The sequence below is a fragment of the Miniopterus natalensis genome, chromosome 9 (assembly GCF_054644295.1).
Source record: "Miniopterus natalensis isolate mMinNat1 chromosome 9, mMinNat1.hap1, whole genome shotgun sequence".
Taxonomy (NCBI): domain Eukaryota; kingdom Metazoa; phylum Chordata; class Mammalia; order Chiroptera; family Miniopteridae; genus Miniopterus; species Miniopterus natalensis.
In genome coordinates, this window is record NC_142089.1 from 19912265 (window position 1) to 20034160 (window position 121896).

The following is a 121896-nucleotide window of genomic DNA, read 5'->3' on the forward strand; positions in this document are numbered from 1 at the left end:
AAATGTTGGGATCTCTCAGGGCCCTCTTCAAGACTTCAAGTACCAGGTAAATGTTAATAATCTTCAAATTTATATTTCCATCATAGGGTAGATCTCTCCTTTGAGTTCCCAACTCATATATCCAACTACTCACTAGACATCTCCACTTGGAGTTTTAGCTGGCATGTCAATTTAATATGTCCAAACTGGAACTCTCCATTGTTTCAACCTAATCTGTTTCTTCCCTTAATTTTCCCCAATGTAGTAAATAACATCATTTCATTGTTAAAACAACATGGATTCATCCTCTTCATAAAACCCGAAATTCAGTTCTACCTCTGAAGTATATCTTGAATCCATTTACTTTTTTCCATCTCTGTCACTGCAATCCAATCTTTTTCACCTCCATTTCTCACCTAAATTACTGCGACCACTATTTAGTCTTCCTTGTTCTCTTTCTGGGTCCTCTCTAATCCATTTTTCATATGGCAGCTAGAGTGATCTTTAAAAAAAAAATTAATTCAGCCCAGCCCAGCCAGCATGGCTCAGCAATTGAGCATCGATCTGTGATCCAGATCTCAGTTTGATTCCTGGTCAGGGCACATGTCCAGGTTGGGGGCCCGATCCCCAGTGGGGGGCGTGCAGGAGGCAGCCAATCAATGGATCTCTCATCATTGATGTTTCTATCTCTCTCACCCTTCCTCTCTCTGAAATCAATAAAGATATACTTAAAATAATAATAAACATAATAATAATTCAGCCCAGCTGGTGTGGCTCAGTGGTTGAGCATCAACCCATGATCCAGGAGATCGAGGTTTGATTCCTGGTCAGGACACATTCCCAGGTTTTGGGCTATATCCCCAGATGACTCTCTCTAATCATGGACGTTTCTCTCTCTCTCTCCCTCTCCCTTCCTCTTGATGAAATCAATAAAAACATTTTAAAATAATAATTCAGGTGTCATTTTCCTTCTGTATTTAAAGTGGCTTTCATTTATCTTACAATAAAATCCAAACACCTTAGCAAGATCTACTTGCTAAGATGACTTGACTCAATCTGACCTCTGTCTTCTTCGGCCTCTTTTCTCTCATGTTCCCTAATCCTATCCACAGGAAGCCCCTATCTGTTTTCTGGATTTATCAAGTTACTTTGTATGCTTTTTTCCTCAGTGTATTTGGACTTGCTGCTTACTTGCTCTTCCCCCACCTTTCTGCAGTTATGGCTTCTTTATTCTTCTGTTTCATCTGAAGTGTCACATCAAAATGCCTTCCCTGCCAATTAGCACATCTGAAGTAAGCCCCCCTCTCTGTTACACAATCCTGTACATGATGTAAGTATATGATAGCTCTCTTTGCAATGTGTATTCATCTTGTTTATATATTCACAGGTTTATCATCTGTCTCCTCTGTTAGACTGGGATTCTCTGAGCTCTTTAAGGTGGTACCACTGGTACCTAACACAGACACTAGCCAGAGGTGCTTAATAAATATGTGTTGAATGAATAAATTAATGAATGAAAGCATAACAATGAAGAACAGCCTTTAGTTCCATCTCCAGGGCCTTGTTCCAAAGTCCTTCAAATTTCTGACACACTACCTAAGGGGTACACACTCCTTAGGGAAGTAATGATGTGTGAAGTGTTTAGTACTAAGTGCTCAGTAAATACTAGTTATTGTGAAAAAAATCAGAGACCTCTAACACTTGAGTGTTAGAGCCTAGAAGACAAATGGAATTGAGTAATAAAAACTTAGTTAGTGTATTCTTGAAGAGGCAAGGAAGTTTATGATGCATTTTAGAAGACAGTCTATCCTTGCCCTGGCCAAGTAGCTCAGTTGGTTAGAGCGACATCCCAACACTCCAAGTTTGCAGGTTTCATCCTTGGTCAAGGCACATACAAGAATCAATCAACCAATAAATCCATAAATAAGTGGAACAATGAATCAATGTTTCTCTCTCTCTCCCCTCCTCTCTCTCTCAAATCACTAAATTAAAAAAATTTTAAAAAGAAGTCTATCCTCAAATTTAACAGCAGATTAAAAGAATGATCTACCACAACTAAGTAGGGTTTTCTTAGGAATACTGGGATGTCTATAACATAGGAAAGTTGTTATGATATTAGAAGAACAGTATCAAGCTAATACATCCCATCAATAAATCAAATAAGGAAAAGCATGTGGAAGCTCAAAAGGCATTTGATAAAATTTGCCACTCATTGAGTTTTAAATTTTTTAAAAGTTTGGATAACTCCTCTAAAAAAAAACCTTATAAAAAAAAGATTTTAAAGTTGATTTTTAGAGAGAGAGAGAGAGGAAGAGGGAAGGAGAGAGAGAAACATCTATCGGCTGCCTCCTGCATGCCCCCCACCGAGAATCAAGCCCACAACCCTGGCATGCACCCTGACTGGGAATTGAATGGGCAACCTTTCGGTGCATGGACAACCAACTGAGCCACACTGGCCAGGGCTAAAAAAATCTTTATTATTTTGTTGGGTGAAAAAAATGTTTCTATTATACCAACCACATCTGGAAATGGAAAATTGCTAATTTCCTCCATTCTACATAATGGGAATAGGTGCCCCTTAGTGACCATTTAGTACTTTGTACCAGACACTCCACAACCTCAATTAATTTTCTCAACAATTCTAGGAAACAGATACCATGATTATTCCCATTTTACAAATGTGGAAACCAGCTTATGGAAGCTAATTAACTTTTCTAGTGTTACACAGTTAATGAATGATAAAGCTGGGATTTGAATCCAGATCTCTCTGACTCTAAATTTCAAGCTCTTAACCATCTGCTATATTTTCTCTTTTTTCATTCTAGATGTTGATACTTAGGCTCAGTTATAGGCTTAGTTATTAATTTTTAAAAATTACATGAGTAGTACACTACGTACATGTTAACTGTAAAAGATTCAAGTAATGAATACTTTGTAGAGTTAAATCCAACCCTCTTTCATTCACTCCCATCCTATTGTTAAAAGTTTGATATGTGGAAAAAAATAAAATAAAGAAAAAAATAGTGTGATATGTGGCCTTAGCCAGGTAGCTCAGTTGGTGAGAGCATCATCCCAATACACCAAGGTTGTGGGTTCGATCCCCAGTCAGGGCACATACAAGAATCAACCAGTGAACCCATAAATAAGTGAAACAGCAAATCGATGGTTCTCTCTCTCTCTTTCTCCCTTCCTCTCTCTCTAAAATAAATCAATCAATAAAAAAATTATAAGTTTGATATGTGTACCAAAAGGAAGATCCTTTACTATAATAAGTAATAGCTGCCTCCAATACTAACCAATATCATAACAACAGTCAAAGTTAATTGATCACTTACTATATGCTAGACACTGTAGTAAGTGCTTAATATTGAATTCTCATTACAACTCTGAGGTTGATAGTATTGTTTTTTCTCCATTTTACAGATTAAGAAACTACCACCACTGTAATCCAACCTAACAAAACAACACGATTTCTCACTTAAACCTTTGCAAAAGCTTCCCAAATGGTGTCACAATTGCCTTCCTACTTTCTATTTTCCAGGCAGCAACCAAAATTATCTTTTTAAAAAGAATCTGATGCCTCTTAATCTCTTCTTTAAAGTCCCTTATTGTCTTCACATTGCCCTTAGGAGAAAAATACAAAGATTGCCCTCCATTCCCCAGCCATCATTTTCCTCTCCAGTCATCTCCCTCTCTTACATTTTTTGCTGCAATCACACTGACTGCCTTCTAGTTCTTTTAACTAATTTTACTCTCATCTGAAATCATCTCTTTCTGGCCACCCTCTTTCCAGTTTTTGGTTGCTCCTACCCATCTTTCAGGACTTGACCATTCTCTGAAGGCCTTCTGTGGCCCCAAAGATCAAGTTGCTTCATTTCACTGACACCCTGTACTTTCCCTCTCCTAATACTCACCCCACTTTATTGTAGAGACTTTCTAAGCTGTACCATCTAGGCTGGAAGATTATGAGGGCAATGACTGAGATTCTCTTTTAACCATCAAACCCCAGAGCCTAGTGCTGGGATACTCAATATATATTTGAATGAATGAATAAATGAGTGAATAAAAGACTCCATCATCTGTCATTTTCTGAACCACTGAAGAATGTCCCTAGTCATAAATGACTAACTTCAAATATTAACTCCATAATTCAAATGTGTGGTAAATTATGTTGGATGGTATGCAGGACAATCTTTACCTTGAAGACTCTGAATGTGGATGAACTTATGATTCAAAACTGTAATTACAATAATAAAAAGTGTAATTATCCTCTGGTTTGACTTTTTGTAAGGCCTAGAAGGGGAAAGGATGGAGATAATATGCTTGATAAAACACGTTGCTACTCCTCAATGAATATTAATTGAATTGACTAAATTTATATTTTCAACTGTATCCCAGGACCTGAGAAACCATGCTGGTTCATTTAACTTGTGTTAATTTAGCTTCATCGTTCCAACTCTGCAGAGGCCATTCAGTTTCCAGGTCTATAGCTTCATACACCCAGTAGAGACCTCAAGGTATTTAGTTTGAAGGCAGAAAACGGAGCAGAAAGGACGGTACCCAAGCTCCCAAAATGCACACTCCCCTGTAATAAGTGGTTCCTAGACCCACCCAACTGGCAAACTCTAATGGTGCAGTAAAGATCCGCACCACTAGGTGTCTCAATGGCCATGCCACTTCCTCCATCTCCTTGGAAAACAGCTAGCTGCACATACTCCATTACTCCATTGTTATTGAGCCTCCAAACAAATAACCTTTCCGAAGGGTTGATTTCAAATTTTCCAGCAGATCTAATGGGTGTCTGGATCGTCTCTCTCATTAACAGAAACATTAGATTGACCATAGCGTCTCATTCTGTTATTGCTTTCCTTTGTTTAGAGATAACATGCTGTGTTTATAGTACATTTATTTAATCATTTATCTATCTATCTATCTATTTATTTATGGGGGAGGGGAGGAGTTTTAGCCTGAAGTGAAGTGGTTATGATGTTCTACCTGATCTTGACCACCTCTCACCCCCCAGTGAACTAAATATCCTTCCAAGTTTTCTCTCCACAGGTACTACAGTCTTAAAAGCATTTATAACTCTTTGCAGCTAAATTAACCACTTGGGATGCTTTTAAAGGTCAAAAAGAGTTAGAACTTAAAGAACCACCAAATGGAGAAAGATAGCACAGAGACAGATTCCACATATATGCATTTATACCATAAGGGGACATCAGAAATAGATGAGATAGAAAAGAGTCAACAAATGGTAGTAGAATAACTAGTTTACAAAAAAAAAAAAAAAAAAAAAAAATCTGTCAAAGTATTCCAGAAGGATTAAAAAGATATATATATATAAATTTATCTTTATTATTGAAAGTATTACACATGTCTCCCTTTTTCCCCATTGACCCCCTCCACCCTACACTTGCCCCCCAGAAAAGATAAATATATTTTAAAATCAGATCCTGAAAGAATGAGAAAAAAATAGAAGTGAATATCAGATCTTTGTCAAAAAGAGAAATTTCTAAGATTTAATATGCTGATAAATTACAAAATATCAATAAATTTCCCTGCCTGAAGATTAGAAATCACTACATGAAAAAACAAGACAATAACAAAAATTAAAAGTGAAACTGAAAAAATAATTACAAAGAAAAATTTTAAGTGGTTAATACCTTTACTATATAAAGAACTTATACAATTTTATACGACAAATCACTAAGATCCCAATAAACAGCCAAAATAAATGGACATATGGAAAATATTTATTTTCACTGATAATATGAGAAATGCAAAGTAAAATGGGATAACCATTTTTCATCTAAGTTAACACAAATTGAAACAACCACTACTGATATAACCCTTTTGGAAAATAATTTAGTAAACCCTTTAACAAATGCATTCCCCTCCCTTCCCTCCTCCCTTCAGCTCCCTCCCCCCCTCTTTCATTCATTCATTTTTATTCAACAAATACCCTCTGTGTGCCTGCTAGGTGCTGGAATCTAGCCTAAATGCTAAATACAGAAAAAAAACACACAACTTTATCCCAATTTGTTCATCTCAAAATGATGAATAATGGCCCCAAATTGAAAGCCTCCTACACTGTCATCCATAGACAACATGACCAAATGCCCTAGTTTGCTCAAGACAATGTTGGTTTATGCCTGATGTCCTACTGTAATTATTAAATGGTACTAAGACAACTTTCTGGCTGATGGCAGTCAAGTGTCTTGAGGAAGGGCCAGCTATTCTAGTTTGTACAAAAGCACCATTGGGATTAGCCACTGCCCATAGAGTTACTGAGGTTGGGTGATTTCTGGTTTTGCCTCTATTTTTTTGTAATTTCCAGATTTTCTAAAATGGACTTTATATGCATATGGGCTTTACATGGATTAACTCATTTCAGTATCATAACCCTGTAAGTATTTCTTTTTTTCTTATTTCACTGTTTTTTAAAGATAAGGACACTGAAGTACTGAGAGATTAAGTTACTTACCTTGAGTCACACAGTTATTAAGTGGTGGAACCAAGATTTAAACCCAGGCAGTCTATCTCCAGACCTTTAAACACTAAGGTAGCCTGCCCATAGGGACAATTATATCCAATCGGGTTTGTTATTTATTTATGGGGAATAAAGATTACCTATGCTCATAAATGTTATTTGAAAAGTGGTTATAAATTATAGCTCAAAAAGATCTCTTTATTTCTTATAAATAAAATCTTTTAAGTCCACTAATTAGAAACACATTAACAATATAAATAGTTGATTTTTAAAAAACATAAGTTGCAAAAATTTATAAACAAATAAGTAAACTGTAAGAATCCTAAACATCAAGTTATAAATGTCTCTTTTTAAAATTATTATTATTATTGATTGATTGATTGGCTTTAGAGAGAGAGGAAGGAGGGGAAAGAGAGAAACATTGATTTGTTGTCCAGCTAATTTATGCATCATTGGTTGATTCCTGTGTATGCTCTGACTGCGGATCGAACCCACAACCTTGGCATACCAGGATGATGCTCTAAGCAACTGGCCTACCCAGCCAGGTCTTACATGATTGATTTAAAGTAAATGAACCAATATGCATTACTATTTGAATGAAGAAATGGAGAAAATTATACATACTTTATGAGTGTTATTAAAGATTTATAGAAACAAGTATATAATGGTACCTTTAATTATGTTAATCTAAAATAAATTAACTTAAAATCACTTTTTTATCATATACTACAGAAGGACAAATTTAAATTATCTCCTTAAATGGGATCCTGGTATATTCAAGTATCATCTCATCAGTCTGAATTATACTATGCTGGTACCAATCAATTAAATTCTCTTTAATGGACTTGAGTGCTCCCAAGTCTCCTGGGCTATAGATTCACAGATCACGTTGAAGTTTGGATATAGATTCTCATCCATTATGTGTTCACATTTCCTAATTTCATTCTCAGACACTGGAAGCAGCTTAGGTGGGCTATGAAAAGAAACAGATTCATGTTCCCATCCCAGCTCCATCTCAGGTCACTTGTCCCTGAGCAAGTTTCTGAACCTCCGTGAGCCTCATGCTCCTCATTTGTAAAATAATAAAATAATAACACCTCTTAGTGCTGACTTGAGGATTAAGTGAAATGGATCACACTGAACATCTAACATAGTCTGGCTTCTTGTAAATTTTCAATTAAAGTTAGTTATTATTATCACTGTGACAGCCAATTTTTTCGAACCCAACTGGAGCTTTTCTGTGGTGACTCCAGTTAGATGGGGTTAGGCTTGAAAATAACCTTATAGCCTGAGCAAGGAAGAACACAAGGGAAGCACAACTTGAGTGACACTTCTGGAGAGGACATGGGAACGATCTGGACAAGCAGGGCAAAGCAGGCAGGATCATCAAGGCTAGTTGGTTTTTGGCAGGCATGTTAGGTCCTGCAGGGGGTATCTGGGGCAAGCTCGATTGAATTTTAACATCCTTCACACCACAAAGGGGATAGGCTCCCTGTACTCAGAGCACTGCAGGGAAAGGCTGGGCGCTGGTCTGCCCCTCCTAATAATCACTGGGACTACAGCAAGAGCAGCAAAAGGGCCTTTGTCTCATCTGCCTCACTCCCACAGATCCAGAATGGGGCCTACACTCCAAGTTAAGCACCTCTGTTCAAACCTCTCAGTATTGCATCACACGCCTAGAGGCTCCACGAACATACTAGTACCACAGAAACAGGGGCACAACGTGGGAGGCAGTATACCTTGAAATCCCTTTGCCATCTTTCAAAGTTAAACTCCAGATCAAGGTTGTAAGGATTAAATCAAATAATAAATATTTAGGACTTTGCCCGCCACGAAATATTAGCTGTTATTGCTCGGTACCTCCATGCTTCACGTGACCCAGAATGCAGTCAGCATTGGTTGATTAAAGGTGGCCTTCCCTGGGCTTCCTTAGGCAGGGCCTGTCCTTGCTCCTTTGGGATCGTAATTCCCTGTTCTTGGTCTGCCATTGTACTTATCACAATACATTACATTTCTACTGTCTGCTGACTTGAGGGTTTCCTCCACAAGGCTGTGAATTCTCCGAAGAACAAAGATCACCTCCTTTGTCTGCAAAGTCAAATCTTTGGTGCTTAATGAATGTTTCATGACTGTTAAAGCAAAGTACATTGAAAAAAGCATGCATTTTGGAATCTCTATAGACCTGAATGTGAATGCCAACCTCAGCACTGAAACTGTGTCCCTAGGAAGTTACTTCACTGAAAACAAAGATGATAACGCCCTCCTAACATTTGTGAGGATTAAAAAGGATAGTGCAGGAGAAAGAAGGTAGTCCCTGGGCTTGGCCAATTTGGTGCTCAGTAAATGAGTTCCCTTCACCCTCAAGAAATTTATACCAATAATACAAGTCTCTTGGACTCTGGATTCTCTTCATTTGTAAAATTCTGGTGAAGCAGGAGATAAATGTAAAGCACTATGATGTCTTTGGCGAAGCAATGGCTGTGTTAGCGGAAGGAAAAGTCTAATGTGTTATTAGTGAACTTTATTAAGTCTTCGTTGATATTGTACCCTACGGGAAGAAAATGCATTCTCCTTGGGCTTGATTCAAGGAACACTACTCACAGGAGGGCAAGTCTGGGGCAGGAGTCGCCGGGGAGACCCGGCTCCACGCCCCCACCCCAGGCAGCAGCGCGTCTTCCCAGCCCCCTTCCCAGGCACGAGCAGATCCAGCTAAGTGCGACCTCCCCTCCTCCCCGGGGGCTTCTTTGTGAATCACCCCAACCAGACGAAGGCTAGAAACCGGACCCAGGATCCGCCAGGCCCGGCGGATGGCTGACAGCAGGAACTGAGTCTGACAGAGGGGATTGGATTTGAAAGAAACACAAATCCGATTGGACGGAGGGTAAAAAAATATGAGGAGAACGGGAGGAAAACCGAAGGGGTAAATGGAGAGATTTTCCTGCCAACGCCCACATAAACCAGATTCCAAGGGGGCGGCGGTAGCTCCTCCCCCAAGTCCTGCACCCACCCCCACCCCCACCCCTCACCCCCCACCCCCACCCCTCACCCCCCACCCCCACCCCCACCCCCCACCCCCGCTGCCTCCTCGCCGCTGAATTTAGACCGCGAACCACGTGCCCGCTGCCTGTGCAGAGCCCTCCTGGGAAGGAGAAGCCGGCGCTTCGGAGGCAGCGGGGGACCACCGCCCCGAGCCCCGCGGCCCGCTGCCGCTGCGGCCCGCCGTTGACCCCAATTACATGGCAGGAAGAGCTGCCATCATACAAGAGAGGCCTCTAGGGGTCAATGGTCTCAAATTCTGAACGAACCCGGATTCACTCCCCCGCCCCCCCAGCGCCTGGGAGTGACCTCGGCGCCCACCCGCCCTGCCCGCTGCCTCCCTCCCTTCCCGGGGCCTCCGGGCTGCGGCCCACGCAGCGCAGAGGGGCCTCGTCTGCCCCCACTGTCTTCCCTGAGCTAGAAACAATTCTCCCCCAGAAGGTTACCCCAACCTCAGAAGGCTGAAACCATGATTTTGAAAAAGCCCCAAACCCCTTAATTCTAACACATGAGCGCCTCCAACTGCTTTTCTTGGGCTGTTTTAGCCAACTTCCTGCGAAAATTGCCCTATGCTGTGTCTCTCATCCTCTCAAAATTCTCAAGGAATTACCTAATCAACCCCTCGATGTCTTAAATCAGTTTCTCTTTTATATATAAAAGAAAAGAAGCAGCATCAAAACCAAAAATGTTGCCAGAAATAGAGACAAGCTTGCTCCTGAGAGGCGGTAAATAAAGCTTTTAGGAAGGGCATAGACTCTAGAGCTGGAATGTCTGGATTTGAACCCTGGCTCTGCCCCTTACTAGGTACATGGCTTTGTCCAAGTCCCTTATTCTCTCTGCACCTTGAGAGAGGTTTCTTCATGTGTAATATGGGATGGTAATAACAGTACTTACTTTTAGCCTTAGGAGGATTGAAAGAGTATTTAAAGCACATAGAACAGCACCTAGCACATGGTACGTGCTATAAAACATGCTATTATTTTACTAGAATGTAGATTTGAACTCCATTATATAGATTGCAACTGGAACTTATATTCTAGTGCTATTGTCATAATTAGTTAATTAATATTAATAATAGAAAGAGAGCAAAGGGGATGCCAGACATTATAAGCATGGTCTTCTGGGCAGCTTCACCAACCCCCAGTGAGTGGGGATGACTTAAGGAAGGTGCTTGCCTGTCGGTCTAGCTTGAGAAAAAAGACCATTGGCTAGAAGGGTGGACTTCAATGCAAGCCCTCGAAATCTTGGAAGGTTAGGATCCCCAGACAAAGAGTTCTCCCTCTCTCTCTCTCTCCTTGCTTGCTCCCTTCAGCTCTTTTGCTCTGTGACCCACACCCACTCATGTACCTCTGTAGCCATGTGGCTGTAAGTAGCTGCATGGCCCATGGCTATGCAGACCCCACACACAATGGGCTGCAGCTGGGAACACAAGCTAAGCTCAATGCTGGACTGGACTGTGCTTTAATGTGGAGTGGAGGGTCTGGGCAATGGCCTTAATTTTAGCCCTGCTGAAGACAAGATTGGACTTTTTCCATGGTGGGATGGAGGCCAATGGGACATTGGAAACCCAGGAGTTTCATTCCACGAAAGTAAAGATCACTCATCCTCCCATGCAAGTTTCAGGAAATTCCTTTCCTTGTGACATCGCAAGAACTCCACCTCCCCTGGAAACAGATAGGGACACAGATGGCACACCACTCCTAATATGAGGTCTTTAATAGTTCAGCCACCCTGGTACATTCTGACAAGCTACCATGCCAGGTCCATTCAAACCACATTCCAACCTTATACCTTTCTCCCACTTGGCGATTTGAACACCTGTCCTTACAGGAATAAAGTAAATTTCATCCTCGAAAAAAGAGAAATGAACCCATCTAGTGAGAAAGCCTGCTTTGGTGAAATGGTAGTGGATCATTATCTAGGTTTGAAGAGATTTCAACTCATGGAAATGAGCTTGTTTGCAGAGTTAAATGGAGGCAGAGAAGCCCTTAAAAAGAACATCTAGGACTGATCTGTGAGTTAGAAGGGTCAGTGGAATCCATAATCATGGACAACAAAAGACGAGTTTCAATGCCTTGAAATTTAGCTTCTGTCACAACCATGCAACTACAGTTCTACTTTGAAAAGTCACTGATGACCCCTTTGAGCCAGTCCAGGCCTTTCTTCAGCCTTCAACCCTCTTGAAACTTTGTAATTTCTCTTTGGCTCTGCACCAAAGTCTTCAAGGTCCAAAAAGGAATGTTCAGGGGACAGTGGCAAGGATACAGTCAAAAGGTTACAAGGAGCCTCCACTAAAAAATAGGACAGTGGAAAGAATACATAGGCTGGAAAAGATAGAAAACGGATGCAGCTGTACCGAGAGCTGCTGGAACAGATTTATTAGCGTCTTTCCTTTTTTTCTTTTCTATTTGCTCTCCTAATGCTAAGTATAAACTACACAATGAGGAGAGGCCTTTCTTGGGAGGTGGTAATAGATTATAGCTACATGAAAAGTTAATGTTTTGGTTTTTCATGGCACTTACCTAATTTATTATTTTATTAATTGGTGTCTTGGTTTTTGTCTGTTTCCCCACTACATTGTAAGCTCCAGGAGGGCAAGGAACAAGCCCTTGGTCTTGCTTATCCTTGTATCCCCAGCAGCCAACACAATGCCTAGCGTATTTTTACAGATTTTGAGATAGACAGCAAGCTATAAAAATACTAGAAGGAGCCTAGTCTGTATGGCTCAGCAGTTGAGTATCGGCCTAGGATCCAGGAGATCAAGGTTCTATTCTCAGTCTGGGCACATGCCCGGGTTGCGGGCTCCGTCCCCAGCAGGGGGCGTGCAGGAGGCAGCTGATCAATGACTCTCATCATTGATGTTTCTATCTCTCTCTCCCTCTCTCTTTGGAATCTTTCTGAAATCAATAAAGATATATTTTTTAAAAATACTAGAAGGAGATACTGGAAACATAATTTTTATATTCTTGGGGTCCATAAAACCTTTCTGAACAGGAGAGAAGATCAAGAAGTCATGAAGGAAAAAAATTGATCTGACTATATAAAAAATAAAACTTTCTGCCTGAGGAATAATAATAACCAGCAATTATTTCTCATTTTATATATGCCAGTTTCTGTTCTAAGCATTTTACATGTCTTAACTCCAGTCAAGCATCCTAATAATCATTATGATACAGGAACTGTTATTATCATTTCCCTTTTACAGATAAGGAAACTGAGGCACAAAAAAATTAAATACTTTGCTCAAGGTCAAACAGCTAGCCCTGACTAGGCAGCTCAGTTGGTTAGAGCATCATCCTGTACCCCAAGGTTGTGAGTTCGATCCCTGGTCAGGGGCACATAGGAGAATCAACCAAGAAATTCATAAATAATTGGAACAAATCAATGTTTTTTTCTCTCTCTCTTCCTTCCTCTCTCTCTCTCTCAAATCAATAAATTTAAAGAAATTGAAAAGCTTAATAATAAATGTTAAGTAAAATAATCCAGACAGAAAATTGTATACCCAGTATGGTAGTTTTTATTAAACACACACACATACACACAGGCAGATATAGCAAAGGGCTGAATTATGGCATTTGTGGTGATTTTCCACCCAGTTTTAATTTATATCCTTAATGTTCTGAAATTAGGCATTATTCTTTATTACTTTTTCAATAAACTTTTTATTTTAGAGTAGATTTAGTTACAAAAAGTTGTAAACATAAAAACAGAGTGTTCTCTTATACCCCATTATTAACTTCTTTTGTCACAATTAATGAACTAATATAGTTCTCTTATACCCCTCACTCAGTTTTCTTTATTATTAATGTCTTTTGTCACAATTAATGGACCAATATTAATATATCATTATGAATGGAAATCCGTACTTTATTCAGTTTTCCTCAGTTTTTGCCTAATGTCTTTTTTCTGTCCCAGGATCCCATCCAGGATGCCACATACATTTAATCATTATGGCTCCTTAGGCTCCTCTTGGTTGTGAGGGTTTCTCAGAGTTCCTTGTTTTTGATAGCCTTGATAGTTTTGGGGAGCGCTGGTCAGGTATTTTGTAGGATGCTCCTCAACTGAGATTTGTCTCATATTTTTCTCACAAGTGGATGGGAGTTACAGATTTTTGAGAGAAAGACCACAGAAGTAAAGTACCCTTCTCATCACATCATATCAAGGTACTTATCTCACTTGTTGGTATGTTACTTATTTATTTATTTTTAAAATCCTTACCCAAGGATATTTTTTCCACTGCTTTTCAGAGAGGGTGGAAGAGAGAGAGAGAGAGAGAGAGGAACATTGATGTGAGAGAGACACATTGATTGGTTGCCTCCCCCACACACCCGATCGGGGTGGGGATTGAGCCTGCAACTGAGACAGGAATCTCTGCCAAAGCTGGAATGTAAGCATCCTAAGAGTGAAAGACGCATGTGGAAAATCCAGGGGAGGGGCACAGGAGAGAAAAAAAAAAAGGAAATCTAACTTTGTGGCTATTAATCATCACCTTCGTTACATTACCACCAAAACTTTCAGTGTGAACACCAGACTTTTTTGTTTTCTTCTTCTGATGTCATTTGGCTACCTCACTGCTATGGAGTTTACTCCAACCACTTTCCCTCCACGTAACCCCCAACCTCATGCCATTTCCTTCTTTCTCCATCCCACCCCATGCTTCCTTCCTTTCCTGGCCCTCTCAGGAGCAACACCAAACTCCTCAATTCACTTAAAGTGGTTTATCAAGCCACAGTCATGCCCCTAGGGTTTTACCTTCTACTTCAAGAGGATTATCAAGATATTCTCTCAAAGAGAGACCTTCCTTTAGAAAAACTTAAAATTTCAGTACCTTTTACACTGAGAACAGCTTTCCCACCAATAGAGGAGGTAAAATTTTTCTGTGTCCAGTACTCCCCGAACATCTCCTCACGTGGCAACTAGGAGGACAAGCTGAAAGCAACTGTTTACATCAGGCTCTCTGGGCCCATGTTAAGACGATCACATTGGAAAAGGTTGTTCTCAGGTGCCTCTGGTTTTGCCCTACACGCTCCCCCTCTCCCTCAGCCTTTTCTCTCCTTTTCCCTTCATGGCGCTCCCAGCCACCCTCCTGCCTTTGTTTTCCCTAAACAATTCATGAACCACATTTGACTAGCAGGGGTGGGGAACTTTTTTTCTGCCAAGGGCCGTTTGGGTATTTATAACATCATTTGCGGGCCATACAAAATTATCAACTTAAAAATTAGCCTGTTACATTTGGTCAAATATTTCATTAAGTCACCCCTAATGTGATGGCTGGAGCTGCTTCTCTTTGGTGAGGCCTGGGCAGGGCCAGACCAGATGATACATGGCCCTCGGGTGGGGCGTTTCCCACCCTGGACTAAGGCAGAAATAACAGTGGGCATCTAGTGACTCCATTATATTTTACCAGGGACTAAATGGGAAAATTCCAAGTATCTCATCCTTCTCAGGGGAAACTCTTCATCTTCCATGCCCTGCATACAACTCTTTCATGTAAGTCAGTGTATATAATCCTCACATTAATTATGGGTGGCACTATAGTCCCTATTTTATGGGTAAATTGAGGCTCAGAGAGATGTAATCATTTGAATCCAGATCTGCTTGATTTTCCAAGTCTTCACTGTTTCCACAATAGCAGCTGTGAATACTTTTTCCCCAAAGAAAACAAATTTAAAGATTGCCTCAACCTCAAGGGGCCACATCTTCTCTGGAACCACCCCCAGACAGATATTGGTTATGAGAATTAGCAACATAAGGAGTAGTTGCAAGAGATGGGTAAATTCTACACCCAGCCAGACCCAGTCTCTTTCATGGTGTTTCTCAAGAAGTGGCCTTCCTCAGAATCACTAGGGGCCTTAATCAAAATGTGGCTTCCTGAGTCCTTCCCAAACTACTGATGGCAACTTCTAGGGACACAGCCCTGGAACCTGTATTTTATTACTTTAAATATGTTTTTATTGATTTCAGAGAGAGGAAGGAAGAAGGAGAGACAGAAACATCGGTGATGAGAGAGAATCATCATCAGTCAGCTGCCTCCTGCGCGCCCCTTACTGGGGATTGAGCCCACAACCAGTCATGTGCCCTGACTGGAGACTCCAACAGGAATCGAACTGTGACCTCCTGGTTCATGATTGACACTCAAGCACTGAGCCACACCAAAAGAGTGTATTTTTGTAATTTTATAGCTTGTTAGCACTTTTGTCAGAGGCTGGGAACCAGAAAGGGTAGGATTCCTTCTTCTAAACTATTTATTTAGTAATTATTTATTGCATGCTTTCAAATGTGCCAGGCATAAGAAAGCAAACACATTGCTTTTGAAATGTATTAGAAAGACCCTGGCCAATATGGCTCAGTTGGTTGGGCATGGTCCATGCTCTGAAGGGTTGCCCATTAGATTCCCAGTCAGGGCACATGTCCGGGTTTCTGGTTGCAGGTTGCAGGCTCAACCCCGGGTAGGAGGTGTGCAGAAGGCAGCCAATTGATGTTTCAATCTCACATTGATATTGCTCTCTCTTTCCTTCTTCCTTCCTCTCTCTTTCTAAAAGTTAATAAAAAATCTTTTTTTTTAATTAAAAGAAATGTATTAGAAGGGAGAGGAAAAAGCTGGGGGTAGGGAGATTTGAAAGCAACAGTCAAGAAGAAATTGAGAAAGTATTTGAATGGTTGATCACTCTCACATGGCCGCTCAGTGTCTCCAGAGAAGTAGCTGCAGTAATCTGGGTCTGCACAGGAATTGCTAGTTACTTGTGTGCTCTCATGTTATAGGACTGGAGCATGCCTGTGCAAATATGCTGGTCAAAGATGGAGAGCCCAGCCGGGCATGGCTCAGCGGTTGAGCATCGACCTAGGATACAGGAGATCGGGGTTCGATTCTTGGTTAGGGCACATGCCCGGGTTGTGGGCCGCAGCCGATCACTGATTCTCTCATCATTGATGTTTCTATCTCTCTCTCTCTCCCTCTCCCTTCCTCTCTCTGAAATCAATAAAGATATATTAAAAAAAAAAAAAAAAAAAAAAGATGGAGAAGTGTAAGAACCGTTTCCCCTGTGCTTCCAGCGGAGAAGCCAGATCACTAGCTTTTATCTTGCTATGAGCACGATATGTCTATATGCTCAGCAAATCCAGATTTTGTAGGACCTGAGCTTTCACAATTCTAGAGGTCCTCTCCAAGAAAAAGAATATAGAATTATGAGTACAGTATTAAGTATGAACGTGGATATTTGTTTAGGATGAGAAACGAAATCAGGACAAATTATTGAAGGCTCAGAGATTCAGATCTCTCTTTTCTGAGATCTTAAGGAAGTTCTCCAGAAATGCTTACACAAAAATGCTTCTTGATCGAAAACTGCTTCGTCTCCTCAACTCCCAGACTACAGCTCCCAGCAGCTCCCACCCCTCACCAGGGCCCCAGCGAGTGAGGGGCCTTGAAACATGAGCTTCATTAACTTCACAACAAATCCTCTCTCCTTCCTTCTTTCCTCATAGGGCAAAGTACCAATCTTTGCTCCAGTAGCCTTTGCTGTAACCTAGCTCCAGTAAATACGCACAAGGTCAGTTGGTAAACTGATTTAACAGGAGAACAACACTGACAGAATAAACTCCTGATAATGGCGGTGTATAGAGAGAAAATGGATTTTGGGGCCTGAGAGAGTTACCCCACCCCACTTACCCTGGGGAATCTGGAAACAGCAGGGGGCCTGGGAGTATTTCAACATAGTTCTGTATTTGCTTCAGGCTGGCAGTGCAAGCTGGAAAATAAAATTCTTTTGGCTTGAATTTATTCATTCACTTATCTTATCAAAGGTATTTCTCCCCTCCTATTCAGAAATTCTCACTGACTGTCACCTTGTATAAGTAATACACATCAGGAAAGACAATAAATAATTTCTTAGTAAATGCGATTTGTTTATTAGATAAAAACCGGTATCCAAGGGAGGAGCCTTAGTAGTAAAACTGTTAAGAAGTACTGTTCTGGTCCAAAGCTCCTTAATTTACAGATGCTAAAACTGAGGCCAGAAAAAGAGATATTTTCAAAACCACATAGACAGGCAGTAGCAGAACCAAAAATAGAACTTTTGGTTCAGGCTTCTCTTTGATCAAACAACCTTCCCAGCTCAAAATGTTGGTTTGTAATAGATGGCAGAGCAATGGCACAGGAGGCAAACAACAATAACCTCCTGCTAAATTGGATTTGGAGCTGCTGGCAACCTGGTGGGGTGGTGATGGGCCAGGCTAGTTCTCTGCTGAGAAGAGTGAAAATCAGCCTAGTACTGCTGGAGATTTATTTGGCAGCCTGTATCAAAAGCCTTGAATATATATACATACTTCTGACCTTGAAATTCCACTTTTTGGAATTTATTGCAAGGGCATACTCAGAAGTAAGTGCAAAGGTATACACATAGATGTATAGATATGTCTCCTTACAAACACACAAATATATTTATTGCAGAATCATTAACATAACATATTTATACATACAAGTAATTAAAATATCAGTATGGCAGGCTTATCATGGAACTTAGTGACCCTTTTCCTACCAGTCCCCACCCACCAGTTCCGCTACCCAGACTACTACGTTACCTGTATTTTTTTTAATATCTGCAAGCACACCTTATTTTATTGTGCTTTGCTTTATTGTAGTTCACAGATGTTGCATTTTTTCCAAATCGAAGGCAAGACCCTCCACCAGCAAAAAGATTACGATTCATTCTATTGTGCTACTTGCTTTATTGTGGTGGTCTGGAACTGAAGCCACCACATCTCTGAGGTATGCCTGTCCTTTCATATCCTTAACCATATCCTCATACTGCCATTTCTTGATTTTTTTAAGTTCAGACATTATTCATTGATTTCTTATTATGGTAAGTGAGGATTTAGCTCCTTACACTCACCACTCCCACTTCCTCTCTTCTTCCTCCCAGTATCACAATTGTTTGTTCAATCAGTAATCAGTATTTGCATTATTATGATATCATAAGCATTATTCACCTGTTATGTGGAACATGGAATATACTATGATTGCACTTTAGCTTTTACCCTTTTGTTGTTGTCTTTTCTACAGTTATTGCTTCACTTTTACATTTACTTAGTTTTCAATACTCATAAAATTAACTTCCTTTATGTGTTCCATGAGACCTACTATGTATCATTCTTTTTTTTTTCTTTTCTTTTTAAATATATCTTTATTGATTTCAGAGAGAGGAAGGGAGGGGGAGAGAGAGAGTTGAAACATCAGTGATGAGAGTCGTTGATCGCTGCCTCCTGCGGGTCCCTGAATGCTGATCGAACCCACAACTTGGGCATGTGCCCTGACCAGGAATCGAACCGCGATCTCCTGGATCCTAGGTCGATGCTCAGCCCCTGAGCCACGCCTGGCTGGGCCCTACTATATATCTTTCAAATATTATTTTTCAACTGGTCAAATATATCAGATATTTAATCAATTTCATTTTTCCCCCTGGACATCTCTGTTCCGGAGCCTTCTGTTGCTCTGCTCTGGAGTAAGGGCTGGATTTCTAGATCTGCCACAAGCTATCACCTTAGGACTTCTTTTCACCATTTTCCTGTGCCGTGTCTTCTGTTTCCTCCATCATATTTCATTCTCTTTGTAGCTTTATTCCCTCATTTTACTGGAGCACAGCATCCAATAGTTTCTCTGCTAAGGAGATATGTAAGGTAAATCTGTGGAATCTTTCTAGGTTGGAAATATCGTAATTCTATTCTGACAGTTAATAGTATGGCTAGGTGAGGAAAACTAGGTTGATAACCCAATTTTCCCCTCAGAATTTGGAAAGGCTCCACTGTCTTCTAGTTTCCAGTGTTACATTCCAATTTCAAGATGTCATCTGTTTTTCCCCTCTCTGGAAACTTCCAGGAATTTCTTTTTATAGTTCGTAGCTTGAAATTTTAAGATAATGTGCCTTTAGGTGAGCCTCTTTTCATTCACTGTGCTGGGCAATTTAGTAGGCTTTTCCAATTCGTAGACAATTTTTCTTAACATAAAAGTATATAAAATACCAATTGTACTAATAATATGGTTTGATTCTCTTAAAGCTTTCTTTATTAAATTATAAAACTTCCCAGAGTTACAAGATGCAGACTAGGAAGAGAAATATTTGCTGAGGTTATGAATGACTACAGAATATTGAAACTTATTTAAAATTACATAAATGACTCATCAACTTCAAGTAGATTATAACACAGCTCAAGTTAAATATACACATTTCCTAATTGTTCCTTCCTTCTTCTCACATTCTACTCATGTTAATTAATTAATAGAATTTTGCATTTCTTGGTTCTTGAGATACATCTATGCCATTTCTTTCTTTTTTTTAATTTATTTTTTTAAATCCTTACCCAAGGACATGCTTAGAAAGAGAGGAATGGAGAGATAGAGGGCCAGGTGTAGGGGGAGGTGGAGAGAAACATCGCTGTGAGACAGAAACATGGATCAGTTGCCTTCCACCGGGGACTGAAGCTGCACCTACCCTGATTGGGAATCCAACCATCAACCTTTTGGTGTACAGGATGACACTCAACCAACTGAGCCACTCCGGCCAGATTGCATTTGATAGGATCCTAGAATATGTTAATGTTTCCATTTAAAATTTTGAGTTTTAAAGACTTTGGAACTTGAAGGAATCTTAGAATCTTGCATTCTTACATATCCCTAGAGTGGGGCAATTAATTCTTTTGAGCATTTTAAATGATATCTCATTTAATTTTGAATATCTCATGGATTTTGTCTGATTTGCAGCTATAGTCTAAAAAAAAAAATCATCCTACCAACTTTTGAGTGCCCAGGGTTCTCTGGGAAAGCCTAAAAAGATTCTTGAACCCAAACCTGCATGAGGAAAGTCAGAGCACCATGGAAGAAGACAAGATTCTTTTGAAACAAAGGATTTGCTCTAGGTATTTTAACAACTGTTAGGACTTCATAATCCTAGTGTTATTTGTTAACATTACCAAGATCACAAATGTTTCTCTAAATTCCTTTGTTGTGAATTTTACAATACTTCTCTATTCAAATCTGTTGATTCATCTGCTAATTCAATATCCACTAAGGGAAGAAGGGGTCTTCCCATTTATCAAGGGCCTACAGTGTGCCTGGCACTAGGCTAGCCATCCACAGACACGACCTTATTGAATCTTCCCAGGAACTTGCAAGATGGGTGTCATTATTCCTGTTTTACAGAAATGGAAACTGAAATTAGGAGGATGGCCAACTTGCCCAGAGTCACCTAAGAAGGCCCTGTGCTAAACTAAGTATGCTGTGAGGGAAACAGGTTCTTATTTTGGAAGGTTTACAATCTAATGGCAAGAAAGACACACAAACGACCATGATATAAACCAAAGGAAATAAATGGGAAAGTAAAGGTGCAAGAGTGGATGCAGAAGATATGATTGTGAGAGGTGGTTGGTGGAGGGGGGGGTGCAAGGAAGTTATTTTTTTGTTGGCCATTTTCACCAATTTTTCCATCTTTAAGGGCTTCATGGTTATCTTACACTTAAACTGTACTTAAAAATAAATTTTAAACATTGAAAAACACTTCTAGAGCTATTATGAACAGTACGGCTATACACATGTATGTACAAATATCTGCTTTCACTTCCTTTGGGTATATATCCAGAAGTAGACATGTTCATTCATAAAGTAATTGTTTAACTTTTTGAAGAATTGCCATGCCCTTTTCCATAGTGAGTGAACCATTTCCATTCCCACCAGCAATACACATGGGCTCCAATTTCTCTACACTCTCACAAACACTTGTCATTTTCAGTTTTGTTTTGTTTTACAATAGCCATTCTAATGTGTGTGAAGTGGTATCTTATCTTGGCTTGGATTTGCATTTTCCTAATGACTAGTGATGTTGAACATCTTTCCTTATGCTCACTGGCCATTTGTATGTTTTCACTGGAGAAATCTCTATGCAGATACTTAGCTCATTTTTCAATTGGTTGTTTTAGTTGTTGAGTTGTACAAGTTTCTTATATACTGTGGATATCAATCCCTTATCAGGCACATAATTTGAAGATATTTTATCTCTTTCTGTACATTGTCTTTTCACTCTGTGATATTACCCTTTGATGCACAAAAATTTCTAATTTTAATGAAGTCCAACTTTGTTTTTTCTTTTGTTGTCTATGCTTTTGATGTCATATGCAAGACATGGTTGTCATCCAATGTCATGAAGCTTTCCCTTTTGTTTTAATCTAAGAGTTTTATAGTTTTAGCTTTTATGTTTAGGTCTTTGAACCATTTTGAGGTAATTTTTGCATGTGGTATAAAGCCCAACTTCATTCTTTTGCGTATGGATATCAGTTTTTCCAACACCATTTGTTGAAAAGATTATCTTTTTCCACCTTGGCACAGTCTTGTCAAAATCATTTAACCATATATGCAAGGTGTTTTTCTGTGCGCTCTGTTCTGTTCCATTGGTCTATATATTTGTCTTTATGCTAGTACCACACTGTTTTGATTACTCTAGCTTTGTAATAAGTCTTATAACCAGGAAGTGTGAATTCTTCAGCTTTGCTCTTCTTTTGCAGGAGTTTTGGCTATTCAGGATTCCTTGAGATTCTATAGGAATTTTAGGATTGGTTATTCTAGTTTTGCAAAAAACCTCATTGGGATTTTGATATCGTTCATAGTGTGTAGAAATGTAACTGATTTCTGATTTTTGTGTGTTGACACTGTATCCTGTTACTTTGCTGAATTCATTTATTTGTTCTAACAGTTTTAGGATTTTCTACAAATAAAATCATATCATCTGTAAGCAGAGAAATTTTTACTACTTCCTTTCTAATTTAAATGTCTTTTCTTTTTCTTGCCTAGATGTTCTGTCTAGAATGCCCATCACTTCATTGTGGATAAGCAGTAAAAGTGGGCATCCTTGCCTTGATTCTGATCTTAAAGGAAGATTTCAACTTTACTATTGAGTGTGATGTTTGCTGTGGATTTTTTTTTATATGTGGCCTTTATTATGTTGAGGTAGTGTCCTTCTGTTACTAGCTTGTTGATTGTTTTCATTATGAAAAGGCATTATATTTTTCAAAAAAATTTTTCTGCATTGAGATGATGTGTTGTTGTTTTTTAAATTCTGTTAATATGATGTATTACTTTGATTGATTTTTATATGTTGAATCTTCCTTGCATCGTAGGAATAAATCCCACTTGAATCAATCTCTTTACTAGTTAGGTTTCTTCAGATTTTCTTTTCCCTCATTATTCAGTGTTGGTAGGTTATGTGTTTTTAGGAATTTGTCCATTTCATCTAGGTTATTCAATTTGTTGGCATATAATTATTGACAGTAATCTCTTATGACCCTTTTTATTTTTGTAGAATTGGTAGTAATGGCCCCATTTTTATTTCTGATTTTACTTATTTGCGTCTTCTCTCTTTTTTCTTATTCAATCTAGCTAAAGTTTTGTCAATTTTGTTGATCTTTTCAAAGAACCAACTCTTGGTTCTGTTGATTTTTCTCACACTGGGTTTTTGAGGGTTAAATAACATTTAACATTCCTAAAGAAGAAATGCAAATGGTCAAAGTCATATTTTAAAGAGTTCAGCCTCCTTAAATAATTAAAAGAAATTAAGTTGACAGTAAGATACCATTATTTTATCAAATTGGCATTCCTATAAACAGAACCTATCTGGAACTCATCCTTTTGTGTGTGGATTTAGTTACTAGAAAGAGATATTTAGGGGAGCTTAGGGAAATTGGTAATATTTTATTTATTGATCTGGAAGCTGGTTTTGTGTTTTAAAAAATTCATCAAATAATGGAGAGTTATTGTTTACTTGGTACAGACTTACAGTTTTGCATGATGAAAAGAATTCCTGAATTGGATGCTGATGATAGTTGTAGAACAATGTGAATGTATTTAATGCTAATGAATTGTGCACTTAAAAATGGTAAAATAGTAAATTTTATATTATATGTATTTCACAAAAATTTTAAAAGATATATACTTATAATTTGTACACTTTTCTGTATGTAAGTTATATTTTAATTATTAAAAAAAATGTAGTACCTAGTTAGGAAGCTTGTAGAAAGCTGACACTGCTGGTGCAAGTGTAACTGATACCTTTCTGGAAGGCAATCTGACAGCATGTATCAAAAGCCATAACCTTTGACTCAGCAACTCTACATTTAGGAATTTATCCTAAGGAAATATTTTAGATGTTTGCAAAGCTATGTGTAAAAGAACATTTACTGTGATGTTGTTTATTATAATGCTGTTAACAGCAAAAAACTGGAAAACACCTAAATGTCCTATAAAAGGGGACCTGGGCTTTTTGGCTTTTGGCTCAGAGGAGGCCTAGGTGCAACTTCCTTCGGTTGTCTTCAGTGGGTTCATCTGGCACCAGCCATATCCACCAGGCCACCAAAGTTTAATCCCAACAAGATCAAAATTGTATACCTAAGCTGCACTGGTAGGGAATTTGGTGCCACATCTGTCCTAGCTTCCAAGATCAGTTGGGTCTGTCTCCAAAAAAAGGTTGGTGATGACATTGCCAAAGCAACCAGTGATTGGAAGGTTCTAAAGATTACAGTGATCCCTGGCCAGGTAGTTCAGTTGGTTAGAGTGTGGTCTGATAGGCCAAGGTTAGGGGTTTGATCCCTGATCAGGGCACATACAAGAATCAACCAATGAATGAATAAATAAGTGGAACAACAAATCAGTGTTTCTCTCTCTCTAAAAATATCAATAAATTAAAAATAAAACAAGATTACAGTGAAACTGACAATTCAGTACAGACAGGCCCAGATTGCGGTAGTAACTTCTGCCTCTGCCCTGATCAGCAAAGCCCTCAAAGAACCGCCAAGAGACAGAAAGAAGAAAACCTTAAGCACAGTGGAAATATAACTTTTTTTTAATTGATTTTTTTTTTTTTTTTTTAGAGAGAGGAAGGGAAAGGGCGAAACATCTTCAGGCATGTTAGATTGAACCTGCAGCCTGGGCATGTGCCCTGACTGGGAATCGAATCGTCAACCTTTCAGTGCATGGGTTGACACTCAACCAACTGAGCCACATTGGCCAGGGCTGGAAATATCACTTTTGATGAGATTGTTAACATTCCCCAACAGATGCAGCACCGATCTTTAGCTAGAGAGCTCTCTGGAACCATTAAAGAGATCCTGGGGACTGCCCAGTCTGTGGGCTGCAATATTGATGGCTGCCACACTCATGACATCATAGATGATATCAACGGTGGTGCAGGGGAATGTCCAGCTAGTTAAGAAGCACAAAGGAAAATATTTCAATTAAAGATCATTTGACAACCAAAAAAAAAGGGGGTGGGGTGAGACCTAGAAAGATATATACTGTAGCTACACAATGAAATACATGAAGCCATAAAAATGTTGTAGGCTAATCTTTATCAGCGTGCTAATATGTTTATGCTACATCAAGTGAAAAAAGTTAGACATAAATATGAAAGATATAAAAGCAACAAAAAAATTGACAATGATCATCTAGAAACAGTCTGATATAGGAGACAGCCTTAGACTGGGGGTCAAGGTGCCTGTTTCAGCCCTGATGTTACTAATCCTTTGGGAGGTCTCAAGCAAGTCACATCTTTCTGGGCCTCCGGGACTCCAACTTTAAAATGAGTTGGATGAAATCTGGCTTTAAACTGTTTTCTGAAAAATGCAACATTTCTCTAATGGCAAGAGGGGGCATGAAAAGAAGAGAGTGAGCAAGGAGGAGGTTTGGTGAGCAGGTTTATGGGTTCCCTATTTCCACTTCAAATTTAGTAACTTCATTTTAAGTCATCAGATTTTATTAGAAGGGAATATTCTACTACTAAAACAGGTGGAAGCTACTAGATCTTTCATGTACCCACATTCCCTGGAACTATCTTTCCTTGGTTTCTCTTTATTTCCTTCTTCTCCTGAACATAGAATGAAAGGTTCTGACAGGTTTGTAAAATTCTGGCTGAAATATACATTTTTTCTTTGGTTCTTCTCTCCTTTTTCCTACCCAGAAGTGAAATTAAAGATGAACAGGCCTCAGCAAGAATCAGCATGGAAATTTTCAGCAATTTCACAGATAGTTTTCAGGAAAATGTGATGGATTAGGAAAGTTCTCAGTTTCAAAATAGCCACCAAGTGACACACAAAAGTCAAAGTGACATACAGAAGTTTGCATTTCATTATCCTGTGATTTTTGGGAGTTGCTTTTGAATTTTTTTTTATGTCATGGGAAATGATCTTCAAAGGCAACTTCTTTGTATTTCTTACAAATGATCCCCCTAAGCTATCATCATGAAAACCATTAGGGCAATTTTCTCCACCTGAAGGTGGGGGACTGGAATGGATAATGAGGAATGAATCAAGCCCCCGTTGTCTCAGGCATCCTCAACTTTGGTTTCAGGGGAAGATAAACCCAAATCTATTTCCCAGTTTTCTGCTTAGAGATTAAGGTGAAATTCTTTAAGTCAAATTCTCAAAGCCGCTACAATGGAGGTGAGGACACAATACCTGCAAATCAGCACACATCTTTGGAGAAAAATTACAATTTTCTTTAAGTATCATGGAACTTTAATCTTCTAGATTACAAATAATTTAGCTCTTGCTTTTAAGACAGCTTGGCGCATTGAAAAGCCTGGATGAATGTGACTGAAATCCTGAGTCACACCAGCCTTGGGACAAACTACTTCCCTTGACCAGGCTTCGATTTTACCATTGGGAGCACAGGAATAGATGGTCCCTAAAATTCTCTTGATTTAGATATTCTAAGGACAAATTATTGAGGAGATTACTTCCAGCTGTCTGTCCAATCTTCAAAATCAGCAAAGGATCTGATTTTGAGGTTAGGCAACCAGAGTTGGCCCTTTGTGTTCTATGCCCTGTGCTCCAGACCAGGCTGTCTAAAGGCAGAGGAGTGGGTCTTCTTGACACGACTGGCTGTTCTCTCATTGGTTGGGATTCTTCACCTTCAGAGGTCCACTGAGAACTTCAGTTCACCACCATTTTCTCTTTGCAATGGTATCTTTGCAGTCAGGTGTAAGATGGTGATATGGACTCCCCCCCCAACCACATTCCACCCAATTCTCCAGATAGTCCTTTCACTCATTTCTTTCATTCCTCCTTCATCACTGTGTCATGGTCCCTTTAAGGCAGCGGCCATAGTTGAGTGGTGGGAGTAGCTGCTGGCAGCAAAGAGACTTGGAGGATTTGGCCTACCCTGGGCTACTCACCGCGCAGGCTCAGGACCGGGGGCTTGGTGGGAAAGGAAGGAGGGGCTTAAGGTGCGCCTGCGCATCAGGGGCGCGCGCAAGAGGCTGGTTTAGTGATCCCTTTAAGAAACCGCAGGCGGAGGAATTTCTCTGAGAGAAAATAATCCTACTCACGGGGCCCCTTGGAGGCCATTAACCCCCCGAGTCCCAGCCCCCACCCCCCTTTCCTGGGCAGGCCCTACCGCCCACGCGCGCACCCGTGGGATCTCAAGATCTCCGACCCAGCGCGCGGCATCCGCCCCCTCCCCACTTTCGGCGGCAGGCCCGGCTGGGTCCCGAGAAGCTGCCGCGAGGCGGCCGTGCCTGCAGTGTGGGCGGGGGCCGGGGGCCCGAGAGGTTCCACCGCCACCGCGCCGGGAGCCGCAGCGGTTCCAACCGGGGCCCAACATGGCGGAGAGAGAGGTGGAGTCCGGCCCCCGAAAGAGGGTAGGTGAGGTGAGGCTGAACTCGGGCGGCGGGGGGCGGGGCGGGAGCTGCGTCCCGGGGCCGGGGCCGGGGCCGGGGCCGGGAATGGACAAGCGCAGGCTTGTAGAGGGGTCGCCGAGTCCCGGTTGGGGGAAGGTTGCGGGCAGGACTGAGGCAACCTTGGGTCTGGAGCGCGCTGGAGAGTGGTCCTTTGGCAGGTGGGACAAAGATTTGCTGCTGGTTGGGAGGGGGAGGGGCGGGGGCTGTTGTTTGCTTTAAAAAATTTTTCCAGCATTGGGGGTCGGTTACTTAGGCCTGGGGAGGGAAGGTGTCAGATTCTTAAGTGCATCTTTAGTAAATCAGAGTCTGGAAGTTTAACTGGGGAGAGGTCCGGTGGGGGTGGTGATGGCGGGAATAAGTCGTGAGGGGGTCTCATGAGGGATAATCAGAGGGTTCTTGAGTAACCCCATCGCGAATTCATTTTCCTGCCTCTTTTACCTCTTCCCCACCTAACCGTTATAGACCAAGGTGGAGGTGGTGCTCTTACCTGTGAACAAGTGGGGTCGTTGGCACGTCCTGATTTAGGAGAAAGATTTTGGCAACTGTAAATGTCATGTTCTAGCCTAGCCTCTATACCAACAATTAAGAACGTGGAGGGAGGAGTATGACAAGTTTTGTCATCACAAGGATGTATCTAACCAACCTGCAGAGGTGAAGCCAGTTCTATAGTTGTTGAGTACCTTTTAGAGTGCCTTTTAAAGTTTGTCTTGAAACTTTTAAAATTAAATTACAAATGATTTTATTCAGATGGAGAACAATACTTGTACTATCGATTGAGCAATATTTTTTAGACTCTCACAGCCCCCCGCCCGCAGCGCGCTAAGCAGTGAGTTGGCTATCTGGAATCTTCCTTTTGGGAATGGTCTCAAACTGATCAAATAGTGTTAAGCCAGCTGCGGAAAAAAATGACTAAATCTTTATTGAGAATATCCTTTTGATTTAGCACAAAATTAGCAATCTCATATATTACAGCTAACATTTTGAGTGAGTGCTTATGTGCCTGGCACTGTGGTTTCTAGGAAGAATTTAACTTCACATTAACTCGATGTAAAACCCATTTTGCAGATGATGAGAAATGTAGGTGTATCGGGGTTGAGTAATTAAGATCAGATAGCTAGTTAAGACATTGAGCTGGGATTGGGATCCAGGTTTGTCTCAACTACAGTGCTTGTATTGGACGCCACATAGGAGTTTTCTTTGTGTTTCTTTAAAAGCATGAATTATAAATAATCAAAGAACTGTCAGGTATTTCCCCCCACAATTTTTTAGGAAAATATTTACAACTATACAGCAAAATTGAGAAGTTTCCAGGGAACATCCATATAACCACAACCTAGATTTACCATTAACATTTTACTATACTTGTTTTATTACAGGTTTATCTATATAATATCCCTTTATGCATTCACCAGTTATTAATGCATTTCATTGTATTTTGAGAAATTAAAATTTAATGTTTATAGTTTTAGGTTTATAAAATTTTAGGTCCTCATGCAATAATTAGTCATAGAGAGCACAGATGAAGCTGTATGATAGTATGTCTAGGTAGTTTATTTAACATAAATAATGGTTGTGGAATGCACAAGTTTTGAAATTTAAAATTTTTCTTCAAGCTTTGAGTTTCAAACTGGATTCTGTCTCATTAGGTTTGACCATATGGCATATGGGCACCAATTAAAATATATAGGGTAAATTACTTTAGATGTGTAATGTTCATTCAAGGAAATCTCTGAATTCATCTACTAATGCTGTTGTTATTCACCTTATAAGATAGAATGTTCTAGAAAACATCTATGCACTTTGGTAACAAATTCAACTAGATTTTAAATATATTCTTTATTTTCTTCTAATACACTTAAAAAGTGTCACATTGGTAGCTATCTAAACTTTTAACAACTTTTTTTAACAACATGTAAAATACACAGCGCTTTTACAGGTTTCCCCATTATTTTACCAGTTTCATTGTAGTGGAAGATTACATTCAGTATCTTTTGGGCTCCCTAATCCATTTTGGTTTTGATATTTGGTTAGAACGTTCGGTAGGGTTGTTCTAAATGGTACATGTGTACATGTATGCGTTTTTCCCTGTGTGCGCGTGTGCACATGTGTGCGCGTGCCCGCGCTCGCTCGCAATGAACTCCATGTGGATTCCATCTCGTGCCTGTGTGCGCAATAAACTCCACCTGGATTCCATAGCGCACGTGCGTGCACAATAAACGTGGATTCCATGGCGTGCATGCGCGATAAATTCCACGTGGATTCCATATGTATGCTCCAAGGAGATTAGCAGGGACTATGTAGTACAGTAGCTTTTAAAATAACTCCACTGTTTGCCTTGAGGTAAGTTAAAGGAAATAGGCCTAGGTAATAACTTTTGGTTATTTAAAGTTGCATTGTATTTATGATGCTTACTGTCTTTGAGTTTTATAATCACAATTCACAAAAAATTGTTGAGCACATATGTTAATTGATGAGCTAGATACTAGGCATTGTGCTATGGTATTTGTGATCATTTAGGGTAATATATTTTGGCTGTCATGCTAAATCGTGAACTCCTTTACGGTAGAGCCCATTTCATTGCTTTTTTGCTTCTAATGCCTGTGACCTTCACTTAATAGGAACTCAAAAGACATTGATTTTTGGTAAGAGAAGTTTACCTGTTATAGTAGAGGCTCTATGGCTTGGGTACCAAGTTATTTGCCTTGTATTTTTGGGAGCTTCTGTAAATCTTTCTTATCCTCTATATCCCAAAGATCTCTCCTGTGGATCCAGATTTAGGGATTTTCTGGTTAGGTGGGAGAGTGTTTTAAGACCTGTGGGTTAACAACCTTAAAGTTCTTTGTAGGCATGCTTGTGGGCCATTAGAATAATAGGTATTAATTAGACAAGATTTTTTTCTTTTTTAAAAAAATATTTTTTTATTGATTTTGTTTTTAGAGAGAGAGCAGCGGCGGGGGTGGGGAGGGAGAGAAACAGAAACATCAGTGTGAGAGAGAAGCATTGATCAGTTGCCTCCCAAACGCACCCAGACCAGGGACTGAACCTGAAACCTGGGCATGTGCCCTTATGGGGAATGTAACTCATGACCTTCTGGTGCACAGGAGGACACTCAACCAACTGAACCACACCAACCAGGGCTAGATTAATATGGTTGTGTTCAGAATGCCGGTCTCTCAATTTGTCAACTTGAGGAAGCAGAGTATGTATATCCATCTATCGTCTCTGCTATAGAAAGAACTAAGATCATGTGAAGGCTAGTATTAAACACCCCCCCGCCCCCGCTCTCTCTTATTTTAAAGTCTGGATGTTTTTGAGGTATGAATTTTTTTAAGATTGTAAAATTTTATTTTCTAAAATAAGTTTTAAAATTTATTAGGTAGGCTTGTTCTAAGTAATGAAATAATTTTATGCTTGGATGTTATAAACTTATAAAGCATGGGATCTAACTAAATCTGGTAGCCATATTTTGTGTGTGAAATCTCTCTGTTTTTTCAGAGTTTACATAGAAAATAACTTTTATAACTGTATGTATTTATCTGGTCTAGTAAGTTGTGTCCATTTTCATATTTGAACTTCTCTGTATATTAAATTGGATTTGGTATGCCTAAAAGAAAGAGAAGGCATACTTATAAGTAGTATACTTCCACTTTTTGTAAAAACAGATTTCTTCCTTTCCCATGTATGTGTCTATACTTGTATGTGTATGAACTTGGAGAAAGTTGTTGAGGATACGTACAAGTCAGGCTATTACTATTGATCACCTTCAGGGAATGAGGATGAAAAAAGACATAGAGAGTAAGGGGGAAAATTTTATAAAATGGAAAAATATTTGTGGTATAATAGTGACATGTAGACTATAAAATGTCTGTATTATTGTGAATGTGTAAATATTGAGCATGCATGTTCATAAGGAATAGAATATAACATGAAAAAATGAAAGCATTGATTTTATTATGTGATGGGATTAATGGAGATGTTTTGATTGCTTTTATTTAATATTTTATAATAAAATAATTGCAAAGGTTGATCCCTTTTAATTCCTTAATGATTTTTTTAATCTTTTGTCTTTTTGCTAAATGTGTTACTTAAAAACATGGTGGTACATATTAAAAATATTTGCGGTCATGTGTACATAGTATAAATCATCTGCTTTAGAGTGCATTGGCTCTTTGTATAGAGACTGTTATAGTATTGACAGTGATCCTGTATTGTTTTCACAGTGTTCATCTGTAACTAGCAGAGGCTTCTGCAAATAATGATAATATTTGGTATTTGTAAACATTTATGTTCCAGTCATTATTCCAAGTATTTTATATGTAATATATCCTTCAATCTTTATTAATTCCATGAATAGTAACCACTATTACTGTCCCATTTTATAAATGAGGAAACTGAGGTACAGAGATTTCCCCCCCCCCAGGGTCATAGTATAATAGGATAAACCAGGATCAAGTACTATTTGAAAAATTTACTGTTTGATAACTAGTATGGGTTGGAATTCCCTATAATATATAATACAATAATTAATATGTAATTAACTAGTTATATATAACAATTGTATACAGTATATTTATATATAATGTATTAATATATAATAATAAAATGTTATATAATTATATATGATATATAAATATACAATAATTACATGTTATATAAATGTATGTAATAATGGTATAGGTCCAGAATCCATTATCTGGAACTTTTGGTTGTTAAAATAAATTGAATTATATTTAAATCAAATAGATGTAAATTACTTCTCAGGAAGCATTGAATTAACTTTTGTCTAAAATAGTCTTTTTTTTTGAGATAATTTTAAAACATATCTTTACAACTCATGTTTATTTTTAAGAAAATATACACTAAATATTTTAAACCTATGATTATTTTTAAAGATAAAGTTTTTGATGCATTTGAAAATGGAATGATTTTCTTTACTAAAGAAAAATAAGTAGGTAAATGTAAAATTGTAATTTTTATGGATATATAGAAGATATATATATATATTTAAAAACTTTAAAGATTTTTTAAATTGATTTTTAGAGACAGGAAGGGAGAGGGGGGAGAGAGAAACATTGATGTGAGTGTGAAAACATCAGTCGGCTGCCTCCTGCATGCACCCCACCAGGAATCAAGCTGATAACCCGGGTTTGTGCTGTAACTGGGAATCGGACCAGCAACCTTTTGGTGCATGGGACAATGCCCAGCCAACTAAGCCACACTGGCCAGTACTAGAAGACATTTTTTAACTTCAAAGTTTCCAAACTCCATATTTTATTGGGTATAAATAATTTTAAATGAATTTACACGACCATGTATATCCAATTCTGTTTGGATGCCTCTGACTTCCACACAGACACTCTGCTAGTTTTCCATAATGCCCCAAGTTTTATTTGTGAGCCATTTGCAGACACTTTACCCATTCTCAGGGAAGCTTGGCAGTGCTGATACCATCTCAAGTGTGTTGGATATCTAATGAGGTAGAAGATATTTTTGAATTCTACATTAGGGAACCAACCACTGTTCAATGAAGACTAACATTTCCTATAAATAGCCTGGTTATTTTACTGTGAGTTAACTATATAATTATTTTAGCAAAGTGAAGAGAAAGGAAGACATTATAGCATAGTATTAGGTTGAACCATACAAAATTGCTAATATTTGATCATTTGAAATGGATTTTCATATGGCTCAATCCCAAAGTTAGGGCCTGGGCTTTTCAAAGTCAGGTTATGGTACATTCTTTGGTATTTAGCAATATTGGGATGGTAACACCCCCATCTACTTTCTTATACTTCGGGAATACTTAATATTTTAATTTCATTCTTACTGTCTTTCTGGCTTCTCAGGAGTTTGAGCCAGCTGTCTTCTTGCCTTTGACCAAAGATAGTACCTGAGAAATTTTTTCTATCCAACATATAGACTACCTGGTAATATAAGCTCTTTGAGGTCAAGGATCATATGTGTTCATCTTTCTTTACATCTCCCATCCTGTTACCTTATGAATTTAAATGTTATATATGTACACTTACATACATACTACACATTTATAAGCAAAAATTTTACAAAACTTATGTTTCATAATTCCATATCAATATAGAATGTAAAATATAGATTGGTACAATAAAACCCCATGATTCTATTACCTAGCTTTGACAACTAAACAGTCAACATTTTGCCATTTTCTTGTTTCATCTAGCTTATTCCTTTTTCCCTTTTTGAAATAATCTCAGGCATCACATTGTTTATAAATATTTTTGTGTGTTTTTCTAACAGGTAAGAATTAAAAAAAATAAAACCACAATACTATTATACCTAACAAAATTAAGAGTTCTTTAATCCAGCCTCTGTTCAGATTTCTCTGATTCTTTAAATGTCTTTTTTTACATTTCGTTTGTTTAAATCACACACCAAATAAGATTTACCATTTCATTTGGTTTATATGTCTTAAGTTTCTCTCAACTTTACCCCCCCATCCTATACCTCCTGCACTTTTCCCCATGCTATTTATTTGTTGAAAAAAACTAGGTGTTTGTCCAGGAGAATTTTCCACATTATAGATTTGGTTGATTGAATCCTTGTGGTGTTTAACATGTTCAATTACCCTTCATATTCCCCAGTAATTAGTAGTTAGATATAGGGCAGCAGTTCTCATCTTTGGCTGAAATTTTAGAATTACCTGGAGAGCTTTTATTTTTTTTATTTTTAAAAATTATCTTTATTATTGAAAATATTACAGATGTCCCTTTTTTTTTCCCTCCCCATTGACTCCCTCCACCACGTGTCTGTCCCACCTCCAGGCCTTCCCCATACTGTTGTCTGTTTCAGTGGGTTATGCATTTATGCGTATAAATTCTTCGATTAATCTCTCCCCACCCACTCCCCCACCCTGGATAGCTTTTTTTTTTTTTTAATCAGTTGACTGCAATGTGAGGGTTTATTTCTTTTCTTTTTTTTAAAATATGTCTTTATTGATTTCAGAGAGAGAAAAGGAGAGGGGGAGAGAGAGGGAAACATCAGTGATGAGAGAGTCATTGATCGGCCGCCTCCAGCACGCCCCAGACTGGGGGTCGAGCTTGCAACCCCAGCATGTTCCCTGACCTGGAACTGAACCCTGATCACCTGGATCCTAGGTCGACACTCAACCGCTGAGCCACCCCTGGCCGGGCCCTGGATAGCTTTTAAATGTTCTGATTCTCAGGTCACATCTCAGATCAGTTAAATCAAAATTCATGGCGTGAATTGTAGGTATCAATAGTTTAAAAAATATTTTCCAAGTGATTTCAGCCTGCAGCCAAAGTTGAGGGCTTGAATTGGTAGAGCTTGATGAGATGTAGGTTCAGTTTCTTCAGAAAGAAAAATTCATAAATAGAGTGATTATATATAATTTATTTCCAGACAATTTTTAAGAATGAAAGGGTATGCTGTTTAATAATTACAGAGGGAAAATCACCATAAACTGCGACTGTCCTGGACAAAGTAGGATGTACAGTCATCCTGTTAGATGATTCTGTGAATTCTTATTGCATCATTCTAGGAGGCACATAATTTTAGTGATACTAAAATTGATCAGTTTAGGTTCTGTCAGTGGGATCCAAATATTATAGTTTCTTAACTTTTTACCTAATGAATTTATCAGCCGTTGATGATTGTTGCCTAGATTTGTTATTTTATTGGAAGAGTGATTTTTCTGTTCTTCCATAAAGAATTCCTTCATTGGCCCTAGCTGGGTAGCTCAGTAGGTTGGAGCATTGTCTCGATGAGCCAAGGTTGAGGGTTCAATTCCCCGTCAGGGCACATATAAGAGTCAACCAATGAATGCATAAATGAGTGGAACAACGAAAATCAATGTTTCTAAAAAAAAACAACTTTTATCAATAATTTGTTTACTCTGTAATACCATTTTGTACAGGAAAAGCAGAGTGAATGTTTATTTTTCCCCCTTTACCAATTTTTAGAAGAATGCCTGATGACTTAACAAATCTCAAAGGTTATGTTTGGGAGGGGTATCATCATTATGAACTGATGGATTTTTTTAAAAATTGATTTTAGAGAAAAAGGAAGAGGTCTAAGGGGATGGGGGAGATATATAGAGAGAAACATTGATTTGTTGTTCCACTTATTTATGCATTCATTGGTTGATTCTTGTATGTGTCCTGACTGGGGATTGAACCCGCAACCTTGGTGTATCAGGATGACACTTTAACAAACTGAGCTACTGAGCTACATGGTCAGGGCTGAACTCACTGATTTTAATATATTTGTTATATTTAAATTTATTGTATTTTTTTAAAGTTTATTGGTTTTTAGAGAGGGAAGGAAAGTGAGACAGAGAGAAACATCCATGTGATAGTGAAACATCAGTTGGCTGCCTGCTGCATACCCCCTACCTGGGATTTACCCCAAAACCTGGGCATGTGACCTGAATAGGAATCCAACAGGGAAGGGTGCACAGGATGATGCCCAATCAACTGAGCCACAATGGCCAGGGCTGTTGTCAGCATATGTGTGTGTATATATGTACATATTACATGTTACATGTTTTTATTGATTTCAGAGAGAGGAAGGAAGAGGGAGAGAGAGAGAGAAACATCAGTGATGAGAGAGAGTCATTGATCGGCTGCCTCCCGCACTCCCCCTACTGGGGATCAGGCCTGCAACCCGGGCGTGTGCCCTGACCAGGAATCGAACCTTGATCTCCTGGCCAGGCTTACGTTATATTTTAACACACAAAAAATTTAAGTATAAAAATTTTCAAGTCTAAAATAATAAAAAATTTTTAAAAGGATTCAGGTGCTAACCTTAAAGACCCTGTTGTAGGTTGAATTGTGGCCCCCAAAGAGTATGTCCACCTAGAATCCCAGGACCTTTTTGGAACAAACTTCTTTGCAGATGTAATTAATGTAAAGATCTTGAGATGAGAACACCCTGGATTAGGATGGGCCCTAAATCCAATGAAGACTGTCCTTAGAAGAGACAGAAAAAAGACACAGAGACAGAGAAAAGGCCACGGGAACACCAGCAAGGACTGGAGGTGCACTGCCACAAATCAAGAAACACCTGCCCAGCGGTGTGACTCAGTGGCTGAGCACTGACCTATGATCCTGGAGGTCCAGGTTCCATTCCCCGTTGGGGCACAAGCCCAGGTTTCGGACTCCATCCCCAGCAGAGGGCGTGCAGAAGGCAACCAATCAGTGATTCTCATCATTGATGTTTCCATCTCTCCTCCCTTCCTCTCTCTCAAATCAATAAAGACATTTTAAAAAAGAGAGAAACACCTGAGACCACCAAAGGTTGAAAGAAACAAAGAAGGATTCTTCCCTTGAGCCTTCTGGGAAAACTTGGCCCTCCCCACACCTTGACTTCCGGTTTCTAGCCTCCAGAACTGTGAACAAATAAGTTTCTATTGTTTTAAGCCACCAAGCTTGTGGTGATTTGTTATGGCAGCCTTAGAAAACTAATACAGATAGCTACTGATAAAAAATGTGACAAATTTATGCCCTGGCCGGTGTGGCTCAGTGGTTAGAGCCTGGGCCAGAGCACCGAAGGGTCACAGGTTCTGTTCCTGGTAAAGGGCATGTACCTGGGTTGCGAGTTTGCTCCCCATCCATGGTTGGGCACATTTAGGATGCAACCAATCAATGTGTCTGTCTCACATCCATGTTTCTTTCTCTCCCCATCCTTCCCCCTCTTCCACTCACTCTTTGAAAAGCAATAAAAAAAATATCCTAGGTGAGGATTAACAACGACAAAAAAAGTGACAAATTTAAACATAAAAATATATATATATATATATATATATATATATATATATATATATATTCCAGCTGGTGTGGTTCAGTGGTTGAGCATCGACCTATGCAGGAGATAGATCAAGGTTCAGTTCCCTGGTCAGGGCATGTGCCCGGATTGCCGGCCCAATTCCCAGCAGGGGGCATGCAGGAGGCAGCCAGTCAATGACTCATCATTGATTTTTCTATCTCTCCCTCTTTCCCTTCTCTCTGAAATTAATAAAGATGCATTTAAAAAATATATATAAAATGTAAAATTTACCATTTTAAATAGTGTATAATTCAATGGCTTTAAGTACATTAACAATTTGTGCAACTATCACTACTATCTATTTAACCCCCAAATAGAAACTCTACACTTTAAGGAATAACTCCCCATTAGCCTTCCCTCCACCCCCTTGTATGCTTTAATCTACTTTCTGCCTCAATGAATTTGCCTATTTAAATATTTCATATCAGTGGAATAATATAACATTTTACCTTTGGCATCTGGCGCTTTCACCTAGCATAATGTTGTCAAGGTTCATCTATGCTGTAGTATGTTTTAGAACTTCATTCTTTTTTATTGGCTGAATAGTGGTCTATTGTATGTATATTTCACATTTTGTTTGTTCATTCTCCCGTTGATGGATACTTGGGTTGTTTCTGCCTTCTGGATATTGTGAAAAATTCTGCTATAAACTTGCGCACAAGTATTTGAGTCTCTTCTTTAGGTTCTTTGGGTATATACCTGGAAATGGCTTTGCTGGGTCATATGGGAGTTGTAAGTTTATTTTTTTTGAAGAATCACCAAACTTTTCCACAGGGGCTGCACCAGTCTCTATTTCCACTAGCAATGTGGGAGGGTTCTGATTTCTCCACATCCTCTCCAGCACTGTTCTTTTTTTTTTCTTTTTGGTTTTTTTTTTACTTACTGATAACTTTTAATGATCACTTTAATATGAACATGTGTTTGACCCTCAAGAAACTGTCATAAAGGGAAGAGCAAGTTGCCACTGAAAGGAGTACGTGAAGCTTAGGGGTGAATGGCATGCAGTTTCTGGATCCAGTTGATACTCAAAAATACCAAAGCACTTCCTAACGTTAGTCATTTGAACAATCAGAACTTCTTCAAATATTGATTCACTTCTTCCTTGGGGCAGGGACAGAGTGCAATGCAAGTGGCAACATTCTCTGGCTGTTCCAGCCATAGCATGTGGTTAGTGTTCTGTTGTAGTGTCTCAGCCAGCTCCTTTAGGGTGGGCTCACCTGGGGCCTCAAGGACCACCTTGCGCATGTGCCCCAGCTCCTGGAAGTAAGCAGCAGCGAGGGTGGTCGCGGTGATTGTGCAAGGCCACAGTGGCTGCATCACAAGCCTGCGCTACCAATGCACCCCCTGGCCAGGATAATGGAACCTGCGAGAGCTCCTTTCCTAACACCAAGTATACCAAGACCTGCGGCTCTGCGCCAGGTGCGCCATCTTCCTGCCCAGCAGTAATGTCTGGCCTAGCCCCAGGTGCATGCCAGGATCAGACTTTCTTTCTCTTTTTGATGATAGTTATCGTAGTGAGTGTGAAAATAGTATTTCCTGGTTTTGACTTATTTTTTTTAATGACTAATGATGTTGAGTATGTTTTCTTATTGGCCATTTGTATATCTTCCTTGGAAAAATGTCTGTTTAAATCCTTTGCCCATTTTTTAATCGGGTAGTTTGTCTTTTTTTTTTAATCCTCACCCGAGGATATTTTTCCATTGCTTTTCAGAGAGAGTGGAAGGGAGAAAGAGAAAGAAAAACAGATGTGAGAGAGATATATGTATTGGTTTCCACCCGCAGGCACCCAGACCAGGCCTGGGATTGAGCCTGCAACCGAGGTACGTGCCCTTGGCTGGAATAGAACCCGGGACCCTTTAGTCTGCTGGCCGACACTCTAACCATTATGCCAAACTGGCTAGGGGGTAGCTTGTCTTTTTGTTGTAGGACTTCTTTATGTATTCTGGATATTAAATTCTTATCAGATAGGTGATATGCAAATATTTCCTCACCTTCTGTGGATTGTCTTTTTACTTTCTTGATAGTGCTTTCTGATCCACAAGTTTTCAATTCTGATGAAGTCCAGTTTCTCTATTTTACTTTTGTAGCTTGTGCTTTTATTACCATATTTGAGAAACCATTGCCAAATCCAGGATAAGTAGTTTTTCCCATATGTTTACTTCTAAGAGTTTTATAGTTTATCTCTAATTTGGGTTTTTAATCCATTTTAATTTAATTTTTGTTTATGGTGTAAAGTAGTTGTATAATTTTGTTCTTTTGTATGTGGATATCCAGTTTTTCCAGTACCACATGTTGAAGTCTGTTTTTTCCCCATTGGGATGATTTTGGCACCCTTGTCAAAAATCACTTGACTTTTGTATTAATCAGTGTGGGCTGTCATAACAAAATACCATAGTCTGGGTGACTTAAATCATAGGAATTTATTTCTCACAGTTCTGGACGCTGAGAAGTCTAAGGTCAAGGTGCTGGCAATGTGTAGGTTTCATTCTCAGGCTGCTTCTCTTGGCTTGTTGGCAGCCCCTGTTGTGCTGTGTGTTCTCATGATCTTTTTGCATGTTCTCAGAGATTGAGCAAGCCCTGTGGTGCCTCTTTTTATAAGGGCACTAATCTTATCATGAGAGTGCTACCCTTATGACTTCATTGAACACTTATTACTTCCCAAAGGTCCCATCTCCAAATGTTGGAGTTTTCAGGCTTCAGCATAGGAATTTTGGGGACACATGCATTCAGTCCGTAGCAGCCATATATGTAAGGGCTAATTTCTGGACTCTCAGTTTTGTTTCTTTGGTCTATATGTCTCCTTGTGCCAGTACTACACTGCTTTGATTACTATAGCCTTTTTTTTTTAATCCTGACCCAAGGATATTTTTTCCATTGCTTTTCAGAGAGCGTGGAAGGTGGGGTTGGGGAGAAACATCAGTGTGAGAGAGGGAAACATCGATGTGAGAGGCTTATTGATTAGTAGCCTCCTGCATGTGCCTGACTGGAGCCGGGGATTGAGCCTGATAATTCTTTTTTTTTTTTTTAAATGTATCTTTATTGATTTCAGAGAGAGGAAAAGGAGAGAGAGAGATAGAAACATCAATGATGAGAGAGTCGTTGATCAGCTGCCTCCTGCACGCCCCCAACTGGGGATCGAGCCCGCAACTCAGGCATGTGCCCTGACTTGGAATCGAACCCCGATCGCCTGGATCCTAGGTCGACACTCAACCGCTGAGCCATGCCCGGCCAGGCAGCCTGATAATTCTTAATTCACTATTTCATTAGGGGTTACAAAATGATGGTTTTTTTAATTCTTTTATTTCTGTGGTACTTCAGCTATGATTATTTTATAGAGAAGAATTTTTCCTTATCACTTTGTTTTCCTTATTACCTTGAAATACGTTAATACAGAAAAGACAAGATAAATGCTTGATTCTTTGTCATTTTAAAGAATGAATTGATGCCCTGGCAGCCTCCACAAATGACCAGTGAAAGTTTTTTGGAGGATTGGGGGAATGAGAGGGGTATCATGATAAGTCATTATCTGTACATTTACATATGGATTTATATATTTCTTTTGTATCAGTTGACTGTACCATCTTTTTAAAAATGTTATATTGATTTTAGAGAGAGAGGAAGGGAGAGGGAGAAAAAGAAACATCTACGGGAGAGAGAAACCAATTTACTGCCTCCTACCCGCCTGCTACTGGGGATCAAGCCTACATCTCTGACATGTACCCTGACCGGGAATCTGGGACCTTTTGGTGCATAGAATGAAGCTCAACTAACTGAGCTACACAAGCCAGGGCTATTATACCATCTTTGATCAGTAGGAGCCTCTTCAAGTTAGCTCTTGAGTCATTTTTTATGACTCCTGTAATCTTTGATACCTTTCTTGCTTTTTGGTGCAGGATGAATTAAGCTCATCTGTATATTCCCCGCTCCAGACCTGAAATCTGGAGCCCTGGTTCCTTTTAGTGGGAAATGGTATTTAGAGACCATAACACTTGATCATTTTTAAAAAAAATGGTCTTAAATTTTATATGTAGAAGGGTTCTTTGAAGTTTCTACCCAGCGTAGGAATCTTTGTCCTAAGTATTTTGCATGTTTGTAATTGGGCTCTTTTGAAGATTATTTAAAAATGTTAAGTGACAAACATTCTCAGATGGAACATAATCTACTCTTTGCTGTTTTTAAGTAAAATCTAAAATGAGAGGAAACTAATAAAAGTTAGAAATAAATGTATAAAGCCAATATAGCAAAAATTAGAATTTTAATTTTAAAACAATACTATTCACAGCAAAAATAATTAACTGCCACAAATTTCTGACTTTATGTTTGTAAAGATATAATTCATGTTGAGGTTGTAGCTGCCATGGATCATTATGTATCAAAAAACCTTGCATTGAAGTATATAGAACAAAAATTTTAATGGTTTAGAGAGGAAACAAAGTTTAATTGAATTTGGTACACTATGGGGAAAACATTACCTTCTTCTTACACTCCCATGAAACATTTACAGAAATTAATCATAATTTACACATTTTAAAACCTTAAAATTTAGAAAGTACATTCTTTGACCACAGTGCAGTGAAGCTGAAATGAGTAAAGTGTCAATTAAAATAACCCAAACATATGGAATTTTAGAATTTTTAAGCAACTCTTGGGCTAAACAAGTTGAAACTAACTTTAATTACAAACTTTTAGAAATATAACAGTGAGCTATATGTCATTTATACCTCAATTAAAAAACAGAGTATAACATTGAGAGCATGCTATATCACAGTTTGGGATATGAGCAGAACTACTCTAAAGAAAATATTTAGCATTAAACGCTTTTAGTGTAAAAAAATAAATTGCATATTCAACTTTGTATGTTAGAACAATGAAATAAACCTGAGGAAAGCATAAGGGAGGAATTAATAAGGTTGAAAATGATGTGTTAGAAAGAATATCTAGCGCTGCCAGTGTGGCTCAGTGGTTGAGCATAGACCTATGAACCAGGAGCTCATGGTTCGATTCCTGGTGAGGGCATATGCCTGGGTTGCAGGCTTAATCCCCAGTAGAGGGTGTGCAGGAGGCAGCTGATCAGTGCCTCTCTCATTATTGATATTTCTATATCTCTTCCTTCCTCTCTCTGAAATCTATTTAAAAAATACATATTTTGGGGAAAAATATAAAATCTATAGCTTGATAAAAAAATAGCTGATTTTTTGTGAAGAGTCCAATAAAGTAAACAAGTTTCAAGAAGAAAAGACTATAACCATAAATAGATTAGGATAATATATTGAACAACTATATGTATAATTAACTCAGTGCTGATTTAGATATGAATTAGTGGAAAATTTTCTTTTTTTTTTTTTTTAATAAATATATCTTTATTGATTTCAGAGAGAGGAAAGGAGAGGGGGAGAGAGTGAGATAGAAACATCAATGATGAGAGAGTCATTGATCGAGCCCGCAGCCCGGGCATGTACCCTGACCGGGAATCGAACCATGATCGCCTGGATCCTAGGTCGATGCTCAACCACTGAGCCATGCCCGGCCGGGCTAGTGGAAAATTTTCTAAAGTAAATTACCAAAATGATTCAAGAAGTAGAAAACCTGGGTTTGATTCCAGTCAAAGGCACTGCCTTGGTTGCAGGCTCGATCCCCAGCTCTGGTCAGGTGTGTGTGTGAGGCAACCAAGGGATGTGTCTCTCTCACTTTGATGTTCCCTCTCTCTTTCTCTTCCCCTCTCTTCCATTCTCTAAAAAATCAATGGAAAAAATATCGTCTGGTGAGGATTAACAAAAAACAAAGAAGTGGAAAATCTGAATAGGCCAATAACTGTTTAAGAAATTGTAAATGTCAACGAACAACCCCCCAAGTTTCTAATCTATCTTTGTAACCTTTGAGGAACAGCTTTTTAAAAAAAATATTTGCCAAAACAGAAAAAAATCTTGTATAAAGATGCCAAAAAAGACCTTGGTATGTTTAGTGTTCATTTCTGATAAAATCCTATTCTATGAAGCTAAGAGTAGAGGGTTATTTCTTTCATTTGTATTAGAATCCAACAACTGTCCCTGGAAATTTAGGAGGGATACCTGCTACTACCATAGTTACTTATTACTATTTTGGAAGTTCTAGGCAATGTAGTTAGATGAGGAAAGGAAATAAAAGGTGTGAAGTTGGGGAACAAAATTATTCTTTTCAATGATACAGTTATTTACCTGTAAATCTTAAGAGTATCAATAGAAAATATTTTATGGCTAAGAAGTAAAAGTGCAAAAGTGAAAACAATCTGGAGTAAGAGAAGAAAATGTATTAGGATTGTAACAGGAAACAGTAAAATGCCTAGTTACAAAATAAAACTATTTAAAAAAATCCTACAAAACCCAATAACTCGATTATAAGTAGTTGGAAAATATGTTTTTAAAAGAGATTGATTCACAGAGTAATGAAAAATTAAAATTCCTTGGTATAAACCTAATAAGAAATATGTGAGACTTATAGAAAAGGATAAGACTTTACCTAAGGACATGATAATAAAATAACAATAGTCACAACAACTAATTTTTATTGAGCATTGTTTTAAGCATATGTCTTAACTCGTTTAATCCTCAAAATGACCCTGTAATGTAGCGGTAAGACTGAGGGTAACAGGAAAAGTGCCTTTTTAGGGTTCTTTAGCTGTAGAATGAGGAAGAATGGAATTGGAGCCATGTAAAGGAGACTCTGTAGCCACTAAGCTTTGATGATTCTGGAAAAAAATGGACTCATATGCCATGTTCCTGCATGGAAAAACCCAATGTTATAAGAATACGTCCCATTAAAATATTTCAGTCAGTATTACAATGGACTTTTGTCCCCCCCCCCCATTTTGATGGTGAGGAGGGTAGAATTTGAGAAAACAATAATCAAGTTCATTTGGAATTATAAATATGTGAAAGATAGCCAAAATAATTTTGAATTAGAAGAGTAATGGGAGAGGGCAGGAGTAGGGCAGTGGGCGGGTACCTTGTTTTACAGAATCTTTAATGTACCAGTATAGGAATGTTCAGACAAATAATTACAAATAAAGAAACAGATTCATGTCTATACATAAGAATATAATTATTCATTATTCACTAAATAGTGTTTGGACAATCTGCCAGTCATTTGGGTAGAAATAAAGTTAGATCTTTTACTTACTTCAGATGCCAAAACAAATTCTAGAGGGATTGAATATATAAATCTAAAAAAATGAAAGTATTCGAGTACCCAAAGAAAACGTAGATAAGCATTAGATCTTGATATAGGGAATGCATTTCTAACCATAGGAAAAAAAGTAATAATAATGCAAATCAAAAGAATGATAGATTTGACTACATTGAAAAAAATCACATTAAAAATTGTTTTTAAATTCTCACCTGTTATGTTTTTGATTTATTTATTTTTTTAAGAGAGGAAGTGTGGGGGAGAGACAGACAGACTGACATCGATGTGAGAGAGAAACATCAATCAGTTGCCTTCTAGGAATCGAACCTGCAACCTTTTGGTGCATGGGACGATGCTCCAACCAACTGAGCCACCTGGCCAGAGCAAAAACCGTCACATTTTAAAAAAGGAGAAAGTTTGAAATACCTGACAAATGGAATAGACTATTTTCAGAAGAATGGAGTGCTGGGCAGATAAAAGCAGATAACCACTTTAGGAGTCATAATTCCTCAGTGTTCCACATCCAGTCACCATTTGTGCTTTCATTCAAATGTTTGAGTGTCTATACAGAGAACCATTGTAGGTACTGAGGATAAAGGAATGAGTAATCAAATGGAGAAAATCTCTGCTCTTACAGAATTTACATTCTAGTGATAGGAGAGATAAATGCTAATTAAATAATGTAGATGATTTAAAATGGAGCGTTTCTATAGACAAAGCAGAAACAGGAGATACAATAGGCTGTGGTGGAAAGGGCATTGCAATTTTAAATAGTGACTTTTAGGCAAAAATCTGAAGGAGATGAGGAAGCCATGTTGTCATCTGAGAGGAAGAACATTCCAGGTAGAGGGATAAAAGGCAAAGGCTATGAGGCAGGAGAGTGCTGTGCATGTTTTGTGAACAGCAAAGATGTGGTAGCTGAAGGTGAGTGAGCAAGATGGTGAGTAGTAGGAGATGAGGTCAGGAAGATAACTTTCTAGATCCTGTAGGGGCATTTAAGTCAAGTTGTGGTGACTGTTGTGTACATTGTTGGATGTTTCACAGCATCCTTGGTCTCTATCCTCTAGATATCTGAACTCCCCAGTTGTAACCAAAAATGCTTCCTGACATTGCAGTTTTTCTAGATTTGGGGAGCAAAGTTGCCCTTGATTGAAAAGCACTGCTCTTCCAAATGATTCTGAGTCCCTCTGGACAAAGCTTGGAGGAAGATTTGTAGTGTGTACTTGTGGTAACAGTACAGAGTCCTTAAGGGTGACCCAGTCTCCTTAATCAAGAGGCTATCAGTCTGCAAATTTGCTAGGTCTGTGAATGGCGAATGTATGTGATTTCCACTGTGGTGACTCAAGTCAAGTTTTGGTCACCAGATTTAGGCATTTTTGTGTTATACAGATTAAACTGCCCATCTATTTCATTCCTAGGAACATCGTGATCAATTAGCCACTGCCAAAGATCCATGCGGGCCAAAGCATTCTGATTACCGGTACGTCCCTGCTGCCCTTATCTTTGGGGTTAAGTGCTGCCAATTGGCCTTAATTACTTTGGGATCCCATCATCCTCAGTGAAATTAGAGAGCCCATCTCAGTGGTGACATTCCCCATAGTCATACCTGATGTACAAAAGAGACCAGCCACACAGCTTGTCAAGTATGCAGAGCTCCCCTAACTAATACAGTGTCTCCTGGGCTTTACCACTGATGGTGCCAATACTTTATTAGACAGAGGACAGAAACCTCACAGTAATTTGAATAGGGAAAGTTAAATATATAGAATTACTAACCAGTTATGAGAACTAACCCTAAGAGGGAAAGAGAACTTTAAGGTATACAGAATAGCAGGTAGAGGGAGCAGCCAATAACTTTAGGGCTGAGGCAAAGTAGCAGGGATGGAATAAATTTGAAAGATGCCCCATCTCTCAGCTTGAAGGCTGAGATTCAGATCTTGTTGGAGAGGGTGTGTTTCACCGGACGCTGGACAAGTTTGAAATGCTGCAGATTTTTGTTGGCAAACAGGAAACCTCCCTCTGGGGTGCTGACAAAAGTTGCTAGGCCTGGCCGGTGTGGTTCAGTGGTTGAGCATCAACCTGTGATCTGGGGGATAGAAGTTCAATTCCCAGTCAGAGCACATGCCCAGGTTGCAGATTCGATCCCCAGTGAGGGGCATGCGGGAAGCAGCCAATCAGTGACTCTCTCTCATCATTGATGTTTCTATCTCTCTCCCTTCCTTTCTTTGAAATCAGTAAAGATACATTAAAAAAAAAGGAGTTAAAAACTAAATTTATTTAAAAAAAAAAAGTTGCTAGGAAGTCCCTTGCTGAACCTGGCTAAGAAGACAGCAGGGGCACTGGTATAATTCTCTGGGAATCCTCCCACCCTTTGGGATGCTGACAAAGCTTTCTAGGGAACCAAGCATAGGGGTATGTGTGAGTGTCACTGGAGACTTGGTGGGAAGTTGGCGCCTGGGAGAGGGTCATTGGATGTCTTGCATACCACTAGCCTCCACTGGAGCAAGCAGTTCAGAGCACACGTTTAATGAGGAGAGAACCTTCTTCCTTCTGGAGTATTCCTTCAGTGCCATCTGCTGACAAATGTTGTTAACATTGTGCCAGCTGGCAAAGGAGAAATGTTCATAGGTGCCAGCTCCATTATCACAAAGCAAGGCATAGAAGAGTAGATTTGGAGTTGAGAGGAAGTACATTTATAATTGGTACACTCAGATATTTACATTTCTAGTATTCTTCATTGCTTTGGGTAAACCCTGATTTCCATGTGGTGGTGGTTTACTTCTTCTGAAGGACTTAACTTTAAAACTGCTTGTCATGTTGGTGTGCTGCTGCTGCTGAATTCTTCCAGCTTTTGGATACCTGAAAAACTTTTTTTTGCTATTAAAAAAATTAATAGTGGTAAAATACACATAACATAAAATTTCTTATCTTACCCATTTTTAGGTGTACAGTTCAGTGATATTAAATACATTTATAATGTGCAACCATCACCACCATTTATCTGCATAGCTCTCTTTTCATCTTGTAAAACGGAAACTCTATACCCATTAAACAGTAATTCCCCATTCCTCCCTTGGCAACTACCATTTTACTTTATTTCTTTTAGTGTAATGTCTTCAAGTTTTGTCCATGTTGTACTGTGTGTCACAATTTCCTGTTAAAGGCTGAATAATATTCCATTGTATGTATATACCACATTTTGCTTATTTATTCATCTATCAGTGGACATGAGGTTGCTTTCACGTTTTAGCCATTTGGAAAATGTTATGAACATGGGTGTACAGGGGTGTATGTGGGTGAACGTGGGTGTATCTCTTTAAGATCCTGTTTTCAGTTATTTTAAGTATATACCCAGAAGTGGAATTACGGGATCAAATGGTAATTCTATTTTTAATTTTTTGAGGAACCGCCATACTGTTTTCCACAGCAGCTGTACCTTTTTACATTTCTACCACTAATGCCTAAGGGTTTAAAATTTCTCCACTTCGTTGACACTTGTATTCTGTTTTTTTGATAGTAGCCATCCTAATGATTATGAGGTGGTATTTCATTGTCATTTCAGTTTTCGCTTTCCAAATGATCAGTGATGTTGAGCATCTTTTCATGTGCTTATTAACCATTTGCATATCTTTGGAGAAATGTCAATTTTAGTCCTTTGCCCATTTTTAAATTTGCTTGATTGATTTTTGTTGTTGAGTTTTAGGAGTTCTATATATGTTCTGGATATTAATCCCTCATCAGATATAAGGTTTATAAATATTTTAACCCATTCTGTAAATTGCCTTTTTACTTCATTGATACTGTCTTTGGATGAACAAAATTTAAAAATTTTCATCAAGTCTAACTTGTTTATTTTTCGTTGCCTGTGCATTTGGTGTCATATTCATGAAGTCACTGCCAAATCCTATTGTCATGAAGCTTTTGCTCTATGTTTATTTCTAAGAATTTTATAGTTTTAGGTCTTATATTTAGGTCTTTGATCCTTTTAAAGTTAATTTTTGTATATGGTGTGAGGTAAGGGTCCAACTTCATTCCTTTGTGAGTGGATATCCAGTTTTCCCAACATTTGTTGAAAAGATTGTCCTTTTCCTGTTAAGTGGCATTGCCATACCCTTGTCAAAATCTTTTTTTTTAATATATCTTTATTGATTTCAGAGAGAGGAAGGGAGAGGGGGGAGAGAGAGAGAAACCGCAATGATGAGTCATCACGGATCGGCTGCCTCCTGCACGCCCCCGACTGGGGATCAAGCCCGAAACCCGGGCATGTGCCCTGACCAGGAATTGAACCACCATCTCCTGGATCCTAGGTTGATGCTCAACCGCTGAGCCACGCCCAGCCGGGCTCAAAATCATTTGACTACACATGTGAGGGTTTCTTCTTGAGCTCTCTATTCCAGTGGTCTGTATATGTCCTTATGCCAGTACTGCACTATTTTAATTACTATAGCTTTGTAGTAAGTTTTAAAATAAAGAAGTGTGTGCCCTCCAGCTTTATTTTTTCTTCTCAAGACTGGCTATTCAGGGTCCCTTGAGAGTCTGTGAATTTTAGGATGGGTTATTCTAGTTCTGCAAAAAAAGTCATTGGGATTTTGATAGGGATTGCTTTGAATCTGTAGAATGCTTTGGGTAGCATTGACATCCTATCAGTATTAAGTCTTCCAATCCATTAATTTATGTCTTTAATTTCGTTCCAAAATGTTTTGTAGTTTTCATTTGTACAAGTGTTTCACCTCCTTGGTTAAATTAATTTCTAGGTATTTATTCTTTTTGATGCTATTATAAGTGGAAATGTATTTGTAATTTCCTTCGCAGATTGTTCATTGCTAGTGTGTAGACATGCAGCTGATTACTGATTTTTCTGTGTTGACATTGTACACTGTTACTTTGCTAAATTCATTTATTCTACTATTTTTTTTCCTTTTGATTGGATCTGTAGGGTTTTCCACATTTAAGACAGTATCTTCTGCAACATGATAAAATTTTACTTCTTCCTTTCCAATTTGGATGCCTTTGTTAGTTACAGCATTTTCATAGATTCCATCTTAGGTTTAGATAATATAATAGTCCCTTTTACTATTAGTTTGCAGAGAGATTTTTTTTTTTTTTACATAATGGAATTAAATTTTATCAAATGCTTTTCCTGCATGTATTACGAAGATCATATAGTTTCTTCTTTTTCAGTCTGTTCATTTGTTTTTTGAATGTTAAACTAACTCATTCCTGTAGTAAGTTCCATATGGTTATGATGGATCATACTTTTCATATGATCTTGGATTAAGTCTATAATGTTTTGATAAGAATTTTTGCATCTGTGTTTATGTGCAATATTGATTACACGTTTTCTCTTTTTTCTTTTTTCAAACTTACCTTTATTGTTGAAAGTATTTCAGATGTCCCTGTTTCTCCCCCCATTCATCCCTTCCACCTATTTTCTTTTGCTGTCTTTGTCTGGTTTTGGTGTCAGAGTGATGCTGGCAATATAAATTGAGTTTGTAAATATTCCTTCCTACTAATTTCTTTAATAAATTTGGGTAAGATTACTATTATATATTTTTTAAGGGTTTGATTTTTTGGCCAGTAAATCCCATCTAAGCCTGGCATTTTCTCTGTGGGAGGTTCAGTTAATCATTTGAGTTTTAAAACAGGTACAGGAATTTTGATTTTTTTCTTGTTTTTTTTTTTTTTTTTTTTTTTAGCAGTTTGTGTTATTTGGTGCATTCATCCATTTAACCTTAATTAGTTGAATTTTTTTAAAAAATATTTTTTTATTGATTTCAGAGAGAGGAAGGGAGAGGGGGAGAGAGAGTTGGAGCATCAATGATGAGAAAGAATCATTGACTGTCTTCCTCTTGCATGCCCCCAGCTGGGGATCGAGCCCACAACCCGGGCATGTGCCCCAACTTGGAATTGAACCGTGATCTAGGTCCTAGGTCGATGCTCAACCACTCAGCCATGCCCACCCGGGCTTAAGTACTTGAACTTATTGGCTGAATTATTTATAATACTCTCTTATTCTTTTAATGTCTGTAGATGTATTCTTGTGTCCCTTTTTTGATTCCTGATATTGCCAGTTTGTAACTTTATTTTTTTCTTTGATCAGTCTAGCTGGAGGCTTTTCAGTTATATTGATATTTTGAAAGAATCAACTTTAGATTTTGTTGAATTTTTAATTGTTTTCCATCTAATTGATTTTTAAAATATCTTTATTTCCTTGTCACTTCTTTTGGGAATGCTTCAGAAATGGAAATGGGAAAAAACGCTGGACTAGGAATCAAGACTTAGTTACAACAGGAGGTTCCACATAACTTACACAAGGGACATTCCTGGAGCACCCAGCGCAGGTGATCAAGGAGATTGTGCCACTGGGTCCCACAGGACACCTACTACATAAAGCCACCCAACCTACACTGGGAGTAATAGCAAATCTTCCTAATACATAGAAACTAACACAAGGAGGCAGCTGAATTGGGGAGACAAAGAACAGGAGAAATCTCTAGAAGAAGAGCTAAATGAAATACAGGCTAGCAGTTTTCCAGATACACAGTTCTAAGAATGCTCAAGGAACTTAGAACTAAGAGAGGTAAGGTAACAAGCAAAGAAAAGGATATAGAAACCATAAAAAAGAGCCAGTCAGAAATGAAGGATACAGTATCTGAAATGAAGAATACACTAGAAGGAATAAACTGTAGGTTGGATGAAGCAGAGGATGGAATCAGCAATTTGGAAGAGAAGGTAGCAGAAAGCAGTCAATTAGAGCATCAAAAAGAAAAAAGGATAGTTTAAGGGACCTTTGGGACAACATGAAGCATAACAACATCCACATCATCAGGGTTCCAGGAAGAGAGAGCGCAAGGGATCAAGAATTTATTTGAAGAAATAATGACTGAGAACTATCCTAACGTGGTCAAAGAAAAAGACACACAAGTTCAAGAAGTACAGAGAGTCCCAGATAGGATGAACCCAAAACCAGCACCAAGACACATCATAATTAAAACGGCAAAGGTTAAGGACAAAGATAGAATCTTAAAGTCAGGACAGCTAGTTACCTACAAGGGAGCTCCCATAAGACTTTTAGCTGATTTCACAATGGAAACATTTCAGGCCAGAAGGAATTGCTATGAAATATTCAGAGATGAAAAGGAAGGACCTAAAACCAAGACTACTTTTCCCAGGAAGGCTATCATTTGAAATTGAAGGCAGGCGTGGCCAGCGTAACTCAGTGGTTGTGCCTCTACCCATGAACCAGGAGGTCGAGGTTCAATTCCTGGTCAGGGCACATACCTGGTTGCAGGCTCGATTCCCAGTAGGGGGCATGCAGGAGGCAACCGATCGATGTTGATTCTCTCCCATCAATGTTTCTCTTTCTCCATCTCTCTCTAAAATCAATAAAAACATTTAAAAAATAAAAAAATGAAGGCGGAATAAAGAGCTTCCCAGACAAGAAAAAGCTAGAGTTAATTACCACCAAACCAGTATTACAAGAAATGTTAAAGGGTCTTCTTTAAAAAGAAGAAGAAAATGAAAAGGGAAAAACCCCCACAGAGGAACAGTTGTAAAGAATAAAATGGCAATAAATACATACCTGTAAATAGCCTAAATGCTCCAATTAAAAGACATAATATAGCAGAACGGATATATATGCTGTAGACAGATTAAAAGTCAAGGGATAGAAAAAGATATTTCATGCACATGGAAAAAACACACACGCTAGGGTAGCAATACTTACATCAGACAAAATAGATTTCAAAACAAAGGAGATAATAAGAGACAAAGAAGGACATTACATAATGCTACAAGGATCAATCCAGCAAGAGGGTATAAGCCTTGTAAACATTTATGTACCCAACATAGGAGCACCTAAATATATATAGTATGTCTTGGTGGACATAAAGGGAGAGATCGACAGCAGTACAACTATAGTAGGGGATTTTAACATGGCATTTTCATCAACTGATCCTCCAGATAGAAATTTGCCCTAGCTGGTTTGGCTCAGTGGTTAGAGTGTCAGTCTGCATACTGAAGGGTCCTGGGTTTGGTTCTAGCCAAGGGCACATACCTCAGTTGCAGGCTCAATCCCCGGCCCTGGTCAGGGCGTGTGTGGGGGGCAACCAATCGATGTGTTTCTGTCTCTTTTCCACTTTCTCTGAAAAGCAATGGGGAAAAAATAAAATTAACAAGGAAACAGTGGCCTTAAGTGACATACTATATCACATGAATTTTATCGATGTCTTCAGAGCATTTCATCCCAGAGCTGCAGAATATAAATTCTTTTCAAGTGCACATGGAATGTTTTCTAGGATAGACCACATTAGGACACTAAACATCCACTGGTTGCCTCTTGCACGTGCCCTGACTAGGGATCGAACCTGCTACTTTTTGGTGTATGATGATCCTACCAGCAGCCACACCAACCAGGGCTTTAAAAAAAAAAATTATTGGGGTGACATTGGTTAATAAAATTATATAGGTTTCAGGTGTAAAATTCTATAATACATCATCTGTATATTGTACCATATTGTGTGTTCACCTGAAGTCAAGACTCCTGTCACCATTTATGCCCCCTTTACCGTCTTCTACCTTTCCCCACCCCTCTTTACCTCTGGTAATCACCATACTGTTGTCTGTGTTGATGAGGGTTGTTTTGTTTTGGCTTATTAATATCTTCACCTTTTTCACTGAGCCCCCCCAAACTCCCTCCCCTCTAACAGCTGATAGTCTTTTTTTTATCTATGGGTCTCTATTTTTTGTTTTTTTTATTTTGTCCATTAGATTGCACATATAAGTAAAATCATCTGGTATTTATCTTCCTGACTGGCTTATTTCACTTAGCATAATACAGTAAAACCTTGATATAATGGACTAATTTGGGCGAGGGGGTGTCTGTTAAAGCCAAAAGTCTATTATATAACAGAGTAGGTTTTCCAAATTTATAGGTTAAAAAATTGACAAATGAGTTAGTTTACCTGTTTTTACTTCTGTAGACATGTTTGTGTAATTAAAATTAAGTGTTTATGGCCTGGCCGAGCATGGCTTTGCTGTTGAGCAACGACCTAGGATCCAGGAGATCGCTGTTCGATTCCTGGTCAGGGCAGGTGCCCAGGTTGTGGGCTCTACTCCCGGTTGGGGGTGTGCAGGAGGCAGCTGATCAATGACTCTCTCATCACTGATGTTCCTCTCTCTCTCTCCCCCTCTCCTTTCCTCTCTCTGAAATCAATAAAGATACATTAAAAAAAAAATTATGTATGAAAAGTTTAATTTCACAGAAAAGTTTTCTATATGTATTACTGTAATTTTAAATGTATACTGAATAGGTCTAGTAAATGCATGCATTCGCTGGTCACTGTGAGTAAACATGCACTATGGCTGGGGTGTGTAATTGTTGGAATGTGAACCAAATATGGAAAGGACTAAGAGAGTTTGCGAAGTCGTAGAAAGATACTTATTTTGTGTCGTAAGTTATCTGAGGAAAAGAAGACAGCCAGCACTGTGTACTCTTGATAAAGGTATTTTACAAAGAAATAAAACATTTTGAGTCTCAAAATTTCTTATGTTTTAAATTATAAAATAATAAATATTAGCTATACAGTTTTAAAATTTTTCCCTATATGTTTACAAATGATAGTTAAAAGAGTTTCAAAATATTTTGACAATCTTAAAGATCACAGAACGATTGTAATTTTTTCCCTTTGATTATTAAGATTGCTTTACTTTGTGAGTTTTATCTTTCAAGGTCATTTTTATGGTCCTGCACTGTAGGGCAAAGTATGTATTGCCTGTATGAAAAATGTTTTTTCCACAACAACTTTTTATATTTTACAGTTTGATAAAATGATTTTCAAGATCATTACTAGGGCCCTAGCTGGTTTTGCTCAGTGGTTAGAACATCGGCCCACACACCGAAGGGTCTCGGGTTTGATTCCTGGTCAAGGGTACATAACTTGGTTGCAGGTTCCCAGTCCCTGGCGGAGAGAGTGGGGGAGGCAGCCAGTTGACGTGTCTCTCTCATATTGATGTTTCTTTCTCTCTCTCACCCCCTTTCTACTCTTTCTAGAAGTCAATGGAAAAAACATCCTGGGGTGAGGATTTGAAAAAAAAAGGTCTTGCCCGGCCTGGCGTGGCTTAGTGGTTGAGCATTGACCTAGGGTCCAGGAGATTGGGGTTCAATTCTCAGTCAGGGCACATGCCTGGGTTGCGGGCTAGGCAGCCGATCAATGACTCTCTCATCATTGATGTTTCTATCTGTCTCTCTCCCCCTCCTTTCCTCTCTCTGAAATCAATAAAGATATGTTTAAAAATAATAATAAAAAGGTTACTATGGACAAGCTTGAAAGTATAAGTAAGGGATGTTTGAATGGGAATAGCTATAGGCAAAGATTTGCATTACCATTTTGGGGGTGAAGAATAGGAATAGAAATTTAATTAGTGGTATTCTATTGCAGGTGTTAAAACTGTTTGAAACTTCTGCTTAATCTTTGAGATTCTTGCTAATTTTATTTATTTCTTAATCCTATCCCAAGGATATTTTTTCCATTGATATTTAGAAAGAGTGGAAGGGAACGGCGGGGGGGGGGGCGGGGAACGGAGGGAGGGAGGGAGAGAGAAACATTGATTCATTGCCTCCTTCAGGCACCTGGACTTGGGCCGGGGATCAAATCTGCAACCCAGGTACGTGCCATTAGACCAGGAATCCAATCCGCTCTAACCATTGTGCTACACGGACCAGGGCTTGCTAATTTTAAAGTGCACTTTAGGATGTTTACGTTTTTAATATAGACGAGTTTTAAATTTCTTATTAATGAATAGTGATTCTTCAGCAAACATTTATTGAACTTTTGTTACATGTTCGGCATTGTTGTAGGGACTTCGCTTACAGCAGAAAGGAACAAACAGATCTCTCTACACTGGGTACACTTTAACCTGCCACCTGCTTTGAGAAACGTGAACTCTCTAATCTTTTACAGAGTCTTGATTTCATTAGGGTTCTGTTGAAAGAAACTAGGTTATTTTTAATTTTTGTATAACTCTAAAGGCTTTCATATAAAAAAAATTCCTTTTGAAAATCGATTTCTTTTTTAGATAGCCTTCATAATGGAGTTAAAACTTCACATTTATATAACCCCTAGTGCTAGGAAAGAGAGTTATGAATTCTCCCTTGTTTAGGAAGTTGAGTGTGTGTGGGTTGTGTGAGATAGCATTATTTAAGAATTATAACTTTAGCTCAGTCATGAAATTTGAGTAGGTGTTTACTATTGAATTAAGACTGGAAATGCTTGAGCACTGTGCACAGTTGTCCAGAGAGAGAAAACTACCTGAGAGATTGGGTGAGCTACAGGTCACCCAATAGCTAGAACATTTGCTTTGGGGATGGGGATGTAATCGGAACATGAAGGCAGGAAATGATGAAGCAGTATAGGCCAGATTTTGGAGTCAGAAGTTTGGGCTTTTTTCTGGGGAGCCTTTTTCAGAGCTGTGTATGTATGTCCCCTCAACCTCTCAATGCCTCCATTTCCTCATTTATAAAATAGAGGTATTAATAGTACTTGTTTAATGAGACTTAGGGAGGCTTGATTGAATTAAATCAATTTAAAAGTTGAAAATAGTACCAGGCACAGGGTGAGGTTCCTGATAAGTGTTAATGACTAATTATTAATGGTTTGGGAACCATTGCCTCAGGTCATCTAAGAAATTCTATAGTTGGGTAGTTGATAGAAATTAGAGTCACAGATGGTTAATAACTACATGGAAAGATTCTTCTTCAAAATTTAAAAATGAAAGCAATTAAATGTAAAATAAAAATGCAAATTTAACAATAAGATAACTTTTTTTTGGCCTACCAAATTGAGGAAGGTAAAAAAATCCAAGCCAGGTGGTAGGGACGTTCTTGAGAAATAGCAGGAACTCACTATGTGCGCACACACACACACACACACACACGTATGTATATGAAATGCTTTTGATGGGCAGTTTGGTAACATCTATCAAAAATTTAAGTGCTTCCCAGCTGGTGTGGCTTAGTTGGTTGAGCATTATCACATGGACCAAGAGGTCCCTGGTTTGAGTCCTACTCAAGGCACATACCCGGGTTGTGGGCTTGATCCCTAGTCGGGGGCGTGCAAGAGGCAGCCAGTAGATGTTTCTCTCCATTGATGTTTCTATCTATTTCTCTCTCTCCCTTTCTCTCTCTCTAAAATCAATAGAAACATTAAAAAAAAATTTTTAAGTGCCTATGCTCTTTAATTTCATGATTCTACTTGGAATTGATCATATGTATATGACCACACATAGACACACACATACGCTGACATACATAAACCAACTTACATGTACAAGGATAACAACTATAATATTTGGAAAACTTGAAGCAACTTAAGTGTCCATCTGTATAATACAATAAAAGACTATGCAGTCGCTATAAAGAGTGAATTAGATCTCAGTATAATGAGAACTTTCCTAGGTAGAGTAGGTTAAAAAAAAAAAATAAGAGGAAGAATTTCTATATCTATTTATTTGTGTCTTTGCTGACCTGAGAAAAAATGGTATCTCATTTTCATTTTGACTTCAGATGAGATTGAATGTTGAGTGCTTGTTTGTGGTCTTTGGTCATTTCTATTGGGATGCTGCTCTTTAGTGGATTCTAAGAGTGCTTTATAGGTAGAGTATTAACTATTGTGATATTATTAATACAAACTCATTTTCCCAGGTTGTCTGGGTTTTTACAAACAATTTTAATTTTTAATATGGTCAAGCATATTAAACTTTATCATGAGGATTTGTTTCTGTTTATGGTTAAAAGACTTTCCTATCTTCTAGTTTTTTTATTTTTAAAAAACCTATTTGAAATTTATTTTGCTGTCGAGTGTAAAATGATGGTTTAAATTTTTTACCTTAAATGGTTACTAGATATATTCTAATTTTTAAAAAAATATGTTTTTATTGCTTTCAGAGAGAGGAAGGGAGAGAGAGAAATAGAAACATCAGTGATGAGAGAGTCATTGATCGCTGCCCCCTGCAGGCCTCCTACTGGGGATTGAGCATGTACCCTGACTGGGATCCTCTAGTGGGAATCGAGCCCGCAACCAGGCATGTGCCCTGACCGGGAATAGAACTTCGATCTCCTGGATCATAAGTTGATGCTCAACCTCTGAGCCATGCCGGCCGGGCCTGAATGTTGAATTTTAAAAAGAGTCACTCTACTGAAATGTATTCTTACTCCTAATACATTTCAGTCTACTATCTTGGACTTTTCAAGTAGACAACCACATTACCTGTAAAAAATGAGAATTTTGTTTCCTCTTCACTGTTTTTACTTTTTATATATATATTTTCTTACTGCATAGACTAGAACTTTCAAAACAAGGTAAAATAGTGCTAGTACTACCACTTTAATAGTAATTAAATAGTAAGTATTTGATCTTGCCTGCCAACTTCAGTTGAGCATAAATGAACACCTGAACTTTGAATTGAGAACAGTTCTGATAACATATCCATATTTTATAGGAAAGATTGCTGTGGTTGATTAATAGCAGATGATTTGTGGTGGAAGGTGAGGCGCTTAGTAGGAAGAGAGTGTTAGAAACCAAGTATTTACTATCCTTATTTAATATTTCCTTGTTAATTTGGCTAATGATTTTAGAGTAATATTCTTTAGCATGTTGAATAATTACATTCTGTTCTATGTGTTTGTTAAACTATCAAGTTTAAAAGCCCTTGCTTTTACAGTACTTGTGAAAACCACGCATGTTGAAATGGCATGATTATTAAGAAAAACGAAAAACATGATTTTGGAGTACATTACTAAATTAAAAATGACTTTCTTGTATTAAAATGGGTAGATCCTATAACTGCTACTATCATTTAGCATAATTTTCCATAGTATTTTTGTAGTATGTTAATATTATTCTTCAAAGGGGTTCTGTGGTCAGGTATGTTTGGGAAATTTTGGGTGAAACAAAGCAGTACAGTGGTCAAGTATGTTTGGGAAATGCTGGGTGAAATAAAGCAGGACAGGTTTCTTTAGTTTTAGACTTCTTAGTATTTAATAAATTAACCATTGGTAATTACTGAAAAAAGATATTTTTATTTTCTATTAATTTGATGACAGATTTTCTTAGAACATCTTGCAGGTTTTACATAACAAATGCTGAGAAATGCAAAGTATAGCATTCAGTTAATAGAAAAGATATTGAGAGATTATGCAATACAACAGATCCTCAAATGACTTTATTTCATTCAAGATCATTTTATTATAACAATTAGATGCCTTAAGAACTTAATTTGTTTATATCAGTTAGCCTATGGTAAAACTGGTGTCATTATACATTGTCTCACTTAAAGTCGCAGAACCTATCAAAGATGTTAAGTGAGGACTTACTGAATAATATGCTAGGGCCTATGGGTATCCCAGGATGTTGATTGTTCTGTTCAGCGTTGATTCGGAGTTTTGCATAGTTCTCAAGAGATGTTAGTAGGTTCTCAGCAATTGTTTACTGAGAGCACTTATTGGCTACATTTATTATTATTACGAATGTATATGATCCTCTGCATTTTCTAACAAAGTGATTTTTTAATTTTTTTTTTTAATCCTCACCCAAGGATATTTTTTCCATTGCTTTTCAGAGGGAGTGGAAGGGGAAGAGAGAGAAAGAGAAACATCGATGTGAGAGAGACACATCGACTGGTTGCCTCCCCCACTCACACGACCAGGGCCCAGGGATCAAGCCTGCAACCAAGGTATGTGCCCTTGGCTGGAATCGAACCCGAGACCCTTCAGTCTGCAGGCTGACCACTGAGCCAAACCGGCTAGAGCTAAAAGTGATTTTTTAAAAATAAGTTTTTTATATTAATATTTTAAAAATGTGTCTTTATTGATTTCAGAGAGGGGAAGGGAGAGGGAGAGAGAGAGAAAGAAACATCAGATGAGAGTCATTGATTGGCTGCCTCCTGCATGCCCCTACTAGGTATCGAGCCTGCAACCTGGGCATGTGCCCTGACCAGGAATTGAACCTTGATCTCCTGGATCATTGCTCAACCGCTGAGCCATGCTGGCCCGGCAAAAAATAAGTTTTTTTTCAAATAGTGAGGGCATGTATTTATCTCTTCATTTTTGGTTTGTGGGTTTTGGCCTAAGAACTTATTTTGTTCATTCTAAATTTTATTGTACTCTATTTGATGGTGTTTATGTTGTATATTTGTATACTTTGGCTTGAAAATTATAGCTCTTGGGGGTTAGAAGGGATACGAAAGAATTGCTAGGAGAATAGAAAGTAATGTTATTTTTCCCTTTTCTTTTTGCTTTTTCAGTTTGAACAGAAAACTGGTGCAGTTTTTGATGAAATTGTAGAGAACTGTAAGTACCATTTTAGAAAAAAAAAACAGTCATGTATTTATATAGATAATATATAAGCCTCGATAGAGCATTTATCTATAACAGGGCTGATTAGTGTGATGATCCAATTTGATTTAGTTGAGATCTCATCACACCTTCTTAGTATTTTCAGCAAGTTAATCTGAATTCTAAGCCTTAATCTTTTTTTAAGTAAATATTTTATTTTTACAGTTATTAAGGTTAACTTATAGCCACACTTTGTGTATGTGTGAAGTATATAGAAGTTTATATACCGCTTAATAAAGGTTTCTACTTTGTTTACAGGATCTCTTAATTTTCTCTTGTGGTACATGATTTTCTTAAAAAAACAACTCTGTTTCTTATAATTATAAAAGTAATACATTGTTTTACAATACAAAAACAAATAAAGCTGAAAATAAAAACCTTTGTCTTTACCATTCTCCAAAGATAACCAGTTTTAAAAGTTTAATATATATCTTTCCCAACTTTTTGTCTGTGAATATATGTATATCTATAAATAGTAGGTGCTGTTTATGTATGTGTGTAGGGAATTATATGAATTGTTCTTGCTTTTTTTATTCAGTTGCCTAGACATCTTTCTGTGTCAGTGGGTTGGACCTATTGCATCTTTTCTAACGGCTACTCGATATTTTATTGTATGGCCATACTATAATTTAACTGATTTCCTCTTTTATACATGTGTATATTATTTTTAATTTTTCACCCTTCCAAGCAATGTGGAGTATGTATTCCTATATACATCTTTGTCTACTTGTTGAAGTGTTTCTGTAGGATAAATTCTAAGAATAGAATTGATGGATTATCATAGGATGTTCATGTACTTGTTTATGACAAGTAAATTTTATCACCTAGAATTCCTGAGTTGGGAAATGTGTATTTCTTTTGTTTTGTTTTTAAGTTTACGTCCTCCAGTAGGATATGTGAGTACCATCTTTATTTTGAAATGAGTTAATATTGTTGAGTGATAACTTTTTTTTTTTTAATGGGCTTAATTCACTTTATTTTTCTGGTATGAAATTATGTGGTGGCCACAGCTGGAGCCTGGGTCCTTTGCACAGAAACTCTGGTGTGGGTCTTTACAAGATGGTCAGTGAATTCCTGATAGGGAGACTTGGTGAAAACAGCCTCTTTCCAGAGATCTGGGGTGAGATAGCTGTAGGTCTTAGAGATGGCATCAAAGGTGGCCTTGGTGAAGTTGCCCAGGGTAACAGTGCAGCCCCTGGCCGAGGTACAGCAGTCATCGATACCGGCCATCATCAGCAGCTTGTTGGGCACAGGGGCTGAGACAATGCCAGTGCCCCTGGGGGCAGGGATGAGGCGCACCAGTACAGAGCCACAGCGGCCAGTCACCTTGCAAGGAACGGTGTGGGGCTTGCCAATCTTATTCCCCCAGTAGCCTCGCGGCACAAGTACAATAGAGAGCTTAGCCAGGATGATGGCCCCAGGGATGGCAGTGGCTACTTCCTTTGAACACTTAACACCCAAACCAACATGTCCATTGTAGTCCCCAATGGCGACAAATGCCTTGAACCGGGTCCTCGGGCCAGCCCGTGTCTGCTTTTGCACGGGCATAATCTTCAAAACCTCATCCTTGAGGGATGCCCCCAAGAAAAAGTCAATGATGGGCAAGGAGGAGAGATAGATCTCCTCCAGGGACTTGATTTTCATGTCCTTGATCAGGCAGCCCAACTTGGTGACAGAGATCCACTCCTTGTCTCGGCCTTGCCTCTGCGAGCTCTGCGACCCCGGCTGCGACCCCGGCCGCAGATTCCGCTGCCAAATCGTCCACGGAAGCCGCCGCGGCCTCTGATTCCAGAGCCCCCTGGGCCTCCTAGCCCTGCCGCAGTACCGGCGTCATCCGCCATTTGGTGTTTCCTCGGGAAAGAAGCGAGTGATAACATTTTTTATGCTACATATTATTGAGAGGTAACTCTCCTGATCTTTAGTGGTTTTAGTTTTCTTTTTTCTTGCATGCAAGAAAGTAAATTAGACTTCACCTAGCTTATCCAGAAGAAACTTTAGAAGTTTTTTGTTGTATTTCACAGAATTTAGGGGGGAGGTAAAGAACAAGTTTCCTCCAGGGAACTCAATGAGAGAAGATCATGAGCCTACTCTGTCTATGCTGCAAAAAAGCAGTTGTGTTCCAATGACTTATTTTTTCTGTGTATCCATTTTAAATTTCCAAGTTTCTAGGGAAAAGATTAAGATTGTGGCAGTTTAGATCTGATGTTTATCTTTGACCCAATCATCTGTGGTCAGGGAAAATAAGGTTAGAAAGTAAAATATAGTTGTTAGGAGGTATCCCTCAGCCTCTCCCACTCAGTTTCATCAAATAATTTTTGATTACCTTCTTCTGGACATGCCTTTGCTTAAGTTTGTATCCTGGTAGTAATATAAATTAATCAAATAGCTTTCTAATGAAAGTTTTAATCTTGGTTAAAGATGTTGAATAACAACTATCTTAAAGTGGTAGCAGGAATCTTAAAGCAGTAACCAAGCTGCTGTACTTGGGTCCCTATACCCAACACTTGGGATTTATGTTTCTGGTGCTCGGTGCTTTTCTGCTCCAACCCCGCAAACGTTTTTAGGCTGGAGGTTTACAAGCAGGGAATTTTATACCAAATGTTGAGTTCAAATGGTATGGTAAAGATTACCCTATATCTCCGCCTTTCTGTTAGATTATCATTAGGGGCTGTTGAAGGCTCTGGAGGCAGAGAAGTCACTAGCTTGGAAGGGGAAACTGGCCTCTCTCCATGAAGGGGATTCAGGAATATAGCTACCTATCCATGAGATATGAAGCAGACTGCTACGTAGATGATATTCAGGGAGCGTCTGATTCCAAAGATGGTCATTCAAGGCGTACCATTTTTCTTGAGGCCCATATGCATTGTTTCTCAGGCAAATAATGTGTCAAAATATCTAGTAAAATACTATACATACCATGTATTCATTGCCCAAGACCACCAGGACATGGGGTTTCAGATATTTGTTTCGTAGATCAAATTCAGCCCTCCTGGGGTATAGCCCTTGTGAAATTTTCAGCAAAATATAGTATCTGCTAATTGTTGGCACACGTAAACTGACAGAGCTTAACCCCACCGGTGAGGAATTTGGGACATTTGGTTTAAATGTGAAGAAGCTGAGTTGACCTTCCCAAGATGTAGTGTTTTCAGTGAAAGGGATTTAAAAGAAAAAGGGCTTCAACATTTCATACAAGTCAAAGAGAAAGTAGGGTTGTCCAACTTCTAGTTCATCATCTGTCAGAGGAGAATTTTTGCTGTGGATTTTATAAGATACATAGTGATAGAGGAAGTGACTTATCCCTTGGATTGTCTTAACTCATGTTCCCTTAATAGTTGCCAGTTAATGTGAAGTGTGAAAGAAATTCAGATAGAATAAATTTTAAAAAGTGCATTCAGATAGTTGCTTCCTTATATATCAAGGACATTTATTTACTTAGTTGCTCTAAAAGAACTACCTGGTCATTCACCTGTGGCTGATTTTCTTACTGATACAATAAGTTCATTGAACATAACAGACTTGCCAACTTCAGGGGAAAAAATAATAGCATGGCTGATTTGTTGAAGTACAGTTGTTTGAATTTAAAAAATTATTCATATTATTTTGATTACTTGTAATGTGTGATTTTGTTGAAAAATTTGCATGTATTACCTTTTAAAAATCCTAATAATTGTATTAACTAGTAGATTAGGTTCAACTGTATAATAAAAACACAATAGAAATTTATTTTCCATATAAAAGAAGCCTAGATGATGAGATGGCTCTGGTTATCAGGAACCCAGTGGCTTCTGGCTTTCTGTGTCACAGCATTAGCACATGGCTTCCATCCTCTAGTGTTCGAAGATGGCTGCTGTATCTTCAGGCTGCTGTGGGGTAGGGAGGAGGGCAAAAAGGTCCACTTCTCGACAGAGTCAGCCTCTAAAAGAACTTTTCCTAGAAGTCGTGCCTGTGTACTTTGGTTTACATCTTATTAGCTACCCTAACTTCAAAGAAAACTGGGAATTATAGTCCTTTAGCTGAGCCCACTGTTGGCAGCAATAAAATCAAGGATCTCTTAGTAAGGGAAAGGGGGAGAATTGCTATTAGGTAATGCAGTTTCTTCCATAACAGCCCTCCAGACAAGGATACTACTACTGTCTCCCTTTTACTAAGGAGAAAAGTAAGGCTTAGAGACATTATTTAACTTCTAAATCATGGAATCAGGATTTTAATGCAGGTTTATCTAACTCCAAAGCTCCTGCTTTTTAATGTTTACCTGAATCACAAGTTTTTAAGAATAATTTTTTGCTAGACATAAAGGAATAAATTGTAAAGTAACTTAGAAATATTTTAATGAGTAGTAACCATGACAAGTTTTTGTGGTTTTCCTATGCAGTATCAATGGCAGTTTGTGTTTTAATTATAATATATCAATGCAGCTCAATTTTGAAAAGAACTGGTAAGTTGAGCAGTTATTTTTTTTGTTTTGATCCTAGAACTACTTAAATATTTCTGTTTACATGGTCTGTTGCTGAATATAATTTGGGTCTTTCCAGCATTGTGAAGGAATACCTTCATGAAAATATTGAAACCAAAGCCTAAAGTCTTCTTTAGGGATGTAAACATGGATTCAAAATTGAGATGACCATAAAGAAAAATACCTCACAATTCTCAAGAATTTTTTTATTTAATAAACATAGAATCTTTTTGATTTAAACAAATCATATACAGTTTTGAATGAATAAAATGTACTGTTTTGCTTTATTGCTAAAAGGTATATGGTTATGCAAACAATTTGCAGCTATATTTTAAGATTATTATCTTTAAAATTGAGTGGTTGAAGGGAAATATGGACACTGAAAAAAGATATAAATTGTTTTAAAATTTTTGAGGAACTTCAGGAACTGCTGTAATGTTTCAGTAGTGGTTGCATCATTTTACATCACACCAGCAGTGCTCAAGGATTCTAATTTTTCCCCATCCTTGCTAGCACTTGTTACTTTCTGTGTTTTTGATAATAGCCATTTTAATGGGTATGAGGTAATACCTCATTGTAGTTTTGATTTGCATTTTTCTAATGATTACTGATGTTGAGCATCTTCTCACATGCTTTTTGATCATTTGTGTATCTTCTTTAGAGAAATGTATATTCAAGTCCTTTGCCCATTTTTGAATTGGGTTATTTGTTGTTGCTTTTTGTTGATTTATAGGAGTTCTTTATGTACTCCGGATAGTAACCCATTATTTGATAAATGATTTGCAAATATTTTCTCCCATTTTGTTATGTTGATGATTTCTTTTGATGCACAGAAGGAAAAATGTGTAGTCCCATTTGTTTATTTTTGCTTTTGTTGCCTGTGTGTTGTTTTTTTTAATCCTCACCCAAGGATATGTTTATTGATTTGAGAGAGAGAGGAAGTGGGGAGAGTAAGAGAGAGAGGAGAGAGAGAAACATTGATTGATTGCTTCCTGTATGTACTCTGACTGGGAATTGAACCTGCAACCTTTTGGTGTATGGGACGAAACTCCAACCAAAAGCCTGTGCTTTTGATGTCATATCCAAGAAGTCATTTCCAAATCCAATGCCATGAAGCTTTTCCCCTGTGTTTTCTTCAATGAGTTTTATAGTTTTAGGTCTTATTTTAAAAATATATCACAATTTAAGAATTTATTTTACAGTCTATGTACTTTCTGATTACAAATCTTTCCTCTGAACATTCTTTTTTATATTTTTTGATACATACAAGAAAGTACCATGTGTGGAATTCCATGTAAAATCTATTTCTTATGGTGGGTCTCTGTCAAAAATAAGTTTAAAGTCTATTGCTTTAGGACAGGGATTGACAACCTTTTCCTAGCCAGATAGTAAATATTTTATGTTTTATAGATAATACTGTCTCTGTTGCAGCAACTCAACTCTGCTTTTGTAGCATGAAAGCAGCCATAAACAGTACAAAAAGGAGGCTAAATTTTGAATTTAACATATTTTTCATGTGTCAGGAAATATTTTCTTTTGACTTTCTTTAACCTTTTAAAACTGAAAATCATTCCTTGCTTCTGGGTTATACAAAAATAACAGATGGCTTCTAGATTTGGTGTGCAGGCACAGTTTACCTATCCCTGTTGTAAAGTATAAATGGGGAGGTGATTGCTCAGGCCTAGGGTGTGTACATTCTCAACTCTTCTATAAATGCAAAACTTATTTTCCTAAATAGTTTTCCCCAATTATACTTCTATTATTGGTTAGAGTTTTGGTCACTATGCATTTGGCCAACACTTTTTATTATCAGACTTTTAAACTTTGTGACTATGGTAGGTATAACATAGAATTCATTTTTTTATAAAATTGGATTTCCCTGATTAATAATTTAGTTGAATATATTTTTATATTTATTGGCCATTTCAGATTCCTCTTTTGTAAAATGACTGTTCAGTTAAATCTATTGCCCACTTACTATTGGATTGTTGGTCTTTTTTTTTTTTTTTTAATGTTATTGGTTTCAGCGAGAGGAAGGGAGAGGGAGAGAGAGATAGGAACATCAGTGATGAGAGAGTCATCCTTGATCGGCTGCCTCCTGCATGTCCCCAACTGGGGATGGAGCCTGCAATCTGGGCATGTGCCCTGACCGGGAATCAAACTGCAATCTCCTGGATCCTAGCTCCATGCTCAACCACTGAGCCACTCTCCCGGCTGGGCAGTCTTTTCTTAATTGTAGGAGTTCTCTAAATATTATGAAGAATAAACCTGTCATTTATAGATATTGCAGATAAGTTCTCTTAATTCATGACTTGTCTTTATGAAGTCTTCCGCATAAGCAGATACTAATTTTAATGTAGTTGAATGGTAACAATTATATCAGTCTTTTTCTTCATGGTTTGCTTTTTTTTTCCATTGTATGTAGGAAGATTTTTCCTAGACTGAATTTGGTCAGAAATACCTCTGATATTATTTTCTAAAATGTTCATTGGTTTTACCTTTTACATGTAGTTCTTGAATTATCCTAGATTTAACATTTTTATGGCTTGGGAACTAATCTTATTTCTTTTCATAATGCTAACATTGTCTCATCACCATTTATCAAGTACTACTTTCCCCAGTGATCTACAAAGTTATTCTATAATATATATCTGTGGACTTTTTCCCCCTATGTTTTCAGTTAATGTTCCATTGGACTATTTGTTTATTCCTGTGCCAGTATCATGTTGTCTTAGTTAATTACTATATAATTATAATAACTATATAATAAATCTTGATGATTCACAACCCTTAAAATTGTTCTTCAGGAATGTTTTGCATATTCCTGCCACTATTCATTTTAGAAATACCTTGCCAAGTCCCTAACAAAACAAAAATAATAATAAAATCTTGTTGAGAATTTGATTGGAATTGTCTTGATTCTATAAATCAAGAGAGAGAGAATTGGCATGTTTATGATACTGAGTCTTCCTGTCTGTGAACTTGGTATGCCTTTCCATTCATTAAAATCTTTAATGCGTTTCAATAAAATTTTATAATCTACTCTATAAAGCTTTTTATTTTATGTTTTAGCATTTAAGTAATTTTATTTGAAATATATTTTTGGAATTAGGATAAGATTGGGTTCTACATTTTTTTTAGATGAGTAGTTGATTGTGCTATACCATGTGTTAAATAATTCATTTTTCATCTAAATAATTGATATTTTCATTACTGAATTAGCACTGACTGCTGAAATATATTTTAAGTTCTGTATATGTGGGGATCTCTTTGGAACGTCTATCCTATTAATTTATATATTTATGTGTATTTATATCAATACTAAATATTAATATTCTATACCAGTATCATTTATTTTATTTGTATATATTATTGGAAATGTCTTTCACTACATTTAGGTCTTCTTTTGTTTCTCTCAGCAATGTTTTGTAGTTTACAGGTCTTGTACATATTTTGTTATACCTATATATTTTAAATTTCTTATGCTATTATAAATGAAGTTAAAAAAATTAAATTTGTTGATGTATAATGTATAGATAATAAAATTTACCATATTTAAAAATCATTTGTTTCAATAAATGTTGCTGATACAACTAGATATCCATATATAAAAATTATTTATTTTGACTCTTACGTTACACTACATACAAAAACTAACCTGAGATGGATGATAAACCTAATCATAAAGCTAAGGCTAAAACTGTAAAGTTTCTAAGAAAAAAGTGAAAATACTCATGATTTTGGGATAAGTTTCATAGAACACAGAGAACATAGACCACAAAGATATAATAATAATATAATAATAAAAAAATGGGATTTTATCAAAATTTAAAACTTGTGCTTTTCAAAGGACATCACTGAAATAATAAAAAGGCAGCCCATAGAATAGATAAATGAATGGGTGGATATATGAATAGATGGATGGGTGGATAGATAGATATGGAAAGGGAAAGATAGGTATAGATAGTGAAGATATAGAGATATCCCCATCTGTTTCTGTCTATTGATATAAACAACAGAAGAATTGTATCGAGAATATATAAAGAATCCTTACAACTTAATAATAAAAAGACAACAGAATTTTTTAAATGGGCAAAGATTTGAACAGACACTTCACAAAAGAAAAAACAACCAGTACACACATTGGTTTAATATTATTCGTCAGCATAAAAGTGCAAGTTAAAACCACAATGAGATGCCATTATCCTTTGCAATAAAATAACCAATTCAAAAGTTGAGAGAAATTCCTCAAAATAAGGAATTCCTTGAAAAATACAGACTTATAAAATGAGTTTAGTGTAAGTCATCCAACTCTGTTATTCTTAAAAATTTTTGTCTATTCAGGTCCTTCGCATTTACATATACAGCTTAGAATCAACATGTAAATTATACAGCTAAGCCACTGGGACTTTGATTGGAATTGATTAAATCTATAGATTAATTTTGGGGGAGAATTAACAACTTAAATGTATTGAGTCTTCATACCCATGAACCTGTATACTTTTTATTTAGGTCTTCTTTAAATTTCCAAATAATTTCTGAATTATTGTTAAATGATCCTCAAGCATTATTGGACATCATAAGCAAAATTATCTAGGGGTGCTTGTTTTTATTTTGTTTAAATTTTTAAAAAATTGAGATAAAATTGACATAAAACATTATATAAGTTTTAGGTTTACAACATGATATGCTATATTTATATTGTGAAATGATTACAATAAGTTTAGTTAACATTCATCACCAGTATTTTTAACTTTGAAACACTATTAGAAATATATTTTACACTGAGACCTATGTGTATACCCAAAAGTTTTTGTAGCATTACTTATTGTCACTCTGAATGATGTACTTTGTTTTCTGTTCTAGCCTATTTAAACAAATCCTGGCCCTGGCTCCCTAATGGGTTGATACCTGCAATTTGAAAGAAGAGTGGATTGTTGTATTCTAGTTATTATCCCATTTCCATGAAAAGTTTCCTGCTGGTTACTGGCCTATTAATAGCTAAGGTACTTTTTCAGCTTAGGATCATAAATAAGAGTTAAAATTCTTCCTATTACTGTAAGTGTGCCCTGATAAGAATCAGGGTCTGTCATTAAGGAAGGAAGATAGAATGGCTGTTGAGCATCTAGTCATTTCAGACAAAGCCACATGACTCAGCTGTCGATAAATTGCAAGCTTACCAAGAGTCAGTTATTCCCAAACCTGCTAATTCTAGTTGTCATTGTAATTATATTCTTTCAATTGTACTTTCTTTACACTAGTGAAATTTACTTCACAGTTGTTTCTGTGAATAATCTGAATGCTTTAGAAAGACTTACTAGGTATGTTGGTAAAAATATGGAGGTGCAAGTGTCCTTATTTTCTCATTTCACTTTTAAAGAAACTAAACTTTCAATCCTGAAAATTGCATCATGGTTGTGATTTGTTCAAGAAAGAAGTCAAATTAGCATACATACGCTTTCTTGCCTGATCACCACATGGTTGCAAAGTCTTGCCTGATCACCACATGGTTGCCTAATGTGCTGTTATATAGCCCAAGTAAAAATAAATGTTTAAGGCAAGTATGTTTTGTTTTTTAATGATTCCTGACTTTTTGGGACCTTTAACTGTTGAGCTACATTTCTGATTTTTTAGTTTAAAGAGGCTTTATTATTTAGAAAATTGTATTTTATTGAATAACAATAAATCATCTCCTAGAAATATTCCAGTGACAAAACAAAATGCTAATTTAAGCATTTATTTAAAATGAACAAAGATGATCTCATTTTATGCTTTTTGTTTGGTTTTGCATTCTTTGTAGTTTGTGCTTTGTTTTCTTTTGATTCTTTTTTTCTTATATGAGAGAAAGGCAACTTCAGAGAGTTAGAGAACCATGACTTCTAAAGTTATAAGTGATATTACCTTATTTCTGGAAATGATATTTTGATTAAAAACAAAAATACATGAGAGAAATTAAATGCTATATTAGCAATGAAAGTAACTGACAGCCCTTTCACAGTCTTGATTTATGTGGTAATTGGTTTCCATAGTTGGTTGTAGGTTGTACCTTAAAATGAAATGATTATTGGGTATCATATAGAAATACCAGTATTTTACTCAAGCAAGGACTAAACAGAAGAAGGACAGAGGTAAAATTAATTTGGCACCATGAAATTTACTCACATTGTCAAACACCAGTTGCTTACAATAACTTTCATTTTCTTTTTATAAAATCTAACAACAAAGCTGCATTTAATTCATGTACTCTTTTCATTCTTTATGTACTGATCACATCCCCTGTTATACAAAGATTTTCCTTCTGAACGCCTCAGTGTTCCTTCTTTATTGGATCATTCCCATGAGCATACTACAAGTTGTAATATTGTTCATCTTCAAAAAAGAGAAAAAAACTCACCAAAAAATAACCAACAGAGAAAACAAAGCAAAAAATACAGTCAGAAAAACTTTTTTTTGTTAATCCTCACCGAAGGATATTTTTTTCATTGCTTTTCAAAGAGAGTGGAGGGGAGGGAGGTAGAGTGGGGGAGAAAGAGAGAGAAAGAAAGAGAAACATTGATGTGAAAGGGACACATTAACTGCTTGCCTACTCGTTGCCTACCACAGGCTCTCCACCTGGGGGTAAGGAGTGAACCGGAAACCCAGCTATGTGCCCTTGACCAGGAATCAAACCTGCAACCCCTCGGTACTTGAGCTAATGCTCTAACCACTGAATCACACCAGCCAGGGCATCAGAAAAACTCTTGACTGCAGATTTTTGTCCAATTTCTGCTCATTTTATTTAATTTAGAGCAAAATTTCTCTTAAGTTGGCTGTACTTAAGGTTCTCAAGTTTTTTCCTTTCAGTCTCCATTGGGATCACCCCACTCCATCTTGTACACTCAAATTTTCCCCTGATAAAGCTCTTGTCAAGTTAGAAGTTTATTTCAGCTTTGCCAATATTAATAACCCTCAGTCTTTATTTTAATACTGTCTCAGCAGCATTCATTATGGTTGGGCACTCCTTTATTGAAATATTTCTTTCACTTCTATGACATTCATCACCTCTCTCCTACCTCTTTGGCTTTTTCATCTTAGTCTCTTTTTTGGAATCCTTCCCTTCTACCAGATTTCTAAATGTTGAGGTAATTCAGCACTCTAAGCTCTCTTCCATCTGTGGTAAATAAACTCACTAGGTGATCCTACCTATTCCCATGAATTTTAAGTACCACCCCTCCATTTATGTGTCACACATTTATATGTCATTTCTTGGCAAGAGTCTTCTCTTTAACATATCCAAGTGCATTGTCGATGTCTCCGTTTGAAGATTGAATGAGGTTCTCAAAATGAACAGGTCCAAAATAGGTCATTCATCCTACTCCTTTCAGTCTGTTCCTCCTCTAGTGTTCCCATCTCAAGAAATAGCACCCTGTTGTGTCATCTTTGACCTCTTTCATAACCAGCTTCTCACATATCAGGAAATGCCTCTACCTTTGAAATATACCCAAATTTGGCTTCTACTTCTCATATCCACCATTACTATCCTGGTCTTAGCCACCAGTTTTCCATTTGGATTATTATAGTAGCCTCCTAACTGGTCTTGCTTTTATTCTTTATTTCTTGTAACATTTAACAGCTTTTAAGTAGTCTTGCAGAAGCTAGGGCAATCCTTATACAACATAAATCATGTTAATCCCTCTTCAGGGTCTTTTAATGACTTTCTTTCACACTTAAATACATTGCATTTTTTTCTGTGCTCTCTCAGATTTCTAATAGCTCTGTCCCTCTGGCCTTTTCTTTTTTCTCATTTTTTAGCACTCTTCCTCTCACTTATTCAATTCCAGCCACACAGTCCTTGCTTTTTCTCAGATGTGCTATCCATGTTCAGTCTAAAAGCTAGGAATCGTCCATGAGAAATTTGTGCTTTCAAATATTTCACTAGCTATTATGATCTCCAAATATATTGTTGTGTTTTGTTCTGTAGATCTAGGCTCTGAGAAACAGAAGCTGTTTCTTTTGTTTGATTACGTGGTCCACAAGGATGAGTAGAATTCTGTTCCAGTTAGTTATATATATTAATATATAAAACTAGTACTTCCATTTTAAACTCATAAGGTTTTATGCATCCTACATACTTACTGTGTGGTAAACTAGCAGAATTGCAAATTTAAATTAGATGCTTTGTTAGAAATTGCCATCTCTGAAAAGCTTTAAATCTCAAATAAGGATAAAAAAATCTCAAGGATAAAAAAATATTTTTTTAATAGATGATAGATACATGTGCTTCAAAACTCAGATACAGAAGGGTATGCTTTGAAAAGTTAGTGTTTTCTGTCTTCCAGCCACCCAATTCTTTTTCTCATAATCAATAGAAGATATTCTTTCTACGTAAACAATTACACATACACATAGATTTTTAAAAATATAGCCCAACCAATGTGGCTCAGTTGGTTGAGTGTCTTCCCGTGTACCAGGAGTTTGCTGATTTGATTCCAGGTCAGGGCACATGCCCGGGTTGCGGGCTTGATCCCCAGTAGGGGGTGTGCAGGAGGCAGTTGATTGATGTTTCTCATCAATGTTTCTATATCTCTCTCCCTCTCCCTTACTCTCTTTAAAATCAATAGAAACAGTAAAAAAAATATAGCGGTGATAGCATTATATACAGGGTGGGGCAAAAGTAGGTTTACAGTGTGAGTACATAAAACAGTTTATTCTTACATTATTTATTAATTATTGTATTTTCCATATGAACAACTGTATACACCTACTTGTGCCTCAACTTATATATGTGTGTTCTTCCTCACTTTGATATTTTTACTTAACTTTGTGAACTTACAGAAAGCTCTGCCTCATTCTTTTTAACAACTGTATGATATTCCATTGTAGGTATGTAGTGTGATTCATTTAGCCTCATTGATAAACAGGCCGTTTCAGTTTTTTGTTGCCAAAAATGTTCTTTTTCATAGATCTCTTGTGAGATTTTATATATATACATATACATTTATATGGTAAATTTTCAGAAGTTGAATTGCTGGCTCAAGAGGCATATATATTTAAAGTATTATAAATATTGCCTGACTGCTCTTTATTTGGATTGTACCAGTTTACACTTTCCTTTTGTTAAGGACCAGATAGTAATTATTTTAGGCTTTGTAGCTCACGTATGGTCTTGTCACAAACTTTAGCCTATTACATAGCTGCCAGACTGCTATCAAAACTTTTGTCATTACCAACCTGCTATGTGAACATGGTATCTCATTGTATTATTAATTTGAATTTCACTTATGAGCAGGGTTCAACCTTAGTGTTTCCTTTCCTGTGAAACATTTGTTCAAATCCTTTGCTTTTATGTATTTGGTTGTTTGCATCTTTATTGAACTATAAGAGTCTTTATACATTAGGGATGACCTTTTGCCACATAAAGTGCAGTGAAATAATGTCTTAATCTGTTTATCCTTAATCTTTTGGTTTGGTTTGGTTTGGTTTGTGTTTTTGGGAATTTTTTAGTCATATTTGATCTTTTATTCAGTAAATTTATTCTGGATTTTGTGTCATCATAAAGGCTTTTCCCTACTTTTAAGACTTAAAAATAATTTAAGGCATGAAATACATACTCTTTCCATTCATTAAACAGTTACTGAGCATATGCTGTGTGGTCTGGTATTAAGGATAAACTGTTGTATAGAGAAGGCTTTAACCCTGACCTTTAGTTGCTTATAGTTTGGTAGATTTATCATACTATAAGTATGTGTGTTAATATCCTGCTTTTTTATTTGTTTTCTCCCTAACCTATTATTACGAGAATTTTAAAATAAATAGAACATGGAAAGAATAGTACAGTGAATATCTGTCACACTACATGCTGTCATCTCTCCCTGCTTTTCTCTCTCTGGCATACTGTGTGAAAATAAGTTGTAGATATTCCTAAGATTTTAGCATCTGTTGTTTAAATTTATTATTACTTTATTAAGTAAAAATGGTGATTAACCACATAGTGGTTAATAAATACAGGGTGGGGCAAAAGTAGGTTTTACAGTTGTGAGTACTCGAAATACAGTTTATTCTTGTATTATTTATTAATTGTTTTATTTTCCATATGAACAACTGTAAACCTACTTTTCTCCTCCCTGTATGTGCTGAATGAATGAATGAATACTTTAGGCAGTGGGGTGCTATTGAAGGATTTCAAGGGAAAGTATAATATGGAATGATTAATGGTTTAGAAAGATAGTTTCGTTGTCTTTATGGAGGAGGGCAACTTGAAGAAAACTTTCATATGGACCTTGTATCAGTTAGGACTTGATTATAAATAGTAATCCAACTCAAATCAACTTATACAAAAAAAGGAATTTATCCTGGATCATAAAACCCAGGGAATGATTTGAAGAATCAACCACATTGAAAGTTTCATCTGGGCTTCAGGGACCAATAAAAGCAAGGCTGTTGTCAGTGCTCCTAATATACATATATATATATATATATATATATATATATATATATATATATATATATAAAATTATTTTTTTTTCTTAATTTTATTTTTATCCTCACCTGAGGATATTTTTTCCATTGCTTTTCAGAGAGAGTAGAAGGGAGAGAGAGAAACATTGATGTGAGAGAGACACATTGATTGGTTGTCTCCTGCACGCACCCCAACTGGGGCTGGGGATCGAGCCTGCAACTGAGGTACGCGCCCTTGGTTGGAATTGAACCCAGGACCCTTCAGGCTGATGTTGTAACCACTGAGCCAAACCAGCTAGGACAGTGCCCTAATATTTTTAGTGTTTGCGTCACAGTGTGTTTTTATCAGTTGCAGTTTGGCTGCTCATGGACCAGTTAAATGTGGTTCGGGGTTAAGCTTTATAAGAATATGGTTGCTTCTTAGCTATCTATATGGATTGAGTTAGTACACTGTCAACAGAAAGAGATGTGAGGTGTTGGAATAGTGCCAGGTGGAGGAGATAGATTTGGAGAATTTGTTCAGCGGGAAGGAGAATTGGAGTGCTTCTCTTTTTCTGTCTTGAGCAAACTGCTGGTTTGGTGATACTGTTAGTCAAGTGAGGGAAATACAAGAAGAATGAGCTTGGAATGGGAACAGGATCAGTTTGGTTTTAGAGGTACTACGTTGGAGTCCCTAGGGGCCTGTAAGAATATAGACATCTGACTCTTGGGTTTAAGCTGAAGTGCTTAGGAAGTCAACAGCAAAAGTCACGGCTGTGGTGGTGAATAAAATAGTTCAAGTGCATAAAATGAGAACTAGAATCTTGGAGGAAAGCTGATAGTGTATAGAGGAAGAGGAGTATGAATGAATTAATAGACCAATTAGAAAGGTAGGAAGAAATACAGTGTCAAAGAAACCAAAGAAATTTTATCCAGGAGGCATATACCACACAAATCAGAATGGATTTGACCATTAGGAGATCATTGATGAGTTTAATGAGAGCATTTCTTTTTTTTTTTTTAAATATATCTTTATTGATTTCAGAGAGAGGAAAGGAGAGGGATAGAGAGATAGAGACATCATTGATGAGAGAGTCATTGATCGGCTGCCTCCTGCACACCCCTGACTGGGGATTGAGCCTGCAACCCGGGCATGTGCCCTGACTGGGAATCGAATCCCGATTGCCTAGATCCTAGGTCGATGCTCAACACTGAGCCACGCCTAGCCAGGCTTAATGAGAGCATTCCGAAAGCACAGTTGGGAACCAGATTGCATCCATCTAATGGATTAAGTAGAAACAAACCAATGTAGACTTTTCTTCTAGAAGTTTGACTGTGAAGGAAAGGTGACTGAGGGCAGGAGAAATGTAAAACTGGAAGGTTTTTTTTGTTTTATTTTGGAATGAGAGAGACTTAAGCATATAGTTTTAAACAGTAAACACTTTTTAAATTTATTCTAGCTTGTATAAATTTTATTTTTATGTTTAAATATTTATTATCGAAAACATTAACCGCCATGTTTATTAGAGTTAGTGCAGAAAAATTGGGATTCTGAGACCAGAGACCTGGGTTCTAATATCAGGTCCCCAGAATAATCACTATACTAATTATAATTATCACTTATATATTCTCTTCTATGTGTCAGTCACTCTGTTAGTAGGTCCTTTAAACACATTACCATTAATCCCCACTATAAATTAAATCTCCAAGGTCAGTATTATACCTTTTTATAGATAAAGAAACCTGAGAGTTTACTTCTCAGGATCACGTAGATTTTCAGTGATCATGCTATGATTCCAACACAGGTATGTCTGATTCTGAAGTTGGTACATTTATCTATCTCACATTGCATTTCTTCCTAACTAAAAATAGTTTCCTAAGTTTTAGGTCCCTGTTTCCTTATCTGTCAAATAGGGATAGTCATATCTGTCACACTTATCTCAAAGTGTTAATGGAATACTTCAGTATTATCTATATTTTGTTTGGAAAGAAAAATATAAATATTTGATTAAGTACCAGACAGACCTTATAAATATGGTCAACTTTAGCATTATCGTTTGTCTAAACAGTATTTTACTTTTTAAGGTGGTGGTATCATGGATACAGAAATGTCTGAAGATATAGACCACAACTTAACTCCTACCCTTGACAGCTTGCCTTATGGAATGCCGAATCAAACAGGATCTGAAAATTCATTGCTGGATGAAGATGATTATTTTTTGAACTCTGGGGATCTTGCAGGAATTCCAGTCGTTGGTAGTGACAATGAGGATGAACAGGATTTTAGTTCAAAGGACAATCTTGTTTCTTCAGTTCATACTGATGATAGCTTGGAAGTAGAGAGAAGAGTCACACAGCATGAATCAGACCATGAAAATGAAATACAGATTCAAAATAAATTTAAAAAAGACTTTCCTAAACAGTTCGATCAGGTTTCTGTCTTTAAATCAATACGGAAAGATTTTAGTCTAGTAAGAGAAAACAGCAAAGAGACATTTTCTGGAAAGGAGAAAAATAGAGACCTAACTTATGAACGTGAAAAACAGTTGGACAAATCCCATAAAGAGTTGGATTCAAGGTTGAAAAGCAGTTTTTTTGATAAAGCAGGTAATAATTGTTGGAATAGAGCCATAAACCACAATAAATAACATACTTATAATAATACAGCTTTTATTAACTTCTGATGCTAAGCAAAGTATGAACAGTTAAATTCATTGTAAGCTTGTCATTTCTCTTTTATCCTTGTTCTTTGCAGAGTGACTGAATTTCTCCCCGTAACTTTTGGTAATGGTATAAATGGTTGAAAAATAGCTCTAAACCTCATTTCTCCCTCCCCTGGTTGCAATGTTTTGATGAGAAGGCAAGATACTCGAATCACCTGTTCATTTTCTTTGGTTGAACATTGGAACCTGAAGTTGGATTTAACTTCTTTGTGCTGTAAGCACTAATTCAAACTGCTGTCCCACCAAATTAGGGAGGGTCTTTTTGATAACATTTCTATTTTGTTTTAGAAGTTTCTTGAGGCTCTTTTTGAGCCTCTTTGCTCAGTGTATTTATACTTTAGCTGTAGTTCCATTCTTGAATATATCATATATTTTCCTCATGCTTCCTTTTTCTCTTCCTGTTCCATTTGCTTGCATGTCATTTTCTCTCTTTGTATATGTCTGTAAAAGTACTTTTTATCCATCAATGTCTAACTCATAAACCTCTGCTACTCTGTAGTCATCCCTAACCTTTCTGTGTCAAGAATGAATTGTTTCCTTACCTGTATTTTCATAGCATTTTTTCCCTGCCTCATCACTTAAAGTCCTTATCACACATTATTATAGTTCTGTATTTGTTTTTGCCTTATATACTAGTGTAGGAGTTTATTGAAGATCAGATTGTATCTTACTCATCTTTGTATTCTTGGGTATAGTGAAAATAGTAATGTTTCAATAAATGTTCAGTAGATATGAGGGAAATTAAGGTATAACTTACCAACCCTTAAGTTTCAGACAATGCTAGGAGAAATACGGTAGAAAGAACAAATCAGTATTGTTAAAAAGAATACTATATTATTCAGTATATATTTTCAGTATCCCCTGTAGGGATATTGAATATTATGAGGATACTTATCCTCAAGGATCATAATGTCTGATAGTAGTGGAAGGACAAGACAAGTATTAGAAGTGTCAGTGACTAGGTGAATAGCATAAGATTTAATTTATAACTAAAGACAGTGGTGGAAGAGTTTGTCATAAGGCAGTACATGAAGATTTCTTTCAAATAATTGGAGCAGCATTGTGTTCTTAGAGATGATTTTTAACTTATTGGCCAGGAAAGGTTTTATGGAGGAGAAGTGAATCTTGAACTGAGCTGAGTCTGGAAGACTATTTAAAGAGTAGGATAGATAGAGGGGACTTGGAATGATACAAGCAGAAATAGGGAATAGCAAATACAAGTAATTTTCAGAGCGTAGTGAATAAAGTAACCACTTTAGGTTTAAGCAAGGAAAAGTGCGAGGTGAGGCTAAAAGAAAGATGGGGCCAGATTGTTTACTTTGAATGAAACTACCTTTTGAGTGTTTTTTGGGGACCCATCTCATACTAATGAGCGTCTTTGTTGGAAAAGAGAGGTGATTATCAAATGATAGCTTTTTAGGTTACTCTTTATAAGATTTGTTATTCATATACATGTGTTTGTTTTGTTTTGTTTTTCTTTCAATAGCTAATCAAGTTGAAGAAACATTACATACTCATTTACCACAAACCCCAGAAACAAACTTTAGGGTAAGTTTTCAGTGTGTATGTAGAATGCTGTAACTGTGGCAAGTGTCAAAGTTTTCTTTATGTCACTTTCTAAACTGTATATGTAGTAGGTAGAGCGCTGGTTTTTAAAAAAATTTTGCTTTATTATTTGGGAAAGGACATCTTTGAGATGAAGTCTCATCTCTTAGATTCTTTATTTGTACTTGATATTTAGACATATGTCACATTTACTTTTAGGTATAGGGACTCTAATGAATGTCCATAGAGTTCTTCATTTCCAATGAGTTTTTCTTTGGGCATTGAACCTGAAGAGGAGTAATTCTAAAATCTGAATATTTATTAATCCTTTATATTGTGTTTTAGGATTCCAGCTATCCATTTGCCAATAAAGAATCCATTGGTTCGGAACTGGGGAATTCCTTTGCATCAAATATTAGAATTAAAGAAGAACCTTTGGATGATGAGTATGACAAAGCAATGGCACCACAGCAGGGACTACTAGACAAAATTAAAGATGAACCTGACAATGCTCAAGTAAACATTTCACCTTTTATTTACCCCTTCTTTTTGTTTCACACATGAATTATTCATTTGAGAGTGGAAGTTCTTGATTAAGAAGTGAAGTAGTTTGTTGACAGGACGAGAGCAGACTCTTGATGAAGGTTGAGGCAATTTGAATTATCTTGTGAGACTAATGCTAAGGAATCAACAGGAGTTAAATAAAACGTTTCTTGAGTAGTAAGTAGGATTTTAATTTACTTTGTTTCTAAATACCACTGTTCTCTGATTTTTACAATTTCAGTGCAGAATTAGGGAAAGTGTGAGTCTTCAAGAATTAGAGATTGATATAGATGATGGGGCTGAAGGTTTTTGGTGGTTTATGAGTTTATGGTTTGATTGAGTTTATATAAGGTAGTAAGTTTTTGCAGTTACTGCTAATGAAGTATAGGCTATATATGGATTTAAGTGTTTTTCAGGAGGGAGTAATGGACAGGTTACCTTTGGAAGGATTAATTGATTGAAGAACCAGTTCACTGAATCAGTGGATGGAAGGGAAAGAAGGGGTGATAGGGGCTACCAAATTTGAAATCTGAGAGTAATATATTTCAGTGTAGCTCTGGAGGTAAAAGTCACAGAGATCCTGTAAATCAGCCAAGTTATTCATGCAGTTAATGACATTGCAGTGGTCGCGATGGAAAAAGGAAGTTATTCAAGGTACTGTAATAATACTGGAATGTAGCAAAGAGAACAGAGAATGAATACATAGTAGCAGCAATTATTCGAGGGTGGTCTATGTTTTATACAGATTACATTAATTCAGAGGTGAGAACGTAAAGATAGTATGAATTAGCTATTTCTCTAAAGTGAAGTTGATCTGGAGAAAGCTTGCCTTTCCAAATCTTCCTGTTATACTAGGGGATTTGAAAGTGTGAGACTTTTTTTTTCATTCAGATGTCTTTGAGCAGGGTTTCTCAACCTCAGCACTGTTGACATTTTGGGCCAGATAATTCTTTGCTGTGATGAGGGGCTGTCCTGTGCATTGTAGGAAGTTCAACAGTATCTTTGGCCTACCAGATGCCTGTAGCAACACTCCCCTGCCCAAGTGTCTTCAGATGTTACCAAATGTCCCCTGGGGAACAAAATAGTCTGCTATTAAGAACCACCGTTTTAGAGTGAGGAGATAGAAAATAGGTAATTAGATGTAGGTGATTTGTAGGGTCAGATTTTTGCTCAGTTAAGCAAGAATTTCATGGTGCCCAGTGGAAGATAGCTGTGTAGAGTGGGGATGATAAAGCTGTAGGAGCTGGATGGATATGATTGCAGTGGATACAAAGAAAATGGTAGAGAAGGAACGTGAAAATATTTAAATAGGTGGTAGATTGAAAGCATATTTAGTAGAAGCAGGTGAAATGGAGATCTTGGACATCTGAATTAGGGATAAAGAAATACTCCGACTCCTACAGAGAAATGTGGCAGTGTATGCCTCAGAAAACTACAACCATGTTTGTATACAGGGCATATCTCCTGTGTCTTTACACACCCCAGTGTGGATATGGGAAAGCCATAAGAAATCATAATTACGGTGAGATACCAAAGGCATCCCGTTCTCACTGTACATGACCCAGTGACACTTTTCTTGGGACAAAAAGGCAGTTGTAGCAAGGACCAGATACATTGGGAAAGAAGGCGTCAGGAGGGGTTACTTGTACTACTGTACTGAAAATAATCAGAGGTTCTAGTGGTTAGAGAATAGTATAAGATGAAACTGTCAGGAGGATAACCACCTTCATTTTTATATTCTGAGTATGATGTGCTCTAAAATGCTGAATATGAAGTTTCCTCATAACTGTGGGGAAGAACTTCCCCAGAGGCTCAGCACCTGCTTGATTGGACTCTTGAGAACCAAGCAGGAATGTGTGCAGGTCCTGGGCATAAGGTCCAGAAGCATACTTTATTCTGACCCTCCAATAAGGCATTCCAGCATGTGAATCTGTAAAGCTACTTTTCTCTTAAGTCCTCTCTGGTATCAGCTACAGTAATCCTGTAGGAGCAGACCTTGGATAATCCAGAAATCCCTTGGGGAATCTCATGTTAAACTGTGGTTCTTTCTTTTCCAAACCCCCCCTTCCCTTCTACTTCCCCTCCTCTTCCTTTCCCTCTCCACTTCCCATCCTTCCCTTTTTCTCCCCTCCCCTCCTCACTCTCCCTTCTTCATTGTTCTGTTCTTTGAGATATTTCTTCCCTCTGACCATTGGAAATCTATATTCCTTGCTGTTCACTACTGCCTAATGCTTTATCACTCTTACTCATTTCCCATAGACTGGAAAAGGGAGTTCCAATGTATTCTTGTAACTAAAACAGTGCTATTAACCTGAGGCTCATAAAATACTGATAGATTTTACTTTTGACCATTAATTACTAGTAGTGGCTTTTCTCATGGCTTAATAAGATCATAACTTTAGCTCATGGCACCGTGTCAAAACTCTTGGCTTTTCTCTTTATTTAGCTTGTAGTTTTGCTTTCAGCTCACTCCCTAATTCTCCTTACATGATTCATTTGGTTTTAATTTCTTTACTTTCCCATAGAAATCACTGAAATGCTGAAATGTGTGTATGTAAACTTCACTGCTTCTGCTTATTTGCTCTTGATTAGTTCTTCTGTTACAATTTTCTGGATTTGTCAGTTATCATTCTCCTGTTTCTGTTACTGGCGTAACATCATTTGGCCTCCTAGTTTCATTTCTTCATTCAAATCCCATTGCATGTCACTAAATATTTTCTGTAGTATTTTTGCAGTTACAGATACTTTTATGTGTATTATGTTGTTTCAGCCTCGTATTTCAGAAGGCCACAGTAGACGATACTAACTCCATTTGTAAATGAGGAAACAGGTTCATAGAAGTTAATTACTCAAGGAGCCAATCTAGGGCCATAATCAAGGTCTTACTATTATTAGGTCTACCAATCTTTCTGTAAATAAAAATTGTTTAATAAAATAAAAAATGCCTAGAGAAGATTTGTTTTTTTAAAAATTTATCTTTATTGTTGAAAGTATTACAGATGTCCCCTTTTTCCCCCCATTGATCCCCTCCACCCCACATCCACCCCACCCCCAGGCCTTCCCCACTAGAGAAGGTTTTAAAATAGAAACTTTAAAGAGCCAGAGAACTCATTTTTCCTTTTTCATTTTTGATAGATTCTAAAAGCTGGAAATTCAGTAAATGTTGCATTAAAACCCATATATATTTTTTTTCTTTTTGCTCATAGTAAAAGGAGAGCTAATCTACAATCTTCCATTGAAATAAATGGATTAGAATGAGAAAGGAAATTGTCATAATAGTGAGTCATATAGTCTTGGAAGTCAGAAGGCACTAATTAAATGTTGGGCTTTTTCTAGTCATATCAAGTTAACTTGGCTATAGGAACTGGATTCTTCATTTCTAAAATACTTTCTTGGAATACTGATATGGATCTTTTTTGGTAAACAAAGGGAAGTTAAAGGTATTGGTAAAGGATTTTTTTGTTTTGTTTTGACACCTGTTTTTCTGCTTCTGAAAGCTTTTGGGTCATAAGATTTTCATTTCTGAAGTTATTAGTCATTGGTTTGTTATTTATTAAATGTTTGTAAACTTAGTTATTGTCAGAGGAGTCTTATATAAACATGATTCTGCCTTGAAGGCATTGTGGTGTGTATAAGCAGTGTACTTAAGATATATACTTATTATATTACGTAAGTAATACCTATTTGAGGCTTATGGAATGTATCAGAACTTTGTAATAATTGTTACTGACAGTGAGAAAGAGAGATGATGGGAGACCATTAAAATATGCCAATGCGTATTGATTTTTTTCCTCGAGTTTTCTGAGATGAAAAATTTTAAATTTGCTTTATGCTATATAATGTTGGAATGTCAGGGTTGGTCAATATTTGAAAATCTTTTAATATATAACTTCAATATAATCTTTTAATATATAACAGGCCAAGTAAGACTATATAGGTAGATATATAGATGCCAGAAGACATCTCATTTAATTCACTATGCATTTCTTATAATAGATACTCTCTTGATCATGGTAAGGAACTATCTACTTCAGATCAATAACAGTCAATGAATTTAAAACTAAAATGATGGAAACCTACTGTTAATAATTACTAAAAGAACACAAATTACTGATTCAGCATTACTATTTAATTCTTGTTGGATTTCGCCCTAATACATGTTAAAGAAATTAGAAGAAATAATGGAAAAGGGGAGACAAAATTATCATCATTTGCTGGTAAGGATCTTTATTAGAGAATTAGTAGAACTCATGAAAGTTTAATGGAGTAGCTAGTTGAATGTTAGTTAAATAAAATATTGCAATATTCTATAAATCAGTTTTTCCCCAGTTAGATAATATGATGAGAAGATATACTATTTCCTACAGCAAAGCAATTAAAATGTACTCTGTCAGATAAAGACAACTTGAATGAATGGTGGAACTTTTTTTAAAAAAAGTAAGATGTCAGTTATTTCTAATTAAGGTATAGTTTTGATATAATTCTGATGAAAATATCAATAGGTTCTGATGTCTTGAAGAATAAATAGGCATGCACACACATGTTACACATATGATCTAAAAAATAGAGAGGTTGATAGTGACAAACTATTAATTGGTTAAACATCCTACAATTATTTTCATTAGGATAGTGTGATTTCATAAGGTTAGGGAAGCTAATAATGATACAGAATCGATTGCCACAAAAGTGACATTTTTAAAGGAAGTTGATATGTTAATGGTGAATGGAAGGAATTCACCAGCTATTCAGAGAAAGAAAAAGAAAAATGCCTATTATATATCAAAGTAAATAAATCCCAGGTGGATTTAAAGCTGGGGTTGGCAAAATACCAGTTATCGGCTAAATCCAGCCTTCCCTTTGTGTTTCTGTTTTGTTTTTGTTTTTTTTGCACACAGTTTTTGTAAATAACGTTTTATTGGAGCATTGCCACATTCATTCATTTACATATTACCTCTGGATGCTTTTGCTCTACTAGGACAGAGTTGAGTGGTTCTGATAGAATGGCTTGCAAAGTTGAAAATATTTAATATCTGGCCCTTTGTAGATAAAGTTTGTTGACCTCTGGATTAAAGGACTGTATTGTAAACAGTGAAACCACATTCTTAGTGTCTTATTGCAGAAGTAGAACTTTGTAAGAAGTAGAAGGAATCACAGAGGTAAAAAGTGTCAGCTTTTTGGCATAAATAATGGAAACTTCAGTACATAAAATTTTAACTCAGAGTACATATTGAGAAAAATGTTGGTAACATGCTAATATTGTTACATTCTAATACTTTTTTTGTAAATGGATATTAAAAAGAATCACAAAGTGAAACACCAGTGGGGAAAAGACTTTTTTTTTTTTATATCTTTATTGATTTCAGAGAGAGGAAAGGAGAGGGATAGAGAGATAGAAACATCAATGATGAGAGAGTCATTGATCGGCCGCCTCCTGCACGCCCCCGACTGGGGATGGAGCCCGCAACCCGGGCATGTGCCCCGACCAGGAATTGAACCCCGATCGCCTGGATCCTAGGTCGACACTCAACTGCTGAGCCATGCCCGGACGGGCGGAAAAGACTTTTAAATGGCTTTTTCCACAAATTACTAGAATAAATATAATTAAGTGTTGTTTTTTTAAAACAATCTGTCATTGTGTATCAAGAACCTTTACCATGTATCTAATTCCACTATAAGGATCTTTTCTTTAGGAGTTAATCCTAAAAATGAGAATGTGAGTATTCTTCATGGAATTACTGAAATGTGTGGAAACAAATGGAACAATACTGAGTTGGGGTTATATAATATCAGTGTCATGTAGGGCCATCAAAATGGAGCCTGAGTCCAAAGGAAAAATCAGTAGTACTGATCTTGTCCTTATTTATTTAAAGTTTTGGTATTATATTCATCATGTATTTTTGCATTTTTTATTTTTAGAAGTATTCCATTAACATAATATTTTATCTTGATTACTGAGGTATTTGGTGCTTTAATTTTATGTTCGAGGCAAGTGCCTCACTCACTTCACCCCAATCTCTTTTCCTGTGTGATCTGCTATGTCTGTTAAAATATATCAGTATTTCTCAAACTTGAGTAATGTACAAGCACCCTCACCACAAAGAAAGGGAGTATGCTGGAGTTATCTGAGAATTCCAAGAATAAGAAGTCTTGAGGGGTTTTGCAAGTTCCAGTGTGATACACAATGAATTAATCTACCACTTTGGGATTTTACAGTGCAGTAATATAATTGTAAAGGCAAACAGCAGCACTGAAAACTTTTAGTATAACTCAGTTGTATGTGGTTATTTACGACTTAAAATATGTTTACATTCACTAAAAATGTCATTGAAATAAAGACACAGTTTTAAAAAAATATTCTTGTAGAATTCTCAGACTCCCTAGAGTATATCTGTAGACCTCAAGGACTCTTGGACTCCAACTTAAAAACACTGATATTTAGCCACTAGAAGTTATTTTGGAGTAATAGTTAATAATATGCAAATGCTCAGTTGATTCAAATGATCAAAAAATCACTTTATGAGAATGGTATATTCAGTATAATCACAACCATGTAAAGAAAGAAAACCTGAATGCAGGAGGGGAAACGACTGGAAAGAAATATGCCAAAAGAATAACCGTGGTTTTGTGGTGGTAGAAATATGATTACAATGTTTTTCTTACTCCTATTTGTCTAAATTTTGTATAGTGAGTGTGTATTACTTTTATAATAGATAAACACCAACTTAAAATACTGTAATAATATTAAGAATTAAATACTTTGTAAATATCTTATAGTACTTACTGTAGGCTAATTAGATAGCTGCTTTTATATTTGGCCTTTTACTCTCAGCATATACAAACTTATTCCCTTATTGTAATTATATTTTGCTATTTTTTTATTAATGTAGTAAATAAACATTTTCCACCCCTATATAGCTACAGTAAAATGTCTTCAATGTTTGGATTTCTTTAGATACATTATTTATTCTTTCATCTGTGTATTTATTTATTTTTCTTTTTTTTTTTTAAAGGAGTTTAGTCATGGCCAACAGCAAAAAACTCAAGAGGGGGAACTGAAAATTAGTGCTGTGTTTTCAGTCAGTGGCAGTCCTCTTGGTAAGAGACAGAACTGAATGAATTATGTTTGTTTATTCTGACCAATATGAATGAGAAGAAGTATCTACTTGTATTAGTAAGCTAAGCAGTTCTCTCTGCCCAGTTAGAATGGCTTTAATTGTGTATTGCTAATTAGTATTGGGTTTTATGACCAGTTCTAGAAGAGAAAGATGCATACTTAAAATTCATGGTAAAAGTAAAACATTTTTTTGCAATTTTTTTTTTTTAAAGCTCCACAGTTGACTACTGGCTTTCAGCCTCCTCTGGCGTCATCTGGCATGAATAAAATGCTTCCTTCAGTTCCAGCCACAGCTATTCGAGTTTCCTGTTCTGGCTGTAAAAAAATCCTCCAGAAGGGGCAAACTGCTTATCAGAGAAAAGGGTCTACACAGCTTTTCTGCTCTACACTGTGCCTCACTGGATATACAGTTCCACCTGCCCGCCTGCCACCTCCTCCCACCAAGAAAACTTGTTCAAGTTGTTCTAAGTATAGCAGAATTCTAAATTATCTTCTTCCTTTCCTTTCTTTTAAGATACTTTGTTCTTATTCGTGTATTGTTTAATTTTCTACATTTCCATGGTTTTTGAGAAGTATCACATTATTTAGTACCAACAAATAAGTTGTTGCTTTCATTCTTTCTGGATGGCAGATGTTCAGCTTTCTTTTAACTTTAAATAATATGCCTTTTATATATTAGAGATGTTTTTGAAACTAATCTTTTCATCCTTGTTAGCTGAGATGCTTTATAAAACTAAAACTATACTATTTTAGAGGTATTGTAAGGCCAAAATATTTTGGTTATAACTATAAGCAGTAGATACTTAAATCCAACAAATATTTAAAGTTGTATTTCCTATTATGTAATTGGAATTCATTTAATATTTTTCTCCTTTAAGTAGATTCAAGTATATATATATATATATATTTTTTTTTTCTTTTTTCTTTTTCTTTCTTCTTCAATATCTCTAAACTACCTCACAGGTCCCATTTCAGTGTTTAACAACAGAGAAGTATGTAAGACCTTAGACCCTATAAGGCCATCCTAATATATTTGAATAATATCAACTAATTTTAGCTAATTTTGTAAGGTGATTAATAGAAACTTTAAGTCAGAAAAAGATGAATAATGCTCTTGTTCCGAAACACAATGGCTTCTATTATTAAGCTATGCAAACCATGATTTATTAGTTTAGATATTTGTGTTTATAGTTCCTCAGAAGGATGCAGCCTTTTCTCTGTTTGGAAAGGGAAAAAGATGCTCCCTCTTCTGGTTCAGTTGGAAAAAGACATATAGAGAAGAGACTTTTAAAATAAATTTGAATATGATTAGGTGCTTTTTGTTATGTTTTATACTTCCATTGCCTTGATTCATACTATTTCCAAGCTCTTATCTCCTTAACCTTTTAGAAAATTCCTATTTAAGGTCCAGCTCAAGTGCCATCTTTTGGGTAGCCTTCCATGTCACATAGTGTCTGAAATAATTGTTTCTTCATTTCTATTTCTATACAGTACAATATATGTGTCTTTTTCAAAATTATTACACTGCTCTTTTATATTTTAAGGATGCTTCTTTTACGATATTTTATGTCATTTGCCTATTTGTCCCAATATACCAGGAGCTCCTTGAGTGCATGTATCTTGACACAGGCTTTAGTTAGTGCCTGGCTCAATACAACTGCTCGTTGTATACCCCTATAAGTGAAATACAGTAAAACTTAATTTTTAAATAACTGTAAAGCAAAAAAATGCAGAGTGGACTGGAGCTATTAACTATAGAAGATGAGGCATGAAGTTGTGTATTGCAGTGTAGTGCAGTATCGCGTGTTCCTTGTAATGATTCTCATGTTTACTGTTATGTGTTATTGAAGCAGAGATATTTGTAATCTTTTCTATAAAGCACTTTATTAGTATAATCTGTTAAAGATGCAGGAATGAATAGAACACAGTTTATTTACTATTCTGTGGGTGTGTAATCACGGGAGATAGACACTGTTTAGAAAGTTTCATCAAGGTATTTTTTAAAATTGGGTTTTTGCACTGGCTGGTGTGGCTCCGTTGGTTGGGTGTCGTCAGGTGCACCAAGGAGTTGCTGGTTTGATTCCCTGTTGGGGCCAGTTTGGGCTCAATCCCTGGTGGGGGACATGCAGAAGGCAGCTAGTCAATGTTTCTCTCTCATATCTATGTTTCTCTCTCTCTCTTGTTCCCTCTCTCTCTAAAAATCAATAAGAAACTATTCTTGTTTTTAAAAATTGGTTTTAAAAATGCTTTATACTTAAACAATCTGATAAACTACTGTAGGAAGACTGGTTTTCCTGTGGGATAAGGAGTGGAGTGGTAGGGAGTCTCCTTAATCACTAGGATTTTAATCTTTGTTGCCTTTGTAACCGATGCCTACAAATTATTTAGATATGGAAATGTTCAATCTTATATAATCATGCTAAAATATACATTGTAGTTTGAAAGGTGTTCTTTTAAAAGAGTGGTTTTCAAAATTTTCAAGTGTAGTATTTTTAAAGAATATTTTGAAAATATAGGAGAGCCTGAAGAAGAAAATTAAAAATCTTCTATAATTTTACCTACTAGAGGTAATGAATGATAACTGATATGTGTATATATTTTAAATCTGGAAACATAGTATACTAATTCTTTCAACAGTTCTGTGAAGTAAGTCTGTATTTGGTCCATTTTATAGAACAGAACTTCAGGATCAAAGCAGTTTATCAGTTTATTCAGGAAAATCCAGGTTTTCTGATTTAAATATCAGTGACCTTTTTCTATACTGTAATTGCCTCTGTTTTATTTTATTTAGCTCACAAAAAGGAAAAAAAACCATTAATTATAATGTGGCTTATTTTATCTTCATAATTTTTAGAGACATTTTAAATCCAAAGGATGTGATCAGTGCCCAGTTTGAAAATACCAACATCAGTAAAGATTTTTGCAGCCAGTCATGTTTGTCAACATATGAACTGAAAAGGAAACCTGTTGTTACCATAAATACGAATAGCATTTCAACCAAATGCAGCATGTGTCAGAAGAATGCTGTTGTAAGTTACCTTTTTACTTTATTGGGGGGAGGAGTCTAATGTTTGTGCTTAAAGAACAGTTTTGATGATCTCTGCTTGTTGTTTGTATGTTGTTATTTCTTAATTCCTAGATTCGACATGAAGTTAATTACCAAAATGTGGTACATAAACTTTGCAGTGATGCCTGCTTCTCTAAGTTTCGCTCTGCTAACAACCTCACTATGAACTGTTGTGAGAACTGTGGGGGTTACTGTTACAGTGGCTCTGGACAGTGCCACATGCTTCAGATAGAGGGACAGTCTAAGAAGTTTTGTAGCTCATCGTGTGTCACAGCATATAAGCAGGTACATGACCATGTTTAATCCTGATGGCTTTGTTCATTTTAGGGGTATCTAAATTTTTTGGTGGAAATTATTTATGAAAATATCACAAAAATATTAAGATTTTATTATTACCTTAATTAGTATTTTTATATATAGTTGCCAAATGAATGAATGCCTGTTAAAAACTTTGTAACAAGAGTTTTATAAGTAGCATATATTTCCTTCTTTTTCTTTCTGTTTTTTTTGTTGTTGTTAATGCTCACCCAAGGATATTTTTTCCATTGACCTTTTTTTTAGACAGAGTGGAAGGAAAGGAGTGGGGGGGGGGGGGAGAGGGAGAGAGAGAGAGAAAGAGAAAGAAACATCGATGTGAGAGACACTTCAATTGGTTGCCTGCCAGATGCCCCCCCACCGGGTCAGGATTGAACCTGCAACTCAGGTACGTGCCTTGACCCAGGAATTGAACCTGAAACCCTTTGGTGCGTGGGCCGATGCTCTAACCACTGTGCCATGCCAGCCAAGGCAGTAGCATATATTTTTATTCATGCATTTGAAATACATGCTTTTAGGTGTGGCTTTTTTATTTCATATATGATTCATGTTTTTAAACAATATTTTGAAAATGCAGAAGAGTGCAAAGAAGAAAAGTAATGCACGATTCTTTCGGTGTTCGCCTTCTAATCCTTGAAATATATTTTGGTTTACATATATAAACACACACTATTTGATAGGGTAAGGTCCAAGTGCCATATGTATTCTTGAAATCAGATCCAGATGGTTGAAATTGCAATTCAGAAAATAAAAATCTTACCATTAATTGTTTAAGAGGTTTTTTTCTTTATGAAATAAGAAAAAATAAATGTGGGCTATATATTACTTTGTGAATTAAGGTTTGTATTGGATGAATTCTTATATGACAAATGTCTAAAGCAGTTTTGTACTCAATTTATATTTTGTTAGTAAATTTTATCAAAAATCAGATTTTAAAATTGATAAACCCAAAGGAATAGTAAAATCTTTTTACATTTTAAATTTTACAGTGACTTCCTGTTTCAGTACATTTGTGATCATTCTTTTTCTTGGTGAATTTTTATACAATCAACCAAAATTTGTGAATTTAATAATGTTGATTGGGAAATTTTAAAAAATTTTCTTTTTTTAAATATTTTATTGATTTCAGGGAGAGGAAAGGAGAGGGAGCGATAGAAACATCTGTTGACTCCCTCATTGCACGCCCCCTGCTGAGCATTGAGCCCAAAACCCGGGCATGTGCCCTGACTGGGAATTGAACCAGTGACCTCCTGGTGCATGGGATGATGCTCAACCAACTGAGCCACACTGGCCAGGCTTAAATTGTTCTTAAAACTTTGCAGTGATTCTGAAATTTTAAATACTATACAGTGTTTGCATTTATTTTTGATTAATATACAAACACATTAAAAGAGCTTAGCTTCCTTTAGTAACATCTTGTTTTTGCTCTCATGGGGAAAAAAGCCAGACAGTATCTTCATGTGTTTTATCTTTGTCCAGATATTTTCCTGATATTGTATCAAGTAATAAAAGTTGCTTAGGTTCAGCCAATTGAAAGATGGTTCATACTCCACTAGAGAAGGAGCAATAGGCGGAAACTTCTTAATTTTAAATTATTTATTATTTATAATTTAGCCAATACCTGTTAAATTTCTCACATTAATGTGTACTGTGGTATAGACAAAGAATTTGGACTTAGAAATAAAGTAGATTTTGGTTTGATTCCCAGACTTTCTGTTCAAATAGAATTTTACTCAAGTTAAACTTCTTGAGTCCATTTTCTTGTCTGTAAATAGGTATTATACTGCCTATGTCACTGGGATATTTTTAGGTTTATATGAAGTAAGAATGAGAGAGCAAGCACCTAATATCGAACCTGACACATTGTATAAAATACAAACACAAAACCTCAGAAATATGTGTGTACTGGGTCTCTTTGTAAAATTTATTTCTTACTGAGGATTGTAATCATAAAAGTTTGAAAGCTACTAATCTAAAATATTTCAACAGTGTTAAGCATAAACATTTCAAAGAATTGTGCATTTACTTGTAATTTGGTAAAAATGAATGTTATTTTATTCTCTTAATAGAAATCAGCCAAAATTACACCATGCGCACTTTGCAAATCATTGAGATCCTCAGCAGAAATGATTGAAAATACCAATAGCTTGGGAAAGACAGAGCTTTTCTGTTCTGTTAATTGCTTATCTGCTTACAGAGTTAAAATGGTTACTTCTGCAGGTAATATTGGTTTTGTAAACTATATAAATATAATCATTGGGAAAATTGTGGTTATTGCTTTGTTTTTATAGTCCAGGTTTTTGTCCACATTTAGTTGACTTTTAAGGGAAATTTAAAATATTTCAGATCTATGTTATAAAATATCACCTATTACCTGGTTGCTTATTTTATGTTTGTTTACTGGATTTCTTATTAGTGCATTTGTCCTTACCAAATGAATTCCATATAGTTTCTTTAATATATTTTCTTTATTCACACCTGGTTTATTTCAAGATTCATTTAGCTTATAGTTTCAGAGTAGACTGATAACTTTAAAAGAAATATTTTTAATGTTAAGCTAGTTTTTGTCTTTATGTGATGTGATTAAGTTTAGTTTCAGTTCTTGCAACTTGACCTAGCCCTTGAAATTTTTTTTTTTTAATTTTATTATTGTTTAAAATAATACAAATGTCCCTTTTTCTCCCCAATGACCCATTCCACCCCGTTCCTTCCCCCTCCCCACCATTGTCCATGTCCTTGGGTTGTGTATATATGCACATAAATTCTTTGGTCACTCTCTCCCCCTCCACCCACCCGCCCCCCTCCATCCCTCTGACATTCATCAGTCTCATCTATGCTTCCATGTCGTTGAATCTATTCTGTTCATCAGTTTATTAAGTTCTTTAGATTCCACGTATAAGCGAGATCATGTGATATTTGTCTTTCGCTGCCTGGCTTATTTCACTTAGCATAATATTCTCCAGGTCCATCCATACTGTCCCAAAGGGTACGAGATTCTTCTTCTTTACAGCTGTGTAGTATTCCATGGTGTAAATGTCCCACAGCTTTTTTATCCACTCATCTACTGATGGGCACTTGGGCTGTTTCCAGATCTTGGCTATTGTCAACTGTGCTGCTATGAACACCGGGGTACATATATCCTTTCTGATGAATGTTTCAGGATTCTTAGGATACATTCCTAGGAGTGGAATCACTGGGTCAAACGGCAGCTCCATTTTTAATTTTTTGAGGAACCTCCATACTGTTTTCCATAGTGGTTGCACCAGTCTGCTTTCCCACCAGCAGTGTACTAGGGTTCCCCTTTCTCCACACCCTCGCCCAGCACATGTTGTTTGTTGATTTGTTGATGGCAGCCATTCTGGCAGGTGTGAAGTGATACCTCATTGTGGTTTTAATTTGCATCTCTCTGATGATTAGTGATGTCAAGCATTTTCTCATGTGTCTCTTGGCGATCCGTATGTCCTCTTTGGAGAAGCATCTATTTAAGTCCTTTGCCCATTTCTTAATTGGGTTGTTTTCTTTCTCTTGCTGAGTGCTATGAGTTCTTTCATATCTTTTATAAAATTTATTTATCTTCTTATACATTTGTGTACACTTGTATATATTACTCATTAGTTTTCTTTTGATTTACTCTAAGGTGTACAAGTTCAGTGTAACAGTTGTAAAACTTCAGCAATCCCTCAGTATCACCTAGCCATGTCAGATGGAAGTATACGCAACTTCTGCAGCTACAGTTGTGTGGTAGCTTTCCAGGTATGGCTTCAGGAATCTTTCTCTTCTCCAGTTAATGAGTTGCCTACTACTGTATAGTAATGTGAACTTACTAGGTGTTTACTTAGTGCCTGGATTGCTTAAATTTCTCTCTCAGTCCTATTAAGCTTGGATTCTTTGGTTCATCCTGTATTTGGAGGCATGTCATTTAACTGCCTTCTGTAAAATTAATGGTACTATTATTACCTAGATTGTCTATTGGGAACATGTTATTTTTGAATTATTTTATTTTTTTGCTTATAAATGACACTCCCCCCCTTTCAAGTATAAGCTGCTCAAAGGTAGGAATTTTTGCCTGTTCACAAATGTATCTTAGTTGCTTAGAACTGTGCTTGGTATACTTAGACAGTCAGTACTTCTTTTTTTGAATAAATGATGACATTGATCCCCCCTCCTTTCTCCCCCCAGAATTTGTTTAACAAACCAACGGGAATGAATTCTTCAGTAGTGCCCTTGTCTCAGGGCCAAGTAATTGTAAGCATCCCCAGAGGTTCAACAGTGTCAGCAGGAGGAGGTAACACCTCTGCTGTTTCTCCCACCTCCATCAATAGCTCTGCTGCAGCTGGTCTCCAGCGTCTTGCTGCCCAGTCTCAACATGTTGGGTTTGCACGAAGTGTTGTAAAACTTAAGTGTCAGCACTGTAACCGTCTTTTTGGCACAAAACCGGAACTTCTTGACTATAAGGTAAAGTGTAGGATCATGATAAGGGGTTTGAGTATAAACTGGTCTATCTGTAAAATTGTTTCGGCCTTTTAAAAAATATTGTTTTTTAATGATTTCAGAGAGAGGAAGGGAGAGGGAGAGAGAGATAGAGACATCAATGATGGGAGTCATTGATCTGCTGCCTCCTGCACGCCTCCAACTGGGGATGGAGCCCGCAACCTGGGCTTGTGTCTTGACTGGGAATCGAACTACAATCTCCTGGATCATAGGTTGACCGCTGAGCCATGCCGGCCGGCTGCCGTTTTATCTCTCAAAATTACACTGTTTGTTTTGAAAGTAAGAGGGATATAGATTTCCATAAGATAAACCAAATGTTTAATTAGTACCTAATGATTATTTCTTTGCAGGGTAAAATGTTTCAGTTTTGTGGCAAGAATTGTTCTGATGAATATAAGAAAATAAATCATGTAATGGCAATGTGTGAATATTGTAAAATTGAGAAAATTGTAAAGGAGACTGTGAGATTCTCAGGCACTGACAAGTCATTCTGTAGTGAAGGTAAAGATGGGAGATTATCTTACCTACTGAGCATGTTGGTTATTTTAAAAGTAGTTGATGATTTAAACTGTTAGTATGTTAATTTATCTATTTTATCCTCTGTGTATAACACCAAACCCTTTTTGTTTGTTTATGCTTGGTTCAATTTTTTCTGATCTAATTCTTCATGTAATATAAATGTTAAAATGAAAGAAATGATCCTTCAAGTATATTGCAGAAGATGATGGTAATGTGACAAACATTTAATGATATTTGGTTGACAGGGTTCTTTTAGTTCTAGAACTTCTAAAGGAAACTCTTTATATTTGGTAAATTATACTTTTATTGTTTTAAACAGCCATTATGTTTCTGAATATAAATGATCTGAATTTGCAAATCAGTATTCAGGAAATTTTCTTCTTTATTTAAATGACTATCTTACATGTTTGGAATGTTTTGTGTTATTCTAAAATTGCACGAGATTAGCCTACTAGACTAGTGGATTTCAAACCTTTTGACCACAACACAAAAAGAAATACATTTTACATTGTGATATCACATACCCAAATAAAACAAAAGCTTTATTAAACAAATTAACTTTTACTGTATGTGAAGCACTATAATATTTTTTAAGTGATAGTATTGATCCTCTATATTGATCTCTTGATCTCATTGGTGAGGACCTAAGTGTGGAAATTTTGCTATAAGGCATTTAATATAGGGCATACTTAATATTTCTGCCTAATGTTAATTTTATCTTTCCTGATTTTTTTTAGGTTGCAAATTGCTTTATAAACATGACTTGGCAAAACTCTGGGGAAATCACTGTAAAATGTGCAGTTATTGTTTACAAACATCTCCCAAATTGGTACAGAATAATTTGGGGGGGAAGGTGGAAGAGTTCTGTTGTGAAGAATGCATGTCCAAATATACAGTTCTGTTTTATCAGGTAAATATAATTCCTGTCTGTGAGTTTTCAACTTAGGGCATACATTATTCCATTCTTTTATTCTTTGATGAAGTATGCAGTTTAATCATCAAAAATTTTAAGATTAAATCTGTTATGTTCTCCAGCATTAAATTAAGATTTTGGAAGACTTTAATGTCACTGAAGTTATATTCCCTTTGTTTTTAATTTCCATGGAGAAGATATAACAGTCTTAAGACAGTACATATTTAAAATTATAATTTTGTTCATTTATTTAACTAAAATGAATTTGTCTTAAGTTTTGGAGGAAGGTCTTATTTCATTTCACTGTGTTTTTTAATTACAATTTATTGGCATCTATGACTTTTTTTAACATTTAGTATAAAATCATTGATAGATAAATAAGTACCACTTTAGGATAGATAACCTTCATTTTTGTTTTGTTTTGTTTTTAAATTTTTTTATTGATTTCAGAGAGAGGAAGGGAGAGGGAGAGAGAGAGATAGAAACATCAATGATGAGAGAGTCATTGATGGGCTGCCTCCTGCACGCCTGAAACCTGGGATTATGTGCCTTGACAGAATTGAACCCTGATCTCCTAGATCCTGGGTTGATGCTCAACCGCTGAGCCATGCCAGCCAGGAACCTTCATTTTTGTCACCTAAATTCTAAGTTAATGCTCTCACTTGTTACATGTATCCTGATTTTTTTGTTTGTTTATTTTTGTTTAAAATATTACAGATGTCCCGTTTTCTCCTGTATCCTGATTTTATTGTCAGACCACAGTTAATTGTTTCTTACTCCTTTACTATCTTCTATTTCTGTTTCAGATGGCCAAATGTGATGGCTGTAAGCGACAGGGTAAACTCAGTGAGTCCTTGAAATGGCGTGGAGAAATGAAACATTTCTGTAACCTGCTTTGTATCTTGATGTTCTGTAATCAGCAAAGTATGTGTGACCCACCTTCACAAAACAATGCAGGTAAAATTAAACTTTAGTCTTTGATCAGGGTAGGGGACTACCTACTTTTACAGACTGGGAACGTTAAACAATTGTCAATAATGTGATGAAACATACATTTCATTCAATTCACATGACATTAACATTTAGATCATTTTTTGTTTAACACCTGAGATTAAAGCCCAGTAAAAACGAGGTTTTTTACTTTTCTCTGAGCAGTTAGAGTCAAATAAACTGTTCAAAAACTTTATAGGAAAGAATGGCAGTTAATGTATTGTAATTGGATGTGTACACCTTCACTTCCTTAAAAAAGGATTTGAGACTATAAAAAGAGCATACAATGTTAAATCACATGGCCTCTTAAATGTATCGTCTGCATAGTTATACAAGATAAAGAACACAGAATACTTTTAAGTTTCATTAATTAAAAAATAGAAAAAAACCCCAGTTAGTCTTAAAGTGACTGCTTTAACAGAATTTACTTTAACTTAAAAGATGTTGGTTTTTATGTATGTGCATATAAATTATATGAGCTTTCAAAATTTTTGTTTATTTTAATCAGCAAGCATTTCCATGGTGTCAGCTGCTTCAGCAGGGCCCCCATCGCTAAGAAAAGATTCAACTCCAGTTATAGCTAATGTAGTCTCATTAGCAAGTGCTCCTGCTGCTCAGCCCACAGTGAATTCTAACAGCGTTTTACAAGGTATGACTTAATTTGAAGGCATTTATCTAGCCTTTTTGAGGTGAGTATAGTGATTCTCTATCTTTTTGCCATCAGTGATCATTTTCATATGTTTGATACATTCATATTAGCAATGGTGGCTCACTGTGAGCTGCTAGGGTATTAGTGTTTTCATAATTTCTAGATATTTTTTTTCATATTATACTTTAGATGCTAGTCTTTCCCTGAATTAAATTAAGGTAATACATATTTTATTATGAGAGACTTTATGTTTATTGTCTAATAATCAGCTTTTAATGCTAATGTTCAGTTGTGTAAGATACTAAACATGTATTTTAATTTATATCAGGTGCAGTTCCAACAGTAACAGCGAAAATCATTGGAGATGTAAGTTTTATTTTTATTGGTATTGCCACTGTATTTATATTCCATTTTTATGTCATATGAATATGTCTAAGCTACTTTGCCCTTTTTTATTATTTATTATATAAAATAAATGTTATGAGCTCATTTAATCTTTGTTCAGGAACAGAATTTTTTGTTATTTAATTAGGTATTTTATATACTTTAATTTCTTTAAATGCTTGCTATCTATGTAGTTACTGAAGTTTTTGCTGTTGTTGTATAGATTTAAAGTTAATTGTACAGAATTCAGGCATAAAAAGTTTTTGGGGCATTTGTAATGTAGTCAGATTGTAAATAAGATAATTATAAATGCAGTTTGTTTTCTACCCCATGGAGATTGTGCTGTAAATAAGCATTACTTTTTTTTTTTTTTACTCAAAATTTTTTGCTTTTCTCTTACAATAAGAAAAAAGTAAATAATGAGAAACTCTGATGACTAAAACAGTGGCATTTCTAAAGTGTTTCCTGGTCTGTGGGATACCATTCTTATGATCTTTTTTCCATCCGTAAAATGATCATAAGTGATTGTTATTTCTAGTTATCTTGAAACTAAGGCTTCTAAGACTTCACTTAGTCTAGAAAAAACAGTTCTCATTTTAAACTTAACCAACTTTGTGCTTAATCAACAATGGCTTACAATAATAGAAATGACATTTTTCTTGGTAAACAGAACTCGTAATTAGATATATTTAGAATCAATATGTAGTTATCAAAATATTGCTATATTGCTATTTCAGGAATATGTTCTGTGTTTTCTGTGTAATTCTAATACAGTATTTCTTTAGAAATTATATTTTCTGTAATTAATGATAAACTTTTGACAACCTCTTTGGTATCTGAGATTTATTTTTTATTTCTTTTGATTTTTGTTTTTAACTAGGCAAGTACACAAACAGATGCCCTGAAACTCCCACCTTCCCAGCCTCCAAGACTTTTGAAGAATAAAGCTTTATTGTGCAAACCCATCACACAGACTAAAGCCACCTCATGCAAACCACATACCCAAAACAAAGAATGCCAGACAGGTTTATTTCTTGTACTTTCTTCATTTAATTTTTTTAGGGGAAAGGAATGTGGGATCTGCCTATGTTAAGTGCCTACTATATTGAGTGCCTATTATTTCCTAGTAGTGTGTTTGGTTGCATAAATACATTATTCAGTTTTGTTCTCTCAGCATCCCTGTGAGTTAGGTATTTTCAACATCTGAGACTTAACAAGTTATGACAAAGAGAAAGTAGTTAATTGATCATACCATACTGTGAACACTTTATTTAATTTTCTTATTAATGGTAGTGTAATATTATGGAGTAAGTACAGACTTTGGAATTTAAGGAGAGCTTCAGAGCTTCTTTCCTTATGAACTGCCTCTCTCCCAGGCACAGTGTCTGAACCACTTCTCTGAATTTTGTCCAGGGTGCTAGCCTCTGACCTTCTCATCTTGCCAATCCTGGAATGGAATCTCTGTGCTACAAGTGATCTGGGGTGATGGTGATTTGGACCCCGCTATTCTTAGCCATCCATGCCTGTGTCAGGGCTTCTGTCCTATGAGTGGGAGCTGGGTGGAGGAAGGGAGCCCCCAGCCTGTCATCTGCACTCACCAGGAAATTAACCTCTTAAACTTGTAGTTGAAGGGGATTAAAAATAACGGTGGCCTGCCCCTCCTAGTGAGATACAGTAATCCTTGATTACCAGCTGATTGAAGAGAAACCATTCTTCCTGATCACACCCACCCAGAGTACAGCTTCTGTCCATTGAACTGGCTGAGCTGGGGATATGAAGCAGGTGCCGGATCAACTGTCATAGACTTCCACTGTTCTTACTGAATTTCAGTAGATTTTCCTGAATAAATGTTTCTCCATTTGCTGTATGCCGTAAGGACAATTTCCAAATAATTTAAATGGTTGTTTTTAACAGTTTTCACCAGCTTTGCTTGTTTCACTAGAGAATGGGTTTGTGGAACTTCTCCTCCTGCCAAATGAAAGCCCCAGAATGTTTAAACTAGAAAGAAATCCTAAATTCCTAGATTCCTAGAAGGTTATCGTGTAGGCCAGTGTTTCTCAAACATTAATATGCATTTGAATTAATTGGGGGTTTTATTATGTAGATTCTGATTCAGTGGGTCCTTAGGTTTTACATTTCTCACAAGCTCCTGTGTAATGTCAGTGCTACTGGTCTATGAACCACATTACATAGTAAGGCTGTAAGTGACTTAGTCCTATATTTTTATTGGGTCAATAGTGACTTATTTTGTATTACATAGCTTGGTTATCAAACATCTCTATTCTGGTAACTTTTTTTACATCCACTGCACCATGATAAAACTTACCCTGTATTATTTACTACTTCCAACCCTAGTCAAATTGTCAGCTTTTCACTTTTTGTGACCAGCATTATTTTCCTCCTACAGTAATGATTTTGTAGTTATCCAGCATATTTTTCTGGCACATAGAAAGGACTCTGAGGATACTTGTTAATTGAATGAATCTTCCATTCTTCCCATTTTTCTCTACTCATATTTAAGTTAGTTTCCAAGATCTGTTTCATCTTCTTAACACCTTAGCGTATCAGCTATATATATTTATTCTTTTTTGTAGGTATCATAATCACCCTAGTTAACGCCTTCATAATGTTAGCTCTACATATTGTAATTGCCTCCTACTTTTACACTTCATATACTTTTATTCTGTGCTAAGATGGCAGCCAAATCAATCTTTTTAATGCTATTTTCTTCACATTACTTACTGCTAAAAGAGCTGTAGTTGCTCCTCACTATTTACTAGAAATGATTTAGCTTCACAGAAATGGCCCTGTATCTATTCATTCTGCTCTCTAACATAACCTACTTATTCATGTTAACAGCTTTCCATACCCCTCATCTAAGAACACTTTTCCCATCCTTCCCTTCATTCATCCACATTATATCTTTCATTAATTTTATCCTCATGTCATTGATAATCATTGTGTTGCTCACTTTTTTTGTTAGTGCTATACTCACATCTTTCTTTGCTACTTCACTTATTTCTCCTTTCTATGAATTCCTAGTATCACAGATTACACTCCTCTTGAACTATAAATCTCTGTGTGCTTTTAAAAATGTTTTTTATTAAAAGGTGGTTTCTGACCCTTTTTGTTTCTGTGATTTTTTTTTTCCATTAGAAGATACTCTAAGCCCGCCCCAGATCATTGTGGTGCCAGTTCCTGTACCAGTGTTTGTGCCCATACCTCTTCACCTGTATACTCAGTATACACCAGTCCCATTTGGAATTCCAGTTCCAGTGAGTAATCATGTAGAGACTAAGATTTAGTACACATTTTCCTCGATTAAAACTTTACAGTTTCATAAAAAACTTTCACTTTTTGGTAAAATACATATGACTCTGGTTGGCTGTAATCGTATTACTATATTACTTAATATGGAGTATATAAAGAACTGCTTCTGTTTGTATCCTGCCTTCTGAGAGAAGGCTATGATGTAGCTTTTTTATGTTTCATATAATAATAAGATCACTCAGAAAAAGATCAGAAACTCTGTGTGTGTGTGTGTGTTAGTCCACTAGATTCTATAAAGCATGAAAAGATGAATACTGTGATTTACATGATTCTTAATTTTTATTAAAGAAAAAGGTATTGATATTTTTATTTGAAATATATTTTCCCTCAGTACTGAATTTTTAAGGGAAACAGTTGTGTGAAAATGTTAAACAGGAAATATAATCAAAAGCAAAACAAAGGTACGTTAGATAATTATCCTTTTGGAGAATTCAAAGACACATTTTGTTGAATTTGCAGAAAAGCTCAAACTGAATTTTTATTTAAATGGCTGTATTCTTATAAAAACAAACTAGCAAGACTATTTTAGTCATCAGCAATAGAAATACCTTAAATTTATTATTTTAGTACTTACATCATCTCACAAATAATACTTTTGATGATGAACCTATTGCCCAAGAAACTCTTCAGTCCATCCTTGGTCTTTCAGATGCCTGTCCCTATGCTTATTCCATCTTCAATGGATAATGAAGATAAAGCCACTGAGAGTATTGAAGACATTAAAGAAAAGCTTCCCTCACATCCATTTGAAGCTGATCTCCTTGAGATGGCAGAAATGATTGCAGAAGATGAAGAGAAGGAGAAGACTCTATCCCAGGGAGGTTGGTATAATTTTAAAGTAAAGAAAGAAAAACACCCCTACACATTTTCAGGTAACAGGTAATTTTAAGAATCGGGCTGTCAAGATGTCTCTAAATGCTTTATTGTGTTTAAATACCAAATCTGTGGGTTTGTTGAACCTGTTGATATCTCTGAAAGCTCTGTCTTTTTAATGAAAGAAACCAAGTACTGATACTCAATACAGTTTTTAGTGATAATGATTCCAGAAAACCTAAAAATCCAAGTTTCATGATCATTTTAAAATTTTATCCCTGTATTCAAAGCCATGGTCCTCAGATAAGAATTCCTGTTGTGTAATAACTAGCATGTTGGTAGAAGCATTTTGGCTCAAAGTAACCTGTAGATAAATCCCATTCTGAGTGTAGAATAATGATAACAACAATAGTTAAAATTTATGTGCTTACTATATTTTAGGCATTGTCCCAAATGTGCTATGTACGTCGCCTCGTTTAATGTCCCAGTAACCCTATTAGGGGGCTACTGTTTACTTCAGTTCAGGTTCCTCAGTTGGAAACTAGGATATTTTACTTGCCCAGGTTATGCAATCAGGAGGCGAATGAAGCAGAAGTTGAATCCATGTCTGTCTGACTCCAAAGCAAGTGATACATGACATTAACCAGAACTCGGTCATATATACAGTGGTACCCCGGTTTTCGAATGTGATCCGTTCCGGAAGACTGTTCAAGTTTTGAAACATTCGAAAACCGAGGGATCAGCAGGTGACAGCTAGGCCTCAGGATCTTGCCCTCAGTGGAAGCCGTGTGGCATGTTTGATTTACGAGGTGTGTTCAAAAACCAAAGCATTTACTTCCCGATTTACTGTGTTTGTAAACTGAAATGTCCATCAGTTGGGATGTTCGAAAACCGAGGTACCACTGTATTCCTGAAAGGTTTCTAGCCTTAATTAGCAGCTCCTTGATTTTTGGATATAAGGAGATATAATGACAAGCAGAGAGAGATATAAAATGGTGTTTAAGATCGTTGAAGTACATCAGTGAATTTTCACAAGGCCTTTTAATATATCACTGATGAGCCAAGAAATTATTCTTCCTGACAAGTTTTTCTTTTTTTTTCAGTGACAGTTTTTTACAAAGCTAACCACTGGGATTTGATTTTGCATAATAAATGCTAGATGATTTTTTGAGCACTGTAGCATTTGAAAAACTGCTGTCAACTTTTCTGTTGTGTTGCCAGTAAGTTTTTAAACCATATATGTTCTGAGTGATGGGTAAAAAGCTTATTTGTTCATTTCAGTGTTTCTGGTCTCATTTTGCTCTTTAGTATATAGCCTTGTAATTCTGTCCCATTTATATGTGTATTTTAATATCTTAGAATATTGTACCTATGCTTGATCTTCTAAATTTCTGATATTATACTTAGTTTGGAAGTTCAAGCAATTCCTGATGGTAAACCTCAGTTTAAATTGGCTTCTACACTCATGTTAATAGTTAACATTTATCAAGTGCTTCCTCTGAACAAATATTAACTTTGCCTTAGCCTACAGTTGAGTCAGACAGAAGAACTTTCAAAACTAAGCTTCAAGACAGATAGTTGTAGTTACCATAGTGTAAGTAAAATCACATATAGTTTAAAAACATAAAGGAGGGAAAAATAAATTTCAACCAAAGGGATCTGGCTAACTTTGATTTCAGGGGAAAAAGCAGTTTTCTTGGGTTTTTAAAAAAATGGTTTTTACTACTTTGAATCTTTAAGCTTCTTTTATTTTTTTAGAAATATGTTTTATTGATTTTTAAAGAGAGAAGAAGGGGGGGGAGAGAGAGAAACAATGATGTGAAAGAAACATCCATGGCTGCTTACTGCACACCCCCTACTGGGGATTGAGCCTGCAATCTGAGCATGTGCCATGACCGAGAATCTTAACTGGCAACCTTTTGGTGCATGAGATGATGCTTAACCAACTGAGCCACACTGGCCGGGACTAGTTTATTACCTTTTTAAAATTCTCACCAAGGATATTTTTTATTGCCATTGAGTTTTTATTTTTTTAGAGAGTGTAAGGGAGAAAATGGGGGGGGAGAGAGAGAGAAACATTGATGGGAGAGACATTGATTGGTTGCCTCCTGCCCCACGTGCCTCAACTGAGGTACGTGCCCTTGACTTGGAATCGAACCCGAGACCCTTCGGTCCTGGGGCCGGCACTTTAACCACTGAGCCACACCGACCAGGGCTGGCTTCTTACTTTTAAAGGAGTTTATAATTGATAGAACTGTATTCTGTTTAGTTCTATGTGTAGGTTGCTTATATAACTTAATGTTCTAAGTCTGTTGGCTTTCCAGTGCAGGGGTTCCAAAACATACTATGTTTTGGGGTAGAAAGCATTTTAAAAGAGATTTGCCAGTCTGTGAAAGAGAGAGAGAGAGAGTGTGTGTGTGTGTGAGAGAGAGAGAGAGAGAGAGATGGGGGGAAAAATTTTCAGTTAGCACACAAGTGCAGAATGTAAAATAAAGGTCTCTTGGCATGACTTCTTTCATACTGTTACCTAGAAGTGTAACCTCTGTTATAAGTTGTAATTTACTTAACTGCATTTACTACTCATGCCTACTTTTATTAATAAACATTCTTTCTGTAAATGAAGGCTATTTATTTAGAACTCTCTCTTGCAATTCATGTATATATTATTTGAGATGTAGTTTGCCTTGTGTATACATATAAATAGTTTATTATGTGCTTTTCTTTTTCTTTAGGATCCCAAACTTCTGAGCAGGAACTCTTTCTAGACACGAAGATATTTGAAAAAGGTCTGTAATTTTAAATATATTTTGGATCTTAGAAATATGTACTGTCCTGTTAGTAAACAAACCCAAAAAGCATTAGCATCCTTGGATTAGGCATTTGCAGTTTTACCTATTTGTAGGGGCACTGATGTTTATGATTGTGTGCTAATTTGTAATGAGAATAATAAAAGCTACCTCAAATATTGGTTTTAAGGATTAATTGAGATGATGCTTTAAAGTGTATTCTAAGAATATGAACCCAGTTCTGTGAGACTGGTAAATAAGTTACTTCATTGTTAAATGTGCCTAGTTAATTGTCCCTCAACATATTTGTTTTTGGTATTTAGGGGTTTCGGGAAGGTGTCTGGCTATGTTAAGAGCCTATCTTATTTTGAGGCTGTGTTTTCCATCTATTTCAGACCAAGGAAGCACATACAGTGGTGATCTTGAATCAGAGGCCGTATCTACTCCACATAGCTGGGAGGAAGAGTTGAATCATTATGCCTTAAAGTCAAATGCTGTGCAAGAGGCTGATTCAGAATTGAAGCAGTTCTCTAAAGGGGAAACTGAACAAGATCTGGAAGCAGATTTTCCATCAGGTTTGTGCAATGTAACCTGCTCACTGAAAGTCCTTCATTTTAGAAGATTGATACAACTCTCAATTGTCATTATGAAGCAGTTATAATGTGTGATAACGATCTAGGGCACAAATGGTCACTGCCTTTGAAGGTGTTAATTTGTATCATGTTGTCCTTATGAGTAGTTCTTTTGTGTGTTTTATTTTAAGCTTTCCCACAGTAACCATAAAGGAGGTTTTCTTGATTGTTCATGAACTCTTAATTTCCATGCAATATTCTTTATTTCTCTTAAGTATATATGAAAAATTTCTGTGTTATCACAAACAGTGAATATAATGATTATTATCTGATATTTTCTTTCTCAGTCTTAATCTTTAAGTCTGTGAGTTATTTATCTCACATTATGCTTTCTGCTGATTATTATAGAATCCTTTGACCCACTGAATAAAGGACAGGGAATCCAGGCACGTTCCCGAACAAGACGACGACACAGAGATGGCTTCCCCCAGCCGAGACGAAGAGTAAGCAGTAGTTTAATTTTTCTTTTCTTTTTGTTCCTTTATTCTATAAGTGATAATTCCTGTAGTTTATAAAACTCTGTATCAGACAAGATCAGGGATTTTCATACACTGTTTTACAACCTCGTGGTGTGTGTGTGTGTGTGTGTGTGTGTGTGTGTTAAAGTCAAGAACCATATCTTGTATTTTAGATTTCTTTCGGCAGGAACTTTTTATTTTGTTTCTATAATTGAGTTGGTTTTTTGTTTTCTTTACTTAGAAAGCTTTTTCTAATCTTTGTTATAGATTTTTTTCTTTTTTTAAAGTCTAGCTTTTTAAAAATACTATAATGAGGCTTACTGGTTTATATAATATATTAGTGAAGTCCCCATGGACTGTTTTTTGTTGTTGACAGGACTTTCCCATACCAAAATTAAAAGAATAATACTCCTTATTTCTTTTTAGTTCTAATGAGTTATGATTACATTTTCAATTTTATAAATTTTAAGTCTACAATTTGATGGGCATTGAATGTATTTATATGGACTGCCATCACAGTCGTAACACTTAAACTGCCCCAAAAGGTTCCCTTGTAACCTTTTGCAATTGGTCTTCATCTCCAACTCCTGATAACCACCTATCTGCTTTGCAGATCTATGCAAAATGGTACTGCTTTGCCTTTCCTAAAATTTCGTATAAATGGAATCATATCATTTGTAGTTTTCTGTGTCTGGCTTCCTTCACTTAGCATAATGTTTTTGATATTCACCCATGTGTCTCATATATCAGCAGTTGATTCCTTTTTATTTCTGTGTAGTATTTTCATTGTATGGACAAACCACAGTTTGTTAACTGTTTAACAGAAGATGGAAATTAGGGTTGTTTCAGTTTTTGGCTATTTTCAAAAATGCTGCTATGTACATTCTGTTATAAAACTGTGTTAACGTGTTTTCTTTTGAGGAAAAATATCTAGGAGTGGGATTAGTGGGGCTTGTATGTGTATTTTTAACTTCGTAAGAAGCTGCTGAACTGTTTTCCAAAGTGGATGTACCATTTTGAATTCCCACCAGCAATGTGTGAGTGCCATTTGCTCCATGACCTTGTCAACACTTGATATTGTTGATTTTTAGTTTTAGCCATTCTAGTGAATGTGTAGTGGTATCTCGTGGTTTTAATTTGCATTTTCCTAGTGACTAATGATGTTGGGCATTTTTTCATATGCCTATTTGCCATTCCTTTATCTTTGGTAAAGTGTCTGTTCAGAACTATTGAACATTTTAAGATTTGGGTTGTTATAATCTTAGTTGTGTTTACAGTTCGTACAGAAAATAATACAATAATAAATAATAATACAAGAATAAACAGTGTTTCCCATACCCACAACTACAAACCTACCATTGTCCCACTCTGTATATTGCTGAATTCAATTTGCAAATATTTTGTTAAGGTTTTAAGTGTCTCTGTTTGAGAGGGATATGATCTGTAGTTTTCTTGTAATGATTTCGGCTTTGCTATCATGGTAATAGTGTCATAAAGTGAGCTGGTGTTTACTCCTATTTTCTGAAGTACACTTTATATAATTATTTTAACTCTTGGGCAGAATTCAGCCGTGAAGCCTGGGTCTGGATTTTTTGGTAGGAAGTTTTAAGCTATTATTTCAATTTCTAAGGCTATTTAGGTTATCTATTTTTTCTAAAGCAAGCTTTGTTAGTTTGTGTCTTTCAGAAAATTTGTGGGTTTTTTTGGTGGTTTTTTTATGTGAGGTGTCAAATTTATTGGCATAACAATGTTCACAATGTTCTTTTACTATGCTTTTAATGTCTGTAGGATTAGGTATAATTTTTGCTCCTTTTTTTTTTTTTAATATGTTTTTATTGATTTCAGAGAAAGGAAGGGGGGGGGGAGAGAGTTGAAACATCAGTGATGACAGAGTCATTGATTGGCTGCCTCCTACATGCCCCATACTGGAAATCGAGCCTGCAACCTGGGCTTGTGCCCTGACCAGGAATTGAACCGTGATCTCCTGGATCATTGGTCAATGTTCAACCACTGAGCTATGCCCGCCGGGCTGCTCCTATTTTTATGCTCTTCTTTTCCTTACTTTGTGTTTCAGCATCGTCTTTTTTTTCTAGTTTCTTAAAAGATAGATTATTAATTTCAGACTTTTTTCATTTCTCATAAATCATCTTAATTCTATAACTATCCCTAGTACTAACATCTTAATACTATAACTAAGTATTAATACTTAATACTATAACTAATACTATACTATAAATTTCAACTTAATACTATAACTATACTATAAAGCACTGCTTTAACATCATCACAAAAATTTTGATATGCTTTGTTTACATTTTTACTTAAGTTCAAAATATTTTCTAATTGCATTTGTGGTTTCTTCTTTGACCCATGGGGTATTTATAAATGTGCTGTTTAATTTCCGGTTTCTAAGTATTTTCTGAGCATTGTTCCATTATTGGTTTCTAGTTTAATTACTTTGAAGTTAGAGAATTTATTGAGGCTTGTTTTATAGCCCAGAATATGTTCTCTTCATGTGTTCCATTTAACAGTCCTGATAGTAACTGTTATTACACCTCATTGGGTGGGTCCAGGTACTAGATCATAGTAAATACTCAGAAGGCTAGTAATTATCACATATGATCATCTGCATTTCAACTTTCTTTTTTTCTTTTCTCTAAAGGTCTTTTCAGCAGTAAGAACTCTGAGTCTTTCAGATCTAATATTAATTTCCATAGTCTGTAAATTTATGCCTTTTCTAGCTTTGAAAACCTCAATTCTAAAAGATCCAAAACTAAACTTTATATTCTGTATTTTTGGAATTCTAACAGGGACGGAAGAAGTCTATAGTGCCCGTGGAGCCCAGGAGTCTTATTCAAGGAGCCTTTCAAGGGTGCTCAGTGTCTGGGATGACACTGAAATACATGTATGGGGTAAATGCCTGGAAGAACTGGGTTCAGTGGAAAAATGCCAAGGAAGAGCAGGGGGATCTGAAATGTGGCGGTAAATACACAACATGAATTTGTGTTTTGACTTAGGGGTAAGGGGAATATAAATAAGTAAAGTCGTGAATCTATTCTAAAAGGATAAATACTAGGTCAAAAATCTCATAAAACTTTGGTATTGGCTTTACTTAAGTTTTCCCCATTTTTATTTAAACTTCTTGTTTATTTTTTCTTTCAGGAGTTGAACATGCCTCATCTAGCCCATGTCCTGACCCCTTAGGAAGCGCTCAAGACCATGCACTCTCCCAAGAATCCTCGGAGCCAGGCTGTAGAGGTAAAACTCATTTTTCTCCTTGTGGTCACCTGTAATATTACTGTCAATTTTGGACTATAAATGGAGTATTGAAAATTATTTAGAAATTGAAGTCTTATTGTTAAAAAGAAAAATTGATATACTATTCCCAATTTTAAAGATTTGTTATAAAGGCAAGGTTGTATCTTCTAATCATGAGTTCATTATGCAAAATATAAGGAATTATGTTTCTTTTTCTTATAGTTTACAAGCGGCTCAATTTCTTTATTTACCTGTTTAACTCTTCTTCACCTTTCAAGGTCTAGCACTAGTGTCACACCCTCCAGAATCTGACCTGATTCTTCTCTGTTTACTAGATGTCCTTTGTTTGCTTTCATTGATTCCCGTTTAAATAAACCTCTATCATAACACCTGTTACACTATGCATATTGCATTGTATTTATTTGTTTAACTAAAAGGCCTTGAGATCAGGATCTGTCTGTAATCCATGTATTCACCAGTGTACACCACAGCACCTGGGCACAGTAGTTAGTGTTTATTCAGTGAATCAAGTAAATGTTACTATATTTCTTATAAGTTAATACTTGAGATGTTTTCTACCTTTCCACAGTCCGCTCTATCAAGCTGAAAGAAGATATTCTGTCCTGCACTTTTGCTGAGTTGAGTTTGGGTTTATGCCAATTTATCCAAGAGGTGCGGAGACCAAATGGTGAAAAGTATGATCCAGACAGTATCTTGTACTTGTGCCTTGGAATTCAGCAGGTATCAAATTCAATAATTATAAAATGTTGCATTTTTAATAATTCTGATAGAACTTGTGAATTAAGTTGAAAAATTATAGTGTATATTGGTTGTTTGGTGTTAATCCTCTACTCTCCTCTTTATTTATTTTTTTTATTAAAAATTTTTTTCCAATTACAGTTTACATTTAATATTATTTTGTATTAGTTTCAGGTATACAGCATAATGGTTAGACAATCATGTACTTTACAGTGTTCCCCCTGATAATTTTCTATGCTCTCTTGTTCATGAACCACTTACCTTGATTTAAAAATCTTGATCAATATAATATGGCCTTTTGTAAGCTGAATTGAAGGTATTAGTAGAATAATAGAAATTGAGGACAGTGCATTTTATTGTTAAGTGAACAAAGAAATAGCAGTTCACAAAAGAAGTGACACAGGAGATGGTGTGTATATATGTATATATTTATATAAATCATGCAGTCTCATTAAAATTTTTATAATACGTAAAATAATAGTTATACCATTATTTATCTATTACATTAACAAAAGTAAAAAAATTAATAACATTCATTGTTGATACGAGGTCTGAGTTGGGTTCATTGAACCTTCATAGCTGGTGGTAATTAGCACATTCTTTCTAGAAAGCAGTTTTGAGCATATGTTTCACGAATATATTTGAATGTTTTTACTCTTTTTGCCAGTAATTCACTTTTGGGAGTCTGTCAAAGCTAACACTGACATTATTTCACAAAATTAAGAATAATTTCAGTGTCTACCAAAGTGTAATAGCTAAGTAAATTATAGTATGCTTAGAAAGTTGTATACTATGTGGCCAATAAAAATTGTTTATAAAGTGACTTCTAGTAACATGTAAAAATATTAATAGTAAAGCATTAAAATGAATAAAGGTACAAATTTTATGCATATCACTATATGTTAACATGTAGTGTTTTAAAAACCAGTCACAATAAAGACATAACAAAATGAAGTGCATCAAAAATGTCTGCAGTGGTTATCTTCTGGAGGTGGTAGAACTCTGGATACTGTATTATTTTTCATTTCTTTATTTGCCAGATTTTCTTCCACTTGTCTAGGGGGTGGTATTTTATTTAAGCATTTATTCTTAAAGTTTTGTTTTTTAATTACATAAGTAATAGTGCTCAGTGTAAATGTGAGGATAATTTCTCTCCTTCCTTTCCTGTTCCCCTGGGTAACCAGTGTAGCAGCATAAGTGTCCTTCTCTACCTTCTTCTGTGCTGTACATTTATTCATGTGTATACATGTTTGTTAATAGTTTTTGTTTTGCTTAGTTTTTAGCAAAATGGGGCTCATACCTAATTTTTTTTTGCAGTTTGCTTTTCTCAATCTGTGTATCTCTCCAGGTGACTATAAAACAAACTTTTTCCTTTAAAAAAGAAATTTGCATAATATTGCAGAGTATGACTGTACCAGTTATTCAGCCCTTTCTCTTTTATGTATTCAGGTTGTTCCCCTCCCCCTTACTCTTACAGACAGTGCTTCAGTAAATATTTTGTTTGTGTACCTAATGAATTGGTACTTTTATTTCTAGGTTATGGCATATACGTATTTTTCCAGTTTTAAGATATTTTTAGATTATTTTCAGAATGATGTTTTGTGAAAGGGTCATATATGCAAAGCAGCCCCCAAACACGGAAGGAACCGAAAGGCCAAAGAACGAGGCAGACAAGTCTAGCTTGTCAGTGAAAGAGTTTAATAGGGAACTTACATACAGAAATTCAGTCTCAGGTGGCACAAGACAAAATGGATCTCTGTGCCTTCAGCCGCCCTCCCCCAAACCCTGAGAATGCTTGGGTGATCAAAGGGATCAGGTGCTAGGAGGCTGTGGTGCCAGTGCCAGTTAAGAGAGAGAGAACATTGAGAGCGACTCCCCCCAAGACAGAACTAATGGAAATCCTGTGATCATTCAGAGCTTTGTGAACATATTCCAGGATTCACATTGGGGAAAGGGAGGAAGTCAAGGGTTCGGATTCACCCAGATGTCAAGATGACAGATTAGCTTTAAGACAGTGTTAGCTCTGTCTGCACAAATGGTTATAGTAATTTACACTTTTACTAGCAGTGTGTGTGTGCCCACTTCTTGAATCCTCTTTGCCACTCCTCTTTTTAATATTTATTATTCTGAGTTTAAAAAAATTACTCCAATATGTATTTTCGCAACTTTTGTAAATTAGAATGTCGGTTTATGTTGTTGGTCATTTGAATTTTTCCTTTATATCCATAAAATCTCTTTTATATTGGGGATATTAACTTAAATATTAAGTATTTGAAATAAAATTTTCTAGTATATTTTTGTCTTTCAGTTTTTTGTGTATGTTATGTTTGCCATTCATGAAGTTTTCCTTTTTACACAGTCCAATTTCTCTTTATAGTTTCTGGATTTTCCTTGTTGCCTAGGGTGGTCTTCCTACTTGAATATTTAAATTTAAATTCTCATAAATTTTTGTCTAAAATATTTTTTTTAGATTGACATCTTTAATACATCTGAAATTCATTTTTGTATATAAATGTATTTCTGATGAATAACATTCTGATGGGTAGCTAATTATGCAAGAATACTTTTCAGCATCAGAACCAATCTGGCAATGTGATCATCAATTGTCTTTGAAGAGACCTATAGGAACGTACTTTGAAATCTTTAATTTTTATTAACCAGAATAAATTCAAGTAGAAATAAAAATTTTCTCCAAGTCATACATTGATAAAAAAGCAGGAAACCAAGATAGCCATAGAAAAATAGATTTAAAATACCAAATCCTAAAAACACCAAAAGATTTTTGGCATCTAATTATGTGCTTCCTTGTGTTGCTCTGTTAATGCACATTGTATTTCTCTGAGTGATTTTATCTGACCTGACCTGCACCCTCAAAATGTTTTTTTAACAATACTTGACCCAAGCTGTTGTTTCCCATCCTGTGATATGGTTCTTGTGGGTTGTTTTTTTTGTTGTGGTTTTTAAAAATATATCTTTGATTTCAGAGAGAGGTAGGGAAAGGGAGAGGGAGAGAGGGAAACATCAGTGATGAGAGAGTTGTCATTGATCAGCTGCCTCCTGCATGCCCCTGACTGGGGATTGAGTCTGCAACCTGGGTGTGTGCCCTGACCGAGAATCGAACCTCGATTTCCTGGATCCTAGGTTGATGCTCAGCAGCTGAGCCATGCCCGGCCGGGCTGTGATATGGTTCTTGATGGTTATAATTAGCATAGTTTTACATGCTACAATTAGACTTGGATGTGGAGTGACATTGGTTAATAACATTATATAAGTTTCACTTAAAGCTTGACATTTCTTTGTATCAACATGTGTTTCTACTTTTTTTCTCTTGTAGTACCTGTTTGAAAATGGTAGAATAGATAACATTTTTACAGAGCCCTATTCCAGATTTATGATTGAACTTACCAAACTCTTGAAAATATGGGAACCTACAATACTTCCTAATGGTAGGGTGATTCTTTTTTATTTTGATTCTTTTCATGATATGCCTTCTTAAATTGCTTAAGTTGTGAGATTATCTTTTTCTAACTTGTTCATTTTCTATGTCCTAATTTATAATGTATTTGGACTCCTGAGGAGAAAGTCTTTGGTTTATTATTCTTTTAGTAAAACTATAACTTCCAAACAGTGCATATATACATACGAACTGTTGAAAATAATAAAAAACTACTGGAGGTTCCATTTACTGTTTTAGAAACTGTCTTTGTTCTGGGAGTGTTGGTCAAGTTGCACACTGGAGCAGTAACTGCCACATATTCTACTTTCAGACTCCACCTGTTAGCAGTGGACCTCATGAAATTTTTTATAAAGTACCCTGAACTGGTTGTTGAGAGTTAAGTCTTCATCCTCGAATTGTCGTTGACCATTGGACAAACCCTAGTTCAGTCCTGGTCTTAGGCTCCTGGCTGTGAATGGAGATGTTGAATGTGATGCTCTGGGATATGTGCCCCTTTCTGTTGGGCTACAGAGCACCTTTGAAGCATTCTGAGCAGCGTGGTGGTTTGCTGCATTTAGCATTTAAAGAGGAGGCTAGGGGCATAGATATATGGAAGTAATAAATTCATGTTTGTGGATAATCTCCTAAAAATAGAATGTAGAATCAGCAACAAAGAGGTTGGGGAGAGAATGTGAGGAAAGATCTACATTTAAGGGATATCTTGGGGAAAGTGCATTTAAAGGTATACTTATTTTAATTATTCTGTAAGACCTATGCTTTTCAAGAAAAATTCCAGATAACTTATCATGAATTTATCACAGTATAAATTTAAAATAAGAGGGAATTGCTTCTCGGCCTTTTGGCTAAAATCAAGTGTAAAATAAGAGGGAGTGGAAAGGGGGTGGGCACTACCTGCCTTTTGATGATATTAGCTAAATAAAACTGAACCAGTCAACAGTAAGTATATTGATCTCGAACAGGAGTCTGCAAACTACGGCCCATGAGCCAGATCTGGCCTGCTGCCTGTTTCTATATATAATCCATGTGCTAAAAATGGGTTTTATGTTTTAAGTGGTTTGGGGGTGGGAAATCTAAAGAATAATTATATTCTGAGGCATGTGAAAATTGTATGAAACTCAAATTTTTGTCTATAGATTAACTATTGGTATATCATAGCCATATCTATTTGTTTATGTATTGTCTGCGGCTCCTTATCTTCAACAACCAAGTTGTTCAGAGCCTATATGGCCCACAGTGCTTAAAACCTCTACCATCTGGCTCTTCACAGAAAGAGTTAGCCAGCCCCTGGTCTACAGTAACAGTAGAGTGAAGCTACTTCAGGAGAATGCTCAGTGCTTCAGTGCAATCATCTGAGCTTTTCCTTGCCGTGCCTTTTCTGTTTTTCTGTATAAGGAAGGGGGGAAGGAGAGAAACAATCAGGCTTTTTTTTCTTTCTTTCATGTCTTCCTATCTGAGAATTTGAGAAATTAGCCTTATTTATCAGGAGCTTAATACTGTTTCTTTTTTCCCTCTTCTTTGGTCCAGGTTACATGTTCTCTCGCATTGAAGAAGAACATTTGTGGGAGTGCAAACAGCTGGGTGCTTACTCACCAATTGTCCTCTTGAACACCCTTCTTTTCTTCAATACCAAATACTTTCAACTGAAGAATGTTACTGAGCACTTGAAGCTTTCCTTTGCTCACGTGATGAGGCGGACCAGAATTTTGAAGTACAGCACCAAGATGACATATCTGAGGTTCTTTCCACCTTTACAAAAGCCAGAGTCAGAACCAGGTGTGTGGTGGAGTTTGGGAGATTTCTGTTGAAGTCTCATTAGTATTCAACTAGAAACTAATTGCAGAGGGGTAACTGTAAATTGTAAACCTGGAGGAATGTAGCTTTCCTTTAACATTTAAATGCTTTCCTTTCTGTCAGGGCTAGGTCCAAGGCTTTCCCCAAAATGAGAGGAATCTCTTGCTTCAGTATACTTCCATTGGCTTTTAAATTAAAAATTCTGATTTCATTGGTAGAGCCCAAATAATCCTCATTTTAAAACTTCCCAGGGAATTTAAATATGTAGCTAAGTTGAGAATCACTGATTTAGAGACAACAAAAGGGTCAATTGCTAGTTAAAAGGAACCTATTTAACTTTTTTTGTTTTTTTAAAAATAATTATTGATTTCAGAGAGAGGAAGGGAGAGAGAGGGAGAGAAACATCATTGATCGGCTGCTTCCTGGCACGCCCCCCACTGGGGATTGAGCCTGCAACCAGGGCATATGCCCTGACTGGGAGTCAAATTTTGATCTCCTGGATCATAGGTCGATGCTCAACTGCTGAGCCACGCTGGCTGGGCAGGAATCTGTTTAACTGTTAAGTCTACTATTTCTAAATCATTTTTTTTTTTTTACCAGAGCACCTCTTTTTAGTTGACATAAATTGTGAAGTTCTGAAAGAACTTTAAAGCTGGCCTAGAGTATACTGATTTGGTACACAGTAGAGTAATAGCAGCAGTGACAGTTTTATTAGTGGTTTATGGTTTTGCATTCCAAAACAGCCTATTAAATAATAGTTTATTTGTGTGTTTTTTGGTTTTGTTTTTTTGTGTTTTTTTTTTTTTAATTTATCTTTATTGTTGAAAGTATTACAGGTGTCCCATTTCCCCCCCCCAACTGACCCCCTCCACCTCGCTCCCACCCCCTCCCCAGGCGTTCACCCCATCATTGTCTGTGTCCGTGGGTTATGCATATATGCCTATAACTTCTTTGGTTAATCTCTTCCCACCGTCCACTCCTCTTCCCTCTTCCCACCCTCCACCCCTCTTCCCTCGCCCCTCTTCTCTCTGAAATATGATCGTCTGTTACATGTGTCAGTGTCTCTGGATCTATTTAGTTCATCAGATTCTTTTGTTCATTAGCTTCTTGTTAAAGAAGACCCTTCAGTATTTCCTGTAGTGCTGGTTTGGTGGTGAACTCCTTTAGCTTTTCCTTGTCTGAGAAGCTCTTTATCTGACCTTCAATTCTAAATGATAGCTTTGCTGGGTAGAGTAATCTTGGTTGTAGTTCCATGTTTTTCATCACTTTGAATATTTCTTGCCACTCCCTTCGTGAATTGTGTTAAATAGTAACTAATGCAGGAAGCTGGGAAAAGTTTTGTGCTGGTTGTAAGGAGCAACTATAAGAAAAGAAAAAAAACCTTTTGCCTCAGGTTCTCAGATCCACCTACTATTCTCTTGAAGATTGAATGGAAAAGTGGAAAAGAAAGAGCCCACTTTCCACCCCTGGCCTCTGCAGAATTCTGTTGGTAGAAAAGGATTTGCTTTTTTCTTATCAAATGCTCACTTTACTGAGAATTTCGTTTCCCAAAAAAGATTCCATTTCTTATAACACTATGACAAAAGTAACTTGAACAAAAGCCCGGTGGGCACTGATGCCCCATAATAGAAATATTTTTATATATTTATTTCAGTCCTTACCCGGGAATATATTTTTATTGATTTAAGAGATGGGGAGAGAGAGAAACATCCTTCAGTTGCCCCCTGTACTTGCCCCAACCAGGGATCGAACCCACAACCTAGGTAGGTGCCCTGACCAGTATTCGAACCCACAACCTTTCAAAGCGTACTGGACGACGCTTCAACCGAGCCAGCCACATGACCAGGGCAGCAGAAATATTTTTAGATAAAAAGGTGACAACTTCTATCTCGATATCTGCCATAGGAGAAGAGCACGCGAAACCCTTAAGAGCCCTGTGCCTATTAAAATCTCTAAAAGCTGGGCTCAGAAGTGAGACATACTCTCTAGCACCGTGCCTTTAGCCATTCTGCCCCCACTTTGGTGAGCAGGAGAACATAACTTTTACAGGACAGGGATTTTGTTTTGTTCAATGCTATTAACCCTGCACTTAAAATTATATGTAGCCCCTCCATAGGTGCTCAGTAAATATTTGTTGAATGAGTAAGGGAAAGGAAGGGGGGGGAGGGAGTGTCAATTCTGATTGGAAGCAAAGCTTGTTGGGTGTCTTGATACTTGAAAAAAATAATCTTTTGATTATTTACTGCCTCAAGATAAACTAACTGTTGGCAAGAGGAAAAGAAATGAAGAAGATGAGGTACCAGTGGGTGTGGAGATGGCAGAGAATACTGACAACCCCCTAAGATGCCCTGTCCGACTTTATGAGTTCTACCTGTCAAAATGGTAAGTGCTCTTCCTCTGACCTAGATACAGTATAATACTCCTCAAAAAGTAGTCAGTGTATTTTGGGTTTCAGATGCTTGACTATCAGAAATGTAGCTTGCCTGTGGCTAAAGTCAAAGTCTAAAGACAAGGTTTACCTCCTATTTTATTATTTCCCCATTCTTGCATCTGCCTGGATTTTGAACCAAGAAACAAATTGTTTTATCTTAATATTTTCCCCAAAAATCTCTTCAAAAGCAAGAATAAGAATCTGTGCCATTGTTTGATCTTTACAACTGTTGCTCAACCTTTATGTGATGTCTAAACTGCTGTGATTTTATTATTTATGTAGAAAAGGTATTTAGAGGAAAAGTTATACTGCTAAAACTATAAAACTATTTATTTTTAAGGAATTGAAAATTTTTGAGCGTTTTTTTTCTTACAGAAACTTGATAACTTTAGAGTTGTAAGATCACACTAAAGCACTTTTTTCTAAAGACATATAATGACTGTGTTTGCCCTTTGATAATGTGTATTGAGTGCTCCTGGGCTCATTCCAAGATAGTGGGTGCTGAGGAGATGTGGTTCTCAGCCACAGTGTCACATGTGAGTTGAATTTTTGTTGCTCCTAAAAACGTTATAAGTACTAAAATTTGTGAAGAATGTACACTTTGTCTTCTACTAAGATTATACTCACCTCCAAACCAATATGGTTTATTGAGTGTGGGAGAAAAGATGTGGAGTTACAGGTTGCTCCTGGGGGAAAATGCTTATAAACTGTGTGGGTACATTGCTAATCTATGATACTAGTCATAGCAGAGCAAAGTTGAGAGCCATTACATTAAAGAGTAATACATTTCCTTTGCTCTCTGATCACCAGTTTTCTTTTTTCTCTTTTTCCTGTGGATAGTTCTGAAAGTGTGAAGCAGAGGAATGATGTGTTTTACCTTCAACCCGAGCGCTCCTGTGTCCCGAATAGCCCCATGTGGTACTCCACATTTCCGATAGACCCTGGCACCCTGGACACCATGTTAACTCGTATTCTCATGGTGAGAGAGGTACATGAAGAACTTGCCAAAGCCAAATCTGAAGACTCTGATGTTGAATTGTCAGATTAAAGCAGAAGTGGGGTTCCTATTTTCATACACGTTGGTATGCACCAAACTGTGAATGCATCCAGCTTTGGAAAACGATGTATAAGTCCAAGTCCTCTTGACTTGATTATAAGATAATGGAAAACAGATGACTCGTGAACCACAGTGTGGATGTACAAATGAAAACTGAAGGAAAGAATGTGAACTGAGAAATGTTGTTCTTTGGCAGTGATATAGTTCTTAGACATCTTCAGAATGACTAACCAATTTCCCTGAGTGGTGCATAGTCTTATTTTGTTTGGGAATAACAAATTGTGGAATATTTTTAAGGAAAACTGTTATATAAAACTCTACCATAGTAACCTTAGACCTTAGAGAGGTAGCTTTGGGAGTGAAACCTTGGCTGCGATAGGCTACTTGGGCAAGCCCTATGGAAAAGTCAGGGGAGCATTCAGTACAGAGCTAAGAGTGACATCAGGTGAGGACTGTGGGACCCAGACTTGAAGACCCAATAAAAATACTCAACTTTTCTTAAAAGGTAGAGAGTGAAGTGGTCTTGATTTTGATTTTCACTGCCAAGCCAATTCTGTGAAGGATAGAAGCCTCTGGTGCTTTGCCATTGGCCCCTCACATCAGGAAAAAGGGCCTACACTGCTGTTCACACAGTAATGTGTCCCTTTTACTTTCTGGGTCTAGCTGTCTCAGCTGTGGGTCTGGGTGTGGGTAAATTAAGGTAAAGGGGCTGAAACTCCACAGACCAGTTACACACAGAGAGGATCTGTGGATCCCATTAGACCACAGGTGTCTAGAAATGTTTTAGAAAACCCACTAAAATGCCCACTTCTCTGGGTATCAGCCTTTATTGCTGCTGTCTCATGGCATGAGCTGTGGTACACAGAAATGGGGGTTCTCCTTTTGTTTTCATTTTATCCCCAAATGGCAGCTTTCCTTTCATTGTTTTATCTTCCTATCTCCTAAATAATTCCTCTTATTTTGTCTTTAGCACCAGTTTCTGGAGGCCCTTGTCATTTCAAAAAGGATAGTCTCTCCTTAACTCTGGCAAACCTGTGGGTGATTCCACAAAGACACAGTATTACTTAGCTGTCCGAATTACGGTAGAAAAGATCCTAGTATGTTCCTATACAAAGCATTTGGAAGATGACCTTGTTGTCCTAAGAAACTTGAAAATGGGGCTTTTGGGGTTAGGATACAAAGACATTGATTGTCTTTCTTATTCACAAGCAGGTCTTCTTATAGATTATTCCAAACTCTAGCTGTTTTAGTGGTTTTCAGAGGATTGTAAGTTCTAGGTGTTTTTGACCTATCGATCCATCTCCCTCATCTCCATTCTCAGTTTCTTCCCCACAAAATTTTGAATCAAAGCTTTTATGATGTTGACTAATCACAAAACTTTAGGAGAGATTAATAGAAATGAGAGAAGTCCAAAAACCTCTTAGAAATTTTAACCTTAAAAGATTTTTCAGTATGTCCCATTTTTTTAGATGGGAGAGGCAAGTTTTTGTTTTTTTAATAAAGAAATGAAAGTCATTTAACTACAATAAAAATTAAAAAATAGGCCTTTTGACATTGTGTACTTGATGGTTCTGTCCCTCTGCCTGTAACGAATTTCATTTTTGTTACTGAGAACTGTGTGAAAGAAGTAAGTCTGCCCCAATTATGTCTGATTTAATTCCGTCTGTGTTCGTCACTTCTGATTGGAAAACTTCTTACTTCCAGACCTTGTTTGATATGGAGAAAAAACAACTGAATTGTCTCATAAGTCTGCCAATAAACTGTCCAGAAACTTCAGGTGTAATAGTCCCCACTATATTCATTTTATGATTTGTATAAACACTAACATTTCCCCTTCTGTAGTTGTATGAAAAACAAAGATTCTTGGCACAATAGATAAATTGTTGTAAAACACCAGAGAGGGGAAAAAATCTGTATCTTTTTAACTGAGAACGGCCAATACCCCAGGTAAATGACTGTATCGTGATTTAAATTGCATGTTAGATCACAGAGTTGTCCAGACCCTAAATTAATTCATACAAGAAAATATTGGTCATTCCTCATAAGCATAGCTGTTGATATGTCTCCAATTATTTGCTTTTAAAATTTTATTAAAATTATGTAAAATTACATTTTTTTCCAGGGGAGAAAAAAACAACACAGAGAAACATCTAAGTTATCCTTTTTTGTTTTTTAACCACTTTGGGTTTTCCCCTTGCAGAAACCACAAAAATATTCCCTTAGAATAAAATAGTATATTTGTATTTGATGGGTGAGTTTTCTTTTTCTTTATGTTTTGAAAGACTTTTAAATATTTTTTTCTGTTTGACCGTATTGGTATGACCCAACAGATGGTATATAACAAAGAAAGCAATTTTCATAAAATAAATTATTTGGTATTTACTCAGTCCAGTAAACATATTGTCTCATTACAGTCTTTTCAGTCGTTTTCTTTCTTCCATCAAAAGATTTGTTCCCATTTTTAGTTGATTTATTAGCTTATATTCAAAGCCCTAAAAGCTATAAATATTTGGTATACTGTATATATTTTGTTTCAGGCAAAACTTCTTTGGGATTTACAAAGCTTGCATCCATTCAGTTTACACAATTTTGAAATTGTGGGGTTAGAATAAGGAATATGTCCATTTTCTTGGGAATGAGAGACTAATGGCATTTCCCTTAGATTCTAGAGCTATCTTTATATTGTACAAGTAGACCTTCAAATTCCGTATAAACTTTCTATCAACATGCCCTTGTGGCATTCCTAATTTTGTAAAACAGAAGTTTTCTAAAAAGTCTAAAGTAAAATGAATTTTTGCAAGTAAATTCCAATTCTCTATTAAATTCAGAATTTTCATGTTGGAAAGGTGCCCTGTGGCACTGAGTTGAAATTTTAGAAAAGAAATAAGCAATAATACCCCTAATTCCTCTTGTATATCGTTGTCACATGTTGTTACCGAAAAAGTAGTAAGAGGTATTGTTACAGAGAGAAAAGATCTGAGGTTTTGGAGCCGTCTTCACTTACTGGTTTATAGCCTCTGTGCCTCAGTTTTCTCATAAAGTGGAATAATAATGACACTTTTGTAACTGATGTCCAGCTTTCAAATGTTGAGTAAAGAGATCTGCACCCTATATTCACTGCAGCATTGCTTACAACAGCCGAGACATGGGGACAACCTGACTGTCTTTGGCATACGACGGAAGAAGCTGTGGTACATATATACAGTGGAATACCCTCAGCCGTATCAAAAGTGGGACATACTACCTTTTAAATAGTTAGAAGGAAATTGTCCATTGCTACTCAGAAGTGTGTGTGTGTGGGAGAATTACAGTAAGTAGAAATTGTGAAATAACAGCAGAAATAAGTTCTAAATTACAGTGAATGTAAATATCTGAAATGTAACTGCGGACAGACTCTCACCCTTTTTTCCCATCTTTA

General features: G+C 36.6%; 1 protein-coding gene and 3 pseudogenes across 6 annotated transcripts; 2 read left to right on the plus strand and 2 right to left on the minus strand.

Moving 5' to 3' along the window:
* The first annotated feature begins 16829 nt into the window (after window positions 1-16829).
* Window positions 16830-24748, plus strand: LOC107542105 (large ribosomal subunit protein uL11-like; annotated as a pseudogene).
* Window positions 24749-27063: 2315 nt separating this feature from the next.
* ZMYM4 (zinc finger MYM-type containing 4) lies at window positions 27064-120726 on the plus strand. 6 transcript variants are annotated; one of them, XM_087820301.1, is made up of 32 exons: window positions 27116-27174; window positions 45612-45673; window positions 59494-59539; window positions 68904-69043; window positions 76539-77060; window positions 78663-78724; window positions 79067-79237; window positions 86275-86359; window positions 86591-86846; window positions 89233-89407; window positions 89518-89730; window positions 91830-91980; window positions 93398-93513; window positions 93940-94215; window positions 94602-94752; window positions 95508-95680; window positions 96490-96640; window positions 97182-97322; window positions 97651-97688; window positions 98587-98731; window positions 100863-100981; window positions 101686-101857; window positions 104582-104635; window positions 105031-105210; window positions 105616-105710; window positions 108536-108707; window positions 108888-108983; window positions 109573-109724; window positions 113077-113188; window positions 114724-114972; window positions 117243-117372; window positions 118262-120726. In XM_087820301.1, the coding sequence occupies exons 5-32, from the start codon at window positions 76550-76552 to the stop codon at window positions 118467-118469; spliced, it is 4554 nt and encodes a 1517-aa protein (XP_087676427.1). In that variant the 5' UTR covers window positions 27116-27174; window positions 45612-45673; window positions 59494-59539; window positions 68904-69043; window positions 76539-76549; the 3' UTR covers window positions 118470-120726. The 6 variants fall into 6 exon arrangements, with proteins under 6 accessions (XP_016073673.1, XP_087676428.1, XP_087676427.1 ...); XM_016218191.2 differs by lacking the exon at window positions 68904-69043; XM_016218187.2 differs by lacking the exons at window positions 45612-45673; window positions 68904-69043 and having other exon boundaries at window positions 27064-27174.
* On the minus strand, window positions 38089-38502 carry LOC148092383 (putative peptidyl-tRNA hydrolase PTRHD1 pseudogene; annotated as a pseudogene).
* On the minus strand, window positions 60530-61443 carry LOC107541219 (small ribosomal subunit protein uS5 pseudogene; annotated as a pseudogene).
* Window positions 120727-121896: the final 1170 nt, after the last annotated feature.

What these genes read in the sequence shown, in the direction of transcription:
- ZMYM4 (XM_016218187.2), top strand. Translation starts at nt 27,136, where the DNA reads ATGGCGGAGAGAGAGGTGGAGTCCGGCCCCCGAAAGAGG. An exon ending in TGTGTCAGAAGAATGCTGTT is followed by an intron (nt 89,408 to 89,517) that starts GTAAGTTACCTT and finishes CTTAATTCCTAG; the next exon opens with ATTCGACATGAAGTTAATTA. An exon ending in GGGGGATCTGAAATGTGGCG is followed by an intron (nt 108,708 to 108,887) that starts GTAAATACACAA and finishes TTTTTCTTTCAG; the next exon opens with GAGTTGAACATGCCTCATCT.